Source organism: Ovis canadensis, chromosome 14 (genome assembly GCF_042477335.2).
Source record: "Ovis canadensis isolate MfBH-ARS-UI-01 breed Bighorn chromosome 14, ARS-UI_OviCan_v2, whole genome shotgun sequence".
NCBI classification, from domain to species: Eukaryota; Metazoa; Chordata; class Mammalia; order Artiodactyla; family Bovidae; genus Ovis; species Ovis canadensis.
Window position 1 is genome coordinate 66,172,839 of NC_091258.1, and position 138,068 is coordinate 66,310,906.

The 138,068-nt window shown below is 50.2% G+C and overlaps 7 protein-coding genes and 1 long non-coding RNA gene across 21 annotated transcripts in view; 3 read left to right on the forward strand and 5 right to left on the reverse strand.

Annotated features, from left to right (window-relative positions):
• Positions 1 to 948, reverse strand: part of RTN2 (reticulon 2) — a 9,046-nt gene extending 8,098 nt beyond the window's left edge. Inside the window, exon 1 of one of the 2 annotated variants that reach the window (XM_069549187.1) lies at positions 643 to 948. In XM_069549187.1, coding sequence (XP_069405288.1) covers positions 643 to 676 — 34 coding nt within the window. In that variant the 5' untranslated portion in view covers positions 677 to 948. The remainder of the gene's footprint in view (positions 1 to 642) is intronic. The other variant, XM_069549188.1, reaches the window with a different exon arrangement.
• Positions 949 to 1,079: 131 nt separating this feature from the next.
• Positions 1,080 to 6,479, forward strand: PPM1N (protein phosphatase, Mg2+/Mn2+ dependent 1N (putative)). 8 transcript variants are annotated; one of them, XM_069549191.1, is made up of 6 exons: positions 1,778 to 3,013; positions 4,037 to 4,154; positions 4,231 to 4,336; positions 4,421 to 4,481; positions 5,675 to 5,742; positions 6,038 to 6,479. In XM_069549191.1, the coding sequence occupies exons 1-5, from the start codon at positions 2,102 to 2,104 to the stop codon at positions 5,729 to 5,731; spliced, it is 1,254 nt and encodes a 417-aa protein (XP_069405292.1). In that variant the 5' UTR covers positions 1,778 to 2,101; the 3' UTR covers positions 5,732 to 5,742; positions 6,038 to 6,479. The 8 variants fall into 8 exon arrangements, with proteins under 8 accessions (XP_070145366.1, XP_070145367.1, XP_070145368.1 ...); XM_069549193.1 differs by having other exon boundaries at positions 1,778 to 2,842; XM_070289265.1 differs by lacking the exons at positions 1,778 to 3,013; positions 5,675 to 5,742 and adding an exon at positions 1,080 to 1,263.
• Positions 6,480 to 9,858: 3,379 nt separating this feature from the next.
• On the forward strand, positions 9,859 to 22,821 carry VASP (vasodilator stimulated phosphoprotein). Of its 4 annotated transcripts, none has more exons than XM_069549196.1 (13): positions 9,859 to 10,253; positions 17,237 to 17,408; positions 17,492 to 17,657; positions 18,723 to 18,816; positions 19,315 to 19,364; positions 19,485 to 19,726; positions 19,865 to 19,962; positions 20,493 to 20,544; positions 20,706 to 20,742; positions 20,964 to 21,009; positions 21,163 to 21,253; positions 21,785 to 21,842; positions 21,967 to 22,821. In XM_069549196.1, exons 1-13 carry the CDS (start codon positions 10,249 to 10,251, stop codon positions 22,002 to 22,004), a joined length of 1,149 nt encoding a protein of 382 aa, XP_069405297.1. In that variant the 5' UTR covers positions 9,859 to 10,248; the 3' UTR covers positions 22,005 to 22,821. The 4 variants fall into 4 exon arrangements, with proteins under 4 accessions (XP_069405297.1, XP_069405296.1, XP_069405298.1 ...); XM_069549195.1 differs by having other exon boundaries at positions 9,863 to 10,253; positions 19,862 to 19,962; XM_069549197.1 differs by having other exon boundaries at positions 9,898 to 10,253; positions 19,862 to 19,962; positions 20,709 to 20,742.
• Positions 22,822 to 23,192: 371 nt separating this feature from the next.
• OPA3 (outer mitochondrial membrane lipid metabolism regulator OPA3) lies at positions 23,193 to 90,233 on the reverse strand. 2 transcript variants are annotated; one of them, XM_069549199.1, is made up of 2 exons: positions 89,950 to 90,233; positions 23,193 to 24,526 (listed from the first exon to the last, which is right to left on the reverse strand). In XM_069549199.1, the coding sequence occupies exons 1-2, from the start codon at positions 90,089 to 90,091 to the stop codon at positions 24,093 to 24,095; spliced, it is 576 nt and encodes a 191-aa protein (XP_069405300.1). In that variant the 5' UTR covers positions 90,092 to 90,233; the 3' UTR covers positions 23,193 to 24,092. The 2 variants fall into 2 exon arrangements, with proteins under 2 accessions (XP_069405300.1, XP_069405301.1); XM_069549200.1 differs by lacking the exon at positions 23,193 to 24,526 and adding an exon at positions 53,828 to 57,650.
• LOC138418174 (uncharacterized) lies at positions 69,016 to 73,712 on the forward strand. Its single transcript, XR_011248431.1, has 3 exons — positions 69,016 to 69,455; positions 69,971 to 70,173; positions 72,124 to 73,712. It is a non-coding gene; the product is annotated as an uncharacterized lncRNA (long non-coding RNA).
• Positions 90,234 to 94,026: 3,793 nt separating the features above from the next.
• Positions 94,027 to 104,521, reverse strand: GPR4 (G protein-coupled receptor 4). The gene is made up of 2 exons (XM_069549201.1): positions 104,383 to 104,521; positions 94,027 to 96,094 (listed from the first exon to the last, which is right to left on the reverse strand). Exon 2 carries the CDS (start codon positions 95,242 to 95,244, stop codon positions 94,156 to 94,158), a length of 1,089 nt encoding a protein of 362 aa, XP_069405302.1. The 5' UTR covers positions 95,245 to 96,094; positions 104,383 to 104,521; the 3' UTR covers positions 94,027 to 94,155.
• Positions 104,522 to 112,259: 7,738 nt separating this feature from the next.
• On the reverse strand, positions 112,260 to 131,874 carry EML2 (EMAP like 2). 2 transcript variants are annotated; one of them, XM_069549204.1, is made up of 19 exons: positions 131,796 to 131,874; positions 131,257 to 131,285; positions 130,926 to 131,055; positions 126,983 to 127,132; positions 126,168 to 126,237; positions 125,950 to 126,060; positions 124,430 to 124,525; positions 123,401 to 123,535; positions 122,543 to 122,642; positions 121,610 to 121,764; positions 121,167 to 121,292; positions 118,878 to 119,009; positions 116,021 to 116,088; positions 115,660 to 115,748; positions 115,328 to 115,425; positions 114,708 to 114,795; positions 114,173 to 114,268; positions 112,979 to 113,109; positions 112,260 to 112,678 (listed from the first exon to the last, which is right to left on the reverse strand). In XM_069549204.1, exons 1-19 carry the CDS (start codon positions 131,813 to 131,815, stop codon positions 112,553 to 112,555), a joined length of 1,950 nt encoding a protein of 649 aa, XP_069405305.1. In that variant the 5' UTR covers positions 131,816 to 131,874; the 3' UTR covers positions 112,260 to 112,552. The 2 variants fall into 2 exon arrangements, with proteins under 2 accessions (XP_069405305.1, XP_069405304.1); XM_069549203.1 differs by having other exon boundaries at positions 130,926 to 131,058; positions 131,796 to 131,861.
• A 1,464-nt stretch (positions 131,875 to 133,338) lies between these two features.
• On the reverse strand, positions 133,339 to 134,097 carry LOC138419553 (echinoderm microtubule-associated protein-like 1). The gene is made up of 3 exons (XM_069552424.1): positions 133,848 to 134,097; positions 133,632 to 133,755; positions 133,339 to 133,447 (listed from the first exon to the last, which is right to left on the reverse strand). The coding sequence occupies exons 1-3, from the start codon at positions 134,038 to 134,040 to the stop codon at positions 133,339 to 133,341; spliced, it is 426 nt and encodes a 141-aa protein (XP_069408525.1). The 5' UTR covers positions 134,041 to 134,097.
• Positions 134,098 to 138,068: the final 3,971 nt, after the last annotated feature.

Below are 138,068 nucleotides of genomic sequence, written 5' to 3' on the forward strand. Positions count from 1 at the left end.
GGAGATGATCAATACCTTTTGGAAATTGAAATCGCATGCCCCCCGCCCCCACCTCATTTCCTCAGATGGGGAATAGGAGACCAGGAATGAAAGACCTGGAGTGGTAAAAACAGCTAAGGATCCAGGAGTCCTCGCCCCAACCCAGAGATTGGCTGTTTCCTGGGGACAGGGGATTGGTCACTTCGGGTGAGACCGGGGCTGCCTCTGATTTTGGGCAGAAAACCGAGGTGGGATGCGAAGATGGGTGATGCGGGGGAGGGGGAGTCAGACCCCTCTTCTCCATACTCACTCTACCCCTCCATCGAAATCCCCTCCCCGCCGGCTGCGGCCAGCACCAGGGCGAGGGGACAGCTCCTGGAGAGCGTCCTCATGCCCGGGCGGAGCCCCGCGGCACATACAAGCTCCCAGCGCGCCCCCCTTCGGCTCTCTCAGTGCCCCCAGTCTCTGCTCAGTCTCACTCAGATTCTCCGGGTCAAGTCGCCCCCATCGCTGCTAGAACATGGGGGAGGGCAGATCTTCCTTTGTCTCCTTCACCTCCTCCCCTATCTCGGCTCTCCCGCGGCCCAGGTCGGAGGGGAAACCGAAGAGGAGCCCACCCGGGCCTCTGGGCCCCACACCAGGCCTGAGCCTCCCCCTACTCACTGCAGTGGGCGAAGACCGGCAGGACCTGCCCCATGGCCCCCCTCGGGCCTGCATCGGGACCCCCGCCCACTCCGGCCACGCCGCCTTGGGCCTGGGGCCGCGAGCGCTCATCTCCGCCGCGCCCAGGACGCCGCCGCCGCCGCCGCCATCCTCGCCGCCTCCTCCTGCCGGGCCGCTCCAGCAGTCGCCGCCGCCGCCGCCGCCGCCGCCCTCAGTTCAGCTCGGTAAGGGCGGGAGGGGCCGCTGGTTGGGGGGGCACTGCAGCGCGGGGGCCAGGGGCGGGGCCACAGGCCGAGGGGAGGAACCTGAGGGAGGGCAAGGGGGCGGGGAAAAGCGCGGGAGGATGGAGGGGTGTGGTCTTCCTAATAGAGGGGCGGAGCTATGGCGGTAGGCTACTGGTCGAGAAGTCTTGGAAGGCGGTCTGAACGGCGGGGTCTAGAGGAAGGAGGGCGGGGCCTTTAGTGGGAGTGAAGTGGGCGGAGGGTTGGGTGAGGGGCTCAGAGAGATAAGGATGCAGGAGCCCAGGCGGAGAGGATGGAGGCGTGGAACTCAGACTCCGTTCTGGTGGAGCTAGAGGTGTCAATGAAGGGAGGGTGCAAAGATTACCTCTGGGAGGTAAAGGTACGAGCTTAGAATCTCAGTGGGAGTGGGAAAGGGGGCGAGAAGAAACTACTTGGAAACTTTTGAGACAAGGGGAGGAGCTCAGACTTGAAGGGCCTTAAGCTAATTTGGAATTATTCAGAGTTGGGCGGAGTCAGTCCGAGACAGAGGAGCTAGAGGCGTGGCCTAGGGGGAATAAGGCAGAACAAACAAGGGAGATGGTGTGGCTCAGAAGGTGAGCGCAATCTGGAGTGAGGGGGCTGGGCCTGTAGCTAAGAGGCGGAGCTAGAGTCCAGTCGGGATAGCAAATATTTGGAGCCACTGTATGTATGAATGGATGGGCGGGACCTGGAAGAGAAGCGACTGAAACCCGGGGACTAGACCGAGAGCGAGAGGTCGAAATAAAAAAGTTAAGAATTGAAAGCTTTTGAAACCCGGGATGGGACCACTGATATGGGAGAAGATTGGACAGAGCAGGGCTGGGTACCCAAAGCCGAGTGTTGTGTTGAGAATACAGATGCTAGAAATTGTTTCCCAATAACACTGTTTACTTCTGTGACTCGGTTTCCTCTTCGGTAAACTGGAGATGATGATGTAAAATTATGTGTAGCTATGGTCAGTGCTAGATTGGCACTATTGTCATTTTTCTCTGATCCAAACCCAAAGCCTCGCTTTGAAGACGTGAAAGAGGGAAGCCCTAAGAGTTCAACACTTTCTAGTGACTTGAGTGCAAGTCAAGGGCATAGGAAGGAGATTTAGGTGGTTTAAAATGTCACAAGGCAGGGGATTAGTGAGCGGGTGGGGCGGGGATGGTTAGCAGGTGCAGAGGGTGGAGTCTTCCTAATCCCCAGGCCGAAGGATGGCGGCCCTTGCCCGCCTGCTGGAACGTCTCCTTTGGCCAGCCCGCAAGGAAGAGGAGATGGAGGAAGAGGAGGGACGCAGGTCTCCCAACCGGCCTCAGTCCCTCCTAGACGCGCCGCGTTGCGCTCAGCGGCCGCACGGGGGTGCGGCGGCGGCGTGGGGTCTGCGCTTCGGGGCTAGCGCAGTACAGGGCTGGCGCGCACACATGGAGGACGCTCATTGCGCTTGCCTTGCGCTACCCGGGCTGCCCCCGGGCTGGGCTTTCTTCGCAGTCCTCGACGGCCACGGCGGGGCAAGAGCCGCCCTCTTCGGCGCGCGCCATCTGAAGGGCCAAGTACTTGAGGCGCTGGGCCCGGAGCCCAGCGAGCCCCAGGGCGTATGCGAAGCACTGCGCCGCGCCTTTCTGAGCGCAGACGCGCGCCTGCGTGCGCTCTGGCCCCGCGGAGAGCCGGGGGGCTCCACCGCTGTGGCGTTACTGGTTTCCCCGCGCTTTCTGTACCTGGCGCACTGCGGTGACTCTCGCGCGGTGCTGAGTCGCTCCGGCGCCGTGGCCTTCAGCACCGAGGACCATCGGCCCATCCGTCCCCGAGAACGTGAACGCATCCATGACGCGGGCGGCACCATCAGCCGTCGGCGCCTCGAGGGCTCTTTGGCAGTGTCCAGAGCACTGGGAGACTTTGCCTACAAAGAGGCTCCGGGAAGGCCCCCAGAACAGCAACTCGTTTCCGCGGAGCCTGAGGTGACCGCCCTGGCACGCCAAGCGGAGGACGAGTTCATGCTCTTGGCTTCTGATGGCGTGTGGGACGCGATGTCCGGGTCTGCCCTAGCGGGACTGGTGGCATCGCGCCTCTGTTTGGGCTTGGCCCCAGAGCTTCTCTGCGCGCAGCTGTTGGACACGTGTCTTTGCAAGGTCTTGGGGGCGGGGCTTGAGGTCTTCGAGGGAAGAACCAAGGATTTAGGGAAGAGGAGCTTTGATGGAGAGGCTAAAGTAAAACTAGAGGATGGGCGGGGCCTGCAAGAACGGGGCAGGGTCAAAACATGCAGAGGGCCGAGACTGAGGGAAGACTGGAGACAAGATGAGATGGATAGATACGAGGGAAGGGTTTAAGAGAAAGGGCGTGGTCTTTTGGAATGGGACAGCTATTAGGGCTTCCCAGGTGGTTCAGTGCTAAAGAATTTACCTGCCATCTAGCAGATGGAGGAGACACAGGTTCGATTCCTGGGTTGGGAAGATCCACTGACGTAGGAAATGCCAACCCACTCCACTATTCTTGCCGGGAAAATTCCACAGACAGAGGAGCCTGGTGGGTCATGGTCCATGGGGTCGCTAAGAATCGGATACGACTGAAGCGACTAAACACAAACGCTTAGGCCTAGAGGTGGGTACTGAGGTGTGATTAGTGGCAGAAGGAAGAGCAGCTAAACAGCAAAGTGCGAGGAGCTTTGGAAAAGAGAAGCTGTCGTTGCTGTTGCTCAGTCATGTCCAACTCTGCGACCCCCTGAACAGCAGCACACCAGGCTTCCCTGTCCATCACTATCTCCTGGAGTTTGCTCAGGCTCATTTCCATTGTGTTGGTGATGCCATCCAACCGTCTCATCCTCTGTCGCCCTCTTCTCCTCCTGCCCTCAATCTTTCCCAGCATCAGGGTCTTTCCCAGTGAGTCAGCTGTTTGCATCAGGTGGCCAAAGTGGTTCTCCTTGACAGGGTGGGGCTAGGACAGCAAGAGAGGGCGTGGCCTAAGCAATTGGTCTTTGTGAGAGGCTTGCTTTAGAGTGGCAGAAGGGTGGGACTTTCAAGAAATGAGCATAACCAGATTGGGAAGGGGGTACTAGAACAAGGGGGATGTTGGGAAACTGCTGCTGAAGGCATAGAGCCCTGTGCTGAGGCCCTCACGCGTGTTCCACCAGGCTCTCTTTTCTCCACCTTCTCCAGGGCAGCCTGGACAACATGACCTGCCTCCTGGTCTGCTTTCCGGGGGCTCCCAGACCTTGTGAGGAGGCCGTCAGGAAGGAGGTACTGCTCGATGCAGCCCTGGGACACAGAGTTGCAGGTGAGCGGTGTTAGGAGTCCAGCGGAAGGGTTTGTCTGCCAGCTGAGCACCCCCACAATTCTTGTCTCTTTCTCAGAGCTGTGTGCCTCTGCTTCAGAGCCCCCCAGCTTGAACACAGTTTTCAGGACTCTGGCCTCTGAGGACATCCCGGATTTACCTCCTGGGGGAGGGCTCTACTGCAAGTGAGTTGGGGTGGGGTAGGTTGGAATGGGAGGGTTGCTGGCCGGAGGAGGATGCCCTCCTGAAGGCCTTCCTTTGCTCTCTAGGGCCACAGTCATCGCTGAAGCTTATTCTCAGTTCTACCAGGCCTCAAGACAGCGCTGTGTGGTAAGGACCCTGTTTTCTTGAACGTTTTCACAGAAGCATGTAATTCAAGCCCCCACCCTACTCCTTTAAGTGATGGGGAAATTGCAGCCAGAGTGGATTTGCCCCATATATTAATAAATTCTCACACCTGTTCCTGAAGAATTGTGATAGGTGTGTTGGGGGGTGGGGTGGGGGTGGGATCAGAAGCAGAAGCAGAGAAGAGATTGTGCTTCTTCTCCAAGAAATATGCCTCTGACTTTGCTCCATTATTGGGAAAGACCCTGAAGTTGGGAAAGATTGAGGGCAGGAGGAGAAGGGGGCAACAGAAGATGAGATTTTTGATGATGAGATGGTTGGATGGCATCACCGACTCAATGGACATGAGTTTGAGCAAACTCCCAGAGATAGTGAAGGACGTGGAAATCTTGCCTGCTACAGCCCATGGAGTTACAAAGAATGGGACATGACTTAGCGACTGAACAACAACATTGCTCCGTGAAGCTCCATCATCCCAAGCACCACCCCTCCATCCAGGAATAAGGCAGAAAAATTCACAGAACGTTGATGACCAACCTGACTGCTCTGCGGGGACCACCAGGACATCTCTGAGGGTGGTCTAGGTCTTAGAGGAGAGAGGTTGTGGATTGGGCCCAGATACCCTATTTGGGGGGCTTCCCTAGTGGTTCAGACAGTAAAGAATCTGCCTGCAATGCAGGAGACTTGGGTTCGATCCCTGGGTTGGGAAGATCCCCTGGAGAAGGGAATGGCTACCCACTCTAGTACTCTTGCCTGGAAAATTCCATGGACAGAGGAGCCTGGTGGACAACAGTCCATGGGATCACAAAGCTTATTTGAAGATGTCCAAGGAGGTAGTGGGTGAAGCCATATAAATTAAGGTATAGGGTGGAGGTCTGGGAGGAAATGGGAGAATGGAAACTGGAAGGCCTTTGCAGGGCAGAGAAGGGAGCTGAGTTATTTATTACTCTTTGGCTTGGGGTATGGATAATTTCTTAGCAGCAGAAAGGAGAACTTCGTAAGGATTCTTTTGATTTGTGAGTGACAGAAACCTCATTCAAACTGCGAAGACAAAGCAGAGAATTTACTGGTCCGTGTAATTGAAGAGTTCAGGGACTTAAGGCATGACTGCATCCAGTTGTCAAGTGATGTCATGCGGTTAGTTTTATTTTCTCTGAGTTGGCTTCATTTCCTGGCAGGGTCTCCACATGAGGTGGCAAGAGTTTCTGCTCCAGGTTTACGTCCCAGGAACCTAACATCCCCAGTGGTGAGAGCACGCGTTTCCCAGTAGGGGGCAGCCGCGGTTCCAGAGCTGCTTCTCATTGGCCATACTGGGTCATGTGCTCGACCAGTGTCCGTGTCCGCCAGGCTGGGGTCACAGGCCCATCCCTTAGTGCCTGGGCTTGGGGTCCCCTCGCCCTAAAACAAAGGGGTTGAAGAGATGAGGAATGTTGGTTCCTCAAAGGAAAAAATAGGAGTGGAGCATTCAGAACACCAGGGAGTAAATACCGAGAGGCAAGAAGGGGTTCCTATTCACCGTCTTCCACATTTTGTTTTTACAGAAGGGGCAGAAAGGGGCTGAGGAACCCACTGGCGCCCATTCAGTCTCTGCCTTGCGCTTGGAGGCTTAACAGCTGTCATCCTTTGAGGACCCTCTGCCCAGCTGGGACCTCAGCGGAATTAAGGAAGAGAACTCCCCTTCCCCAGTTTTGAGACCAGCGGAAGGAAGAGAAGCTGATGGAGGAACCCCAGAGTGTTTATTTCCCTTTCTCATACTTCCCTCTCATAAGACGTCTTATGAGAGGGGAAATTCCACCCACCAGCTAGACCGAAAAAAAAAACAACAAACCCAAACCCCAAAACCAAATGTCTAATAATTAGAGCTGATTGGATTCTGAAAAACACTCAGTTCAATAATCTTCTCTTCGCTTCCTATTTTTCATCTATTTGGCAGGGAGGTTGGGGAAAGTTTTTATGATTAAATTTTAATTACATAATTCAAAATATATTTTTCTTGTAAAAAAAAACCACAAAAAAACATGCGTTATTTGCTCAGTCATTTGGCAAATATGTATGGGGCACCTACTGTGGGCAAAATGCTCTGCTCATGTCCATCAACCTGGCAGACTCACTGAAGTTCTTCCCCCTGGAACTTCCGGGTGGGGGGCGTAGCGGGGGTGGGGGAACAGCAAACAAGGGAACCCATAACAAGGTCATCTCAGACACTGACAAGGGTCTTAAAAAAAAAAAAGGAGATGGGGATGTGATTAAGAAAACATCTAGGGGAGCTATGTTGTTTTTTTACGTTGCTATCTATGGGCAATAAGTTCACTTGGTTTGAAATTCACAGGGCACAAAATGGTATACAATGACAAGTCCCCACCCATAGTCACTCCATTTTCCACCTGGGGATGGTTGCTTTAGACAGGAGGGTCCGTGAACACCTCTGAGGAGGGGACAGCTGAGTAGAAACCTAACAGAGAACTAGTCAGCCATGCAAAAACCCCTTGGGGGCAGAAGGAACAGCTAGTATGAAAGCCTAGAGGAAAGATTGAACTTGACATTTTCTTTTATTCTTTCTTTTTTAAAATTTTGCTTGCACTGGGTCTTCATTGCTGCCCGTGGGCTTCCTCTAGTTGGCAGCAGTGAGCCAGGGGGTTCTGTTGTTTCCAGAGCTTGGGATCTAGGGCAAGTGGGCTTCAGTAGTTGAGGCATATGGACTCAGCAGTTGAGCTCAGAGGCTCTAGAGCACTGGGCTCAGTAGCTGTGGTGCATGGGCTTAGTTGCCCTGAGGGCATGTGGAAATCTTCCCCGACCACGTTTCCAGCATTGGTAGGTGGATTCTTAACCACTGTACCAGCAGGGAAGTCCCAAACTTGGCATTTTTGAGATGAGGCTTGAGATTATGATCATCAAATTCTCCATGATGCCATTCACTGTCCTATTGGTAATCCCTGCAATGAGTTTGGAGTGGATTTTTTGAGACCTTTTATTGCACAAGTACACACGTATGCTGCTGCTGCTGCTAGGTTGCTTCAGTCATGTCAACTCTGTGCAACCCCATAGACAGCAGCCCACCAGGCTTTCTTGTCCCTGGGATTCTCCAGGCAAGAAACTGGAGTGGGTTGCCATTTCCTTCTCCAATGCACGAAAGTTTTTGAAAAGTGAAAGTGAAGTCGCTCAGTGGTGTTCAACTCTTAGCAACCCCATGGACTGCAGCGTACCAGGCTCCTCCGTCCATGGGATTTTCCAGGCAAGAGTACTGGAGCGGGGTGCCATTGCCTTCTCCAACACACACGTATATGGTACCTTAAAGTGTTTCCTTGATTTTTATTCATACCCTATGTATCATTTGGTAATTTGTTTCCTTTTACTCAATAATGTGTTAGAGCCCTCTTTCATGCCATTTGCACACACCTCATTCTTTTTAGCTGCCTCTCAGCACTTCCGACAAGAGATATGGAATGGTTTCAACACCCATCATCCTCTTGACGGCTATTTAGGTTGTTTCTAGTTTCTTACCCTTGCATTGCTGCTGCCATAAAGATTCTTGATCAGACTCCTGTGTACACATGCAAGAGTTTCTCTAGTGCAGGGGTCTTGCCACCTGTTTTGTACAGCACTTGAGCTAAGAATGATTTTTACATTTTTAAAGGGTTGTAAAAAAATACATAAAAGAGGCCCTATGTCTAAGATACCTAAAATATTTACTATTTGGACTTTATTTATTTGGCTGCTCTGGGTCTTACTTGCAGCATGTGTGATCTAGTTCCCTGACCAGGGATGGAACCCGGGACCCCTACTTGTGGTCTTAGCCACTGGACCACCAGGGAAGTCCCTATTTGGATCTTTACCAAAAAATGTGCTGACTATAGTGCAAGTGGCACACAGAAACACCACTTTCCCATTTCACCGATGGGAAAGCTGAGACCCAGAGAGGAGAAAGGACTTGCCCATGGTCACAAAGAACCGGGGTTTTCAAGTCTGTCCCCAAACGACTCACAGCCTGAGACACACAGAGAGATAATTATAACCTACAGTGGATCAGGGTTTAAGGCTTTCCACTGTAGGGTAGGGGAGAAGGAAATGGCAACCCACTCCAGTATTCTTGCCTAGAGAATCCTATGGACGGAGGAGCCTTGGTGGGCTGCCATCTATGGGGTCGTACAGAGTCGGACACGACTGAAGCGACGTAGCAGCAGCAGTGTGGGGTAGAGAAGGGGAGAGGATTACTCAGTTCTTCAGAGAAGAATTAATATCAGAGACTGGCCTAGAAGAATGAGATAGAGATCAGGGTATCGTCCAGGCAGCAGGCTCCTTTAGGAAAAAGGTAGGAAGCTTGATTCCCTCATCAAGTCAGCTGGGCCCTGAGAATTGTTTTACTCTCATTAACCACTGGAGTCCTGGTGGCTCAGGCAAGAGGGCTCTAGCCCAGGTTTATTCCCTGCCTCTAGGCCTCAGTTTATCCATTTCTAAACTTCCAACTGATTTCCCAGACTCCTGCCCCCCAGGCCAGGTGGCGCTCTACAGGAGGGGCGTGGTCATTTAGCTGGCGTCACGTGGGGGTGGAGTCTGCGGGTCCCGGTGCGGAAGCCGGGGAGGGTGTAGGGACTCAGCCTGAACCTGGCGCGTGGGGGAGGGGTCTCGCAGGAGTCGGCAGAGGGAGGGTCCCCCAACTCCGTGCCCTCGGATTGCTGCAAGATCCCACCATCCTCCGCACGCGAAACTGAGTCACGGCGGGGCGTGCGTGGGTAGGGGGCCAGGAGCCTTATTCAGACAGGGATCGGGAGTCCCATTCCCACCCAGGTCCACTGCTGCACCACCCCCCCACCTCGCCCCACACACACACCCTGCGGTTGTGAGTCAGCGGCCGGCCGCGCCCACTTCCTCCTCACCTTCCCTGGGCGGGCGGGGGTGGGGGGCAACGAGAGAGGTGGGCCCCCTCCCCACCCATCCCCCTCCTCGGCGAGGGAGGTGGATCACCCCTTAGTGACCCCTCATAAATTGGGGAAGGAGGGAGACCTTGGGGTGGGGGTGGGGGCGTCCCGAAGGTAGGATTTAAGGGAGAAAATCGGAGAAAATCTATTCTTGACCCGAGGGCCCTCCTCGCCCCCCAAACTGAGTAGAATGTAAAGAAATGAAAAAAAGTCCATGAGGAGGTTGAGAAGAAATTGTACCCCACTGATATTCCCCTAAGAATTTCCATCGTGGGAGAGAACTCAGGATTAAGGAAGGATCCCTTCCTCTCTATCAAGCTTCCCCTCTAATTTGGGGGTGACCCCCAGAGTGCATCGCTGTGCAAAAATGTTGGGGAAGAGGGACATAGCGGAAGTCGAAGGTTCCGCGTTGCCCTTTTAAGCGCCCTCCACCAACTCCTCCCCAACCCCACCGCCTTAAGGTGTCCGCGGCCCCTTTAAGGCGCAGGGCATTGTGGGTGCGGGGAGTGGAATTTTGGAACGAAATGTAGCAAAGAGAAGTACAGTAGTAAGAGTAACATTGTAGCTGCTGCCGGCCGAGGGGGCGCGCCGGAGAGGGGACGCCGCACCCTCTTTCTGCCGCACGGACCCCTCGAGCAGAACCCCAGAGGGAAGAGGCGCCCGAGGACCCGCCCCGGCCCTGTCCACGTTCCCCCCCAGGAAGCCGGACTCTATGGGGCGGGACCCTGGGGGAGACTGAGCAGAACCTAGAGCCAGCGCTGAATCTCTGAACCCCGAGCCAGGGGCGCCCCGGGAGCACCTAGCCCGTGGGCGCTCCGCCCGCCCGCCGAGCAGCCATGAGGTGAGCCTCCAACTGCCTCCAGACCGTTCCCTGGCCGGCGCGGGTTCCTGCCGCCCTGCCTTTGTCCCCTCCTCCCCCCAGCTTGGTCCCGGTTGGAATTTGGGGACTGGGCACTGGGAGCCTCGGATTTGAGGCCGAGCCCCCTTGGACAAGCTCCAAACACTGACCACTTCCCCTTGACTCTCAAGGCTTGGGTGATGCCGTGAGATTCTCCTGGGAGCCCTTAGGTTTGGGGGCGCTCCGAGGACTCCCGAAATTTTTAAGACTTTTCAGAGAACCTCCAAGTTGGCAAATAATCTCCGCAGAGAAGCTAGAGGTTAGGCAGGACTCAGACTGCCCCCCAATCTCAACCTGGCCCTGAGAGGGATTATGGGGGGCCTGCTTGGGAGTCCCCTGGGACCTGGAAGAGAGCTTGAGACGTAGAGCTTGGTTTTCGGGGTCCCTCTATACATGGCGCTGGAAATTCTTCCCACGAGGGACTTTGCTCATTAACTTCTGGGGTACTTAACCCCTAAATTTGGGCGGTTCATCCCCCTGTGAAGGAGGTTGATGTGGACGGATCCAGGGACCCAGACGCAGCCTGGAGGGTCTGGTTGGGACTCCCGTTCCTCGCCGCCCCCCACCCACAATGTGCTTAAAACAGGCTGTGCCTAGGAGGGAGCGAGCGCTCTGTGCCGAGGGCGCCTCCCCGGCCCCGGACCGAAGGGCGGCCCCTCTCCCCCACCTGCGCGGCCCTGGAGAGGGAGGGGGCGCGGCAGCTGGGGGAAGGGGGGCCTTTGTCTAACTGACTCACCTGTCGAGACAGCTGGTGTGTGTGTGGGGGGCGGGGGGGCGGGCTGAGAGCGCCGTGGGCCGGCTGCTTTCCCCACCACGGCACCTCCCCCTCCTCTCAACACCGCCCCCCCTTACCCAGCCGTCCGGAGTTGTGCGGTTGGAGGAGGGGGGCGTTGGAAAACCTCAAGGTCATAGCCCTCTCCCCCTGGGACTCAAGCTTCCCAGAGAGTTCCAGCTATCTTCCCAGGAATTTAATCCTGGGTGGGGGGCCCAAGGGATCCAGGGATTTTGTTTTTCCCGGAGCCTCCCTCAAAACTCCTGGGCTCACCTGAGGGCGGAGCCGGTGCGGACTGGGGGACCCGACTGGCCCTCCCCCTCATTCTCCCATCCTCCCCGGCCCCCCATAATCTCTCCCTTGAGGCCTGAGCCTGACAATACTATCTCCCTTCCTCTACTCTCTCGGAGACTTCCTGCTCCAAAGCCCCCAGCTTGAGGGGGAGGCCCCTGGGGGGCCGCTGGGGATTAAGCCCCTGGGGCCCGCATCCTCTCTCATCCGCCACATTCCCTGCCCTTTGACATCTGGGTGGCATTCCTTTTTGTGGTCGTTAGAGAATCCCCCCCTCCCACATTTGTTCCTTCTGCTGAAAAGGGATTGTTGGAAAATTTGGAGCGATGGGGGCACCCACAGACACCCACAAGACTTCCTGCCTACCCTTTCCCCCATTATAGCAACATCTCTAAAAGGTCTGCTCGGGAGAGAGGGCAGTTTTGGGGAGTCAGCCCTCTTCCTTCACCTTCTTCCCGGGGGATTCTCCTCTCCCACTGCCCCCCCCCAGCCCCGCCCCTTGCGCGCTCCCCCCCCCCCCCCGCCCCGTTTCCGGTCCCAGGCACGGTGGAAGGCGGATGGCGGATGTCCGAGTTAGTGCTGCCTCACTCACCGAGACCGTAAAAGGGCAGGAGCAATGTCTGGGCCAGCCTCCTGCCCCCGCCTCCCCCAGTCCCAGAGGCCCTGGCCCTCCCACAAGGCCCCCTGCTACTTCGAGCCATGACCAAACCTCCTGTATCTCCTGGGGGGTGGGCAGAAGTTAGCTGATGCCTGTCCCACCAGAGGGTTACTCCCATCTCCTGAAGGGTCTTCCCTGCTGATGGCCACACTGGCCTTGGGCTGTGCCCCTTCTCCCAGGACAGCTAGGATTCAGAATGACCCATGGCCCTGTCTAGTGGCTGCTGGGGAAACTGAGGGAGGCTCAAAGAGAGAAAAGCCTGGCCCAAGATACCTCAGAAATTTCTAAGCAGTGTTGAGGGATGGGAGGGCACTGGGATCCTCTGATTTCTGGCTGGTTAGGCTGGAGACAGTCTTGGGGACAGTTGGAAGAGAGGCTGTTAAGATGGAAAATTACAGTTCTTTTTTTTTTCTCTCAGTTTGACAAATATTTGTTGAGTGTCTGCTGTGTTCAGGACTCTGAGCTGGAATTCTGGGAAGTGGGGCAGAGGTCTGAGACTCTTAGTGTAGAGGAGACTCTAGAAGAATTTGGTTCATTTATTATTGTTTTTAATAATGAGAGACCATTTGATTAAGCAACTCGTTTGTGCCAGGCACTGTACCAGGTGCCTGATTCAAATTAATCCTCATGGCAATTCTAAGAGATTGATACTATTATGATCGTCCCCCTTTCCCAGATGGGAAAATTGAGGCACCAGGGAATTAAGCAGATTACCTATTAAAGTCAGTTTGGAAGTAGGCAAGTCTGAATAGGAGCCCAGGCCTATTATACTCTTAAAGAAAAGCAAAATCAAGCCTTTAGTGGCCTTAGAAAAAAACAAGTAACCTGTTTTTACTGTACAGACACTGAAGATAATGCTGATAAGCAAGAAGGAACCCAGTTACCTTCCTGTTCACTTATGGGGAATTGAGGCCTGTCAGGGAGGAGGGACTAGAGTGAACCCATACAAACCCCACAGACCCTAAACCTGTTTTTCTATCCAGGATTGCTTCAAAGATTTGTAGTTTGGAAAGGCTGTGTATCCCTGAGTCTTTGTGGGGTGGATTACAGTTTAAGGGGCTATCAGATGAAGGGGTAGAAGGAAGGGCAAACATCTCAACGGGAAAGTTTCGGTAAACCAGACTGACTGTGCTTGATTGCCTCCCGTGATGAGAAGCTCTCTCCTTCCTGTATTGCTTCTCGGCTCCCTTATATGTTGTGTGTGTGCTTAGTCACTTGAATCCGACTCTTTGTGACCCTTTGGACTGTAGCCTGCCAGGCTCCTCTGTCCATGGGATTCTCCAGGCAAGAATATTGGAGTGGGTTGCCATTTCCTTCTCCAGGGGATCTTCCCAACCCAGGGATCAAACCCACATCTTCTGTGACTCCTGCATTGCAGGCAGATTCTTTACTCTGAGCCATCGGGGAAGCTCTCCCTTTTGGTCCTGTGCCAAATTCCAGGTCCTGCACTTAAGGCTTTTCTTATCTTTTTCAATCCTTACCAAACCCCAGGGAGTTATGGTTTCCAGGGCTGGAAAGTAAGGCTCAGAGAGGTGAAGCCGTGCAGCAAGGGGATGACTTCAGTTCTCCTTTACCGGCCACATATTGGAGATTTCCAGAATGGGAGGGTTTGTGGGAGAGTTCTGGGCTGACTGGGGATTCAGACTGTCTCATGTCAAACTGAGGCTGTGAGACCCCAGTGTTGAGTAGAAAGTGTTAGTTGCTCAGTGGTGTCTGACTGTTTGCGACCCCATGGAGCCCGCCAGGCTCCTCTGTCATGGGATTTCCCAGGCAGGAATACTCGAGTGGGTAGCTATGCCCTTCTCCAAGGGATCTTCCCAACCCAGGGATCAAACCTGTGTCTCCTGCATTGCAAGGCAGATTCTTTACCATCTGAGCCACCAGGGAAGCCCCCAGAGACCACTGGAATTAAGCAGACCTTATTTGCATCTCATTCCCGGCTTCCTGGCTGTGAGATTTTTCCGATCTAGCTTTTTGTCTGGTTTATAGGTGTTTTTTTGGTTGTTGTTGTTTTTCTTAAGTAATGGATTAATTTTTTATAGGTAAAACAAAGCAAAAAGATAAGACATAATCAAGCAACTCAAGTAGGTAAACAGTGCGAACTGTCCACTTCCTGCCTTCCTCGTCAGACCCCTGGTGTCCCAGTGCCTCAGAGGCAAGCAGGGGAGGCTAGTCCCCTGAGAAGCAACCTCTGCTTTTCACCACTCTGGGTGCAGAGGTATTTATATCCTCCCCAGCTTTTTTTTTTTTTAAAAAAAAAACCTCTCACACCACTTTATATCTTGCCTTAAAAAAAAAAAATCAGCTTAGCTATTTCCTCATCGTTAAATGAGGTTAAGAACATTGGGGGTGGGGAAAGATCAGGACTTGGGTTCAAATATGAGCCCCTCTGCTTGTTTGCTCTGTGACCTGGGATGACTGTCTTCACCCCTCTGTGGCCACAGTTCCTTGTCTGGAAAAAGGGTGTTCACAGTAAGGTTCGCTGTGGCAGCTGGAGCTCAGTACCTGGAACGGTGTCTGGGACACAGACTAACCAATACATGTCAGCGGCTGTTAAAAAAAAAAACTTTTTTTATAGACGGCTAATTTAACAACTCCTGGATACCTGCTAGGTTCTAGGCACGAGTCTAGGTTCTGAGAACACAGTAGTGAACAGAAAAGACAAAAATCCCTGCCCTTGTGGTCCTGACAGTTTGATGGGGGAGACAGATAAGGCCCTGTCAGTCAGGGATTGGGTGTTATGAAACACCCAACGGTGTTTGCAGTGAGAGCTTTCCCAGGTAGGGTAGTCAGGGAGGGCTCCTCGGAAGAGGTGATGGCTACGCAGAGGCCTGAAGGAGGTGAAAATCCAGGTTGAGGGAGAACGAGAGCACAGCCCTGAGGTGGGACTGTGTCTGGCATGCTGAAGTGTTGGCTAGAATGGCCGGTGGGGCCGGTCGAGGGGAGATCAGAGATCATACAGATTATGAAGGCCCCAGAGAGAACTTGGCCAGAATAAAAACTCTGCTGGGAGCTGCCAGCGGAGCTTCCAAGAAGAGGAGAGACGCGATCTGACTTGTGTTTCAACAGGACCCTTTTGCTAGAATGGGGATACCGTGGCTTGGAGAGGGACAAGACCAGTCCGGGGTTACTCACCAAACACCCAGAGCTCAGGCTAGTCCAGAGACTGAGCAGGGCAGGGGCTCTTGGAAAGAGCAAAGTGCAGCTAGGGTGGGGTAGCAACGAAGGCCCTGGGCGGCTGGCCAGAGTCTGCCCTGGGTGTGGGTGGCAGGTGTGGGCGAGGCCTTAACCCTGCCCTGCCGGGGGCAGTGGAAGCCAGAAACAGCCCCTGAGGCTACGCTTGTCTAGAACCAGCACCTGGTGTTTGGGTAGGGCCCACACAGTCCCCAGTGGTGAAGACAGTGGACTTGGGGGCCAGGTGGCCTGGGTTCAGATCCTCGCTCTGCTAGGTGAGTCACACAACCTCTCTGTGCCACTGTTTGCAGTCCTTGCAGAATGAGGATGAAACAGCCCACCTGGAAGAGCTGCAGTGAGAATAAAATGTGAGACTCCAGAGAAAGGGCAGAGGGAGGCCCCCTAATTATGCAAACCTGGGGGCTTAGCTCCCTGGCCTAAGAACTCGGATCTGGGTCAGCTGAGGGGGCTTTCCCTGCCTTGTCTTTTATAGTGTCACTGTCACGCTCCAGCCCCCAGCCCTGGTAGAGACAGAGCCATTGCGGGGTGTAATTTCTCTCCCCAGAAACCTCTGACCACCAACTTCCTCTTTTCAGGAAAAAGTCCGGTGGGGGTGGGGCCGGGCAGGGACTAGTGCTTCCCCCTGGTTTGTGGGTGACCTTGGCCAAGTCACTTCCCGTCTGGGAGCCTGAATTTCCCCACTGAGAGAGGAGGGCATTGAACCTTCCCAGAAGGACTGGTGAGGGGTGGAGGAGGGCTCCTTGGTGCCCGTTCAAAGTGCTTGGGGAAGGGATGCTGACAGTTACTCAGCACTCATGCCAGGCACCATGCCAAGCACTCTACATGCCCAGACTCATTTACTTCTCCCACTGCCCTGGGAGGTGGGGTCTGTCATTTCCCCAGTTTGCGGGCAAAGAAGATGCCTTCTGTGGGAAGGTTGCTCGCCTGAGTCACATGGAGTAGGTGGCCCAGCGGGGATTTGAACCTACGTCTGAGGATATCAGATCCTGAACCCTGAGCTGCGTTACTCAGCCCCCTCCCCACAGGGCTAAGTCAGATGTCACCTCCTCCAGGAAATCTTCTCTGATCCAAAGGCTGGGGCAGGCCCTCCTTCTGGGCAGCCCCAGGCCTGGTCTTGGATTATCACCATGTGCGGACAGGACAGTCCCTTGCGATGCTCTCCTGCCCTGCAGGGTGGGGGCTGGGGCTGTCTGGGTCACTGCTGGACACAGAGCAGGGAGTGTCTACTGATGGCCGTTGGTGCCAGGGGGCGGGGGAGGGTGGGTGGTGCCGGATGGATGGGGTGGGCAGCAGGAAGGGGAAGAGCCTGGGATCTTGCATCGGTCCCCAACTTGCTGCAAGCCTCACCCTTCACCTCCCTGAGCCTCAGCTTCCTCCCTCCACACTGGGGAGTCGGGGCAGGAAGGTCCAAGCCTCCTGGCAGAGACAGGAAGACTGAGGCTCCAAGGGCATCGGGCAGGGGCTTGTTCCCAATGCTGCCCAGGACACCTGCTCTGTCCCTTGCATCCGCTTCTCCCGGGCCCCCCCCCATCAGCTCTCACGCCACATCTCTGTCTCTCGGTCCATCTCAGTCCGCCTCCCCTGTAACAATCTGACCCCCTTTCTTACCTCTCTCTCCCCGTCATCAGTCTGTATGTTTGCCTCTTCCAGCCGGTCTGACTCGTCCTCTTCCTGTCTCTTGCTCCCCGTTTGACTGTCTGTCTCTTTCCTTGTCTGTCTCACATCCCCCGGTTTGTCTATTTGTCTGTCTCTCCCAGTCTGTCTTTTGTCGTCCCACCCGTCTTTTTCTCCTCCAGTCTCCCTGTCTGGGTCTCTCTGAGGGCCTGTCCTCAGCCCTCTCTCTCGGTCTGTCTTCCTCTTCCTCTCCTTGGGTCCCTCTTCCTGGCACACTGACTTTGTGTCTGTGAATCTCCCAGGGGAACGAGAAGGTGACCGGCCCCTGGGGGGAGGATGCCAGGCTCCCCACAGCTAACTGGCCTCTCCCCCTTGCCCCCGCCCGCCTCTCTGCAGCGAGACGGTTGTGTGCACCAGCCGGGCCACGGTGATGCTCTATGATGACAGCAACAAGCGCTGGCTGCCCGCCGGCACGGGCCCGCAGGCCTTCAGCCGCGTCCAGATCTATCACAACCCCACCGCCAACTCCTTCCGGGTGGTCGGCCGCAAGATGCAGCCGGACCAGCAGGTGAGGCTCCCCTCCTCCTCGCCCCCTCTGCCTGCGGGGCCTCACCACCCCCATCCACTTCTCCCCTCCCTGCCTCCCGCCAGGTGGTCATCAACTGTGCCATCGTCCGAGGTGTCAAGTATAACCAAGCCACCCCCAACTTCCACCAGTGGCGCGATGCCCGGCAAGTCTGGGGCCTCAACTTTGGCAGCAAGGAGGATGCCACGCAGTTTGCCAATGGCATGGCCAGCGCCCTAGAGGCCTTGGAAGGTTAGAGACAGTGGGCGGAGGGGACCGTTGAGCCCTGCCGTGGGGCCTGGGGCTGCCCCTTTACCACTCGGCCTCAGTATACTCATCTGAAAACAGGGCCCATTCACTGCTGCTACGGAGAGTTTCTGGGCTGGCCGGAAAGCTCATTCAGGTTTTTCCAATGCTACGGAGAAATCCAAATAGGTTTTTTTCGCCAACCCAATTTTGTGGGCTCCTCTTTGCCCTGCGTGCACCCACGTGTCAAACGCATGGTTCCTAAGAGCCCATTTGGCTCCGTGAATTTTTACACTCGCGCACTCCTTTGTGACCACCTCCCAGATCAAGATAGAAATATTTCAGGCCTCCAGGAGGTTTCCTTTGCCCTTTCTCCAGGTAACCATTAGACTGACTGACATCATTGTCAGTCAGTTTTCAAGCCACAATGTTAAGAAAATACTTCCAGTTGGTATTTCTTAAACTGGAATGTGCCTGCGAGTCATCTAAGAAAAAATGCAGATTCTGAATCAGGTAGGTGGGCCAAGAGCGGAGCCTCTGTGCTTCCCAACAAGCTCCCTGATGATGCCAAAGCTGACCGGTCCATAAGGAGCACTTTGAGGAGCAACAGTTTTAGGTGACGGCTGTGCGTCTAGGTTCGCCAGTTGTCAAATGGTGGAGGCATTTGCTTCCAAGGGCAACTGCAGTGGCAGTCTGAAGCACAAGAAATAACGGGAGCCGGAGGCCTGAGGCTGGGTGAGGAGGGGGCTGTCAGCCTCTTCTGAGCTCTCAGGTAGGGGGTCTGAGCAGCTGTGACTGTGTGTTAAGAGCCTGGATTCTGGAATCTGCCTGAATTCAAGTCTTGTCCCTGCCAATTCCCATCTGCAGGCCTTGGGGTGGGTGACCCCCTTCTCTGGGCCTTCGCTGTCCTGCCTGTGATCTGGGTATCCTTCCAGTGCCCACCACCTGTCAGCTCAGTCAGGGGAAGTGGGAGCCAACCCTCCTCACAGGGTACCCGGAGGCCCCTCGGGAGCGTGCCAAGGGGTGGGGCTGGCTTCTGTGTGACTCACTAGCCTTTACTCTCACTTCCAGGAGGTGGGCCCCCGCCCCCACCACCACCTACAGCGCCTCCCACCTGGTCTGCCCAGAATGGCCCCTCGCCAGAGGAGATGGAGCAGCAGAAAAGGTGGGGCTGGTCCCCGGGTGGGAAACCTTCCCCCAGCCAGAGTTCTAGGTGGTTCCAAAACCCTTGACGCCTAGAGTTCAGACCTGTCCAACTTTCAATTTTCAGAATGTTCCAACTCCCAGGGGACTAGAAATCCACAGCTTTAAGAACCACCCTCCCCGCCTTGGAGTTTGAAAAACTCCTGATGCCCAGAGTTACAGAACCCTTCAAATCCCAATCCCAGTCCCCTGGACTCGCAGAGTCCAGAACGGGGTTGTTTAAAGGATCTTGGGCGTTTTGTGATTCCTGATGGTCTGATGACTGGATCGCTCCCATCCTGGTCTTGCCCTGTCCCTGCCCTCACCACCCCACCCCCCAGCCCTTTCCTGGGTCCCTCGGGGATAGAGGACATGAGTGGGGCTTAGGAACCAGCCCTGCCGGACACCTCTGAGGGGCAATCCGGGAGGTTGCTGGCCACCTGGGGGCCCTGGGTGATAGCCACTCGCCCTCCCTCCCCAGGCAGCAGCAGTCAGAGCTCATGGAGCGGGAGCGCAGAGCCTCCAACGCAGGTGATTGCTCAAATGGCCTCGGGGGGTCAGGGGACCGCCCCAGAGGAGGGGGTGGGCCAGCCGGATAGCAAAGCATGAAGCTTCTCTCTCAGCACCCCTCCTGTTTTGTGTTCCTTACAGGAGGCCCGCCTGCTCCCCCAGCTGGGGCACCTCCACCGCCCCCGGGACCTCCCCCTCCTCCAGGTCCACCCCCACCCCCTGGTCTCTCCTCCTCAGGGGTCTCGGCCGCCACACAGGGAGCAGGGGGAGGCCCGCCCCCGGCACCCCCTCTCCCCACAGCACAAGGCCCCAGTGGTGGAGGGACCGGGGCCCCCAGCCTGGCCTCAGCCATTGCCGGCGCCAAACTCAGGAAAGTTAGCAAGGTGAGGGGCAGGCGCAGCGGATGTGGGGTGACGGGTCTGATATAATAATGGAATGAGGCTAGAGTTGCCTGGGAGCCTCACAGGAGGGCTGGGAGGCCCACCCGTAAAGCCCTCTCTTCTCTGTAATTTCTCCAGCAGGAGGAGGCTTCAGCGGGGCCCGTGGCCCCCAAAGCTGAGAGCAGTCGAAGCACGGGCGGAGGCCTCATGGAGGAGATGAACGCCATGCTGGCCCGGAGGTGAGCCCGAGCTCAGAGCTCTCAATGGTCTTGGAAAGCTCTCAAAACAAACCCCTCAACCCAGCAGTTATCACCTGGAGATTCCGGTTCAGTAGGACCAGGTGTGGGGAGGGCTCAGATTCCTGGTTAGTTTGTTTCGTTGGGTGAAAGTTCATCCTTTGACAGCCAGGTTTGAGATATAATGATGGGGACTGCATTCTCCTGAGATGACTGAGGTTTGCAACCCTCTAGGTAGCCTCTGGAATGTTCTGGAACCCAGAATTGTAGGACCTTAGATGACCCACCTCAGAAGCTGGGGACTCTGCCCTGAGAATTTTGTGATTCCCAAATGTAGGAATCCTAAACACCACCCCCACCCCCTCATTCGAGAACAGCACTCTCTTTGACTTCTAAAATTAAAATGTGCTTAGCCTTGATGAATTCCAGAAGTTGGCACCCTAGGACCCACTTTTCCAGAACTCTGGGGAAGGGAACTATTGAGTGGCTGAGAGGGGACAGAAGCCATCTGTTTCTGCCTTTCTCTCTCACAGAAGGAAAGCCACGCAAGTTGGAGAAAAACCCACCAAGGATGAATCTGCCAATGTGAGTTAGGGACCCTTCCTGCCTTATACACCTTAGGATGTACCATTAGAGTAGGAATATTGGGGCGGGGGCTGTGATAGGGATTGGCTGTGTTTGAAGGTGGAGGAAGAAAAGGAGCAGAATGGCCATGTCTGGCTCGTGACAGTTTTATTTCCCACCAGCAGGAGGAGTCAGACGCCAGAGTCCCAGCCCACAGTGGTGAGTGAGTGAGAGCCCCCTCTAGTCACAGGAACTACAAGTCCCAGGATGCCCTCTTCTCATGTATAACACACCTTCATGGGAGAGTCTATACAGATAATCCTGGGGATTGTAGTCTCCTGAGATGGTTCTTTGAATGGGGGTTGATGAGGCTCGGGAAGAAAGGCTGAGGCAGGGCATTCCTTGTTCCTGATCTTTTTGACTTATTGTCTGTCCCCCAGAATCTGTGCGGAGACCCTGGGAGAAGAACAGCACAACCTTGCCAAGGTGGGCCATCAGTACTGGGGCCCCACCCCTAGAAAGAGTCGGACTTGCCAAGTTTGTAGGGAGGAACACAGTGTGACCCCTGGAATGGGAGGCAGGGGAGGCAGACCCTCTCTCTAACCTCGTTTCTGCCCCACACCATGCCACCTCTCCCAGGATGAAGTCGTCTTCTTCAGTGGCCACTTCCGAGGCCCACCCACCTACGCCTAGCTCCAGTGATGAGTCAGACCTGGAGAGGGTGAAACAGGTAGGGGAGGGGACTGGGGGTGAGGCTTGGGGGATAGAAAGATCTGGGTCTAGACTGCCACTGACCTGCTATGTGATTCTAGAAAAGGCCTTGGAACCCTCAGCTTCCCAGTCTGAGTACTGGAGAAATTGGATCGTGTCAGGGATGACAGACCCCATAACCGCCTTGTACAACGCCCATGACAGACCTTGCTAACATCACTACACTCATTCCTGGTGAATATCCAGAATCCTTTTCCGCACACTGGCCGCAGACATTTATCGCCAACCGGAGTTGGCAGGAGACTGGAATGTCTCATTTGCCAGCCCTGGTACTGGATGTTCTCCAGTGCTTTTCTCTCTGGTTCAGAGGATCCAGAATTCTCCTCTAGAAATCTCAGTCACTTTGTGGCCTGGCCAGTGATGTCATGGTGTGTGTGCGATACGGGTCTTGACCCTCCTTCCTCTGGCCCCTCAGTCATTAAGAAACTGGGGATTCACTTCTGCAGATCCAGGTACTCTTCCTCATTGGTTGTACCCCCATCATTTTCAGGAGCTTCTGGAAGAGGTGAGGAAGGAATTGCAGAAAGTGAAAGAGGAAATAATTGAAGGTGAGGTGTTTTCCTTTTTAAGCATTTATTTATTTTGGAGGCATGGTGTCCCTTGGAACCTTGTTTTGGAAGGGAGAAGGGGAAGAGGCTCTGCCCCTGACCTCTGCCCACTGTTTCCTTCCAGCCTTTGTCCAGGAGCTGAGGAAGCGGGGTGCCCCCTGACCACAGGGCCCCAGAAAATCCAGTTTCTCCTTTCTGCATAACCCCTCCACCTGTCACCCTGCTTTCCCTGCCTCGACTTGGAATTGGCTGAAGTCTACACAGGAATGCATCTTCCCCACTCCCTATGTCACTTGGAAAATTCCAAGGGGTGTGGCTTCCCCAGCACCATGCCCACACCCATATTGGCTGCTGATTGGCTGGGGAAGCCCCCACCCTTTGTTCCCTTTGGTCCTTCCCCTCTGCCGTCCCCTTGGGGCTGGTTCCTCTGCTGGGGATGTACCAAGTAACCCCACAGTAAGGGGGAAGGAAGGAGGGAATTTCACATTCCCTTGTTGTAGATTCACTTTAACGCTTAATGCCTTTGAAGTTTTGTTTTTTAAGAAAAAAAAGTATATATATATATATATTTAGGTTTGTTGTGGGGGGAGGAAAATTTTTTTTTCTCTTTGGTTTTGATAAAATGGGGTGTGGGAGTTTTTAAATGCTGTGCCCCTGGCTTGTCCCATTTGGGACAGCTGTGTCAGGAGGGTTGTCCCACCAGGCTGGGGGTGCCTCCCCCTACCCCAGGGACCTCCCTCCCTTCCCTCTGGCTCCTTCCCCTTTTCTATGAGGAATTAAGATGCTGTAACTTTTTGGAACCTCAGTTTTTTGGTTTTTTATTTGGGTAGGTTTTGGGGTCTAGGCCATTTTTACCCCCTGGGGATAAACAAGATAAGGGGGAAAGGAATAGGGGAGGAACCTCCCCTCTTACCTTCACCTTTAGCTTCTTGGAAATGGGCCCCTGCGGAATAAATCTGCCAGTTTTTATAAATGCTAAGATTTCTGGTGTCATTTGAATGGCTGCTCTCATGAGGATGGGCATGTCCCTCCCTCCCTCAGTAATCCACCTTCCCTCACTTTCCTCCTTCCCACCGGAACCTGCTCCTCTGCCCCCTCTTGGCTTCCCGGTGCCCCTCAATGGGCAGCTTCCTTACTCCTTTCCACCCAGCCCTAGAGAAAGCCAAGGGCATCCCTCATTGACCGTTTGCCCTTGGGCCAGACCCTTTGGTTCTCCTGGACCTCAGTGTCTTTGTCTGGGAAAGGACTCGAAGGTTGACTCAGGCCTTCTCCCACCGGGAACCCTTCGAGCTTCTAATTTTAGTGAGCCTTGTACCAGTTGGCAGATGTACATCATGGTTCTCAAGACACTTTCTTAAGATGACTTTTTTCCCTCCAGAGCTCCTTTAATTATTACAATATTTACAGTCTTAAAAAGTAGCATTCAGGAATCAGAGGTCATACACACCCCCCTCTTCGGTGGTTCATTGGGTGGGCAGGGGGTAGGTGAGGTAGCCTGGTGGAATTATTCCATTCTGTTGGAGGTAGGGAACTTCAGGGCTGAGGGGCAGACTTCACTGGCAGAAGACTTTGCATGAAGGTGGGGGGGTGGTAACTGAGTGTCCAGTTCAAAGGCAGGAAGTAAGGGGGAATCCCTGAGTACTTTGAAGAGCAGATTTGGATGGAGGAAAGGGTGGAAGGGGAGATCCACTTAAAGGGGAGGACCCCAGTCAGGATACCAATGGTGGACTAAATACAGGAGACACAGAGTGACTCAGAAGAGCTGATGCATGCCAAGATCCATCCTATTCCTAACCCCCTAAAAGAGTGAGGTAGATGGAAGGTCATGGGGTCAGGAAGTCCATCAGAGGTTTCTGTATTTCCACTACAATGTTCTGTACCAGTGAAGAAGCGGGAAAAGGTAGATGGGGGGGTCCCAGGAAGAGAACCACTCCTCAGGTAGGTTGAAGATGTGTGATAAAATGAGAGATGTAGTGGTGGGGGGGTGGGGTCCAATGGAAGACACTGCTCCATTCCAAAGTGCTAAACCAGTGGAGTAGGGGGTGGAGGGTTGGGCTGGAACGTTTCACCAGTGGATGGGGGAGTCCCAGTAGAAGGTACCCCCTCACCGGGCAGGTTAGTAAGAAGGTGACCAAAGGCCTGGTTGGATCAAGCCCTGTCCAGGATCCCAGCTGGCCCTAAAGGGGCCTGGTGTTATTAGCTGGGCCGGTTCAGGGAGGGATAGTGCAGACAGACATGGCAGCCCCGACATCAGTCTTGTCCGAGACCTGGGTCTGGCAGTCCCTCATCCTCTGGTGTGGGCTCTGCCTGGGGCGCCGGCGGCAGGTCCTGGACGCAGAGCTGGGCGCGCACCTCTCGCATCTGCGCCTGCAGCTCCTCCAGGGCGCCTGGCGGTGGCGCCGCCTGCACCTGCGCCTGCAGGGCCTCCAGCACCAGTGCCAGGTGGTCCACCTCGTCCCGCATCGCGTCCCAGGTGGCGAGCTGCTCCCCCTCCTTGCGACGCTGTTGCGTCTTTTGTCGCGAGTACTCCAGCACCAGGCAGCCGCAGGCCACCATGAAGATGGTGGCCTCACCCAGCAGCTCGGCACCCAGCTCCGCAGCTGCCTCCTCGTTCAGCGGCTTGATGGTTTCCGCATTGAAGCCCATGAGGCGCATCTTTGCCCGCATCTCGACCCAGTGGTACACTGCAGAGGAAGAGAGGGGTCGGGGATCTTGGCTGGGACCACAAGCCCTGCCCCTTGATGCTCGGTGTCCCTGTCGGAGCAATGGGGACGCAGCAGCCAGAATCGCGAGCGCTAGTGGGAAATGGGCACCTTTAACTAAGACTGGCACCGGGCCTCGCAGTTACCGGGCCAGAAGTGGCCTTGAGGGCATTATTTTGAAAACGTCCAGAAGGTTCTGGTGAATTACTGCAGATGAGAATTGCTGCCCTGGAGGGGAGGTCCAGGGTGTGGGGCAGCATCTCCAAGGGGGGGTGAGTGGCCACAAGTCCAGCGTAGGTGTAAACCTTGCTCCTGCCCCACCCCCCAGCCCACCAGCCAGGCTCCTTCCCTCTCCCCAAAGGTAGAGCTGATGGTGATGCACTCCATCCTGAAGTGAGTTCACTGTGGGGTTTGGGGCTTTGTACAGAGCTCAGGGCTGGGGCTCCTGCTCTAATGCCAACTTCTTCCTTATCTGATCACTTGTGTGAACAAGGGTTATCACTGTTCTTGTTTGTCAATGCAAGAGTAGCCTAGAGTTGATATTTAAGCCGGAATCCCTGCAGTAATAATATTCATCCATTGATACAAGAACTGATGGGAAAAATAAGATTCCTTGGGCTCACTAAGGGATGACTTTCTGAAAACATTTATACTTTGCCCTTGCCAACCATCCTCCACAGTGATCAGGCTGACCTAATAGGTTTTTTGTTGTTGTTGTTTTTTCCTTTAAGTTAGAAGAATAACATGCACGTGCGGGGTGGGGGATCATTTCGATTACACAGAAGTGAGTAAACTGCAAGACAAAAGTCCATCTTTCCACCTCCAGTTTTGGTCCTCCTAGTCCTCAAAGGTTAACCACCTTTTTTTTTTTTTTTTTTGGTCACACTCTGTGATTTTCGGGATCTCAGTTTCCTGACCAGGCATTGAACCCAGGCCACATCAACGAAAGCATGGAATCCTAATCATCTGACCACCAGGGAACTCCAAAGGTTGACCGCTTTTGATCTTTTTCTGTTAACATTTGTTAAGGAAAACATGATAAGGACTAGCCATAAGGAAAAAGTTTGACACACTGGAATGCTCTGAAATTACAAACGTTCATTCCTGTTTGATGCCCCAGAGGGCAATTCCCTGGCAATCTAGTAGTTAAGACTCCATGCATCCAATGCCTCGGGTCCTGGTCTGATCCCTGCTGGGGGAACTAAGTTTCCACATGCTGACCCAGTGTGACCAAAAAAGAAAGAAAAAGGTGGCGGTGGGTGGGGAGGCGGGGGAGACACAAGCAAGAGAAAGAAAAGGCAAGTTCCAGACTGGGAGAAGCCATTTGCCCCACACCAGACAAATAACTGACAAATAACTCAGGTTCAGGACATGCAAATACCTCCTGGGGATCAATAAGAGGATGTCAGACTGATCAATAGAAAAAGACTTGAATCACCTAAGAGGAGAACTAAATGGCCACTCGTGTGTGTGTGTGTGTGTGTGTGTGTGTGTGTGTGTGTGAGAGTCTCTCAGCCATATCTGACTCTGAGACCCCATGGACTGTACTCTGCCAGGCTCCTCTGTCCCTGGGATTTCCCCAGCAGAATACTGGTGTGGGTTGCCATTCCCTTCTCCAGGGAATCTTTCTGACCCAGGGATTGAACCCGGGTCTCTTGCATTGCAGGCAGATTTTTTTACCATATGAGCCACTAGGGAAGCCCACTAGACAACGTTAAAAAAAAAAATGCTAACCTCTATTACACATCAGGAAAATAGTAATTAAAATCACAAAGAGAAAGCACTATATACCCACCAGAATAGCTGAAATGAAAACACCACACATCCTGAAGTGAAGTGAAAGTCACTCAGTCGTGTCCAACTCTTTGGGACCCCATGGACTATATTGTCCATGAAATTCTCCAGGCCAGAATACTGGAGTGGGTAACCTTTCCCTTCTCCAGGGGATCTTCCCAACCCAGGGATCGAACCCAGGTCTCCTACATTGCAGGCGGATTCTTTACCAGCTGAACCACAAGGGAAGCCCAAAAACAGTGGAGTAGGTAGCCCATCCCTTCTCAAGTGGATCTTCCCGACCCAGGAATCAAACTGGGGTCTCCTGCATTTCAGGCGTATTCTTTACCAGCTGAGCTATGAGGGAAGCCTGTTACTACACATTCTAAGTGCTGCCAAAGACAAACTGCAGTCAGACTCCGAGGAGGTCGTTGAGGACATCTACCCACTCCGGCAGCTGGTTGGCAGTGATTACTAGATTTAGCATCCAATCCTGATAAACCAGCAATTCCGCTCCTGGGTGGCCACCCACCAAAACCTGTCACATGTTTTCCGAAAGACATGTCCCTGCATGTTCATCTCAGTGCTATGAATAAAGGACCTGAGACAACTTGAATGCCCACCCATAATAGCAGGATTGGTTTTTTGTTTTTTTTTTTAAGGTACACAGTGAAACATTCAACAGCAGTGACAACAAGTGAACCGTGACAACATACAGCAAACTGAACAGTGTCGAGTGGAGGAAGCCACACAAGCGCACACTGCTGTGTGACTTCGTTTATGTAACATCCCCCAAGAGGCAACCTCAACCCACAGAGTCACAGGTCAGGGTAGTGGTTACCCTTGGCGAGCTTAGTGACTGGAAGGGGGACATGGTAGGCTTTCTAGGGGGCTGGTTATGCTCTGTTTCCTGTTCTTTCTGTGAGTTTATCAAACTGGACACTTAGGATTTGTACGCTTTGCTTTAGGTACATTATAATCCTGTTAAAATTTTTCATAACCCAAATGAACTGGTGTTGTCCAGCCACCCTCCTGGTCTCTCTTGCAGCATCTGGAGAGGCCCAGAGAAATGCCACTGGCCAGTGCCCTGCCCTTCATCCGTCTATTCCTCCCTGTCGCCTGTGGGCGATCAGACTTGGCCTTGGCCACCTGTCAGAGGAGCCTGCGACATCTGAGTTCAAGGTTCCCTGACTGCCTATTTAATCCTCTTCCACTTGGGAAACTGTACAGGTCCCTCCCAAGAGGAATCCCAGTCTTATGATGTCCTCCAGGCTTCTGCTTGCGTGCAGGGAGCAGGGAGAAGGGTTGTGATGGAACCATGATTCTCTACTCTCCCTGAGGTCTGTTAGAAGGCAAAATGGATTTAGAACCCAGGCATGAGAAATTCCAGTCCCCCACTCAAAATGGGAGGGGAAGGGGCATGACTATGGCTTGTGTTAAAGGGACCCAAATATACATTCCTTTCTCTCTCTTTTTTAACATTTGTAATTGTATTATTTTTTTAAACTTTAAACTTTTTATTTTGTATTGGGGCATAGCTGATTAACGATGGTGTGACAGTTTCAGGTGAACAGAGAAGGGACTCAGCCATACATGGCTGCACATGTGTCCGTTCTCCTCCACACCCCCCTTTATCCAAGCTGGCACAAAACACTGAGTAGAGTTCCCTGTGCTATACAGTACGTCCGTGTCGGTTATCCATTTTGAATACAGCAGAAGACACATTCCTTTCTTGTTTAAAAAACAAAATTTGTTGAGCAGTTAAGACAGTTTTTTTTTTTTGGCCAAGCAGCATGTGGGATCTTAGTTCCTCAACCAGGGATCTAAAATTCGTCCCCTGCATTGGAAACACAGAGTCTTAACCACTGGGTCACCTGGGAAGTCCCCAAGAGAGTCTTTACAATATACTTTTATTATATGATTTGAACCACAAGTTTAAAAAATTTTCAAATTCCACATGTCAATTACCTCCACAAATCTAGACAGTTCCTTAAAGGTAAAGGCTGTAAAGGGAATCTCAGCCTGAACTTGAAGAGGATTTTATGTCACCATCTATAAATGCAGCTATGGTTATCAAGCACAGTAGTTACAACAAAACAAAACAAAATGGTGAAATCACTCACGTTTGCTTCCCTAGCAATGTCTTATATTCCCAAGCATATTTTTGCCAACTTAGCAACACTTCAGAGTTATTTCACTACTAATAAATAAATCTCATGATTTGCAAAGGAGCTTTATGTATTTCAACACACAAGAATCTCCCAAACAGAACACGGAGAGAAGAAAGGCAAGTTCCAATAGAGACAGTGTGATAAGGACAAGAATGTGCACTGACTGTGGACGCACATATGTTTAGGAAAAGGAAAATCTCGCATGGAGTAACACTCAGCAACTTCAGGACAGATGAGGGAGGAAGCAGGGAGAAAAGAGACTTTTTAATTTTATTTCCTAAAAAAGGCGGAAAAACCCAAAGCAAGTAGGGCAAAATGTTCATCTCTATTAATTCCAAGTGGTAGGTACATGGGTGTTTGTTACATTATTTTCTCTATGTCTGCAACACGTAATGATTAAAAGTAAAAGATTACAGACTTCCCTGGTGGTCCAGTGGCTAAGACTCCAGTGCAAGGCTAGGGTTCGATCCCTGGTCAAGGAACTAGATCCTGCATGCTGTGGCCAAATAAATAAATAAAAATATATTAAAAGTAAAAGATTATTTCAAAAAACCCAATTTATATATATATATTGCCATTTGGGGGCAGGGGAAGAGATTTTGATGAGTGCACAGTGATAGAAATCACGTCACTGGTTCCCTGAGGGCAGGGGTGGCCAGAGGGATGGCCCAGAAAAAAACACAAGGAAACCTGGAGGATGATGGAAATATTTTTAACGGTAGTGATTTCATGGCAAATACCCATGATAAAACCCATCACAGTGAACACTTAGAATAAGCACAGTTTATTGCATGTAAGTTATACCTCAAAAATGTTGTTAAATAAAAAAGGAATTTTACATTTTATACGATTCTGAAAGTGAGAAGGCAAGCCGTAGACTGGGAGAAAATATTTGCAAATCATATATTTGATGAAGGACTTGTTCCAGAACACATAATGAGCTCTTAAAACTCAACAACAGGAAGATAAATAATCCAGTTAAAATGGGGGAAAGATTTGAACAGACCCTTCACCAAACATGATATGCAAACTGTTAATAAGCAAGTGAAAAGATGCTCAATACATTAGTCAGCAGAGAAATGCCAATCAAACCCACATGAGATTCCATTTCACACACAGTTTGTTGCTGTGGTCCAGTCACTTAGCCATGTCTGACTCTGCAACTCTATGGACTGCAGCACACCAGGCTTCCCTGTCCTTCACCATCTCCAGGACTTTGCTCAAACGTATGTCTATTGAGTCAGTGATGTCATCCAACCATCTCATTCTCTGTCACCCCTTTCTCTTCCTGCCTTCAATCTTTCCCAGCATCAGGATCTTTTCCAATGAGTTGGGTCTTCCCATCAGGTGGCCAAAGTATTGGAGTTCCAGCTTCAGCATCAGTCCTTCCAATGAATATTCAGGACTGACTTCCTTTAGGATTGGTTGGATCTCCTTGCTGTCCAAGGGACTCTCAAGAGTCTTCTCTAGCACCACAGTTTGAAAGCATCAATTCTTCATCGTTCAGCTTTCTCTATGGTCCAACTCTCACATCTATACATGACTACTGGAAAAATCATAGCTTTGACTAAACGGACCTTTGTTGGCAAAGTGACATCTCTGCTTTTTAATATACTGTCTAGGTTCGTCATAGCTTTTCTTCCAAGAAGCAAGCATCTTTTAATTTTGTGACTGCAGTCACTGTCCGAAGTGATTTTGGAGCCTAAGAAAATAAAGTCTGTCATTGTTTCCATTGTTTCCCCATCTACTTGCCATGAAGTGATGGTACTGGATGCCATGATCTTAGTTTTCTGAATATTGAGTTTTAAGCCAGCTTTTTCACTCTCCTCTTTCACCTTCATCAAGAGGCTCTTTAGTTCCTCTTCACTTTCTGTCATAAGGGTGGTGTCATCTGCATATCTGAGGTTATTGATGTTTCCCCCAGCAATCTTGATTCCAGCTGTGCTTCGTCCAGCCTGGCATTCTGCATGATGCACTCTGCATATAAATTAAATAAGGAGGGTGAAAATATACACAGCCATGATGTACTCCTTTTCCAATTTTCAACCAGTCTGCCATTCTATGTCGGTTCTAATTGTTGCTTCTTGACCTGCATGTAGGTTTCTCAGGAGGCAGACAGGGTGGTCTGGTATTCCCATCTCTTTCAGAATTTTCCACAGTTTATTGTGATCCACAGTCAAAGGCTTTAGCATAGTCAATGAAACAGAAGGAGATGTTTTTTTGGAATTCCATTGCTTTCTCTATGATGTCAATTTGGATGTGGGTAATTTGATCTCTGGTGCTGAAACTAAAACCTGACTCAGCCAAAAAAAAAAAAAGACTGTACAATGGTCTCATATGGAACTGGAGGGGAGGGGGATGCTCTGGAGCCAGGGCAGGCCAGCCCCAGCCCTGTTCTATGACTGTCCTAGCCAGCAGGACACCCGTAGCTACTGCCTCTGCCCCTCCCACTCCCTGAGCTACCCTCACGGCAAGAAGAATCCACCTGCCAAAGCAGGGCGCTTCAGTTCAGCACATGGGTTCAAAGAGCCCACACGCTTCGGGACAACTAACTCCGCTCACCACAACTACTGAGCCCACTTGCTGCAACTACTGAAGTCTGGCGCCTAGAGCAGGTGCTTTGCAACGAGAGAAGCCATCGCACTGAGAAGCTCACGCACCGCCAAGAGTAGCCCCTGCTCTCAGCAACTAGAGAAAGGCTGCGGCAATGAAGACCCTGTTCAGCCAAAAATAAATACATCTTTAAAAAACTCATCAAATTTATACACACTATAAGCAGAGATATTTATATATAGAGAGAAAAAATACTGTCAGTCAATTATCCTTCAATACAATTTTAAAAATTTAAACCATCAAATCTTATACTTTATATACACGCATTGCATTGTGTGTCACTTATACCTCAATAAAGCTGCTTTGACAAAAATATCCAAGGGAAGGCAGGATAAGGACTTAGAAACAGAGAAAAAGGACTGAAAGCGTTTGTGGCAGGAGAAGGGGTACAGAGTGGGTGGTGTGTGGCTGAGAATTGCTGCTTTTTATGAGGAGCTTTAGAGAATGCTTATTTATTTTTTTTAAGATTTAATTATTTGTTTTGGCTGCCCTGGGTTTTTCGTTGCCGTGCACGGGCTTTCTCCAGCGGCGGCAAGCAGGGACTGCTCTCCAGCTGCGGTGTGCAGGCTTCTCATTGAGGGGGCTGCTCTTGCTGCAGAGCGGGCTCTAGAGGTGCCGGCTTCAGCAGCAGCAGCACCCACTTGGTTGCTCCTGGGCATGTGGGATCTTCCCGGAGCAGGGATCAAACTATGTCCCCTGCATCGGCAGACAGATTCTTAACCACTGGACCACCAGGGAAGCCCCAGGAATGTTTATTCTTAAAACTGAGAATTAAAAAATAAACGTTTAATGTAATTACACTACTGAGCAACTGAACTGTGTAATTACACACACACGTTGGCACAGACACAATATTCATGGGACCTGAGCACTGCAGCTCCTATCCTCACCCACCTGCTCTGATTGGTCACCAGGTCTGATGTATTGCAGCCTCTGCCCCTTGGCAGCCCCCTGCAGCTCCCACCAAGAAGTGATCATCCCAGAAAATAAAAATACAATGTTAAGCCACAGCCCTCTTCTGCAGAAAACCCTACTACAGTGGTCTCTACTTGCTCACAGAAAATGTCCTGACTCCTTAAAATGGCCACAAGGCCCAATGGGATTTTTTTAAATTTATTTTTTATTTTTAATTATTTAAAAAATTCTGGCAGCGCCAAGAAGCTTGTGAGATCTTAGTTCTCCAACGAGGGATCAAACCCTGCTCTGGGAGCACAGAGTCTTAACCACGGGATTGTCGGGGAAGTTCTTTCTCTTTTTTTCACCCAGGTGTTATTCTTAAGAAGAATCTTCTTCTTGTTTAATCACTATGTCCTGTCGGACTCTGCAACACCATGGACTGTAGACTGCCAGGCTCCTCTGTTTGTGGGATTTCCCGGGCAAGAATACTGGAGTGGGTTGGCATTTCCTTCTCCAGGGGATCCTCTCTACTCAGGGATCGAACCCTCATCTTCTGTATTAGCAGGTGGGTTCATTGGCATGCACAAAGATTGAGTCCAAGGTCCCTGTGGACACCTTTCTGCCCAGCGTGGCTTTTTGGGAAGTTCTTTTCCTTCTAGTCACCAAGGTGTCCTGATGCTGCCTTTCAGATCAAGTAGAAGTGGAGCCGCTCTTTCGTGTGTGACATGTCCATCTTCCAAGCTTAAAACTCAAAGCTCATGGGAAACTTAAAAGAACACAATGGCAAACTCTGGGGTACCTTATACACTGTCTCTTGGAGGGGTCCCTGCAAGGCTGAGCCCCAGGTACAGGGAGTAACCTGCTCACTAACATATCCTATAAAGACTTCCTTCCTTTTCGGTCTCACCTCCCTCTCCAGGCACCCCTTGTACCTACCCTTCTAACAGTCAAAGAATAGTAGTCATTTATTAGTCCCATAGTTACTTTCTGAAGAGGTAAAGATGCATTTCTCTTGCATCTCCTGCATTGGTAGGTGGATTCGTTATTGCTGAGCCACCAGGGGAAAATCGTGTATATCTTGCCACAATTTAAAAAGAAAAGGTAACCTGGTAATGAGAAATTGGTTTAGGTGCTACTCTATCTCACAGCCAACTGGTCAGCACCAACTGGGTGTATTGCAATATGACCTGGATTATGATCACCCAGAGTTAGTGCAGACCCCACACTGTATGGGCTCAGTCCCAGGAGACTGCCCCGATTCCAGACCTCAACCACAAGTGGGGTTCCCAAGCCATGTGCACTTCTGACTGACTGGTTACAAATTCGGGGTGCCCACAATTCTCTCAGGTTCAAAACTGTCTAGAATAACTCATAGATGCCCTAAAACATTATAAGCATACTTGCAATTACAGTTTCATTATACAAGATGCACAGAGGGTGAGACTTAGGAGAGCTTCCTGGCTCTCTCCCTGAGAATCAGAACAGGAATCACGTTGCCACCCAGGAAGCCCTGTTCCATCAGGAGTGATGAAATCTTCCGCCAAGTGCTTGAACGTGGCGGTCTCAATATGGCTAGTTTAAAGTCACAACCCTCTGGGGGTCTGAGGTGGGGAGAGATAAATTAGGAGTTTGGGATTCACACAAACACACTGCTATATATAAAATAGGTAAATAAGAAGGGCCTACTTTACAGCACAGAGAACTCTACTCGGTATTTATAATGGAAAAGAACCTGAAAAAATACATATGTATAGTTGAATACATTTGTATAATGTAACACAACATGGTAAATTAACTACATCAGTTAAGTCGCTCAGTCATGTCCGACTCTTTGGGACCCCATGAACTGCAGCACGCCAGGCCTCCCTGTCCATCACCAAGTCCCGGAGTTCACTCAGACTCACGTCCATCGAATCAGTGATGCCATCCAGCCATCTCATCCTCGGTCGTCCCCTTCTCCTCCTGCCCCCAATCCCTCCCAGCATCAGAGTCTCTTCCAATGAGTCAACTCTTCGCATGAGGTGGCCAAAGTACTGGAGTTTCAGCTTTACCATCAGTCCTTCCAATGATTACTCAGGACTGATTTCCTTTATGATTGATTGGTTGGATCTCCTTGCAGTCCAAGGGACTCTCAAGAGTCTTCTCCAACACCACAGTTCAAAAGCATCAATTCTTCAGCACTCAGCCTTCTTCACAGTCCAAATCTCACATCCATACACGACTGCTGGAAAAACCATAGCCTTGACTAGACAGATCTTAGTCGGCAAAGTAATGCCTCTGCTTTTGAATATGCTATCTAGGTTGGTCATAACTTTTCTTCCAAGGAGTAAGCATCTTTTAATTTCATAGCTGCAGTCACCATCTGCAGTGATTTTGGAGCCCCAAAAATAAAGTCTGACACTGTTTCCACTGTTTCCCCATCTATTTCCCGTGAAGTGATGGGACCAGAGGCCATGATCTTCGTTTTCTGAATGTTGAGCTTTAAGCCAACTTTGTCACTTTCCACTTTCACTTTCATCAAGAGGCTTTTTATTTCCTCTTCACTTTCTGCCATAAGGGTGGTGTCATCTGCATATCTGAGGTTATTGATATTTCTCCCAGCAATCTTGATTCCAGCTTGTGTTTCTTCCAGTCCAGGGTTTCTCATGATGTACTCTGCATAGAAGTTAAATAAGCAGGGTGACAATATACAGTCTTGATGTACTCCTTTTCCTATTTGGAACCAGTCTGTTGTTCCATGTCCAGTTCTAACTGTTGCTTCCTGACCTGCATACAGATTTCTCAAGAGGCAGGTCAGGTGGTCTGGTATTCCCATCTCTCTCAGAATTTTCCACAGTTTATAGTGATCCACACAGTCAAAGGCTTTGGCATAGTCAATAAAGCAGAAATAGATGTTTTTCTGGAACTCTCTTGCTTTTTCCATGATCCAGCAGATGTTGGCAATTTGATCTCTGGTTCCTCTGCCTTTTCTAAAACCAGCTTGAACATCAGGAAGTTCACAGTTCACGTATTGCTGAAGCCTGGCTTGGAGAATTTTGAGCATAACTTTACTAGCATGTGAGATGAGTGCAATTGTGTGGTAGTTTGAGCATTCCTTGGCATTGCCTTTCTTTGGGATTGGAATGAAAACTGACCTTTTCCAGTCCTATGGCCACTGCTGAGTTTTCCAAATTTGCTGGCATATTGAGTGCAGCACTTTCACAGCATCATCTTTCGGGATTTGAAATAGCTCAGCTGGAATGCCATCACCCCCACTAGCTTTGTTCGTAGTGATGCTTTCTAAGGCCCACTTGACTTCACATTCCAGGATGTTTGGCTCTAGATGAGTGATCACACCATCATGATTATCTGGGTCATGAAGATCTTTTTTTGTACAGTTCTTCTGTGTATTCTTGCCACCTCTTCTTAATATCTTCTGCTTCTGTTAGGTCCATACCATTTCTGTCCTTTATCAAGCCCATCTTTGCATGAAATGTTCCCTTGGTATCTCTAATTTTCTTGAAGAGATAGATCTCTAGTCTTTCCCATTTTGTTGTTTTCCTCTATTTCTTTGCACTGATCGCTGAAGGCTTTCTTATCTCTTCTTGCTATTCTATGGAACTCTGCATTCAGATGCTTATATCTTTCCTTTTCTCCTTTGCTTTTCGCTTCCCTTCTTTTCACAGCTATTTGTAAGGCCTCCCCAGACAGCCATTTTGCTTTTTGCATTTCTTTTCCTTGGGGATGGTCTTGATCCCTGTCTCCTGTACAATGTCACGAATCTCATTCCATAGTTCATCAGGCACTCTATCAGATCTAGGCCCTTAAATCTATTTCTCACTTCCACTGTATAATCATAAGGGATTTGATTTAGGTCATACCTGAATGGTCTAGCGGTTTTCCCCACTTTCTTCAATTTGAGTCTGAATTTGGTAATAAGGAGTTCATGATCTGAGCCACAGTCAGCTCCTGGTCTCATTTTTGTTGACTGTATAGAGCTTCTCCATCTTTGGCTGCAAAGAATATAATCAATCTAATTTCAGTGTTGAGCATATGGTGATGTCCATGTGTAGAGTCTTCTCTTGTGTTGTTGGAAGAGGGTGTTTGCTATGACCAGTGCATTTTCTTGGCAAAACTCTACTAGTCTTTGCCCTGCTTCATTCCGCATTCCAAGGCCAAATTTGCCTGTTACTCCAGGTGTTTCTTGACTTTCTACTTTTGCATTCCAGTTCCCTATAATGAAAAGGACATCTTTTTTAGGTGTTAGTTCTAAAAGGTCTTGTAGGTCTTCATAGAACCGTTCAACTTGAGCTTCTTCAATGTGACTGGTTGGGGCATAGACTTGGATTACCGTGATATTGAATGGTTTGCCTTTGAAATGAACAGAGATCATTCTGTCGTTTTTGAGATTGCATCCAAGTACTGCATTTTGGACTCTTTTGTTGACCATGATGGCTATTCCATTTCTTCTGAGGGATTCTTGCCTTGCCTGCAGTAGTAGATATAATGGTCATCTGAGTTAAATTCACCCATTCCAGTCCATTTTAGTTTGCTGATTCCTAGAATGTCGACGTTCACTCTTGCCATCTCTTGTTTGACCACTTCCAATTTGCCTTGATTCATGGACCTGACATTCCAGGTTCCTATGCAACATTGCTCTTTACAGCATTGGACCTTGCTTCTATCACCAGTCACATCCACAGCTGGGTATTGTTTTTGCTTTGGTTCTATCCCTTTATTCTTTCTGGAGTTATTTCTCCACTGATCTCCAGTAGCATATTGGGCACCTACTGACCTGGGGCGTTCCTCTTTCAGTATCCTATCATTTTGCCTTTTCATACTGTTCATGGGGTTCTCAAGGCAAGAATACTGAAGTGGTTTGTCATTCCCTTCTCCAGTGGACCACATTGTGTCAGACCTCTCCACCATGACCCATCCGTCTTGGGTTGCCCCGCAGGCATGGCTTAGTTTCATTGAGTTAGACAAGGCTGTGGTCCTAGTGTGATTAGATTGACTAGTTTTCTGTGAGCATGGTTTCAGTGTATCTGCCCGCTGATGTCCTCTTGCAACACCTACCATCTTACTTGGGTAAATCTTCTATCTATAGCTTATTCATAGGTCTTTCTGGTGACCGGCCTAGCCTGGTTTGAGTCATCTCATGAGCATAACAAACACACACCCATCCTTTAGGAATTTATGGATGATTCTGAAATGCTGTTAGGAGTTTCGAAAACTGCAGATATATGCATATATCTGCATATATTCTTTATTATTAACACTAAAGGAATTTACTTGATACATTGTCATCACTGGTGACTGACTCTTCCCCGGGTCCTGCTGGCCTCCGTGACATGTGGCAGCCGGCAGGAGTCAGAGGCAGGCCGGGGCCCAGGGCCAGAGCTGGCAGAGGGTCCCGACTGCTCATCTTCTCAGGTACAGCCTCTCCCCACCCTCCTCCTCCAGCCCAGCTCCCTGGCTGACCCCGGCCCTCACGTCTCTCTCTCCTGCAGCTCTCTTCCTCCTGCTGTTCCCATGCCTGCAAGGCTGGCCCCACGCCTCCAAAGGTGAGCAGGGGTGCTGTGGTGGCAGGGAAGCCCAGCTCCTCTGGGGTGGCCGGGCAGTGGGGAGGGGCCCAGCTTCCACCTCGGTGCTCCTGCTCAGCTGAAATGCCAGCCTGAGCACGAAATTATGACCCACTTTCCACCCTCGGGTTCTGGGGTTGCCTCTGGGAGGATCCCCTCTGCCAGCCCCCTGTGCTGGGGGGCAGGGGGTCTTCCCAGGAGGGAGGAGAAATGGGGCTTGGAGGGAGATGGGGAGGGGTCAGCTGAGTCAGGTAATTATAACCGTGCTGTGCTCAGTCGTGTCCTATTCTTTGCAACCCCCTGGACTGTAGCCCACCAGGCTCCTCTGTCCATGGGATTCTCCAGGCAAGAATACTGGAGCGGGTTGCCATGCCCTCTTCCAGGGCATCTTCCCAACCCAGGGATGGAACTCTTCTCTCTTCTTACACTGGCGGGCAGGTTCTTTACCAGTGTCCTACCTCGGAAGCCCAGATGAGTCATGGTCAAAAGTCCCTTTCTACAAGGAACTCAGCTGAGGAAGCTTCTCTATCATCACTGCCCGACAGCCACTTTCACTCTGGTGACACCCCCACGAAGCAGACAATCCCATTTTAGGGATGGGGAAAGTGTGGCTCAGAGGGGTGAAGTTAATTGCTTGAGGTGAGAGGAAAAATAAGGGCTTAAATCTTGACCTGGCAAGTCCTCTTTCCTCTACTTATAAAAAGAAAAACTTGGTTTTTCATTTGCGCTGGGTCTTAGTCACTGCACATGGGATCTAGCTCCCTGACCAGGGATCAAACCCACCCAGGCCCCCTGCACTGTGAGCATGGAGTCTTAAGTCACTGGACTGCCAGGGAAGTCCTCCTCACTGTCCCATTCTCTTTCTGGAAACTGAGAGAGGCTGATCAGTACTTTTTTTTAATGACCACTGGCTGTATGCACTTCTTTTGCTGGGACGAGGCACCCAAGGTGAGTGGCTGTAACTCTGCCCACTGAAGGCCAGAGAACTCAGCACGGAAGCCACGCCCCTGGGCCAGGAGGAAGGCAGATGAGGAGGTAGCGAGAGGAAAGGGGGCACATGTGCTTTGGGGACAGAGGTGACCTGGACATTGGACCTCAGTGCTGGATAAGGGATAAATGGATGCAGGGAAACACAGATCAAAACCACAAGGAGATGCCACTTCCCACCCACAAAGGAATGGCTATAATCAGAGACTCAGACATCATGGACTGGCAAGGATGTGGGGAAAGCAGCACTCATATACTGCTGGTGGAAATGAAAAATGGGGCAGTGTTCACAACAGACAGCAAGTAGACTGGTGGTGGTTGCCCGAGGCTGGGGCGTGTGGGGAAGTAGCCGGAAGAGAGGAGCGGCTGCTGATGGACACGGGGTTTCCTTTAGGGTGACTGAACGTCTTCTAAAATCAATTGTGGTAGTGACTGCACAACTCTGAAAATATACTAAAAACCATGTATGCTTGAAATGGATGAATTGTACGATATGTGAATTCTACCTTTAAAAAATTTATTTATTTATTTATCTATTTGGCTCTGCCGGTTCTTAGTTGCTGTAAGTGGGATATTCATTGTCAAACGTTGTGCATGGGGGATCTTTTAGTTCGAGTATGTGGGATCTTTTTTAGTTATGGCCACTTAAACTCAGTTGCAGCCTGTGGGATTTAGTTCCCTGATCAGGGATGGAACCCTGGCTCCCTGCACTTGGAGCTTGGAGTCTCAGCCACTGAACCACCAGAGAAGTCCCTGAATTCTATCTCTTTGTTGTTGCTGTTGTCAGTGTCTCTCTTTTTTAGTACTTACTAATGTACGATTCATGGGGTCGCAAAGAGTAGGACACAACTGAGCTACTGAACTGAACTGACTGAACTGAATGTATTTGGCTGTGCCGGGTCCTAGCTGTGGCACATGGGATCTGCTGCTGCAGCGTGCAGAATGGGCTAGTTGTGGCATGTGGGATCTAGTTCCCTGTTGTTGTTTAGTCGCTTAGTCGTGTCTGACTCTTTGTGACCCCATGGACTGTAGCCTGCCAGGCTCCTCTGTCCATGGGATTTTCCGGGCCAGATTGTTGCAGAGGGTTGCCATTTCCTTCTCCAGGGGATCCTCCCGATCCAGGGATCGAACCTGCGTCTCCACGTCTCCTGCATTGCAGGCAGGTTCTTTTACTGCTGAGCCACTGGAGAAGCCCCAGTAGTCCCCTGACCAGGGATCAAACCTGGGTCCCCTACACCGGGACCTCGGAGTCCTAGCAACTGGACCACCAGTGAAGTCCATTGGATTCTATCTTAATAAAGGTATTCAAGAAAAAAACACAAGGGAAGAGGGAACTCCTTGGTGGTCCAGTAGTTAGGACTCCGTGCTTTCACTGGCAACATCTCGAGAGCAAGCCAAAAAAAAGACAAAAAACATCCCCCACCCCCAGAAATGAATGGATGTGAGGGCAGGGCCCCTGCGCCCAGGCCCTGCCACTGAGCCGAGTCTGGCCCGCAGGCGAGGTGCTGGTCCTGAGAAAGGAGCGCTGGCGGCTCTGCGGCAGCCTGGCGCTGGACCCCAAGGACCAGAAGTGGAGCTGCTGCAGAGGCTTCTACCCTTTCCACCGCCCCACGCAGAGGTGCTGCCAAACCTGGGGGAAGTTCCTGGTCATCCCCATGGACCCGGAAAAGTCAGAAGCTGAAGACTGCAGGATATACACCCAGAAAGCTCTAGGTAGGTCCTGACCCCGCTGGTAGCCTCTCTGTCTGCTCTGGGAGTCAGAGACCCTTTTCTCTCTCCTTCCTTCCTGGGAGCTCTGCCCTCCTCCAAGGGGTTGTCTGCTACCAGACAAGGGGTCTGTGCAGAGAAGTTAGTTGTGTTCCAGCTCCCTGCTGTGTGACCTCAGACAAGTGTTCTACCCTCTCTGGGCCCAGTCTACCTGTCATCAGGGTAAGGGCATGAACTTCTCTTCCAAACAGAGTCGGGGGCGGCGCCTTTCAAAGTCGTTGGAAGTGACATCAGGGGCAGTCCCTCTTGTGTTCTGCCCTCCTCTGAGCCCCTCTCCGTCCCAGGTCCCAGATCCCCGTGTGTGTGTGTGTGTGTGTGTGTGTGTGCATGTGTGATGGGAAGTCCCCTGGGTGTCTCACAAGCATGGCCGACTCCAAACATAGGCAGGGGTGGGGGCTCCTGGTTTTTGGAGGTCGCCACCAGGTGGAAATCACCCAAGGGCCACTACACTGCAGTGGGGCCTGCTGCCTCAAGGGTCCCACAGACACTTCCAAGGTCACAGGCGGCCCTGTTTCTGAACTGGGCTGGTAGTGACCTGGGTGTTTACACAATAAAACAAAGACTGATGATTAGATCTGTGTGCATTCTCAAGCAAACATGTCCTTGACAGAACAAGCCTGATACTGATGGGCACACATTCTGATCTGGCTTTGATGAAAAGCAAACTGGCTAGAAATGCAGGACGTTCTTCTCCTTCTGGCTGATTACATTTCATGAACAGGTGTTACAGAATAGGAACAACAAGAGCAATCTCCCTTCTTGGGATTGGAACCTCTATGGATCCAAGTGAACTTCTCCCAGGGACATGAGCCCCACAGGCCCTGTGAGAGGAGGTCCCCTGGGAATCGGGCACTAACCCGCAGTCACGGGTAGTATTCTGTGTTGCAGGGCAGCCTGTCCACCTGCCTTCTGAGTCACACTTGGGGAGGAAGGCAAAAACCTTGGAACCAACTCCATGCTTTAAGTGTGACTCACCACGCCCAGGACCTTAAGGCTCACTTTGCAAGATCACACCAGGTAACTGATGGCACAGAGGCTGGGCTCAAATATACAGCAAACCCGTGATGGGTGAGGGTCCGCCCCTGAGTGCACAGCTCAGATGAGCCGTTGGTATCAGTGGTCTTGGTCTCTGCTCACCTGGAAAGTTGGGGAATGATGGGGCCACCATACTTCCCTTCGCCCCCAGACACCCTCTCCCCACTTTTGGCTTCCCTTCTCTGCTCCTGCAAGCTCAGTGCCTCTCCTCTGCTTCTGGTGGACACTGACTTTGGGCAGAGCCCTCAAGAGAGGAGGGGATAGGGACCTTTGCCTTCCAGTGCGGAGGGGGCGGGTGGGTTGAATCCCTGGCCAGGGAGCTAAGATGGACTCAGGTGCCTTGGGCCGAAAAATCAAAACATAAAATAGAAGCAATATTGTAACAAAACTTAAAAATGGTCCACATCAAAAAAGCTTTAAAATAAAAAATTTTAAAAAGGCAGGGACAGGAGAAGGTGGAGGTGGGGCCTGTCTCCCCAGTCCCCTCTGTGGCTGGGCTGTAAGCTCTTAAGTCTGCCCATCTGGGTCCTGCTTCTGTTGCTCCCCCCACCATCTTTTTTTTAAAGACATTTACAAATATTTCTTTATTTATTTTGGAGAAGGAAATGGCAACCTAGTCCAGTATTCTTGCCTGGAGAATCCCATGGGCAGCCTGGAGGGCTACAGCCCATGGGACTGCAGAGTCGGACACGACTGAAGAGACTTAGCATGCGAGCACTTGTTTCTTTCTTAGGGCCGGGTCTTGACTGCTGCAGCAGTCTTTCTCCAGCTGCCGTGCGCAAGCCTCTCACTGCGGTGGCTTCTCTTGTTTCAGGACGTGGGCTCTAGGCACGTGGGCTCAGTAGTTGTGGTTTAAGTACATAGTTGCTCCGAAGCATGTGAGATCTTAGTGCCCGGACTAGGCATCAAACCCATGTCCCCTGCACTGGCAAGTGGGTTCTTAACCACTGGAGCACCAGGGAAGTCCTCCTGGTGCCCGTCTGACATCTCCGGACAGTGTCCGGTCCCCGGGACCTTAGCCCCCTGCCGGATCCCTCACCATACCAGCCCACACTTCGGTCCTGCACGGGCTTGAATAAACAAAACCAACAAACAAACGTGCAGGAAACACTTGCAGTTCCCAGGAGCTCTCCGGGGCCCCTGAGGTCCTGCACAAATCTGCCAGCCCAAGCTCATCTTGCCCCCACCCTGCTCCAGCCACTCCCACCACTCCCTGCAGCCACCAGATACTTGCGCAAGCTGTGCTCTTTACTAGATCATCCTTCCCTCCCACACTGCTGCTAGTGCCTAACAGAGGCTCACAGGTCCATCCACCCTCACCTGGCTAAGGGGACCTGACGCCTGCTCCTCCAAGACTCCTTGGAGCGTTTTATAGAATGAGTCCCACTTCATATTAATACATATGTGCATATCTACCAATATACATGGGGCTTCCCAGGTGGCGCGCGTGGTAAAGAACCTGCCTGCCAATGCAGCAGACCTGAGAGACAGGGGTTCGATCCCTGGGTGGGGAAGATCCCCTGGAGGAAGGCATGGCAACCACTCCAGGATTCCTGCCTGGAGAATCCAGGGACAGAGGAGCCTGGTGGGCTACAGTCCCTAGGGTCACACAGAGCCGGACACGACTGAGGAGACTTAGCACGCACCAATATATACACAATGTGTAACTGTTTTCTGTACACACACACGCACGTGTGTGCATTTAGGGTCATGAAATCCAGCTAAAAGTCAACAATGATCATCTCTGGGTGGTGGGATTACAGATGGTTTTTTTCATTTCATTGTTTTTCAGTTTTCACTGCTGTTTCTATAATGAACTCTGTTGTCTCCTAAATATGATCGGGAAATAACGTGATTGGAGTGAAATTCCTTTCTGTACTGACACCTTCAACTCCAGACCACCCAGCGCCCTCAGCTCGCAAGTCACTAAAAGCCATACCCTCCTTTCCGTGGCCCCAAGCCTTGTGTGATCTGGTCTCCCGCCTCTCGCCCTGCCCGCTAAGCTCCATGACTAAGCCGTGGAGTCATCCCTTCTCACTCTCATCTCTGGGCCTCTGCACAAGCTGTTCTCTTTGCACCTGGACTTCACCCCATTTATGTTTTCCCTTTGTTGATAAGAATCTGTATCCTTTCAATGCAAGGCTGGGTCGGCTGTTCAGAGTCCTTAGCAGATAAATCATCAGGTCTGAGGGTGGTTTGGAGGACCCATGACACGGAGATTCAGGGATTCAGTATAACTCTTGTAAAATCCTTCTCGCGGTGCCTGGAACCTAAGAAATGTGAACTGGAAGAGATTATGCTCTTCTGTGTCTTAGTCTCCTTCTCTGTAAAACGAAGGTTATTACCATTCTGCACCCTTAGGGTGGGGATGCTTCTAACCTGGGGCAAAGACGCTCTTCCCGGACAAGGGAGGAAAAGTAAGAGCCATAAAGGAAAAGATGGGAAAACCTGTTTATTAAAGTTGAAAAACTTTTGTAAAAGGACAGAAGACCTCACAAACAAGCACCAAGGATGAGCAAAGCAAACATTCTTTTGGGGGTGGGGAGCGGGGAGCTGTGCCCATGTGGCTTATGGGATCTTGACCGATTGAACTGAGGCCCTCGGCAGTGAGAGTACGGGGTTCTAAGTACTGGACCGCCAGGCAATTTTCCAACGCAGGCATTTCTCACAGAATTGAAAGGTCCGATAAACAGCTGAAGCACAGACCACAGCCTCATGTCAGCCTTCTCACTCCAAGGCTCTAACAAGAGGTTTGCCAAAAAGTACCCCCATCTCGGGCTTCCCTGGTGGCTCAGTGGTAAAGAATCTGCCTGACAATGCAGGAGACACGGGTTCGATCCCTGGTTCAGAAGATCCCATACATCTGGGAGTAACTAACCCCGTGCACAACCACTGCGCCTGTGCTCTAGAACCCCGAAGCCCACACACCTAAAGCCTGAGCTCCGCGACAAGAGAAGCCACCGCAATGAGAAGCCACACGCTGCAGTTAGGGAGCCCGGCTCCACGCAACCTGCAGTTAGGGAGCCCGGCTCCACGCAACTAGAGAAAAGGTCCTGGCGGCAACGAAGGTCCAGCACAGCCGTAAACAAACACATGAATTATTTTTTTTAATGTCCCCATCTCAAATGAAGGGGCAGTATGCAAATTCTGTGTAGAGCACTTAGAAATCATAACAGAACAGCCTAAAAAGGGGGGATGTGGTATATTAAATAGTGGGTCCCGATCCCCGGATCTCGTAAACCTTACTTTATGTGGCAAAAAGGACTTTGCAGATGTGATGGAGTTAAGGATTTGAGATGGGGAATGATCCAAGATTATCCAAGTGGGCCCTAAACGCAACCCAAAGGGTCCCTGTGTGAGGGAGGCAGGGGGAGATTTGATCACTGGAATAGGAGGAAGGGATGAACACACCCAAGTCCCTAGAACATGTGACTATTGCCTTATTTGGCAAAAGGATCTTTGCAGATGTGATTAAGGTTAAGAATTTTGAGGCGGTGTCATCTTAGCTTACCCAGGTGAGCCCTAGATCCAGTGACAAGTGTCCTTATATGAGAGGGAAGAGTTGAAGAAAACACAGACATACAGCGGAGGGGGCTATGTGAAGAAGGAGGGAGACAGTGGATTGACGCTGCTATGAGGCAAGGAAAGCCTAGAGCCACCAGAAGCTGGGAGAGGCGAGGAATGGGAACCTGCTCTCTCCTCAAGCCTTTGGAGGGAGCATAGTCCTGCCAACATTCCAGCCCAGTGATACTGATCTGTTTTCTGGCCTCGGGAATTGTTAAGAGAATAAATGTGTACTTCTGTTTTGAACTCTTTGTGTTAGGGTAGAGCAGATGAACAATGTTGTGGTAGTTTCAGGTGGACAGAAAACGGAGTCAGCCATACACATACATGTATCCATTCTCCCCCAAGCCCCTTGCCCATCCAGGCTGGCACACAACTTTGAGCAGAATTCCGTGTGCCATACAACAGGTCCTTGTTGGTTATCCATTTTGAATATAGCCGTGTGTACATGACCACCCCAAAGTCCCTAACTGTCCCTGAACAACCGTAAGTGTGTTTTTTAAGTCTGAGTCTCTTTCTGTTTTGTTAGGTCTAAACGTGTATTCTTTCAAGCCACCAAGTTTGCGGTAATTTGTTACAACAACCACAGGAAACTAATATGACTGGCTGATGACTTGAACAGATCTAATTATTATCAAATAATGGTATTAACAGATGCAATTATTATCTTTGCCAAAGAAGATGATGAGCATGGCCAATAAACACATATAAAGATGCTCAACATCATATACCATCAGAGAAAGACAAATTAAAACCACAATAATAACACAAGGAGCTCAGCCTGGTACCCTGTGATGACCTAGAGGGATGGGATGGTGGGTGGGATGGGAGGGAGGCTCAAGAGGGAGCGGATATATGTATACTTACAGCTGATTCATTATGCTGTATAGCAGAAACTAATACAACATTGTAAAGCAATTATCCTCCAATTAAAAAACATTAAATTAAAAAAGAAAAAAAAAAACACAATCAGAGGAACTTCCCTGGTGGTCTAGTGGTTGAGAATCTGCCTTGCAATGCAGGGGACACGGGATCGATCCCTGGTCGGGGAAGATTCCACAGGCCGTGGAGTCACTAAGCCCTTGGGCTACGACTAGAGAAAGCTCACATTTCACAGTGAAAACTTAGCGCAGCCGAAAAAAAAAAGAAAGAAAAGGGAAACATGTAATGGGAAAAAAATGGCCCAAGGTTAGAAATAGAGTTTTGAAAATCTGGAAAAAATTAACTGCTCAATAAAATGTGACATGACTACTCTTTCACCATAGACTACTAAACATGCTATGAAAATACCCGTATCCAGTTGAGGAATTACCTTCTCTCCAGCAACACAGAGGAAAGCCACGAGAAGTCTCTGGAAAATCCAGGCCCTCCACACCCCCAGCAAAATGAAGTAGGCTTGTCCTGTCTTTAATTGAGAGGCCAGGGTTACTCGGGATGAGCCATCAGACAGACTGTGGGAGTGGATTAACTTCCTGCGGCTCCCGTAACACATTACTATGAACAGGATGGCTTAGAACAACAGAAGAAAACGAAGCAAAGCAACCACCACCCAGAGACTTACTCTCTCACAGTTCTGAGGGACAGAAGTGCAGAGTCGGCATCACCGGCCCCAAAACCAAGCTGTGAGTGGGCTCCACTCACTCTCAGAGCCTGAGGGGAGAATCTGTCCTCTTTTTGTTTGTGTTCATCATGCCCTGAGGCCCGCTTGTTCAATGTCCTGGTCATCTATCACCTGTTCTTCGAGTCTGCATCTCCATTAAAATAAATGAGGAAACTGGGGTTCTGAGAATAACCTTCTCTGGGCCACACAGGGAAAGGGCTAGGGTCAGAATGTGTCTCTCTTGCCTCACAGAACAATGTTCACGCCACTACCGCCACACCATGCTTTGAGATCAGCTCTCCAGATGTTAACTATAAAATAGCCCAGTGTTAATAAACAGTAAAATCCTGACTGTTTTTTTTTTTAAAGTTCATGTTAAATATATCAACTTAAATATTTTCAGCTCCCTAGGCTTCCCTGGTAGCTCAGACGGTAAAGCGTCTGCCTACAATGCGGGAGACCAGGGTTCGATCCCTGGGTTGGGAAGATCCCTTGGAGAAGGAAATGGCAACCCACTCCAGTATTCTTGCCTGGAGAATCCCAAGGACTGAGGAGTCTGGTGGGCTACAGTCCATAGGGTCACAAAGAGTTGGACACGACTGAGCAACTTCACTTCACTTCATTTTCAGCTCAAAGACCGTGACAATTGTTCATGGAAGACCCAATCAGAAACCTTCTTTGGTATAACCCTTGATAAATACGGAAGGGCTTTCATGTGCCTTGTCAACCCTAATGAAAATTATAGTAATCATTTTTTAATTGGTTCAATAAGAACCTTTTTATTTATTTATTTACTTATTGGCCCTGCCAGACAGCTTCCGAAATCTTAGTTCCCCGACCGGAAATTGAACCCATGCACCCTGCAGTGGAAGCGTAGAGTCCTAACCACTGGACAGCCAGGGAATTCCCCGCAGTCGAATTTTTATTCTGTGTTAGAGAGATGCTGAATTTAAGGAGAAAGAGCTTATATGATAAATATTTTGTGACATGTACACGAGAAAATTCAGCTAGGTGAAGGAGCGTTTTCAGATGTCTTTCAGATTTAATGTTGTTCAGTCACTTAGTCGCTAAGTCATGTCCGACTCTTTTGAGACCCCATGGACTGTAGCCCGCCAGGCTCCTCTGTCCATGGGATTTCCCAGGCAAGAATACTGAGGTGGGTTGCCACTTCCTTCTCCAGGGGATCTTCTCAACCTAGGGATCAAACCCGCATTGGCAGGCAGGTTCTTTACCAGAGTCACCTGGAAAGCCCAGAACACTGCTGTGCGGCTAGCCAAAGGGGAGAATCGATTCCCTGCCCCTTCCGGCTTCTGCTGACCGCTTCATTCCTTGGCTGGGGCCTGCGTCCCTCAGTCTCTGCCTCCATCTTCACATCTCCTTCTTCTCTGGGTGTGCAACCTCCCTCTGACTGTCTCTTATGAGCACACTGTAAAATCTCTTTCTCACAGTATCTTTAATTTGGTCATGTCTACAAACATTTTTATGGGATGAGATCACATTCGTGGAATGCAGGGACTGGGTCCGAGGCTCTTTGGGGGCCACCGCTTGTCCACTGTAGGGTGGGAGGGCCTGGAGGCTACAGGTTGGCTGGGGTTAGCCCAGGTACGTTGTGAAACTGATGGATTCACTGACTCAGCAAATGCAGGAGTGTTGGTGGGTGACAGAGGTCTCATATCACACAAGACTGTGGAGACAGTAAAAAGATCAGTGCTGCAGGGGGTCAGGGTAGGAGAGGGACCAATGGATAAGTGGAGCACAGGGGGGAATTTTAGGGCAGTGAAACCATTCTGCATCTTATAACAGTGGATGTCATTATAAATTTGTCTGAACCCATAGAATATATAATACCAAGCGTGAACCCTAATGTAAACCATGGACTTTGGTAATATATCAATATTGACCCCTCAATTGTAACAAATATACTAAAACAAGATGTTAATAGGGGCAATTATACGTGTGCATGGGGGGAGAGGATACGTGGGAATTCTCCATATTTTTAAAATACCTTGTATTTATGTATTTGGCTGTGAAGGGTCTCAGTTGCATCATGTGGGCTCTTCACTATGGCGGGCAGGCTTCTCTCTAGTTGTGGTGTGCGGCTTATCACCACCAGCCAAGTCAGATCCTTGACCCCCGCATCCTGAGTTACAACCCAGATTCTTAACCACTGCGCCACCAGTGAAGCCCTTTCTGTACTTTCTGCTCAATTTTCCTGTAAGCCTTCTTGTTGTTTAGTCACCAGGTCATGTCTGACTCTTCTGTGACCTCCATGAGCTATAGCCCATTAGGCTCCTCTGTCCATGGGATTCTCCAGGCAAGAATACTAGAGTGGGTTGCCATGCCTTCCTCCAGGGGATCTTCCCAACCCAAGGATCGAACCCTTGTTTCCTGAATTGGCAAGCGGATTCTTTACCACTGAGCCACCTGGGAAGCCCTTCTATAAGCCTAAAGTCTCTCAAAAAATAAAGTCTATTAATTCTGGAAAATGTATATCAAGGAACAGAGGTACTCAGATAAGTCTGCAAACAAGGACGAGGCTACCAGTTTGCCTTGAAGAGACCAAAAAATATTTTCAAGCTCTTGGCATTCAGAAGACCTGGTGTTGGTGCAGGACGGACAAACGGTCGACAGAACAGGACCAAGAAGGAGGTACTTGTGTCTGGGAACGTAGCGGACGCTGCTGTCCAGGATCAGATGAGGAGGGAAAGGTGTGCCATTCCACGCACTCCGAGACACCAGCCCTCATACATCTGGAAGCTGAGGCTCACAGACCGCACCCAACCTTACACTCATCAGAAACCAAAACGCAACGCAACACAAGTTCAGTGAACAACAAGCACAAAGGCAACATTAACACAAATATGAGAAGAAGGGAGACGGTGAAGATATAAATTCTTAGGGTAGGGAAGCCCTTCTCAAATAAACACAGAAACAAACAAACAAAACTAGTGCCTGAAAGGAAAAAGACTCATAGATTTGGTTACTTTAAAACGAAAAAAGTTCAGCAGGACAAAACACACCAGAAATGAACATTAATTCACAGACAATGATAACAGGCATCTTTCAAAAGCAGTATAAATGTCCAATAAGCGGCGGAAAAGATGTTCATCCTATGGGTTAAAACAAGACAGTACAAATTAAAAGAACAATGAAATTCCCCCGCGCACTTGTGTGGGTTGAAAATTTTTTTAGTTTGATCCCTGCAAGTGTCGACAGTTCCTCCGACACTTCACTGAGACTTTAGGGGGCATTCTTTTTTCGGCCATGCCATGCAGCAGGCAGGATCTTAAGTTTCCCAAACAGGGATCGAACCCACGTCCCCTGCAGTGGAAGCGCAGAGTGCTAACTACTGGGCCACCAGGGAAGTCCCTACGAGGCATTTTTATATTAACTATAAATGTCTTTGGCTTCCCTGGTGGCTCTGTTGGTTAAGAATCCACCAGCAACGCGGGAGACCTGGGTTCGATCCCTGGGTTGGGAAAATCCCCTGGAGGAGGGCATGGCAACCCACTCCAGTATTCTTGCCTGGACAATTCCATGCAGAAGGGAGCCTGGCAGGCTACATTCCATGGGGTTGCAAAGAGTCAGACACGCCTGAGTGACTGAGCACACAGCCCAGCGTAATTGTCTTTAAGGGTATTTGCTTCTTTCAGCTCTGGCATCTTCCTGAGGAAACGCTCATGCTGGCCACAGAGGCATGGGCAGATCCCTGACTGTCACAAGAGAGAAGAGGGGGACAGCGCCCATGCCCACGAAGGGAGATCTTTAGTAGACGTGTCACGGCCAGACCACTCCCAAAAGGGTTCTTGCCAACGTGTTCCCCCCACCACCACTGGAAACAAGAATCCTTTTAGGGAGGGAACTTTGGTCTCTCTGAAGTGGCCGAACTTTAGGACAACACTGTGCAATTTCCAAATATAAACATCGAGGTACAGGGATGTGACCCCTGAGAGAGACAGAGCCCACTGAGCTCATGTACCCCCCAAACCAGGTCCATATGAGCCCTGACTTGATGGAGGCGCTTCTGGGGGGCCTGGCCTGAGCACTGCTGTTCCAGGGGTGAGGAGAGGACCCTAAGACTAGGGTCCCAAGTCCAAGCCCACCACCTCCAGTTGCCTCCTTCCTCCAGGGTGTCCCAAATGGACCCCAGGAGGGTCCCCTGATGGAGGCATGCTGGAGATAAACAATGTCAGTTACACAGTGTGAGGAGAGAACCCAGGACCAGCCCCCACCCGCTACAATTCAAAATAACCGAAGCCTGCCAGAGGGCACCCAGATCTGAGATGACCGTGGGGAAGGGGAAGGGGAAGGGGAAGGCTATCCATATCTACTCACACTGGTTCTCCTGCAGCCTCAGACCCTCGGCAACAACGTGTCCCTTCTCGGTACACAGAGCAAAAACCTTGAAGCCATCAGTGACTCACCATCTCCCATCCCTGAGCACATTCTGTCTGCTCTACCTTTGAAATATTCATCTGCTCAGAATCCCACTTCTCCCTACCCCCACTGTCTCCACTCCCTGGACATTCCCAGTAGCCTCTTCACTGGGCTGGCGGCTTCCAGTTTTGCCCCGCGCTCATAGTGTGTACAGGGCTCCTGTTAAAACTAAGTCAGCTCACATCCTCCTCCACTCAGAGCCCTCCCTTGGCTCCTGCTCACCCCACAGTAAAAGGCAAAGTTTTCACCATGGCCCAAGGCAGCCTGCTTTACGGAGGTTAGTGTAATTCATACCTATGTGTATGCTTTCCTTAAAAAAAAAAAATGAATAGAAAGTAACACGGTTCATCACACACCAGTAAGGGCAATTATTGTTTGGCGAAATTTTGTTCTAACAAGATATGTATGACATTAACATTGTCATTCCATCACCCAGTCACGTCCAACTCTTTGCGACCCCATGGACTGCAGCATGCCAGGCCTCCCTGTCCATCACCATCTCTCAAAGTTTGCTCAAGCTTCACGTCCATTGCTTCGGAGATGCCATCCAGCCATCTCATCCTTTGACACCCTCTTCTCTTTCTGCCCTCAATCTTTCCCAGCATCAGGCACTCTTCCAATGAGTCGGCTGTTCCCATCAGATGACCAAATACTGGAGTTTCAGCTTAAGCGTCAGTCCTTTCAATGAATATTCAAGGTTAATTTCCCTTAAGATTGACTGGTTTGATCTCCTTGCTGTCCAAGGGACTCTCAGGAGTCTTCTCCAGCACCACAGTTCAAAAGCGTTAATTCTTCAGCACTCCACCTTATATAACACATGATTGTAACATACATATGTTTTATGATACGATGGATTTTATGTTTATGATACATATTAGGTATATGATACATATTTATCTGTAGTTTTTCTAAATGCAACACAATGAAACAGGAGATATCAGACTACACGGCACATATTAAGGGTAAATTACTGAAATGTTCATTGCAATGATAAATTTACACACACACAACACACACAACATATATGTTATATGACATATTACATAAAATGTTTTTATATTCCATTATATACTATGTCACATAATACAGGAATTATACAATGTATATCCAACATGGAGGGTGAGTTGTGAATTATTATACATATATATGGTGGATTATATAAAATATAGGTGTTATTTCACCTTGTAGATTGAGATGGAGACTCTGCAATCTGAGAACGGCAGGGTTATTGCAGCGTCTCTAGGAAGTAGCTCCCGTAGGTGGGGACTGTAGGAGTAACGGAAGCAGGACCAGGCAGGGGGGCATAAGAGCTGACCTAATGGGCATGTGGGAGCTGGTTGGCCCCTCCAGAGTTGTGCCAACTGAGGCAAGGGGGCCAGCCTTTGTCCTCTTGAGCCCTTTGCCCATCCTTCGTCCCTTGCTTACTCTGTTCCAGGGGTCAGTAAACTCTTTTTATGTAAAGGGCCAAATAGTAAATATTTGCATCTTTGAAAGCAAAATGGTATTTTTCACAAATGACTCAACTCTGTCATTGCCGTGCAAAAGCAGCCATAAAAAGACATAAACAAATGAGTGTGGCTGGATTCCAATAAATCTTTATTCCCAAAGACAGGCAGCACCAGGCCCTTAGTCTGCTGACCCCAGCCCTGTTTTCATAGCAGAGCCTCTTGCAGGTCCAGGAAGAGGCAGACCCCACACCGTTGCAGGGCCTGCTAGCCCTTTCTCACTCTGGAGGCTGCCAACAGGGCTCCTCGCATCGCCTCCCTGGCCAGCTGATCTACTTCCCCATCTCCATTACTCCTGAACTCTTTCTTCTCAGCCCTCATCACCCAGGCCCGGATTAGTTTTTCTTCTTTCCTCCTTCCTGTTTTTGGCTGCGCTGGGCCTTCGTTGCGGTGCACGGCTCTCTAGCTGTGGCACATGGGCTCAGGAGTCGTGGCTCGAGGGCTTAACTGCCCCAAGACACGTGGGAGCTCAGTCCCCACCCGACCCCCAGGGATGGAACCCACATCCCCTGCGTTGGAAGGTGGACTCTTTACCACTGAGCCACCAGGGAAGATCCTAGTTTTTTTCCTTTACTGTCCCTGCACTAGCTGGTGGCTCCGTGGCAACAGCAACCTCGTCTAGTTCCAGGTTGACTCCCAGCTGCTAGACAGAATGGGGCCAGGAGCGCAGTAAACATTTGTCCAGGAAGCGGGTTGACGGCGCCCTCTCCACCCTCCTCTGGACATGCTTCTCCTCTCCTTCTGCCTACGGGGGCTGGGGGACCCCAGCCTGGCCCCACAGCATCACAGCGGCCAGCTCAGCAATGGGCCAGTGGGTCAGGTGGGGGCTTTAGGAAGTCCATTTTCTCCTGGGGTGGCTCTCCCCAGGCAAGGGCCTGCCCAACGGGGAAAACAACATGGGGGCCAACAGGGCCTGCCAGGAGATGACAGAGGCAGAGTCCTCAGGACACTGGATGAGGCTTTTGTGAGCCACTGTTGAATTTGCTTCTGATGACTTACAGGAGTCCCTCCTCAGGAGGAGTCCCTCCTTCCCAAATAACCACAGGGCAGATAACACTGGACTGTAAGCCCCCTGCGGGTAGGGTTGCGGCTGTCTCCTTCACAGCTGGGTCACCAGCTCTGCACAGAGCACGGTGAGGAACGTGGTGGGCACCTTGGTGACAGTTTGTTGGTTGGTTGGTCAGGCGCGGCAACACCCAGGATCAGGCTCCTGCCCCGTGCAGTGGATGCGCACAGTCTGAACCACTGGACCACCAGGCAGTTCCCTTGGTGACAGTTCTTTGAATGAAAGAATAAACGAAGGACAGTTTTTCTAAAGTTAATAGGGATTTTTAAATGTGGGGAAAAAAATACACCAACTTGAAGACAGCCAATTTGCATTACAAATTTATTCTAACCCCTTTTCCCAAGTCACAAATAGATACAAAATTTTAGCTAGCAGGAAACCAGAGCGATGAGCCATCCTCTGGTCTTGTGCGTTTTGGGGGGGATTCTTTCCCCTCACATGCGCTGACCCCACCCGCACACAGCGGGTGAAGCGGCTACATCCCACGAAGTCTCGCTGCACGTAAGAATGCGTCAGGGCTGAGTTCTGAGTCCGAGATGCGAGAGCAGCACTATGTCAGGGTCAGGGTGGCACAGGGGGTAGGAGCTCCAACCCAGACTGCCCGTCTTCTCATCCCACGTCTGCTTCTTCCCCTCCCGTGTGACCCTGGGTAGGTGACTTTCCCTCTCTGTGCCTCAGTTTCCTCATCAAGGAAACAAAGCAAATAATGTTATGCCAACCATATGAAGCACTTAGAACAGTGTCCCGCGCCTAACTGGAATTCAGTAATTAACTCCACCAGAGGCTTCCCTTGTAGCTCAGTTGGTAAAGAATCTGCCTGCAATGCACGAGACCCGGATTCGAATCCTGGGTCAGGAAGATCTCCTGGAGAAGGAAATGCCAACCCACTCCAGTATTCTTGCCTAGAGAATCCCATGAAGAGAGGAGCCTAGCAGGCTACAGCCCATGGAGTTGCAAGAGTCGGACATGACTTAGCAACTAAACCACCACCACCACCACTCTGATAATGACCGCATCTAACTGACGAGAGGTCACTGACATTGATGTCATTGACACTGACGTGATGTGGGGGGCAGTTAAAGTCCCTGGCCTCCAGAAACCCTGATCCAGAGACGTATCAGCGCCAGAGTGGACCCACCCCCACCAGAGGTAACCATGGAAACAGGTACTGAGCTGGCTCACCTGGCTCCATCAACCACTCCATCATCCTGCGGCAGCTTTGTCTCTTGCCTTCATCATTTAACCTACTCAAGCCACTTCCAATTTTAAAAGTATCCCTACCTGGGCCCACCTCCTCAGCTCCCTCTATATCAGTGGAGGCTCTTCTAGAAGGAATTAAGATGCTGCCTCAGAACCCCAGTTTCTTGGTTTTCTATCTGGGTAAGGTCTTGTGTCCATATGGTTTTCACTCCCCTGGGGAAGGGAGGTGAGGGAGAAAGGGAGAGAAAGCTGGCCCCTCCCACTCCACCTACAGCTGCTGGGAAACATATGGAATGGGTCTCACCTCATTCGGCAAATGCTAAGATCCTGAGTGTAATGGGGGGCTGTTCTGATAGAGAATTACACCCCCTCCTTTTGCTACTGTGTAGAGATCTCTGCCCCCTCCCCAAGTAGTCCACCTCCCTCTCATCTTTCTTCTTGCTTCTCTCCTAATTTTAATAAGCCTTGTACCCGTTTTGGAGATCAGCTCATGATTCTCAAACACATCCTTCAGCTGACTTCCTCACTCCAGGGCTCCTTTAAGTAAGCAACATCTACAGCCTGAAAGGGGCTTCCCAGGTGGCTCAGTAGTAAAGAATCCGCCTGCCAATGCAGGAGACACAGGTTTGATCCCTGGGTCAGGAGGATTCCCTGGAGAAGGAAATGGCAACCCGTTCCGGTATTCTTGCCTGGAAAAGCCCATGGACAGAGGAGCCTGGTGGGCTACAGTCCATGGGGTTGCAAGAGTTGGATACGACTTAGGGACTAAATAACAGCAACAGCCTGAAAGACAGAATGCTGACTGGTGGGGCCCAGACCCCTCCCGCTTCAGAGGTGAGTCTTGGAAGAGAAGCCACGTTGTGAAGGATGGTTCCTGGACTGTTCCTCTCACCCTCATGCTTCCCCAAATGTCCCACGGGATTGGCAAAGGACTCCTGGGCTGCCTCACCCAGGAAGTTATGGGAGCTTATTTGCAGAGTCTTTGATGTAATTAAGTCAAGGATCTTGACGTGAAATCATCCTTGATTTAGGGTGAGCCCTAAATCCAATGACAGGCGTCTTCACAAGAGACAGGGAGGAAGAGAAGGCCATGGGAAGATGGAGGCAGAGGCTGGGGACATGTGGCCAACAAGCCAAGGGATGCCTGAGGCCGCAGAAGCTGAAGAGGCAAGAAAGCGTCCTCCTCTAGAGCCTGTGGAGGGAGGGAGATCTGTGAACACCCTAGTTTCAGATCTCTGACCTCCACAACTCGTGTAGTTGTGGGGTTTTTTGGTTTGTTTTGGCCACCCTGCAGCATGTGGGATCTTAGTTCCCCAACCAGGGACTGAACCTGCGTCCCCTGCACTAGAAGCACAGAGCCTTCATCCCTGGACCACTAGGGAAGTCCCTAAACTCCTGTTGCTTTAAGCTACCGAGTTTGTGGTAATTTGTTACGGCAGTCCTGAAAACTAATAACAAAGGTAAGACCCAACTGGCAGCTAAGCTAAGCCCAGTGGGATGGAGGTGGGACTTGGGGATTGGAGGCAGGAGGGTAACGCTGCGTGAAGGGGGGCTGCTGGACCAGAGCCCGATGAGAGGAGGGCAAGAGCACAGAGATCTACAGATCTGACGGACACGGGGATGTGGTCATCTAACCCAGGGCAGTCCCCTGAGTGACACCACTGAAGAAGACGGTGGGAAGACAGGAAAGGCCTGGGACTCTGAGGACAGGTAACCAGAGGGCTGAGGCTGCAAAGACAGGCCAGACTAGCCACTGGCAGGACCCAACTTTCCACCAGAAGAGGGAGTGGCAGGGCACTGCTGGAAGACCTGCACAGCCATTCCAGTGGGCTGTGCCCTAGACCAAAGGAAGGGGGTGGCGGTTGGTTCTGTTGGAAAATCCCATATGAGTGTCTTGGGGGAAGAGACCATGGATCAGGTTAAGGGGAAAGATATAATATTTGACGGATCAACTGTAAGCCAAGATCCCCTGTTTTCCCCTCAAAGAGAGGAGTGGTGCCCAGAGAGCCCGCCTTAGAAGGTGAGGGAGGCAGAAGTGCATTGAACGACCCTGCATCCCCTCACAATGGCTGGCGCCACCTGACAACCGGAAGGAGGCATTCTGATGTCAAGGATGAGCGTCCCAGGGAAATATAATACTGATCACCGTAAACGGGGGGCTGGCAGGTTGATCTGGCTCAAGTCCGGTTCCAAGTCTTCTGCCAGAGGAGTGAGCCTGCTGTCCTGCTGGCTGGGCCCGGGGTCGGCGCGGTTCGGAGCGGGTGGGAGGGGTGAGCACTGGACTGCACCACCTGAGTCAGAGGCTGGAGAGGCCGCGTTGTAACGCTTCACCTGCCGGCCACTGGTCACAGTAGGAAAGTGTCACGGGTCAGCAGCAGGGTGACCTAAGCCAAGTTCCATCCATCCACACCCTGGTGGTTTCCCCTGGGCCAGCACAGGCAAGGGTAACGCAGGGAGAAGGCCACATCAGGGCACACAAGGCCGCACCCAAGTTCAGGCTTCAGCAAGCTCCTACTTCTTGGGTGAGGACACTGCCTGGGACGTGGACGAAGCCCCGGGGGTGGACGGCGGGTCCCCGGCGCGCAGCTGGGTGCGCACCTCTCGCATCTCCGCCTGCAGCTCCTCCAGGGCGCCCGGCGACGGCGCCGCCTGCACCTGCGCCTGCAGGGCCTCGAGCGCCAGCGCCAGGTGGCCCACCTCGGCCCGCATCGCTTCCCAGGCGGCGCGCTGCTCCTCCTCCTTGCGCCGCTGCTGCGCCTGGTGGCGCCAGTACTCCAGCACCAGGCAGCTGCCGCCCACGATGAAGATGGTGGCCTCGCCCAGCAGCTCAGCGCCCAGCTCGGCGGCTGCCTCCTCGTTCAGCGGCTTAATGACCGTGCCCCGGAAGCCCATGATGCGCATCTTGGTCCGCATCTCCACCCAGTGGTACACTGCGGGGGAAGAGAGGGGTCAGGCCGTGCGCTCAGGGCCCCCTGCCACCCCCGTCCCTCCACGCCTCGGTGTCCAGGTCAGAGAACTGGGGACACAGCAGCCAAAATCACCAGGGAGGTGCTTTAAAGAAGACCCGGCCCCCGGCCTGGTCTGAGGAACGCCAAGTCACCCCTATTGGGGTGACCCTGAGGGCATCCTTTAAATCTCCCAGAAGATTCTGGCAAGGGGCCAGGAATGAGAAACTGTGCCCCAGAGGGGAGGTTCTGAGACTGGGGACCAAGCTCCTGGAAGGTCACTAGGAGCTTCCAGGGCTCAAAGTCCCAGGAGGTGTAAAGAAAAGATCAACTGCTGAGAGCTTAACTCCTGCTTGTCTCTCAAGCCACCTCCCTGGGCACCATCACCCCGCCCACTTGAGAGAGGCAGAACCCTTTCTTTCCAGATCTTCCCCAAATGCAGCTGCCGCGGTGGAGTTGGGTGGGGGGCACCTCCTGGATCCAAAGAAAGGGCAGCTGAAATGTGGGAATGGATGCTAAGCGACTGTGAGCAGAGGGTGCCCGAGCCTCTGCAAGTCTGGCTCCCAGCCTAGATCTTCATCGACTCTGAAGATGGAGCTCCCCACAATAAGGTTCTGGGCACATATCCTGGAAGAAGCTCAGAGCTGACTGATGCTGCCGGAACAAAAAACTTCCTTGCCTAGCTGTTTCTTTGTGAAGGAAGATTCTCAGTGTTTGAGTCTTAGAAACCAAGGCAGAATGGATGCTGAACCCCGACTCACTCATATGACAGTTAACATTCATCCAAGGACACTTGGGATTATTGGGGGTGATGCCGTTTTCTGGCTCATCTGGAGATTCATTTTCCTTCCTCTCATTTTACTTTTAATGTTTAATAATTACCCAGAAAATGTAGAACACATAAGATGTTTTAATTAATTGTGAACTAATAATTTTAGTTTTTGGACCAATAATTTTAAAAGCAATTCAAACCAGAAGAAAATATTTTAACATTTAGAACCTTACACAGGAAATTAAACAGATTCAAATTTGAATTTCTGTACATATTTTGGTTGCTGATACATCATTCATTAGACAGAATTCTTTGGGGAATGAAACTGTAAGTATAATTTCAAGGACAAAAAGGGACAACATAAAATTTGACTGTAAAAGAGGAACTTGCTCTTTTTTTTTTTTCCTTATAAACTGGGCAACGGCAGGCGCCAAATCACAAGAGGATGTGGATTTCGGTAATCCACAAAGAATCCTTCAAAGAAAGGATGCTCCAGGTGTTTGAAAATGTTGTATTCCTAACGCAACAGAAATGATATCTTTTGTATTTCCTATTGGTCCCCAGCCACACCATAAGAGATGAGCACCTCGCCTTTCCCTGACCCCTCTGCTCCTCATTCCTACAAGGGATTTGTAATATTTATTTTATTCTTATATTTACACTCTTCTCACCATCCCCCTCGGCTCCCAACATGGCTGAGGAGGAAGCCAGCAACCCCTCTTCCCCTCTCCACTTCGCACCCCGCAATCTCCTTAGGCCAGACCATTCTTTCTCAAGATCAAGTTTTAACACACTGGCTGTTCAGGGGCTATCGTACAGTCCCTTGCACTCTGTACATCAGACAAGTCAGAAAAATGAAAATAAATGGCACACACAAGGCAACAATCATGGAGACACTGTTCGGTGTGACGTGACTACGCTAGAAAGGAGCCCCTGTGATGGGCTGTGTGAGGGCGGGGGCCGCCTGGCAGAGGGGTCTGGATGCCTTGATGCGTCCTCAGGATCAAGGTCAGCCAGCTTCTCTACTCTTACTCCATGGAGCACATGTCAGTTTGCTCTCAACTGGACGATGATTTTCTAGGATGACTTGACTTTCTCTTGCATGACAGTTCTCAAACTGCATATCTCATCCCATAAGTGGGTCATGAGGTCAGTGTGGTTGCACAAACTATTATTAAAAATATAAGCAAGAACGTAATCTTTAGGGAACTGGTGACTGACCCTGGTCAGGTATGATGATAACCACTTGCATGACCTGTGTCGCAATAGGAGGTCCTGATAAGGAATGAGGTACTGCCTCCAAATACTAACCTGGAGAATTCGGAAGGGACCAAAGGAGAGAGGATACGCCCGCCCACAGCGTGTCCTGTAAAATTAGCCCAGAATTCAGGAGGAGCCCAAGGAGGAGGGTGAGTGCTAAGTCACTTCAGTCATGTCTGACCCTTTGCAGCCCCATGGACTGTAGCCTGCCAGACTCCTCTGTCCATGGGATTCTCCAGGCAAGAATGCTACAGGGAGTTGCCGTGCCCTCCTCCAGGGATTCCCAACCCAGGGACTGAATCCGAGTTGCTTATGCCTCCTGCATTAGCAGGCAGGTTCTTTACCACTAGTGCCACCTGGGAAGCCAGTGGAGGAGGGAGGAAATGATATACCCTGCCAACCTCTCAGAAGCCCTCACGCTGGAATCCACCTTGGCTAAGTGATGCACGAACCACCAGGGAGGCACCTGAGTCAGAATGATTGGTCAGAGGCCACCGGGAAACTAACCCCATCACCGTAAAACCTGAGACCTCGAGCCACGTGGCAGAGCAGTCCTCCTGGGTTCCCTTACCCTTCTGCTCTCCACCCAGGTGCCCCTTCCCAATGTTTTGCTTTGTCAGCACGTGTGTCTCCTCCGACAACGCATTTCCAGGTGTTAGAAAAGAGCACACTCTCGGGCCCTGGAAGGGGTACCCCTTCCTGCAACATAACAGAAAATATTAGATGCACTTGGAGGCATTACCCAAGTTGGTCAAAGACAGATACCCAATGATCTCATTTACATGTGGAACTAAAACAACAGCAGCAAAAAACCAAGCTCATCAATATAACAACAACAAAAAAGAAGACAAAACATCCAAGCCAATCTCATGTACTCAGGGCAAGGACTGTTTCACAAAACTGTTATTCTTGTTTTATGTGGAACTATATGACTGTGTGTGAGACTGGAACATGGGCAAAAGGCTGAAAGCCACTGTCCTAGACTTGGGTTGGAATCCCCAAATCTACAGATCATGTTTAGGACAGTGACATCTTCCCAACACTGAGCCGTTCCATCCATGTGTATGGTCTCTCTCTCCACTCAGCTTCACGTTCTTTCTGCCAGCCTTGTACTTCTCTAATTTTATTTATTCCTAGGTACTAATAGTTTTGCCATTATTATTCATGGTATTTTAAACTCCATTTTCCATTTGGCTGGGCTGGGACACAGTGATGATACAGTTGAGTTATGTAAATAACTTTCTCTCCAGTGAGCCCCCCCCATCCATTCTTTTTTTCCCTTTTTAGTGAAATATTACTTACACAAAGTATACAAATGTTAACTGTAGAGCTAGATAAGTTTTTTTTAATCTTTATTTTGTATTGGGTATAGCTGATTAACAATGTGATGATTTCAGGTGAACAGTGAAGGGACTCAGCCATACATATACATGTACCCGTTCTCCCCCAAGAGCTGAATAATTCTGTAATATGTAAGCACCACCTAGATCAAGATCTAGGACATTCCCACACTCCAAATGGCTCCCACCCTCAAGCCTTCTTCCAGCCGGTTCTCCTCAAATCACTATTCTGACCTCTTAGGATAGATGACAGTTCCCTTAAATCCTATTCTGTCCTCCTCGTGATAGATCACTCTCTCACTCTTTCTGTTCTGACTTCTTTTGTTCAACAATATGTGAGATCCACGGTGTTGCCATGCGTTCAGCTCATCCACTGTGTTGACTGAACAGTTCATTCACCCACACCCCACGGATGGACACTCAGAGAGCCTACAGTAGGAAGCTTTCCCAGGAATGAAACTGCTGAATCACAGGGCATTGCACAACCCAGACAATCCCAACACACATCTTAATGAAGTATTTTGTTGTTAGGGGCAAGCTGACCCTAAAATTCACAGGAAATGCAGATGTTCTAAGAATAGAAAATTTTAAAGAAGATCAAAGTTGGAAGATTTACACAATCAGATTTCAAGACTAACTACAAAGCTAAAGTAATTAAGACAAGACAGTACTGGTACAAGGACAGACAAATCGAGAACTGGGAAAGAACACACTGTCCAAAACTAGGCCCCCACATATTTGACTGCTTTTCACATGCTAGACCAACCTTGTAGTCTTGGAATAAATCCCACTAGGTTATAACGTATTATCTTTCTTATACAGTGCTGGATTCTACTTGCTAACATTTTTGTTCAGGATATCTGAATCCATGTTTAGAAGGATCTTGGCCTAAAATTTTTCTTTCTTATAATGATCTTGTTAGGTTGTGGTTATCAGTATCTCATTCAACTCATAAAATGAATAAGGAAGTGTTCCACATTCTCTATTATTTAGAAGAGTTTGGGTAATGACCTTGTTTCCTTCTTAAATGTTTGGAAGAAGTTATCACTGAAGCCATCTGGGCTTGTGATTTTCTTTAAGGGGAAGGTTTTAAATTGCAGATTCAATATCTCTAACAGATATAGGGCTATTCAGAGTTTCTATTTTTTCTTGTGTCAACATTGTTAATTGTGTTTTTCAAGGAAACTGTCCATTTCCTCTACACTGCCAAATTTTGAGGCTATAGTTGATCATGATATACTCTTGTCATCCTAGAGTTAGGATCTGAATTTATCTTTCATCCCTTTTAATGGAAATTTGTGTCTTTCCCCTTGAGTAGTATTAACCTTTTCAAAGAAACAAGTTTTGACTTTGCTGATTTTTCCCTATGAAATGTCTGCTTACTCCTAGTTCTTCTTCAAGGTGGTCTCAGGTGTTTCTTTTCAGGACTAAGACCCCTCTGGGCATCCTCAGCTCCTGGGGCTCCTACATCCCAGCCCTGATCAATCCTGGGTATCACTGGTGACAGACCTGTCTCCCTCACTGGGTCACGAGCTCCGCAAGGGCTGGGCGCAGGCCCATTCTGCTAGCCCTTCCATCTCACACCTGAGTTCACCTCTGCCCGGGGTAGCAGCCCCGCACTCCTCTTTTCCCACTGTGCCCAATTCACTTTTTAGGTCTCAGCTGGAGTAACTCTTCTTCCTAAAGGAAGACACCTCTCTGATAGCTAGGCTGCATCAAACACATCCTCTAGGCTCCCAAAGCTCCCCAGGCTTCCCTTATCAGTTCAGTTCAGTCGCTCAGTCGTGTCCGACTCTTTGTGACCCCATGAATTGCAGCACGCCAGGCCTCCATCACCAACTCCCGGAGTTCACCAGACCCATGTCCATTGAGTCAGTGATACCATCCAGCCATTTCATCCTCTGTGGTCCCCTTCTCCTCCTGCCCCCAATCCCTCCCAGCATCAGAGTCTTTTCCAATGAGTCAACTCTTCGCCTGAGGTGGCCAAAGTACTGGAGTTTCAGCTTTAGCATCATTCCTTCCAAAGAAATCCCAGGGCTGATCTCCCTTATCATGACATCGTTTACTCTTTTTTTTTTTTCTTTAAATACGGATGCAGAACTCCTTGCTTCTAAAATGGATACAGAAATCAGTTTCACCCAGGCTTGTTTGACCTTTCACCAAAAATGTTGGTTTCACTGTTTCAAGTTTCTTGAGACCTTTGGCAAATTCTCCCTGCTTCATGGGGAACTCCTTTGTCACTGCCTGGAGGCTAGACTGAAGGGCAGGTTCCCAGAAATGCCCAGCTCAGCACCTGGCATCAAGAAGGCACTCAGGCAATGTTTAATGAGGATGAACGGCTCATCTTTCCTTCGGGTGTCCTAAAATTTACTGTATTTAATGTCACTATAAGCATCCAAATATTTTGTCCAAACATTCTTGTCTGTTTTGAAGTTTATATCTTAAATAAAGCTTGATGTTTATCCTATCTCTCAGGAGTCAAGAATGCTGCCCTTCCCAAGCAGGAGAGAATTTCACAGGTCGCTTTAGCCAAGAGAAACACAGGATTGGCCTAACCTGCTCATCTGCCCTTAGTCACTCTGCTGGAACTTTTAACATCGTGTCATGGTGGCACACTGCCACCTTCAATTCTTCTCCTTTTGAATTGGGGTGTGTTGATTTACAATATTGTAAATATATTATGTATTGTGAACAAGAGTTTCAGGTGTACAGCACAGTGACAGTCTTTTCACAGATTATACTCTATTACAGATTATTACAAGATGATGTGTATAATTCCCTGTGCTATACAGTCAGTCCTTGTTGCTTATCTGCTTTATATATAGTTTGTATCTGTTAATCCCGTGCCCCTAATTGGTCCCTTCCCACTTCCCTTTCCTCTCGGGTAACCACAAATTTGTTTTCTGTATCTGTCTGTTTATGTTCTACATATACATTCATTTGTATTATTTTTTAGATTCCACATATAGGTGATATCAAACAGTATTTTCCTTTCTTTCTGTCTGACTTATTTCACGAAGCATAACACTTTCTAGGTTCATCCATGGTGCTGCAAATGGCACCATTTACTTCTTATGCCCAAGTAATATTCCACTACACACCCACACACCTCTCTCTCTATATGTATGTATACACAGACACACATGCATACATATTATATATCTCACATCCTTTTAATCCAACTGAGGCAGGAGGTAGATGGGGCCCCAGGTTGAACAGCTCCAATGGTCTCCTGGCTGATACTTGGAGATATACGGTATCATCAGGACTACTGGGCCTTGATTGGGTAAAAGGCAAAGCAACCACATTCTTCTAATTCTTGTGGTTAAGGGGATTTCCCTGCCTGACACACTGGCAGAGAAGGTCCTCAGTCGAGGGGAGAGAAAAAGGGAGGGAGGAGACATCAGCCCATAATTTGTCCTGCCAACCTCCCAGAAACCTTCATGTTGGAACTGATCTTGGCTGAGAGATGCACACACACACTGGGGAGGACCCCGAGTCAGACCAAAGATGGACACGGACAAGATGGTGTCAGGGGCAACCCAAAGACTGCCCGGATACAAGCGACTTAAACCTCTCCTATTGACACACAACTCACTCTAAGTTCCCCTGTGTTTTCTCCCATACATACTTTGCTTCTAATAAATGCTTTATTTTTGTTTCAAGTCTTAATCTCTTTGCTAAATTCTTCCTTCAAAGAAGACAAGGACTGAGGCCCCCCTTCTTCCCAGCAAAATCACAATCGTCTATTGATGGGCACTTGGGTTGTTCCTATGTCTCGGCTACTGTAAAGTGCTGCTATGTACACTGGGGTGCGTGTATCTTTTCAAATTAGTGCTTCTGTTTTGTCCAGATATATGCCTAGGAGTGGAATTGCTGGATCGTATGTAGTTCTATCTTTAAATTTTAAAGGAAATTAAGCAAAATATATTGCACAACAAATGGATCAATGAAGAAATTCAAAGAGAAATTAAAAAAATACTTTGAGATGAATGAAAATGAAATACAACATATCAAAACTCACGGGAACCAGCAAAAGCAGTTCTAAGAGGGAAAACAATTTTTGAAAATACAGTGGTAAATACAATAAAACAGATAAAATAGTTAAACTGGGGAACAGGATAGTGGTAGAAAAGAAGACAGTTGAGTTTTCTTCTTTTTATCATAAATCATGGATATATTTGACTCTTTAGGTACTCATGTTCCTTTGACAACATTAGTAATTAATGTAATTTTGAAAACAGAAATACATTTAAAAGACTTGTCTAAGCCAAATATTCAATCAAAAGTCACAGAAAACACATTCTTCTCCAGTCTCAAGTGTACATGGAATGTTCTCCCATTATAGATCATGTGTTAGGCAGCAAAACAAGCCGTAACAAGAAGACTGAAATCACATCAAGTATCTTTTCTGACCACATTGGTATGAAACTAAAAAATCAGTTACAAGAAAACTGGAAAATTCACAAATATGTGGAGATTTAACAACATGTATTACTCAACCAACGGGTCAATGGAGAAATAAAAAATACTTTGAAATGAATGAAAATGAAATACACCATACCGAAACTCATGGGATTCAGCAAAAGCACTTCTAAGAGAGAAGTTCATTGTGATAAACACCTACCTCAAGAAAGAAGAAAAATCTCAAATACACAACCTTATTTTATACTTCAAGGAACAAGAAGAAGGACAAACGAAGCCTAAAGTTAATAGAAGGAAGGAGATAACAAAGACCAGAGCAGAAATAAATGAAATAGAAACTGAAAAGACAATATAAAAGGTCAATGAAACCAAGAGCCGGCTCTTTGAAAATACAAACAAAATTGATAAATCTTTAGCTGGAGGAATCAAATAAAATCAGAAATGAAGAAGTTACTATTGATTCTACAAAGGATCGAGAGAGTACTATAGACAATTACATGCCAACAAATTGGACAACCTAAAAGAAATGAATAAATGCCTAGAAACATACAATCTTCCAAGATTGAATCATGAAGAAATATTACCTTCAAAAATATATTTATCTTCAATAAAAGACACTGAGTAAACTAGACAATCACATGTAAAAGAATGAAATTGTACCACGATCCCAGGTGGCACTACTGGTAAGAGCCTGCCTGCCAACGCAGTAGACGTAAGAGACACAGGCTCGACCCCTGCGGTGGGACGATCCTTTAGAAAAAGAAACGGCAAACCACTCCAGTATCCTTGCCTGGAGAATTCCATGGATAGAGGAGCCTGGTGGGTAATGGTCCACAGGGTCGCAGATAGCGGGACACAGCTGAAGTGACTTAGCATGCACACATCTTACACCACACACAAAAATTAACTCGAAATGGACTAAATATCTGACTGTAAGACCTGAAACCATCAAACTCCTAGAAGAAACAGGTGGTAAGCTCTTTAACGTAAGTCTTGGCAACGATTTTTTGGATTTGACACCAAAAGCAAAAATAAACAAGTCAAACTAAAAAAAGCTTCTGCACAGTAAAGAAAAACCATAAACAAAAAGAAAAGGTAATGTATGGGATGGGAGAAAATATCTGCAAATCATGTATCTGATAAATGGTTTTAATATCCAAAATATACAAAGAACTCATTTAATTCAACAACAGAAAAACCAAACAACTCAACTGGCAGAGGATGTCTGAACAGACTTTTTTTTCAAAGGGTATATACAGATGGCTTGCAGGTACACGAGAAGATGTTCAACGTCACTAATCATCAGAGAATTGCAAATAAAAACCACAATGAGCTATCCCACCTATGAGAATGGCTATTATCAAAAAGACAGGAAATAACAAGCAATGGTGAGGACTTGGAGAAAAGGGAACTCGTGGACATCACTGGTGGGATCATAAGTTGGTGCAGCCACTACGGAGAACAGTATAAAGGTTCCTCAAAACATTAAAAATAGAACTACCATATGATCCAGCAAACCCACTCCTGGGTATTTATCCGAAGAAAACGAAAACACTGATTCACAGTTCTGATTCTAGGAATTTATCACTTTCTTCTCCAAGAAAAAAAGTATGTATGGGTTTATAGAAAGATTTGGAGTCCAGAGGAATGCATGCTAACCCCCACATGCTGGGACCATTTAGCAGGGAGCTTCTTTCACCTGCTAGGCCAGGGGCCTGCTTTGCATTCAGTTATCCAGGGGTGCGCCCTGAGCATCAGCCACTCCTGAGGGGCTGATCTGTGGGACCACCGGGACTCACCAGGAGGGGACTTTATCGGTGACTATTAGGGCCAGAGGCACGTGAGTGGTGCATGACACCATTTAATGACCTGAAGTTTTATGGCCATGTGATAAGATGACCTGAATAACCCTCATGGGGAAGACAGGTTCTTGGGAAGTTAATCACAAAGTATCTGAGGAGACTTTGGATCTTTCTCAGGAAGCTCTGTTGCTGCAGAGTCAGTGTGCACCAGCCAGGAGAACCCCGGAGGGTGGCATAATGGGGCCCAGGGTCCACTCGCATGGGAGGACCTGACACATCACCTTCTCTGGCAACCACCTCGCTGGAGACCCCCTGGGCCCAGTCAGTCCTCACTCTTCTCTCCTCTGCCTCCTGCTGTGGCCATTCTCTTAACAGCTTGCCCTCCCTGAGCCAAGAACCTGGGGTGAGTATAGCAGGAGGAGGTGTGAAGCCCAGGGTCTTCTGAAGGGCGGTAAATGTGAGGTGGGTTGTGGGGATGACAGCCCTCCAAGCAGGAGTTGTAAACTGCAGATCTATGATCATAAACTGCAAAATCAATGTGGTATGTGGTAACCAGCGTCTCTTTAAAGTAAAAACATTTTAATTCACATTGTGTAATTTCAATTACGTAAAATTCTAGAAAATGCGAGCTGCTCTCCAACAGATCAGTGGTTGCCTAGGGATCGGGGAGTCACAGACAGGGGCTGGGAGCGGTACAGGGATACCCTGGGGTGACGGCTATGTTCACTCTCTAGGCTGTGGTGACGGTTTCACGGGTGTACACGTTTGTCAGAACTTATCAAGTTGTATACTTTAAATACGTGCAGTTTATGATGTGTCAATTATATCTCAATAAAGTCATTAAAAATTAAAAGAGGAAACCGCCCTGGCAGTCCAGTGGTTAAGAGTTCACCTGCCAATGCAGGGTATGTGGGTTCAATCCCTGGTTGGGGAACTAAGATCCCACATGCCACATGGTGTGGCAAAAAAAAAAAAGCACTGAAAGAAACAGAAGAGAATAAAATAGAACAGAACAGACTAAGCCAGCCAGGAAGGAAGAGGAGCGGACGTTAGCTGGGTGAAGCTGACAACCACCACAGGAGATGAGGGCAGTCCCCAGAAAGGGGGATAAAAGCTGAACTAGAGTGAAGAGGGCAGGGGCCCAAGACACCCCCAGGCAGGGAGCCCTGCCTCCCAGCTCTGCCCAGGCCCAGGCTGAGCTGTTTCTGGCCCCCAGGCGACGTGCAGGTGGCTCAGTGGAGGCAGTGCGGCCCTGGATCCCAGGGAGTGCACGGAGAGGCTGTGGCTCTGCTGCTCCTTCCATCAGAGCTGCTCAGTTGAGATGGAGTTCCTGGCCATCTCCGAAGACAATACCGAGTCAGAATAGGACAACTGCAGGAAATACTACAGGAAGAACGTCCAGGTCCTGAGAAGGCATCGTCCCCTCCCCTTCCTCCTCCCCTTCCTTCCTGAACCTTCACTTTGAGGACACAGCCCGGAGTCACCAGTGGTCTCTTCTTTCCAAGATTCTAAGTTATGGACCACGGATTCCTGGTCTGGGGCTCCTTGTCTGCAAAACAGACCAAATTAGAGAGGTTTCCAGCTCTAGCCGGCGGGTGAAGGATGATGGCTAGGGAAGATGGAGCATGTGGTGGCAAGGCAGATTTCTCTCTGTAAGCAAATGAACATGCTGAGCTGAAGGCCCCAGTTTGCTGAGTTCACAAACCACAAGATGGTGCAGAAACTTCTCTATGGACCTTCTCCTTCCTCACGACTCTCCTGAGCTGCAGGCCAGTCTGCTGGTCTTCCTCCTAGCAGCAGAGAGACAAGAGATCCAGGAGGGGGAAAGACAGGCATTCAAGGATGTTTTTTTTGTTTTTTTTTTCTGGCTGCACTGGCTCTTCATTGCTTTGCAAGGGTTTTCTCTAGTTGTGGCTCAAGGATGTTCCTGGCAGTGAGGTTTAGAGGGGTAAAAAGTGGGAAATAACTCAGCTGCCAGAAGTAGATGATTTTGTTTGTGCTGCAACAGTCCTGGGTGACTGGGTCTTCCTGTACCAACAGGCTGCAAGGTACTTCCCCAACTGCCTGACCATGCGAGACCAGGATATGAGTTAAGAGTCCACCAACGAGACGCATCACCCAGGATTTGCAAGGAGACATTACTGATATAGGGTCCCCCAACTGCAGCTTTGCGTGGGTTCTGCTGGTGAAGGTAGGTTAGGGACCTCAAGGTTTTCCAAGGTAAATGTCCAGTGTCCTATTACCAACTTCAGGGGTGTGATGGCTTCTTGGCCCCGGATGGCATTAAATCGGTGTGTTCTTCAATACGAAAGTCAAGCAGGCAGCGTCAGAGGCAGCATCTCCCCTGGTGGGTCAGTTCTGTGGTGGCATTCCAGGAAGCCCAGCCAACAGGCACTTCTTCTGGCCCTTTCAATGACTCTGCAAACCTCATCCTTTGTATTGAATTGCTTTCTGCCTAATTTATTTGGAAATGCATCAAAAATAAGACAGATTAATCAATGGATAGAGGGATGGACTAATGGGTCAAAACGTGGTAAAGGAAGTACAGTAAGATGCTACTGGGAGACTCTTTGCGGTGGGTATATGGGTATTCAAAGTAAACCTCTTTCAATGTTGCTGTATGTTTGGAAATGTTTATGTTAATAATAAAATGTTGAGACCCATCCTTTTTCCTAAAAGAGCTGGAGTGTTTTCTCTTTCCTACAGGTGAACCCCGAAGATGCCGTGGTCTTAGAAATGATGAAAGCTGTCTATGGCCAATGTGGAAAGGGGCTCTGAATATAACAGGCGAACTGAGCAGCTGTCTAGTTCTTGGCCGGTGCCCAGCACGGAGGAAAAACCTCCTCTCCAGGAACAAGGACCTCAGGGGACACTGGGTCTCCGTCTCCCTCTGCTGGCCTGAGATGAAGGTGGGATGCTGTCCCTCTGCTCCCTCCTGCAGGGGAACCTACTATTTTAAGAGCCAGCCTTGGATTCAGCAGTTCCAAGGCTGGAGGCCCAGCGATGCTCCCTGTCCAAGCCTCAGTCTCCTGCTTCATAAAAAGGGTTTAATAATAATCCTTGCCCGTAGGGTGTGTGAGATCCATCAAGACTGTGGCGCCAGCTGAAGGTTTCCATACTGGGCAGCTACTATCGTTATAATCGGGCCTGGGCTGAGGCTCCTGAATCTCAAAATTGATAAGTTTTCACTGGGTGTGGTGCAGGGAGATGACAGAAAATACACAGGGGTGTGCTCCTCCAGGCTTGGGAGACAAGGTCGCTGTTAGCAATACCCAGCGGGTCCTCTTTGCTCCTACAAAAGCCAAGACCACAGGCTGGAGGCAGGCTGGGCCTGGATCCAGTCTCCATGTCCTCAGTGAACCCCCTTTCCCTCACCGCAGTGACTGGTAAAACAGCCCCCAAGAGGGAGGAACAGCTCTTCCTACTTTAGACTTCCAAATAATAAATGGAGAAGAAAAGAAGGAAACACAAAATCAACACTGGATAAATACCACAATAATAATGGCCGCAGATAAGATCCACAGACGACGCTGAAATTAGTGGGCAGAAGTCTCAGGAGAAACAGGATATCTGTATAGTCTCAGAGTGTCTTCCCCAAGAGATTTATTTCATTTTAAAAATTTTGTTTATTTATTTATTTATTTGGCTGTGCTGGGTCTCAGCTGCAGCACGTGGCACCCAGTTCCCTGACCAGAGATTGAGCCTGGGCCCCCGGCATCTGGAGCTCAGAGTTTTAGCCACTGGACCACCTGCAAGTCTCTCATTTTATTTATTGAGGTATAACTGACATAGAGCATTACATTAACCTCAATGACTTAATGACTTGGTACTTGTATATACTGCAAAATCAGATTAACTACAAATGGAAAAATGCTAACTTCATGCTGGACAAACCTAGCAGACGCCCCCTCGACCATGTGACCAAGGTCAGTATGACCGGAAATCCGGCTGATATCCCGAACTCCCTGAAACAGTGCACTGAGAAGCACACGCTGGTTCTGGGTTATGCTTGCCAAAAACATGAAATTTCTTTCCAGTCATGGGAAAGCATCAGACAAACTCAGATCAAAGGACAGTCTACAGAGTTAACTAACCAGTATTCTTCGAAAGGGTCAAGGAAGACAAAGACAAATCGGGAAACTGTCACAGGTTAAAGGGAGCTAGAGAGACATGGCAACTGGTTCAGGATACCGGATGAGACCTGGAGACAGAATAAGGCCTTCGGTGAAAACACTGGTGAAATGGGAATGCCGTGGGTGGTTGCGTTACCAGCACTGCACTTGTGTTCCTTCCCTGGGTTTGCTTCCTGTACCGTGTTTAGATAAGATGCCATCATGGGGGGAAGTTGAGGGAAAGGTCTGCAAGAACTCTGCACCATTTCACAACTTTTCTTTAAATCTACCCTAAGCTCAAAGGAACAAGATTAAAAAAAAGAAGAAGAAGGGACTTCCCTGGTGGTCCAGAAGCTAAGTCTCCATGCTCCCAACACAGGGGACCTGGGTTTGATCCCTGATCGGGAAACTAGATCCCACATGCCAAGACCTGGTGCAGCCAAATAAATAAATTTTTTAAAAAAGAAACAGCCTCCAGGTGGCGAGACTGGGAGGAAATGAACCTTTGGGAACATTCGCGGCTGCCAGGGTAAATCTGTTGCACACCTTTGAGTCAGTAATTCCGCTTCTGGCCAGATTCACCCTGCAGGTGTGAAAGGCTTGCCTGGCACATGAGTTCTGCAGCACTGTTTATGATATAACAATAAAATAAAATAAAACAGGGAAAACGCTACGAGACTATCTACAGTCTCAGAAATTACAAGAATCTGTCAGTAGCTGAGAGTAAGGAAGTTTTTTATGTTGCAGATAGATAATCCTCTCCAGGATGACATGGAACACAGTGAAAAGCAGTGAGGACCCGCACAGTGTCTACTGTTTGCTGAATTCATGGAAAAGAGAGTGGGGTGGCGGGGTGCATGTCAGCATCTGCTTGGAAAGGCACAGTCGCTTTTGTTTTTTTTTCTGGAAAATACTCAAGATAACCGCAGTTGCGTCTGTGGAGGAGAACAGCGTGCCCGGGGAACAGAAGTGGCGGGAGACTTTCCCCTACTTAACTTTTTTGAACCTTAAACTATGTGAACTTGAAACCGAAAACTGAATACAAAACAGATAACTAAAATTTTTTCCCCAAAAAATCAACAAACAAGCCACCCTGGACCCAGAATTTGGGGTCAAGCCTGTTTAGATGAAATCCTCTGCTCTTCCCTCAAGTCCCACTAAGATGGTGACTGGGTAGAAAGAAGCCAGAACCCACAAGAACAGAGGGGAGAGGGCGGAGTGGCCTGGAGGGAGTGAGTGGGGGCACCCGTGGGTGGGGTGGGGCAGGAGACCAGGATGGCAGGCCCTGGTGCCCCTGAGGTAGGGATAAGCTGAGGACCCTCAGAACCCCTTCCCCACCTGACAGGAAGCTGCAGAGGGTGAACCAGGAGGACTCCAGGAACCACTGAGGGAGCAGGCGCCATGCTGAAAATTTATAGGCCTGCCCCTCTGGGCTGGGACTGGTGGTCAACGCCCAGAGGTCAAGAGTGAAGGCCAGCGGCCCAGGCGGGAGTTGCTGGGAGTGAGGCCACATTGTTCACTGAGGCACTTTTTTTTAGAAAGGGGCTTTGCTGAGCTGGGACCTTGGCCATCAGGGGCACAGGAAAGATCTAGGCCACTGACATACCAGTAGCTCCCAGGCCCCGCTCTTCAGGAATCCAGAGCCCCCTCCCAGCTCTCCCTCTAAAGCCCCGGTGAAGTGGGTATCTGTTGGGTTTGCCAGCCCAGCATCCACTCCTCTTTTTCTGGAAACTTTCCCCCACCCTCCTGTGGGGAAGCCGCTCCCTCACTGTTCCCACATGCTGTTCAGGTAAACCTGACCCTACTCTCATCTTCAGATGCTGGCATTCAGCCCTGGTACTTTTCCTGGAATTTCAGGAAAGAGGCCTCCTTCCTCTGGGGTTGCCTGGTGAGTGGGATGTGAAACTGGAGTTACTGAGGCCATCTTGTCCCCAAAGAGAGAGACTGCCTGAGAAAGAAGACAGCACAGAGAAACACAGGGCCTGCGGATGGGACTGCGTCTTCCAGGAATTGTCTGGGTTCCTGGATGCAGCTGAGCTTGAAGCTGTATACTTCCGGAGCTTTTATGCCCCTGCCCATTAGCTTAGGATTCCGTCACTTGTAAACAGGAGTTGAGAGAGGAGTTCAAAGTGAGGTCATCACCCCTTCTTGACAAATATTGAGAGACAGGAGTCTCAGGGAGCACTAAGGGGGCCATGCCTAGAAGTGTGTGCCAGCGTACAACAGGATGCTGACATCACAGACAAGAGGCTAGATAGGTCTTCTGCACTGAGCAAGTGTTACTTTTATGAGCAGAAATCAACTTTCTTTGAAAAATAATAAAGCAAATTAACTGATTCCTTGCTGTCCTTCATTTCTTTAGTCACCGTGACCTCCCGGACCAGGTCCAAATGTACTAACATGGCCCTGTGTGATCTGTCTTTGGATGGCCATCCAGTCCCACTTGTCTACGTTTCAGCCACCCCAGCCTCTTATTCCTCTCATTCACACCTTGACCCTTGCACCTGTGCCTTCATCTTCACGCTGTGGCTCACTCCTCCTCGAGTTCTGAGTCATCCCCTTCTCTCCAAAGCCCTCCCCCAAACCCACAGACAGGCTAAGGTCCCCTCCAGGCTTGCCCAGCACAGCACTGGCCCACTAACTACCCCTCATCATCGAGGGCTGGGCCTGTGCCCCGCTCTGCACTGGAGACCCATCAGAGCAGGGCTGTGCCCCACCACTGCTCAGCACAGGCCCCAGCACAGAGAAGCTGCTGGGCAGTGTTAACGGATGGATGAGATAAGGATGACTGTGTCCCCAGTGCTCAGCACAGGCCACGGTATGGAGAAGAGGCGCGACGAGAGATATGCTGAAAGAATGAGACCAAAAGTGAAAAGTCTGAGGTGTGAAGACATATCAAAGTGAAAGTCAAAGTCGCTCAGTTGTGTCCGACTCTTTGCCACCCACGGACTCTTACAGTCCATGGGATTCTCCAGGCCAGAGTACTGGAGTGGGCAGCCTTTCCCTTCTCCAGGGGATCTTTCCAACACAGGGATCAAACCCAGGTCTCCCACATTGCAGGCGGATTCTTTACCAGCTGAGCCACCAGGGAAGCCCAAGAATACTGGAGTGAGTAGACATATCAGTGTGGTGAGAAAAAGATGCTTCATTCAATCATCGCTGTTGGGACAACTGAAGAGCCAACTAGGAAAGAAAATAAGATGGATCCCAAGTGGGTTGAGGTACCGCTGGGAGGAGCTGGGTGGTGAGAGAAGCTGATATGGGAACCAGAGCCGGGGATGAAGCCTGATCAAGAGGACAACCTCCCCGAAGCACTGAGACTTCAGGACAGAACTCATGGGGGAAAAGTCAGTGGGAAGCCTAGCCCGGGCTGGCAAAGACCTGGGCAACAAGCTGGAGGAAAGGGGTCTTGACAAGGCCTATGTGGTCCTTGGCCAGTTTCTGCTGCTGAAGAAAGATGAAGATCTCTTCCAGGAATGGCTGAAGGACACACGTCCTGCCAGTGCCAAGAGGGAGGGGACCCTGATGCTAGAGGGAGGAGGCTGAAAGCTGCTGGACAGTGTCCCCAAACCACAGCCCACATTCCCACAGACGCAGACCCAGACCCACAGACAGGCGCTCAGGAATAATTACAGGGAGACACCCTTGTGTGGGAGCCAAATAAGCATCGCAATGTTCCTGTGTATTCTCAACAAATTTTGGAAGAACTGTGCACCCTCTTTATATACTTTGAAGTGGTCAGGTCCATTTATTTCCATCCTAAGTTTAAATTATTGCAAAGAACATAATGAATTTCAAAAGAAATCCGCTGCATCACTCTTTTAAGCATACGCAAAGGGCTAAAGAGCCATAGAAGTGTAACACCTTCCAGGTTCATTTTAAAGAGCTGCCAGGAAGCTCTTCTTTACCAGCACTCCGCACTGTTCCTTACTCTTCTCTTTTAAAATTCATCTTATTTGTTGTGTTTCTGGCTGTGCTGGATCTTTGTTGCTGCACGGGCTTTAGTTGTGGTGCACGGGCTTCTCACTGCGGTGGCTTCTCTTGTTCTAGAGTTTTCAGTCTTCAGCACTTGCAGCTCTCAGACTCTAGAGCACAGACTCAGGAGTTGTGGCATGTGGGATATTCCTGGACTAGGGGTCGAACCCGTGTCTCCTGCACTGGCAGGCAGATTCTTTACCACTGAGCCTCCAGGGAAGCTCCAGCATGATTCATTTTAAAGATAAACACCAAGCAGCTCCTCCTTAACAGTGTTTGCACTGTTCCTTACTCTCTTGATGTTCAATCTATATCCTACTTTCTCTACAAAATCTTATCCTAATGTGACATATTTTTATGTGCAAATGTCCTATTATATTTTTTTGAAACAAAAAAAAATGTGCCTGTGAATTAAGATCACAATTTTCATTTCCTGTGATCTTAGTTAAATTTTTCTCTAAGAGTGAGTCACCCTTACAATTATTATTAGTACGTGTGTGCGCTAACTTGCTTCAGTCATGTCTGACTCTTTGTGACCCTGCAAACTATAGCCCCCCAGGCTCCTCTGTCCATGGAATTCTCCAGGCAAGAATACTGGAGTAGGCTGCCATTTCCCTCTCCATGTTGCTAGTATATCAGCTGATCAAGATATCATATATGACACAATTTGATACATATTAATAACTACTGAGCATAAAAAGTAAATTTTGACCACAGATGCATGTCTTAATAAGGTGGACTGGAGAAAGCATTCCTTCCATCAATATCCTAAACTGTTCCTTTGTTATGCTGATTGGCTTTCGATATGGGGTAATGCATCAGTAGGAAGGGAGAGGAGATTCCCCTCTCTTTTCATACTTCTCCCAGAATTTCTTTTCCTGGGAGCAGAGCCATTGAAACGGGAGGGAAGGAAGGAAAAGAGGGAGGGAGGAAGGGAGGGAACCCAGCAGATTCGTCAGGCAAGTCGGGTGAACATGGAGCTCTGGGAAGGACTCCCTTATGCTCCGCTGCAGGAGTGCGGGGCGCGGGGTGGATCCACATCTGCAGCCTGCAGGCCGCCTCCATGCGCCGCACAGACTGCAGTGCTGACGGCAGCATCTCCGGGAGAGGCTAACCCAGAGATCACCCAATGTTCACCACAGGGGCCCAGAACAACCACACCATGCACCAAGGGCTGGGAAGAAGAGCACGGCATAAACGTCCAAGGTACGCAGTTAAGGGGGAAAAAGACAGGTCACTGAACAATGTGAATAGTACACAATCTGTTCCGTGAGTTAAGTTTATACATACAATACACCTGATCACGCCCAGGAAGGTGCCTGGGGAGTGACGTCTAGAGGTTCTGACCTCTGACTGCCTACTCTTCTGATCAACCTCCGTCCCAGCCACACAAGCCACTGTTCCTAGAACTTGATGGGCATGCGTGAGCCTCAGGGCCTTTGCACTTACTGTACCTTATGCCTGAAACACTCCTCTCCAAACAGCAATACTTCCTCACTTTACTCAAGTCTCTCATCAATCAATGGAAACCCAAATGACTGAGAGAGTGGATAAACAAAACATAGGCTATTCATGTAAGTATTAGAGTAAAAGAAAATACACTCAAAGCAATTTTAAAAAATGAACTGATACATACAGCAACAGGAAACATCTCAAAAGCATCTTGTGAAGGAAAGCTAGACATGAGCTTCATTCCTGTGTGATTCCATTTACATGACATCTAACAATACATAAAGGTAATCTATGGGCTTCCCTGGTGGCTCACAGGTAAAGAATCCACCTGCCAATGCAGGAGACGTGGGTTCAAGCCCTGGGTCAGGAAAATCCCCTGGAGACGGAAATGGGAACCCTCTCCAGGATTCTTACCTGGAAAATCCCACAGACAGAGGAGCCTGACGGGCTACAGTCCAAAGAGCTGGACACAATTTAGCGACTAAAACTACAACAAAGTTAATTTACAGTGAGAGGAGTCATACAGGGCAACAGAGCCGGAAAGAAAGGAATTTCTCCCAGAGTGATGGAAATGTTTTATATCTTGAATGTTGATTATATGGGCATATGCATTCGTTAATGCTCATTAAACTATACATCTTTACTAAGCTTTAGATCTGTATTGCACTGTATACTGTGTTGTACTTCAATACGTAATATGCAGATAATCAAATATTTGTAACTAAATGTGAGAGGAGGAGTTTCGGAGCCCGTGAGGCTTGATTTCTTATTCAGTGTTGCCTTGGGGAACTTAACGGTCTGTGGGCTATTTCGTCACTCATACAACCAGGACAATCACATAAACTCCCTAATCAGGTGGTTAATATCATTTGTTGAGATCACAGAAAGCATAATAAATGAGAACTATTATCATCAGTTAAGAAATTACTATTTAGAGTAAACACAGCTTTCAGCCAGTCCCTGGGCCCGCTGCCCTTTTGCTGGCTGCGTTCCAGCCAGTTGAAAGTGCGCCCCGACAGCGCTCCAGGTGTTCACAGACTTGTGCTGCCTCAAGCGGGAACCTTGTCTGGCAAACCTGGTCCCGTCCCTCTTCACTGCCTCTGGAGACAGCGGTGACGCACCAGACACCACAGGAAACACAGCTGGTTCTGTCTTTCCAGCACCTTGGCGAATCTCATGTCCCACACTCTGGGTCTAAAACATTTCTTAGGGGTTAACCCCGCCCTCAGGCTGGCCAATCGGAGCATGGCATTCCCAGGCCAAAGGCACTGGCTCAGGGCTAGGGACGTGACCCAAGCTGCACCACTGAGGCTCACCCTGGGAGGAACGACCTCCCTGAGCCCTGGAGTCGCTAGGCAGGTAACCAGTACTTCAAATGTGAGCTCCTGAGGAGCGTCTTGTGCCTGTTCTGTTGTTTGTCACACCTCCTAGAATAGCTCCCAGCACACAGTTGGCACCAGATAAAGACGGAATGAATCAAGTATACAGATGCCTAATGGACCGAAGCGAGTCCTGGTCCCAGAATATAATTCCACTTCTACTCCCTGCCCAGATCTGGAGAGTCTGTACAACTTAACTTAGTACAGAAGGCATCTGGGGATGTAAGAGACATAAGGGAAGCAGCTACCAGAGGCTAAGAGTTTAGTGGGCTCTAAGTTCCCGGATTCAGGTTCTGGATCTGCTACTTGCATGCTGCGTGAGCTTGCAGACATTTCTCAACCTCTCTACACCTCCATTTCCTCTTTTTTTTTTTTTGTCGTTAAGGAAAGCAGTGTTTATTGTAGGGCACCAAGCAAGCAGTCCAGGCACAGACTCCCTGATGGCTTTCAAGGAAAGGTTTTTACAGACAGAATGAGGCAGGGGGAAGGTGGGGTGCATGATCAGCTGGTGGACATTCTTCGGGTTGGTTGGTGTTGAGGTAATCCGGGGCCAACATCATCAGTCTTCTGATTCCAACCAGTCTGGGGTCTGCATGCTTGTGGGCAGCATACAGTTACCGTCTCCCACCTGGTGGGGGTTTCAGTACCTGCAAAACAGTTCACAGGACATCGCAAAGAATACTATCTACAGCCCTTGAGGAGGAACTAATGCTCCTTGACTTTGTCCAGTTCCTCTTTTTCAAAATGGGTCATAAACCCTGGCTTGTGGGGATGTTGGCACAGTCAAGGCTTGTGCATGAATGAACTGTCCAGTGGGAGATTCAGCCAGGCTGCCTGCAGAGACTAGGAATGAGGCTGAACACACTGGGTGCAAACTGGAACCAGACAGTCGGGTCCCAGCTCTGCCACTCGGCACCGGCGTGCCCTTGGGCAGGTTGCACAGCTGCTCTGCTCAGTTTCTCCATCTGTTTAGCTGTGTCAGTGATGGAGATCTACCTCATGGGGCATGGTGAAATAAATTCAACATATAGAAGGGCGAGAACTTTGGTGTTCACTTTGTACCATTCTTTACTGTCTTATTAACTCCATTTTCTCCGGCCAACGGGCTTCCCTGGTAGCTCAGCTGGTAAAGAATGTGCCTGGAATGCAGAAGAGCTGTGCTCAATCCCTGGGTGGGGAAGATCCCCTGGAGGAGGGCATGGAAACCCACTCCAGTATTCTTGCCTGGAGAATCCCCAGGACAGATGAGCCTGGCAAGCTCCAGAAGATGGTGAAGGACAGGGAAGCCTGGCGTGCTGCAGTCCACGGAGTCAGACACGATGGAGCGACCAAGCACACGCCTGGCATTAGAGTCCAGAAGCTATATCAATTGACCACCATGACCTTCCCAGATAGCTAGAGACTATGACTCAATTCTGGTCAATCAGCAGTAAGGGGAGTCCCCTGGGGGCTTCTGGGAAAATATTTTTCTCCTTGCAGGGCCTTCTCTCATTTCTCTAGAACCCCCATCCCACATATAAACACACACATGAACACACACACACTTCCTCCCTTTGGACACAGCAGTATAAAGGCGTGATGCCTGGCACTCCAGCAGTTCCTTTGAGGCCTCGAGCGATTTATTGCCTGAACACCAAGATAGTAAAGATAGAAAGAGTCCTCAGGTCCCTAATGATATCACCAAGCCACCGAACCAACCACAGGCCACCTTGCTCCACCAGCAATAAACATCCCTTAGACTTGAGGTTTGGTTAAGATTTATTGGCTGGGTTTCCAATTCATGCCAGATGGGCACAAACTACTTTGTGTCTTGTTCTTTCTTTCACAATAAGCATGTATTACTTTTGCAGATTTAGTAAGTCCTCCCAAAACACTTTGGAGGGAAAAAAAAAACCTAAAACTCCAAAATAAAATAAAATCTGATTTAAAATAAAATCTGATTCAATTTTTAAAAGAAAAGAGATAAAACACAGCACATAATTCAGCACACACTAGGCCTTCAGCAGAAAGAAGCTACTGTGGCTGTGTGCTCATCAAAGGCAGGACGGTGGGTCTGGAAGCTGGAAGATCACTGAGGAAAGAGAGAGAGTGGGGGGATCTGAAGAAATCTGAAGAAATACAGTGGCTTAGGGGTCTGATGTGGGGTCAGCTGGAGCCAGGGCAGCAGAAACAGAGAAGGAACCAATTAGCTAGAAATGAGGGTTAAGACCCCAGTTAGAGACAGGAGCACACCCTGGGAGGCCGAGCCATCGGGATAGGTTTCTAAGGAACTAACCAGGGAGTCTCAAGGACAGGTGAACAAGGAGGGGTGGACAAGGAGTTTCTCTGGTGCAGAGGGAGAAAATGTCAGAACTCACAGTTAAGTTTGTTTGAAAAAGGAGGAAGAAAGGTAAGAAAAGGGGGAAGAAGAAGAGAAGGAGAAGAAATTAAGCTTTACTAGGCATATAATTGGAGAAGGCAATGGCAACCCACTCCAGTACTCTTGCCTGGAAAATCCCATGGATGGAGGAGCCTGATGGGCTGCAGTCCATGGGGTTGCAAAGAGTCGGACACGACTGAGCGACTTCACTTTCACTTTTCACTTTCATGCGCTGGAGAAGGAAATGGCAACCCACTCCAGTGTTCTTGCCTGGAGAATCCCAGGGATGGTGGAGCCTGGGTCGCACAGAGTCGGACACGACTGAAGCGACTTACCGGCAGCAGCAGCAGCAGCAGGCATATAATAAATCAACCCTGAATATTCACTGCAAGGACTGAAGCTGAAACTCCAATACTTTGGCCACTTGATGCAAAAAGCCAACTCACTGGGAAAAGACCCTGATGCTGGGAAAGACTGAAGACAAAAGGAGAAGCGGGTGGCAGAGAATGAGATGGTTGGATGGAATCACTGACTCAATGGACATGAATTTAAGCAAACACCAGCAGATAGTGAGGGACAGGGAAGCCTGGTGTGCTGCAGTCCATGCGGTTGCAAAGGGTCAGACACGGCTAAGCGACTCAACAACCACCACCAGAGGCATATAGAGCTACACCCAGAAAAGGCCTCTAGGGCCCTTCCACTGGCAGGGGCCAGCATCCCCAGGTGCCAGACCTAACGGCAAAAGGACTGACACGGGCGCCCTCTCCTGTCCACTCAGCGCATTGCAGCTGGGCATATCGATTCCCAGGGACATTCTCAGGTTACAAATCAAGTTCTCACACAGGAGCTTCTTAAAGACTCCTGCTCAGAAACCAAGGACTGAACGTCTAACAAGACCAGCAAGAGGAAATTCCAACAAATGCCTCTGCATATGAAGGGGGGGGGATGCAAACTGAGCAGGGGGATTAAAAGCAGCTGACAGCACACTCTTCTTTGGATCTCTGTATCTTAGTGAGGTCTTTGCCAGCTGTGACAGCTGTGCACAAAGAATGTCACAACTCTCACAGACAGTCTCATGGAGAGTTTCCAAATGCATTAACAATGTCTGTAGAGGAAATATTTTTAGTGAGAGCAAAAATATTTGGGGGGCTAGGAATACATAAAACAAAAAATTTTTATTTAAATATTAGCTTCATCCCTCCTAATTTTTAAATGTTTTTAAATGCACATAATACATTCATAGTAATATGTCAGCACTATACATGACTCCTAACTATATATATATATCTTCATATTGTAATATATATACACACACGGGCTTCCCTTGTGGCTCAGCTGGTAAAGAATCCACCTGAAATGTGAGAGACCTGGGTTCAATCCCTGGGTTGAGACAATCCCCTGGAGAAGGGCAAGGCTACCCACTCCAGTATTCTGGCCTGGAGAACTCCATGGACTGTGTAGTCCATGGGGTCGAAAAGAGTCGGACATGACTAAGCGACTTTCACTTTTTCATTTCACACACACACACACACACACACACACACACACACACACATATATACATATACACATATACATACGTTCATACTAGGGGAGAACGCTCAAAATGTTTCCTTAATAGGAGAGCATGATGCAACTGGAAGTCACCAACATCAGCCTGCTGCTGTGTAACATAACTGATACAGTGCTCTGGAGATTATAAATAGACTTCAGGGAAGTGGTTTTCAAACACTCATGCACACGAGTATCCTTTCTGAAGAATATTAAAAATAAATATGCCCAACTCTTCCTTCCCCAGATGGACCCAATCAGGATCCTGGGTGGCTAAGGGGAGCACCCCACAAACCTCACTTTTTTTCCCCTTCAGGGCATCTACTTTCAGCTCATCAGTCTTCACAGCAGCTATATTGAGTCTGGGGTTTGTGTAATCCTATTGGGCTGTGAATGTCAATTCTGTCACTTCTTGGAGCTCTATTTGGCTTTTTTCCCAACTCTCTGGTGATTTTTTATTGTACTCATTTGTATTTTTGTATCCCTCCTATTTCATCCTTTCCATACATAAGCAAGCTCTTTTATATCCACATCTGACCATTCCTGTATGTCTTGAGCTGCCATATTTTGTATCTGCTGACTCTTGATCATGGTGCCTGCTTCTCTGTACCACACACAATTTTTTCTCATGAGCTCATATTTGCTGGAATTCTACCTGAAGGAATTCTCCAAGGCCCAGGCAGAGGAGGGAGACCTCCTCCAGGGAGGGTTTATGTTTGTCCTGACCAGGTACTTAGGGGCACACATACCCATGTTCATTTTCAGCCTGCTGTTTCCAGGACCTTTCAAAGAGTATAAATTAAGCCTCAAACCCACACAGGGACAGTCAGTGGCTGCCAATTCACTGAGGAAGACGTTTTCAATCTCTACCTAGATCTAAGGGTGTGTGTCTTCGCAGGATGGGTTATTTTCAGTCTACTCTTCCCCCGAGGGCTACCTTCGCTGGGAGCTGGTTGTGCACAAGGTGGTCCCCTGTCCAGCTTTCCCACAACAGAGCCTCTGTCCCTGAGGCCACATGAACCTGTCGATGTCCCCAGACTATCAGGTAGCCTCTGTGCTTGCTCCCCTCCTTGGCTCTTGATTTCTCCTTGCTCTGCGAGGAGTCCCTCTTCTTCCTTGCAGGTACAAACCATTCATTCCAAAGGATGCTTCAAGTATTTCAGGAAGCATTGGGTCATAGGAGGTTCTCTACTCAGCCACACTGTCCTCTCTCTCTTTGACCTTGTCACTTTTCTTTGCTCAGAAATATACCTCCAGTGCCATCAGATCAACATAATTGCCCTGTGCTAGTTAGAAATGTTCACACGGAGGGCCCAACTCTTCTGCCTGTGGCAAGGCTGTGAGGAATGACTGGGAAAGAGACACCAACACCACCTAGAGGCCTGAAGTACTGACAGCTCAGCTACAAGAGGCCACCAGGGAGTGCACCCTGAGAAGGAATGCACTTGAAAGTTTAGTATTAAGATAATGATGGGACTTCCCTGGTGGTAGAGTGGTTAAGAATCTGCCTGCCAGTGCAGGGGACACAGATTTGATCCCTGGTCTGGGAAGATCCCACATGCCTTGGGGCAGCCAAGCCCCTGTGCCGCAACTACTGAGAATGCCCAGAGCCTGTGCCCTGCAACAAGAGGAGCCACCACAATGAGAAGCCCGTGTACCGCAACTAGAGAAAGCCTGAGCGTGGCAATGAAGACCCAATGCAGCCAAAAACAATGACTAAATACACAAATAATTTTTTTTAAATCAAAAAAATCCTCTAGGATGATAAATGGATAGCTGCAAGCCCCCCCAAAGGCGATGATAATGATAAAAACGGTATGGTGCCTGACATCTCCATATATTCGACAAAGAATTATGCAGTGCTTAAGAGCCAGGCATTGTTTAATGCTTTATGGATATATGAACTCATGGAATATGAATTATAATGATACAATTTATAGACAACAAAAGTACGACCCAGAGAAGCTAAATAACTTGCCTTGGGGGCCACACAGAAAATGGCAGAACTGGGATTCACATGCAGCCAGACAGCTCAGCTCCAGAGGCTAGTTTTCGCCCACTGTACCCAACCAAGTTACTGATTTCACTCTAAGTCAGTGGACTTAGAACGTGCCAGGCCTGTGCTAAGGGTATTCGCGTGCTTGACAGATCCTCCCATCAGACCTATGAGGTAAGTGCTATACTGTGCGGAACAGGCAACCGAGGTACAGAAAGGCAGCGGGGCTCGCCCAGGACACACACTGGATGGCAGAGCAGAAAGCTGAGTGCGGGACGCCTTTATGTGGAGGCAGAGTTCAGCCTCTGGACAGTAATGCCCATGCAGGATAAGAACAGATCATCACAGCCAACACTAACGACCAGATCCACACGTTCTGGGCTAGGCCTTGATATCCACTGGCTCTTGGATCCTCACGAGAATCCTGGGAGGTGAGTTCTATTGTCACCCGCATCGGACAAACATGGATTTGGGGGTCTTGGAGAGGTCAAGCTGCTTGCCCAAAGTCACAAAGCTCGTTAGTGGTGCCAAGATGCCAAGCCAGGAGTGTCTCCCCTGTGGTAAACTGCCTTTGGTGACTGTCTGTATCGCCCTGTGTAGTCCCCTCCCACACTCCCTCTGGTCTGTGCCAGAGCTGCTGGGATCAACAGAGTGTGCTGGAAGTGATGCTGCGTGGTTCCAGGTCCTGCCCTGTAATGGCCTGCAGCTTCTGCTCCCTCTCCCATGGAAATCCGGCTCCAGCAAGCCCTGAGAGACCATGAGGGGAAAGACATGTGGAAAAGAGAGGTCTGTAGACAACACTGAGATGGAGACAGGGAACAGGATGTTCCAGTACCCCAGTTGGGCCTCCTGATGACTCCAGGCCCGGCCGCCCTCTGACTGAACCCCCCTGAGAGACCACCAGGCCAGACGGGCAGAAGAACCAGCCATCTGAGCCCCATCAAGGCACAACACTGAGAGAAAAAAAAAATGGTCGCTGTGTAAAGCCCTTAAACACTAGGTCACGTTGCTTTGTAAGCAAAAGAAAACAGAAACCAACTCCAAAGCCAAAACTTTTAAGAATGGCCACAGAGCTGAGCTCTTCTGGAAAGATTCTTCCAGTCGCCTGAGAGAATTACATGGCGTATTCGTTTCCTATTCCTTCTGTAAGAAATGACCACAAAAGCAGTGGCTTAAAACAACTCGCATTTGTTATCCACAGTTTCAAAGGTCAGGAGTCTGAAATGGTTCTCACTAGGCTACACTCTGTGTCAGTAAGTGAGAGCTCCTTTCTGGAGGTTGTAGGGAAGAATTCGTTTTCCTGCCTTCTCTAGCTTCCAGAGGCCACCAGCATCCTGGGCTCACGCTCCCTCCTCTGTCTTCAAATGGATGGCTTTCCTGTCTCCTTTCACCTCTAAGGACCTGGGTGATTACACTGGGCCCACCTGTACAATTCAGGCTGCTCTCTCGTTCCCCAAACACCTGATTCAATCATACACGTAATAATGTTCCTCTGTCGTGTAAGGTAACACATTCAACAAGTTCCTGGAATTAAGATGTGGGCATCTCGGGGCAGGGGAGGGCTCATTATCCTGCCCACTAGGGTAGTAAACTGGAAAAATAACCAGTGTTCTCCAGAGGCCTAAATGGAAACACACTGGAATTTTCCCACTGCCCAGAGACCTCCCACAGCTCTTCCCACGGTGCACTTTGCAGGCACGGCCCCAACCTGCCTGGCATCACTGCCCTCTTTTATTTTCTCTCCCCAAGAAATCTTGGTTGAAAAAGATCGTTGCCTCCCCAACACAGTGCGTCACTGATGATTTATGCTTCGTGCATTTACTGTTCTTTCTCAGGCAGACACACCTACTCCTCCAGCTTCTACTGTGAGGAGACGCATGGCCAGGCCCACCCTCTGTGTCTAAAGAATCTTAGCCAAAGATACAGTAGCTGTATGTGTGGGTCAGCTCGGGAGGCCTGACCCGGGAGAACACACAGTAGCCATAGCTCTGGAAAACTCCAGTTGCCTGGGACGGGGGCCATGGTGAACAGCAGTTAGCAGTATGAAGACAATATAACAACATAATTCAAAAAGCGTCAATCTGATAAGTCAGTGCATTCCAACATCAAACAGCATCGCCAACCAAACCTTTCCCCCTACTGAGCTCCTGGTGCTTTCTGTTCAGCCCACCCCTCCACCAGACTGCCTGTCACACCCCATCCACAGGAAATCCTGCGGGAGCTACCTTTCAAATAAATCTACTGCTTATTCATTACTAAGGAGAAAAAGAAAGGTTCTTTTAGTGGTCACCACCTTAACCAAGGGATCCAAGTTACCACCACAAATGACGGAACAAACACATCAGGAGCCCGCTGAGGTGATGTCCTTAGGTGTTCTGTAGTGTTCCTGCCAAATATGCTCAATGTGAATCAAATCAGAGGAAACAATCAGAAAACTTCAGAGTGCAGGACACTATGGAACAACTACCCCAAAGTCAACGTCACAAGGACAGGGATACTCTTATAGAGGAGGGCCAGCAAATTCATTCCGTGAAGAGCCACAGAGTAACCATTTTACATATGTGGGCCATAGAAATCCATCTCTGTGTCCACAGACAAGGTATAACAAATGGACATGGTTGTGTTCCAATAAAACTTTATTTACAAAGACAGGCATTGGGCCAGACTGCCAAACCTGCTATAGATTAATGGATACTAAAGAGGCACAATCATCAAATGCCATGCAAGATTATTGAGCTGACTCTAAATTAAAAATAAAAATAATAAACAGCTTAAAAAGGACATTTTGGGGACCAGAATATGAGCTATATATTATATAGAAGCTGTATATTAACCAATATTGTCACCAATATTATTGTCATCAATGCTAAATTTCTTGGGGCAGGGGAGGTGTGATACTGCTTCTGTGTTATATAGAAGGTCTTTGTTCTTAGAAAATACAGGCTGAAATATTCAGGAGTTTAGAATCATGTCCAAGACTTATTTATAAATTTTTCAGGGGAAAAAAAAAAGATTGTGTGTATGCATTCACACATTCATGTATGATGGCAAAAACCAAACAAATCTGCTGAAAGCTAATAAGAGCGAACTAGGGGTTGTAGGGCATATAACCGATGACCATACCATTCTTTCTTTCAATTTTTTGGGGAGTGTGAAATTTTAGAAAGAAGTTGCTGGGGAAAGAGTGTGAGGCAGTGGGCAAGTGACTTCTCCACTCACCTGGACTCCTGCAGTCATCTCCTCCCTGCAACCACTCTCACCCTATGATTGCCAAAAGGATCACATGAAAATTGGACTCAGATCCTGTCCCTCCTCTGCTCAGACCCTCCAGTGAGTCCCAGCCATTCAGAGGGGCCCACAGGGCCTGCACGATCTGCCCCCTTCCTGCCACCTGCTCGGCCCTCAGCCTCCACTCTGTCCCTCTGTTCAGCCACACTGCCTTCCTTGATGGTCACCAAACATGCCAGGTGCGCGCTCACCTCAGGGCCTTGGCAGGTGTGGAGACTGCTCTTCCCCCCAGGGAGCACTGCCTGCTCCCTCCTCCCCTCATATTGTCAATGAGGTCACCCTGATAATCCTATCTAAACTTCACAACCGTCCCCCAAATACTCCTCCTTCTGCATCCCTGATGTTTTCTCCAGAGCAGTTTGTACTATCGAATATACTTCACACTTTACTGTTTTCTTTACTGTCTGGCTTTCCCCTATAGCTGAGAATGTAAGGTCTCCTGAAGACAAAATGTCTTGCTTTTTCTTTTCTGCTGTATCCATAACATCTACACGACAGCCGCAACTCAGAGCCATGCACTGACCTACCATTATACATTCACTTACTCCTCACAACAACAGGATGAGATAAGTATTATTTATAGCATAAATGCATATGCAGCATATACACAAAATAGGAATAATAACAGTGTCTAACTCTGAGTAATTGGTGAGGATTTAATGCTGTGAAGTGCTTAGCACACTGCCTGGCACAAAGTGAGTGGCCATTAAATGTCACTGTTATATAATACCCACTGTACAGAGGAGGAAACTGAACCTCAGAGGGGTTAGTGACCTGCCCAAAACCACCTGGCTGAGAAGGGGGGACCCAGTTTGGAACCCATGTCAGTTTGACTCAAGTTGCTGCTTTTTAAACCACAATACTAGACATCCCACAGTGTCTGTGAGAAAGGCAGTGGCAGGAAACAGAAACCAGCTCTGGGAATCCAGAATGCAGGGTTTAAGTCCCGCCTTAAAGGGCCAGGGTTTAAGTCTGGCCCAGACTCCACGTGTGACCTCAGCAATATTCCTCTGCTCTCAAGACTCGAGTTTTCTCTTTGATAAACTGCAGGGAGTCATTTCCCCTCCCCGACATGTGGACAAAACAGTGTGAGAATCAAATGAGAAAGCTTATAGGAAAGCATTTCGGTAACTGAAATCCAACACTTTTCCATTTTACGATCTGCAACTCTGGCAGACAACCGACCAAACACCAAAATATTAAGAATTCCAGGCCCTACAAAGCAAATTTTAGGCATCCAAACTTGTAAAGAAAAGAAGTGTGCTTCCCTTAACCATTTGGCCTTTGCAAACGCTCCTCCCTGTCCCTCAACATTATCCCTGTCCTCGTGCTGTCTGGTGACATTTTCCTCACCCTTCGGTTCCCAGCCCAGAGGTCTCCTCTGCCAGGAAGCTCTCCCTGAATGGTACATCAGGTCAAGTGTCCAGTGGGCTCCCTTATGCAAGCTCTGCCCACTCTGGGTCATCACCTTGAAGGATGGGCCTGTCTTCACCCAACTGTGAGTTCCATGAGGGCACAGACTAGGGCTGGCTTAATTCCTGCTGTTTCACCAGCACTGCCCAGCACAAGGCCAATCACAGGGCAGACACTCAGAAAACACCAACTAAATGAAGTACCAGTTGGATTAATGGTGGTTCCCCGACCCAGCAAATTAGGTTAAATTTCCTTATTCTTTGCTCCCACAGGTCCACAGCACATAGATCATCTTCTCACAGTAGCCCGTATTTTGAATGTTTACTATGCCCTTCGGATCTCAGCTCAGGCAGCCTTCCTCCAGAGTCTAGACAGCTTTCCCAACCCCACGCCCCTGGGTCAGGAGGTCTCTCAGCCCTGGAGTTGGCACCATCCTGTCCGCTCTGGAGTGACAGTGATGGATCATAAATGTGTCTCCCAGCCCAGCAAAAAGCCAGCACGGCCTGTCTACTGAATGAATGGAAGAGCAAATATGGTGTATGTGTGGATTAATAAATAGACGGATGAATGTCCGCTTTAGTTAAAACGACTCCTTTAGCCAGATTCCCATGTCACGCCTCCAGACTCCAGACTCCGCCCCGAGCCACGCCCCTAACCTAGGCCTATTCCCCGGAGTACAACTGGGACAAACGAATGACCTAAACAGATGAAAAAACCACCCATCACTTCCCAAGACGGGAGGGAATCTGAGGCACGAGGTGGAGTTTGAGGAATGAAGCCACCCAAGGATGGTCTGGCAAGTGACCCCGTCAAGTTTTCCCTCAGCTCTCCCCAGTTCCTCGCAGTCCTGGCATGCCCCGCCCAAATCACTCCCGTTGCCCACACTATTGGCTCGTCTAGACGTCAATCTTCTCGCGCTCTTTTCCTCTATTGGCTAACATTCCCAAATCAAGCGCGGGCACTTTGTCCCGCCCTTCACCCCATGCCCATTCTTACTATTGGGCTACTCGTATGCCCCTCTTCAAGGAACCCTCCCTATTGGCGTCAAGACTTTGCCGGTTCGGGCTGTGATTGGTTGTGAACAGAAGCCCATCTCCTGAGCAACCACCTGAGAAGGGTTAGAGAATGGAAAGGCTGGAGGGACGTGGGGTCAGACTCACGCTGAGCCGGCGGGAGGCAGATATAGGTCTTGAAGAACTCGCTTCGGCGGGCGGCCTCCTTAATGCGGTTGGCAAGCGGCTTGCTGACCTGCCGGATGCCCAAGTATAGCAGCTTCGCCATAGGGAACGCGCCCACCACCATCTTGGCGGTCGCAAGGGGCACACGCAACCTTGCTGACTGGGAGGGGCGCCTGAGATCGCTCCCTCCTCCCCCGCCCTCTCGTCGCCGTGCGTGCGTACGTACGTGCGTACGCCCCGGGGGAACCGCTGTGGCGGTCCACGACGTCACTGCGTCGACGCTGACGCTCCGACGCCCGTTCTGATGAATATGCAAATATATGGCGGAAGTGAGGCTGTCAGAGGGTGGTACCGTTAAACGGCTGGCAGAAGGCTATATGGGTTCTCACGCCCGCTTCGGCTGACGTCATCGCCTTCCTCCGTGACGTCGCGTACCTGCGCGGCTTCTCCAAAAGAGCAGTCTTAATTAGTCCTAGTTAGGGTTCAGGCGTCCCAAATGCACCTTCTCCCTCAGTTTAGAGCTGTCACCGGTCGTGAGAAACTAGCCAGGTAACCTGTAGTGAGATCCCAGCTCCGCAGTTTACTTGCTGTGTATGGCGAGTGACTTAACCTCTGAGTATCAGCATTCCCATCTACAGAATGGGAATCATAAGAAGGCACATTCCTTATTAGATTGTTATGAGGTTTGCATGAGAATCTTGAATATAAATACATAACGAGTTATCTATGTTAACTGTTTAGAATGATGCGAATCACCCAACAGCCCTCACAACTGCACAGGTATTAGCATTGTTATTGCTAACTTGAGCATTAGGGTTCATTTCATCTTCAGAAACAGCTGTTTCAACCCTTTCCCAAGTAACTGACAAACAGGCCTAAAAAGAGGCCAGGGAAGTGGCACGAGGTCCCTCGGCCAGGAGAGGTTGATAACCCAGCCTCTTGGCTAATAAACTTACCCGTTCTCAAGCAGGTCCACTTCCTCCGTTGGGGAGGAGGGCCCCTAGGGAGCTGGCTCGGGAAGGAATTTAAAGAACATGTCCCAGACTCATCCCTTACCCAGCGGGGAGCAAAATCATGTAAACAAGGTTGTCTGAGAGAAACGCCTGGGTGGTGGAGTGCTAATGGGTAATTGAGAGATTCTGGAAGAGGCAGAGGGCGAGGGAAAGAAAGTCCAAGGAGCAGAGTTGTGTGCAGGAGAAAACAAACGTTCAGGTCACCGAGTCGGGGGACCAGGGCTTTCCTCGGCAACTGCTCGGACTCCCTGTGTGTCTTTTGTCACTTCCCTGGCCCTGATGGACTCCCATTTCTCCATCTGAGATAATGATGATACTGACATGCATGAACCCTGATATTCTAAATTACTAAGAATGCCAAGACTCCATGAAAACAACTCCTCTCCAGGATCCCTGTTGGACTGAAGGTGTGAAGGAGCTTGGGACCTATTCCAGGTCCATCACTCACTCACTGGGAACCAACCACTCCCTCATTTTACAGACTGACCAACTGAGGCCAGAGAATTCACAAGGATTTATCCAGAGTTCCATGGGTAATCAGGAGAGAAGCCCCTTGGGTTTCTTGAGTCCAGCCTAGAGTCTTCTCCTGATCCCTAGGGATGTTAGCCTGGGGTCCAAGAACCAACTTGGGAGTGGGGCTGAGGTTCCACTTGATGCATTTAGGAAACTTTTGAACTTGTACATGACTTTTTTGTGTATAATTCACTACTATTTCCTCAGCTCCTAGAATAATTTCTGGTATACAGTAGGTGCTCAGTACTTATTGAATAAATGGGAATGAGCATTTGGTGGAGGGGTAGTGTTCAGGCTTTCATCCAATTCCCGGAGGGGCCCATGTTCAGAAAGTTTCTGGCTCCCTACATGTCCATCCTGGTAGCTGTACTGCAATGAGACAGGGTGGGAAAATTATAACACCACCACCGCACCACCCGCCCCCCCACCCCCCACCGCCCCGCTACTGCCAGATCCCAGGCCTCCCTCTTTTCTTTCTCCCACAACACCATAGCCCCAACTTCCTGCATCTCAGTGACCCAACCCTCCTCCTGCAAAAAAGTTGTCCTCATTAAGTTCTTTTTTTTTTCCCCTCATTCCCCTCCTCCCTCCTCTTTCTTTCTCCCAGGAACCTCTTCTGGGAACTTTCAGGGCAAGGCTGTATTTATGCCCGTATGTGTGTGTGTGTAGGCTTCACATCTCCTTAGCCTGGAGCCTCTTATACACCCAGAGGGGTCAAGGCCTGTCCAGAACTGGGTGTTTCCCTCCTCCTGCTCTCCAGTCTGGTTCTGGAAGGACAGCCATTCCCGGTTGACCCCTGAGAGCCAGGGGAGGGAGGGGAAAGCCATTAGCCAGGGCAGCAGCCTTGGCCACTCTGAGGCGTGGGAACAGAGGCAGAGGCGGGGAGGGGAAAGGGAACCCAGGATGGCCTCAGCACTGACTCACCGGCTGTGTGACCTTGGGCTAATCACTTGGCCTCTCTGGTGAATAGTGCCTGGGATCATTCCCAGAGTTCCTTCTAGTTCAGGTCCTCTGGTCACCCTTTTCCCAGGATGGGCAAGGGACTAGGGTTATACAATACCATAGGGCCTTGTATTTCTTCCATCATTGGATTCCTTCAAGAGAAATCCCAAAGCTGACACCGATCCTTGCTTGCTCCACCCTGACCCGGGTCCAGCTGTCAGCATCTCCTGCCTGGGCTTCTGGCTTCCGCCTTTACTTCCCATATTCTATTCCCCACTCAGCAGCCTGGGACTCTTGTTAGCATTTAAGCCAATCCCAAATGTTCTTTGCTAAGAGCCCCTCTGTGGTTCCCATCTATCTTGGAATAAAAGGCAAGGTCCTCACATGGATTCACAATGCTCTGGGACATCGGCCCCTGTCCCTGTCTCATCTCCATTCTTAATGTCCTCCCACACCTCTGCTCCCACCACGCTTCTGTGTGTACTTGCTGGCCCTCGAAATGCAGGCACTCTCTTACTCCAGGGCTTTCCACCTGCTGTTCCCTCTGCCTGCAGCCCTCTCCCATCTGACCCCTCGGCTCCTTCAGGTCTTTTCTCAAATGCCCCCTTCTCAGTGAGCCCTCCCCACTCTCCTGATCTAGATCAGACTCCGTATCATTCTCTGTCCTTTCAATTAGCTTTATCTTGCTCCATTACCCTTACCAATTCCTTTTTTTTTTTTTGGCTGCACCACACAGCATATGGGATCTTAGCTCACCAACCAGGGATTGAACCTGTGCTCCTTGCCATGGAAGTGCAGAGTCTTAACCACTGGACTGCCAAGGAAGTCCTTTGCTTCCAAATTTAATATTTATCTTTATTTACTCATGTACTGTGAGCTCCATGATGGTGGGGCCTGGACTGTCTTGGTCACTGTTTGTTTATACCGGCCAGCACAGGTATAAATAAATCTCTCTTGAATGAATGAATATCCTTCTCTTGTCCTGAGCCCCGTTCCCAAGCCTATCCTGCTCCCTGCTCCTCCAGGCAGCTGACCAATGGCCCTTTATTTGGGTTCTGACACGCTCCCTCCTCCTCCTCCTCCTCAGGCCTCACTTGGAGAAATCTCTTTATCTCCAAACTCTGAAATGTTCTGTCCTACTCTCTCTCTACTCTATATGACCAGGGGCTTCCCAAAGACACAGTGATTGTTCAATAATTAATTTCTCCTTCCACTTTCCCCTTGAATCATAGACTTTTACTCCCTTGTTGGAAATAATCCTAACTTCTTTGTCTTTACCTTTTGGAAACTTAATCTATCGGTCCCCTCCTCTAGGAAGCCCTTTCCATCCTCCAGACTGAGACAGAGGCCTTCTTGGGTTCCCCCAGCCCCTGGGCTCCCATCTGAGCCCTGCCCACTCTGGAGCATCACCCTCCCAGGATAGATCTGTCTCTTCCATTGGAATGGGAGCTGTGAGGACAGAGCCAGGGCCGCCATTTGTCACTGCCGGGTCACTAGCACCACCCAGCACAGGGCTTGGCACAGTTCTACTGAATTATCAGGGGGTCATGTCAGAGGATGATGTCTGATCAGTGACACATCAGCCTCACTGTTTTCCTATTTTCTTACATTTTATGAATAATAACAGGGCCTTATTTACATACAATTTGCAAACACTGGGCCAGAAAGGAAGGGAGTGGAGGTTAGACGGGAGGAGTAGGGCCTCTGCAGGATTCGAGGTTCACTGTGCCGGCGGCAGCATCTTCAGCTGCACCTGGTCCCCCTGGGCAAGCGGAGCTGCCACCCAGCCAGCTGCCACGGCCTTGGCCACGCTGTTCCTCTTGGAAGTGAGCGGGGTCTCCAGGGTGAGCGAGGCGTTGGCCATCTCCTGGGGCTTGTTGCTGGCCAGAAAGCGGAGCAGGTGGTGCAGGGCCTTGGCCACATCACTGCGGGCGCCCTCGTTGACGAGGCAGTAGAGGATGGGATCAGCCACGCAGTTGAGGCTGGTGAAGGCCAGTGAGCTGTGATAGGCTGAGAAGACACGCTCCTCAAAGCCACAGTCCCGGGGGCGCCGCAGGTAGACGGCGCTCCGCGATAGCAGGAGCACGTGGTAGGGTGCGAAGCAGACCAGCACAATGGCGATGAGGCTGAGGGCCAGCCTCTTGATCTTGACCTTCTCTTGGCGCTCGGTGGACACGCTGCCCCGCACAGCCCGCAGGATGCCGCGGTACGACAGCAGCATCAGGGCCCAGGGGAAGAGGAAGCCCACGAAGACTCGGTAGAGGTTCATCCAGGCCACCCAGCCCTCCATGGGGAACTTCTCGAAGCAGAAGGTGTGGTTATAACGGTCGCGGAAGAGCTCGTCATGGAACAGGGGTGCCGAGTTGGCGCCCAGCTCCGTTGCCCAGACTATGGAGCTCACAGCCACGGCCGTCTTGACACGACGCAGGCGGGTGAACCGCAGCGGGTGGGCCACGGCTAGGTACCGGTCCACTGAGATGCAGCACAGGAAGGCGATGCTGATGTAGATGTTGGTGTAAAAGATGAACCCAAAGAGCTTGCAAGACCCAGGGCCGTGGATCCAGTTGTCGTGGTGCAGGAAGTAGTCCACCCACAGCGGCAGCGTGCAGATGTACAGCAGGTCAGCGATGCTGAGGTTCATCAGGTACACGCCCAACTCGTTGCGTTGCCTCACCTGGCGATAGGCAGCCCACAGGGCCAGGCAGTTGGTGGGCAGCCCCACGCCGATGACGAAGATGTAGAGGGAGGGCGGAAAGAGGTGGTCCACGCGGGAGTCCACGTGGCAGCCCTCCAATGTGCGGTTGCCCATCCTTGGCACTGGGTCTTTCGGGGTGCTTCCCCTGGCCCACGGGGGCTATGGGGCCACGGGGGGCGGGAGGCCATCAGGCCCCCCTGAGCCCCCTCCTTGGAGGCTCAGGGGAACATGGTGGGAGGCAGTTCACGGGTTAGAGAATGAGGTGGACTGCGAATTGTGGGCCAGACTGGGCAGAGAAGGACAGAGGCTTCAGAGAGAAAAGTTGGAGAAAGGATAGAATTACCACAGGAGGGAGGTTTGGGAGTGGCAGGATTAACACAGAGCTTTGTCAAGGAGGTTTTATAGACCCAACCGGAGCATAAATGGCAGAGTACTGGGGTAACACACGATTGACCAAGGGGAGTGTTTATAGGGGAGATGAAGGCATCAGTGGGCAGTGGTGAGAGAGAGAGATTTGTGGAGGATGTAGAAAAGAAGCGTGGCTATGCTGACGTAACAGTGAGGTGAAATGTACTAGAAGGTGCAGGAAATGTATGGGGTAGTGTTGAGATAGGGTAGTTCACAGTTTGGGAGTGGAGGAGACCAGGCCAGATGGATGGGGGTGCTGACACCTCCTAGGACCCCAATAAGAAATAAGGAAATAAGGGAGGTAACCAAAGAGGCGAAGACCACAAAAAAGGGGGGTGTCCTATGAGGGATGAAAGAGAGGGAAGACTCAGTCTGGGGAATGTGGGAAGGGTTTTAAAGAAACAGGAAAGTGGTGAGTAAGGGCTCTATCAGCACAGGGTAACCAATACAGGAAGTTTAAAGGGACATGGGAGGGGCTCCAGCTTGGTCCTGGTGGGGGCTGAGCAGTTGAGAGGAGGTGGCCCTGCTTCACAGTTCAAAGCTGACTCTGCGGTACCTGTGGGGAAAGAGAACTGCCGTGAGAGGTGTCAGGGACTTCCCTCTGCTCCCCACACCCTTTTGTCATTGACTCTAGTGAGCTCCAGAGGGTAGGCACCTTAATGATGCTTAATCTAAGCAACAGATCACTGAAAACACAGATTTGAGATGTTAGTTATATTTTTTCCCTAATTGTTTCTTTAAAACTTTCTTCCAGAAACCATATAAAACTGGCACAAGTCTCATGTCATGCCTTGGGAAATGCTAAACTAGTCTCACCTACCATATTATAGACATAGAGACAGGGCCCAGAGAGGCTGGGTCACTTCCTTCAAGGATGTACAGCAAGGCAGTGATGGAACCAGGGTAGAACCAGCTTCCTACTCTTAACCCAGGGCACTGAATTCTTGACAATGATGATGATGGTGGTGATAATAACAACTAAAATTTTTTTGAGTCCTATTACATAGCAGACCTTGTCTTTAGCACTTTATGGCTGTGAATTTTAAATTTTCAAGAACCTTATGAGGAAAGTACTGTTATTACCCCTATTTGACAAACTGAGGCAGAGCGCGGTTCAGAGACCTGTCCAAGGTCCTGATAACGGGAGCGGGGGCGAAAATCTTGGCTCTCACCTCCTTTCTCCAGCCTGAACGTCAGTTTTCACCCAAGAATAATTGGACAGAAAGGGGTCGTGGGCTGACAGCCCATGGAAGCACAGCTGCAGGGGACTGGGGCAGGGAGGTTATGAGAACGCAATCGACCAAGGGGGAGCCCTGGGGGCAGTGCCAGGAGTCCCCTCCCTCAGAGACCACCCCCTTCATTGTCTCTTTCCACTTCCCTCTGACTTCCCCGAGTGAGAGTCTTCGGCCTATCACCCCCTGGTCCTGGGGAGATCTTTAACCACAGGGCAAAAGACAGTGTTGGACCAAGCTCTGGACCATTGTCAGCCCCCGAGAGGACGGGAGTGAAGCCCTGAAGTAGAGGCATCTTTAGAGGCCATTCCATCCAGCGGTTTGCATCAGTTTGTAGGCTGTGGAACCACTTAAAAAAAAAAACATATCTCAGCAGGGAACCTCATCTAAGACAGTGAAAAGGGGAAGCTACTCTGTGCTCTAGATAAAAGGAGGTGGAGGGAGGAAGTCCACCTCTGAAGAGTCCCCAGGACACATTTTGAAAACCACTGGTTGAGTCAGTAGGACAGATGAGGAAACTGAGGGGCCAAAGAGGGGAAGAGGGATGAGACCCAAGGCATCCAGCAGGCCCAGGGGAACCTCCCAGGTGCCTGAGCAGCATCTTCCCATGGGAGAATGCTCTGGGCTCTCCCTAACCTCCACACTAAATTCTGCGCCCACGCATGTCTCTGAAACCCTGGCCGCTGCCCACTCTGCTCCACTATGACCGCTGGCTTGGACCTTGCGATTGAGCCTCCCCAAGGCTTTCCTGCCTGCCACTCGGGCTTCCCTCCACTCACTCCCCACGTGGCGGCCAGACAGGTCTCTCTAACATGTCAGTCAGCTCTTGTTATTAATCCTCTGCTTGAAATCCTCCAATAACTTCCCCCATGGACTTGGGACAAAACCCCAAGTCTTCCCCCCAGGTGACAAGGCACTGCCTGCCCAGCCTTTGCAGCCTAGCTGACTTTCGTGCCGACCTCTCCCTCCCCCACCTCAGCAGGCTCAAGGCTGGACCTTCTTTCCAGCCTTACCACCTCTGTCCTTCCTTCAGATCTACTTAGGACTAGCTCCCATACCTCCATCACTTCCTCAGGGAGGCCCTCTGTACCCACAGTCCTGCCCACCCACACCCACACACTCTGCGTGGAGGAATTACAGGAATCACAGAATCTCAAGATAGGGCTCTTCTTTTCCAGGAGGTTGCATCCTATTTGAGGAGAACTTTAGTTCATTCAACATCTGAGTGCCTCCTCTGTGCCTTGCATAGGACTGGACACTGGAGATAAATATAAATAAGACATGATTTCTGCCATTGTAGATGGCTGGTGGGAGAGAGGTACACATGTCTGTGAGGTGCTTTTTGTTAGTTTATTCACAGCTGGAAAAAGTTGTTGTAAAAGTCAAGGCAAAAAAGAAGACTGAGTCAGGACAGAGGCAATGGCTATGAAGTTGACGTTAAAGGGATAGACTGAATAGATTGGGTACTTGGAAGTTCAAGAAGTGAGGGAAATCTGTCATTATTGAAGGAAATTTAGAAAAGGCACAAACGCAAAATGAAAATATGCTTATCCATAGTCCCAGGGCTTCCTTGGTGGCTCAACGGTTAAAAAAAAAATCTGCCTGCCAATGTAGGAGACACGGGTTCCATCCCTGGGTTGGGAAGATCCCCTGGGAGAGGAAATAGCAACCCACTCCAGTATTCTTGCCTGGGGGAAAACCCATGGACAGAGGAGCCTGGCGGGCTACAGTCCGTGGAGTTGCAAAAGAGTCAGACACGACTGAGCGACTAAGCAACTCTCTTCACATCACTTTGCATCCTGTTTGTGTCTGCCTGTCTGTCTTGAATGGACATTTCGGGAGGGCAGGGACCGAGTATTGACTGCTGTAGCTATCGCCAGCACCCAGGACAGGCCCAGCATACAGTAGGCACTCAATAAATGCCTTTGGACTGAGGGAACAGGCATTTGGTCAGCCCATGCTGCTACACAGGCACCCCCTCCCCTCGAGGCAGCAGCACCCCCACTTCAAACTCCAGCGAGTCCCTGCAGGGTCCCAGAGATAAAGAGATGAGGAAGGAAAAAGTGAAAAGGGCAGGCTCTCTCTGTTGCATAATTGACTTTGAAAGGTCAGGGCTGAGTCCCGCTTAGTAAGTCCTACCCCCTGTGGGGTCCTCTGCAACGGAAGGGCTGCCCCCACCTCAGACTCACAGACACTCCTGGATCCTGTGGAGGTGGGAAGGAGGGGGCCTGCTCTGGAGTGGAACAGTGCAATCCGGTCCCTCCCTTTGAACTGAACCACCCCTCCTCCAGCCCAGAACAAATCACTCAAAACACCTCTCTCTCTCTGCCCTTGGTCTCTCCTTCAGCCGTTAAGACTAAGGGAATTACTTCTCATTCAGGAGACTCAGTTTCCCCTTCTGCATGAAGGGGAGGTGGGGCACAACTTTTATATCAGCCGCATCACAGATACAAAAATCTTTTGTACTTCCTGGTGGTCCAGTGGTTAAGGCTCCTGGCGTCCACTGCAGGGTGTGTGGGTTTGATCCCTGGTCTGGGGAACTAGGATCCTGCATGCTGCATAGATTCCCCCCCCCCAAAAAAAAAAACACAGAAGAAAATATCAATTCGATATAAGCTCTTACAGAAAATTGAAGAGGATGAAACATCTCCCAACTTATTCACAGGGAACTATATTCAATATCCTGTAAGAAATGAAATATTCCCTGCCGCATCAGTGAACAAGGATGTCAGAGTCACCAGCAACTGCGGCCACAATGGATGGTGAGCTGGTGAGCCTTGAGGGAACTCAGGAAGAATACCTGCCATCTATCAGCCATCAGACTGCAGCCACTCCCTGTGGTGAGCCCCCCCCAACCCCCAGAAAGCTCAGGATGTGAAAACACAGGATGCTGGCCCCAGATAGCTGAAGTGCCTATCAAAGGAATGATTTCACTGAGCCCAGACTCTTGCATCTTCCCATAACACATAGAAAAGAGCTAAATTCCTCAACTTGGGATATCTGGTTTTCTTTAATTGACAATAATCTGATGTTCAGACTACCTGCCCTTTGTTGTAAAACATCTGTATAACCTGGCTCCTTGGAGCATGTTTTCTCAGGGTGACTTGAGATGCTATCTCCCAGGCTTAAAGTCCTAACGATTCCCACCCAGTAAAATGTAACTCTGAACTTTCAGGTTATGAATAATTTTTTGGTGTGTGAATATTTTCTTAACTCCGCATCTCTGACAAACCCTAATGGAAAGAATATTTAAAAAACAAGAATATGTATAACTGAGTCGCTTTGCCATACAGCAGAGACTGGCACAACACTGTCAATCAACTGCTGTTGTTGTTGTTGTTGTTCAGTTGCTAAGTCGTGTCCCGCCCTTTGTGACCCCATGGACTGCAGCACACCAGGCTCCTCTGTCCTCTTCCATCTCCTGGAGTTTGCTCACATTCATGTCCATTGAGTCAGTGATGCTATCTAACAGTGCCAAAATCAACTATACTCCAATCTAAAAAATAAAATTAATTTTAAAGAAAGAAAATCCCTGGTAGAGGTGATATCATCTATAAATTGTGCAGTGTTTGAACAATTATTACTATTCCACAGGCACTGGGGAGCTGACATGAGAAATGAACCAGTTCATAAGGGAAGGAGGCATTGAGAGCGGAGAAATTCCCTTTGTCCCACCCTCTCAAGAACCCCCCAGTTCTGCTGAGGCTGGGGTGGGTACACAGGCCGGAGACTGATTTCCTGCAGACAAAGGAAATGCACTTCCCATTGCTAATTTCCTCCAGGGGGAACCAGTAAGACACTCGCCCCTCCCTCCTCCGGTCCCTCTTCTTCAACCCACCTGCTTCTTGGGGGATGCTAGGCGTGGGGGAGGGGCATTCAGTCCTCTCTCCTCCCCCACCTGAGATATGCCCAACATCAACCCCTCCACATACAAAGATAGCGTGGGATGGCAGACTCTTAGAACTCCACAATGCAATAAGCCTATATGCCACAACTAGGGGCACAAGGTTATTTGATTCCTATATGATACAGATGGGGAAACTGAGGCCCAGGGCCACAAGGCAGTTAGCTGTCTAAGTCACATGACGTGTCAAGGCTGCCCAGATCCCAGATCGGTCGTTCTTAACGAAAAAGAATGCTTTTCTCTCTTCCCTCCCTGTACTCTTGTTTTTTCTCAAGTCTTTCTGGGGTTCTCAGCCCTCTTTGAGATTCTGCTGAAAAACCCACAGACTCTCACCACCAGAAGGCAAGTGACCTCGGGGATCTTGTGTGCCCCTCCATCACCTGACTCCCTTGCCCAGCACTCTCTCCCCCAACCCCATACCCCCGCTCCCTCCTGGTCCCTGCTGGTCCCTCCCAGAGGGCCAAGGAAGAGAGATAAGTTGGGAATGTGGAGCGATAGTGGGGTGACAGAAAGGACTGTCAGACCCCTGACCCCACTTTGTGCAGTCTCAGCTACTCAAGCCAGGCCCCAGGAGCAACTTCTCAGTCCAGCAAGGCTGAAGGCTTAGGGGTGGGGGGTTGAAAGAGCAAGAGGGAGAGGTAATACAGCCCCCACACAGCTGTCACTCACCAGCCTTGTCCTAGAAGCCTCCAGGTCACCTCTCTCACTCCCTACTTCCCTCCTCTGAAGGCTCCAGCTCCCCTGTCAGCCCCCCGGGGACCAGTCAGCTCCGGTCGGTCTGCTCATTAGGGGAACGAAATGTGATCACAGAGCCTCGCTCCCCACCTGGCGCCCTGGCGGCTGGCTGGCGAGAACTGAGGACAGTCAGGCCACCGTGACCACTCCACTGGCCTCAGTTTCCCCATTTCTACCGAAGGTATCCCCATCCCCCCACATATGTCCCCCATACCACCCAGAAGGGACACCAGGGAGGGTCCTTGACTCTACTCCTCTGATGTTCTAGATTCCCAAGGCTCTCAGATCCTCAGATTCTATTGTTAGTCCAGGCCATGGTTTACTGTTCTATTATTATAACCTTTTAGAACTTTACCTTCCTTCCATTCTATTATTATTATTATGGCGGCTTTCCACACCCCTACCCTTCTAGGTTTCCAATATCCCAGGAAATTCACATTCCAGGATTCTCAAGTTCTATTGTTAGAACGCTCTATGATTAAAAAAAAAATAGTACAACTTTCATAATCTATTATTAAACTCTCAGTGATCATTATCTTTGCCCAGCAAACACGAATCTGTATTTCCCCTTTCTTTTTTACAGATACGGTGAACCCCACTTCCTTTTTACCTCTTCTGGTTTTGTGTTGTTGTTGTTTTTTTTTTTTCTTTTTAACATTCCAGCAGCCTGAAGTTCTAAAATTGTGCAAAATTGTAAAATACTAAGAATTCAATTTTGGCGGGGGGTGGGTAGTCACCACATTTACCTGGCCCCTAAATTCTCTCCTCCTGGTGGGGACACTAAGAGCCCAGGCTGCCTCTCTATACCTGGCCCAGAAACTTTGTCTCATCCCATCCCACTGGATCACATACTGGCTGAGGCTGAGTTATTATTTGTCTAGACACAAACCAAATTATAGGCCCTGTCCTGCAGGAGCAGTGGGCTTCATGGGGAGGGTCAGGAGACAGAGTCAGGCTGGAGTTAATCTCTGCCCCTTCTCCTCACTTCCCTTCTCTTCCCTCCTTTTCTGAAATTCCACCCCTTCCACTCCAACCACCTCTTATCCCCTCTCCCTCTCCACCACCGTGGCTTTAGAAATATTTTCTCTCCTCTGCTTCTAAAAATGCTCCCTCCTGGGTTCCAGCCATTCACACTCACCCTGGCATTCTTCCCTCTTCCCTGTGAAGACCTCCTTCCCCACTTTAATCTGAGGTTGTGGCAGCAAAAGAAGCCAGTACTTTGGATTTGGGCTTCAGTGGAACCAGAGTCCCAAACCAGCCTGAAACTGACTCACCTTGGGGACTTCTACACTTGGGCCTCAGTTTCCCCATCTCTGAAATGGGGGGTTTGGTCTAGCTGGCTCTGATAGCACTTTTGAGCTCTCGACTGCGAACACTGAAAACTGCCAATATTCCAAAGCCCATCTTTTTGGACTGAAGGATTCAAATACCCCAAGACCTTGAACTTGAAGGTTTGAGCTCTCCCAGTCCTCCTTTTGGATCATTCTCACATACTTGGGTCCTTTCATGCAAAGACTTCACATTCAAAACTGATGATACTCTAATTAAAAAATTAATTTAAAAAGAGTTAACATTCAAAACTTCTTGATGCTATGATTCCCAGGGTTTTGGAGCTCCCCCACCCCAGCAAAAAAAAAAACAAAACACCACATCAATCTCTCTCATTTTCTCCTACTGAAACCCGGCCCAGAGAGGACAACCACCCCATCCTCACCCCAAACCTGAAGTCAAGCTCATCCACAGAGACAGAGTTGGGGGGCCCTTGGTGAATTCTTCCCCAGTGGTTTATCGGTAAAGAATCTGCCTGCAGTGCAGGAGAAGCAGATGTGGGTTTGATCCCTGGAGGGGAGGATCTCCTGGAGAAGAAAATGGCAACCCACTCCAGTATTCTTGCCTGGAAAATCCCATGAACAGTGGAGCCTGGCGGGCGGGGACAGTCCACGGGGTCGCAGAGTTGAAGACAACTGAGCGTGCAGGGACACACTGGTGAGTTCAGGAGAAGTGTGGCTGGTGGACGGCCCTGGTCGGGGGTGATGAGGGGTGTGGCCCCCATCATCTTCATCTCTGCCCTCCAGAAAATCCCCCAGCTCTCATCCCATCTGAGTATATATGACATTCATCCCACAGTCGATGCCTCACAGAAATTCCAGAGCTGTTCTTCAGGGTGGTTGAAGGGGGGCGGGGGGGCGGGCGAGGGGCGGGGATGAAGCCGAGACAGGAAGGAGTTAATGGGTGACCCAGCCAAATCCTGGACTGGAGGAAGTTGGGGAGGAAGTTTACCCCCTCCCCCAGCCAGGAATTCCTGAAATTGGAGGGTGGGGTGGGTGCGACCTCCAGAGCAGCGGGGTGACTCTGTTAAGGGGGAGCCCAGGTCACAGCGGTACTAAGTCCACCTGCCCCAGGTGGTAATCCTATTGCCCCCTACCCGACTCCCAGGAAGACCCTCAGCCCAGGGGAAAGTCGGAGAAGGATGGCGACGGAGTGAAGTTGCCAGAACCGAGTCTAGGATACGTGGAGACAGAGACAGAGTCATACAGAGAGATAGCGAGACAGGAAGAAAAAAGGCAAAGAGATGCCCAGAAACGGGAAGACGGAGGCAGAGAGATCCGTATAGACAGAGTTCATCAAGACCCAGGGATACAGGCAAACGGAGTGGAAGAGACGGAGGGGCAGAGATAAAAGATATCGACACAGAGACATCGAGACGGCTAAGGAGAGACACGGGCAGAGGGAGCGGGACCGCAGATCCAGAGAGACATCAGAGACCGACGGAGAGACGGAGACAGACCCAGAGACAAAGTCAGTCGCGGAGACGCGAGGAGAGCCAGCCCCAGAGAGGGGCGGGGACCGAGGCCACGCGGGAGACTGAGGCAGCGGACGGACGCGGGGACGCAGAGCCCGCGACGCGCGCGGGGAGGAGCGGTCGCCGGCGGCCGCGGGACCTGCACGGACCCGGGAGGAACCGGCGCCTACCTGCGCGTGGCGGCTGGACGGGGCGGGCGGCGCCTCTCCCTGCGGCTGGGGGATCCGGGCTCCGCGGCGGCGCAGGGACCCGGCGGTGACTCCTCCCGGCCCCGGGCCAGAGCCACCAGCCGAGGCCCCGCCCCGCCCCGACCGGGCCCGCCCCCGTTAACCCCTCCATTGTCGCTCCCCCTTAACCCCTTCACCCCACTAAAGCCTTCCAGCTCTGGAGAAACCTCACCTGCTGGTGAAACACCCCCGAGTCCTTCAACGTCCCCAGCCTGGAAGCCTCCATCTCATAAATTCCTTTGCTTACCCTCCCTCCAACCCCCGCACTCCAACTAGATCAAGCCTTAAGCTATGCGGAGGTGGGGGACGGGGGTTTAGGGAGACCCCAGATCCAAGTCATTCATTAACTTTTTGGTCATTGCACTCCCACTTCCCCAACGGAGAGAATGAGGGGTCTGTTAGGTCCCCATGCCCATGGTCAGGGCCACCCCTGGAAGGAATCTCTCTTGGGTTTTCCAGCTCCAGCCGTGCCTCTTCGCCAGACTTAGGCTGGTGACCTCTGTGTGCCTCCGTTTCCTCTTCTGATCATGTGGTCTTTCATAGTCCTTTTATCAAGAGGACGTCATACTATAAAGTCTGTAAAACATGACTCCCCCCCCCCACGACCTCCTTTCTCCCTGTTTTATTTGCTTTTCCCCATAGAAAGGGTCCTAACAGTCTGTGTATTCCACTTTTTTCGTTGTTGTTTTTCTAAATATCTGCCTTCCCACTAGGAGGAGTGTCATTTTTCTGTTGGGTTACTTTACTACAGATACATGTGCAATACACGTTGCTTTCAAGGAGTAAATACATGAATGTTAAGTGCTGCAAAAATATTTGCTGATTTTTATGTTATCATCATGTCCTTCATAAACTGATCCATTCTTAGGCAAAGCACTTTGGACAGACCTGGGATGTAACACTCAAAAGTGACAACTAATAAAAAATAATTTCAAAATTTTCTAAATTTTTTTTTTAGAAAAAGTGACAGCTAGAACTTCCTTGGTGGTCCAGCGGCTAAGACTCTGAGCTCCCAATGCAGGGAGCCTGGGTTCGATCTCTGGTCAGGGAACTAGATCCCATAATTCACAACTAAGACCTGGCACAGTGTGGGTTGCGGGGGAGGGGGGGGAGTGACAGCTATTGGGCTTGAAAATTCTTTTTTGTTTATTTATTATTCTTTTATTATAATTATAATATTTATTGGGGCTTCCTCAGTGGCTCAGCTGGTAAAGAACCCATCTGCCAATGCCAGAGATGCAAGAGACAAGGGTTTGATCCCTGGGTGGGGAAGATCCCCTGGAGAAGGAAATAGTAACTCACTCCGGTATTCTTGCCTGGAAAATTCCATGGACAGGGGAGGCTGGCAGGCTACAGCCCATGGGGTCGCAGACTCAGACATGACTGAGCATGCATGCGTGAGCACACACACGCACACACACTCTCTCTCTCTCTCTCACACACACACACACACACACACAATGATAATTATTATTTTGGCTGCTCTGGGTCTCCACTGTGGCATGAGGGCTTCTCTAGTTGAGGTGCGCTGACTTGGTTGCCTCATGGCACGTGGGATCCTAGTTCCCTGACCAGGCATGGAACCTGCTTCCCCTGCACTGGAAGGATGATTTTTAACAACTGGACCACCGGGGAAATCCCTGTTTATTTTGAGAATAAAAATGCCGGGATCTTAAGGGAGAAGCCCAATAAGTTGTCCAAATTAAAACATAAACATTTCCATCACCAGCGACCACTGTTTTGTTTGGGTTTTTTGCTCCCTTCCAGGGCACTCACTCTCTACTTTACCCCCAGAGACACTCCATGCCTTTTTCTTTTTTTTTTTTTTTTACTGGAAATGAGTGTTGCCTGTTCTAGAACTTCATAGAAATGAAATGAAACAGTTCTAAAAAAAAATACTCCTTTCCTCTCGGGGCTCTGGAGGCAAATAGAAAGTAAGACTTAACCAAATACCCAAGTGACCTGCAATGCACACAGGAATAAAAGCTTTTTCCTTCCACCCTCCCTCAAGGGGACAGGCTGAGAGACATACCAATGAAAGTGTCATGAAGAATTTAGCCCCTCTCCACAAATAACCCCATGTAAAGCTTTCAGACAAGTCCTCCCATCAGCTCCTTGGCCACCCCAAGGTCCTTCTAAAGAGAAACTCTGAGATGCCCTGATGGGTGAGGGTCCCTTTCTCTCATGGACTCACCCTAAGTTTATAATGTGATTCAGTTAGGACCCTGGCAGGAAACAGGTAGCCATTCAGAGAGCTTGTGCACTGAATAGCTTCAGTAGCACCAACTCTTTGCCACCCTGTGGGCTGTAACCTGGCAGACTCCTCTGTCCATGGAATTGCCATTCTCTTCTCTGGGGGATTTTCCTGACTCAGAGACTGAATCCAGGTCTCCCACACTGCAGGCAGGTTCTTTACCGTCTGAGCCACAAGAGGAGCTATAGCTCTAGACAGAGAACACAGCCACAGGCAAAACTGCAGGGATGCAGAGAGAGGCCTGGAAAATAAATACTCCAACCTCCTCCCCCACTTCTGACCTTCAGATTTCCTGTCAGCGCTTGTAACGGGAAGAACCCAACCAATGGACTCTCATGCATGGAGTCCACACAGGGCACTCTCACAGTACCCATAGCTGGAGGAGAAAGGCTGAGAGTGACCCCTTGGGTGCACTGTGGAGAATCACCTGCACTCAGTTCAGTTCAATTCAGTCGCTCAGTCGTGTCCGACTCTTTGCGACACTATGAACTGCAGCACGCCAGGCCTCCCTGTCCATCACCAACTCCCGGAGCTTACCCAAACTCGTGTCCATTGAGTCGGTGATGCCATCCAAACATCTCATCCTTTGTCGTCCTCTTCTCCTCCGGCCTTCAATCTTTCCCAGCACCTGCACTATTCTCCCAGAACTTTCTAGGCATATTTTTCCACGCAGGTCTGAGGCTGGGCACGAGGGGGCGCCAGAGCACCAAGACCCAGGGAAAGGGATGCTTTGATGGAGCTGGACCACTTCCTTCCCTAGAACTTGGACAGTAGGGAAGGGTCAAAAAGCTGGAGGACACGAAAGGAGACTTTGACCCCAGGAAAGAAGAGTTTGATCGAAAACCTAGGGGTCTGGAGTCGGGATATGATTGCTGGGCTCTGCCTATCGAATGGGAGTTTTCTGGATGGACAAGTTCAGAAGGGTGCACTAGCAGGGAAGGAACAGCATGTGCTGAAGCTCAGAGGCATGAAATGTCACAGGGAAGGGAAAGGACTGGCGATGCAAGTGGCTGGAGATAAGAGATGGGGACAGGAGATGTTGGCTTAAAAAGGAAGATCAAAAACGAGGGGAAAATAAGGGCAGCTAACATTTAATGACCACTTACTACAGTCAAAGTACCATTCTAAGCACTTCATGAGAATAACTCAGGCTGGAAACTGCCTCTCTGCCTCTGCTAGTTCTCCAGTTTGCTGATTGACCCAACAGATCTTGGGACTTGTCAGTTTCCACAATTGAGTGAACCAATTCCTTATAATATATAAACCCCACTGGCTCTGTTTCTCTGGGGTTTTCTTTGACTAATATACTACTTCAAAACTGAAACTAGATGTTATCAAGCAGGGTATCCTATCACTAATTTAAGGACTTCTTTAGAATATCGTCCCATACCTGAAGTATGTTCAGCCCAGATGACAGAACTCATTGTACTTATTAGGGCTTGTTAACTAGCCAAAGACCAGAGAGCAAACATACTTATATATAAACAGCAAGTATAATTTGGAAATACTGCAGAAACGAAAGGGAATTTATAACCCTTTCTCGAATCCTCCTGAAAAAAATCCATACATGTGATAAAACTGCACACACACATACACACAAGAAGACGTATAAAACAGGTTAAATCTGAATAACGTCTGCAGATTCACCAGGGCCAGTTTCCAAGTTTGACAGTGTAGTATAGTTGCATAAGATGTTACCACTGGAGGGAGACTGGATGAAGGGTATAGAGGACCTCTCTGTACTATGTTGGCAACTTCCTGAGTCTATAGTTATTTCAGAATTGTTTAAGTAAAACCGCATACACACAGAGGTTTCTCAAAAAGTTAAACATAGAATTGACATATGGCCCAGTAATTCTACACCTAGGTATATACCCAAGAGAAATGAAAACATATGTCCAAATAACATCTTGTATACTAATACTAATGTCTGGGCTTCCCAGGTGGTGGTAGTAGTAAAGAGCACGCCTGCCAACACAGGAGATGTAAGAGACATGGGTTCAATCCCTGGGTCACGAAGATCCCCTGGAGGAGGGCATAACAACTCCAGTAGTCTTGCCTGGAGAATCCCATGGACAGAGGAGCCGTATGGGCTACAGTCCATAGGGTCATAAAAAGTCAAATGTAACTGAAGCAACTTAGCACGCATGCATGCGTGTAAATATTTATCACAGCATTATTCACAATAGCAGAAGATGGACACAATCCAAACTTTCATCATGTGTGAATGGCTAACACCAAACCATAAGTCATAGCAAAATGGTTGTGTTTTAAGCAATTAAGTTTTTTTAACTCTTCTTTGAACTCTTTTTTTAAGAAAGTATTTTATTTTTAATTATTTGGCCACACTGGATCTTAGTTGCAGCATGTAGTGTCTAATTCCCTGACCAGGTATCAAACCCAGGCCCCCACCATTGGAAACATAAAGTCCTAGCTACTAGACCACCAGGGAAGTCCTGCTAAACCATTAAACTTTGAAAAGCTTTGTGCTGAAACAATGGATACTGGAGATAGGGGTCTTCAAACTCCCAGAAACGTTGCTGACCCTGCCCTCCGGTGTGTCACTCACCTTGACGTAAATAGGCTGAGGTGGCTGGTAATCTCCATCTCCTGCTCATGTGTTTCCCCACCTCCCTTCCTCTGAAAGAACTCCCCTGCCATTCCATGAGGTGTAGGTGCTGTCAGTCCCAAGTATCATACATCAACCCCTTCCTAAGCAAAGAGATGAGCAAATGACCCAGGCCTGGCCAATCACATGACCCTAGCCCCTAGGCCAGGGATCCCCAACCTCTGGGATCTAATGCCTGATGATCTGAGGTGGAGCTGATGTAATAATAAAATGCACAGTAAGCGTAATGCACCTGAATCATCTCCAAACCACCCCCCTACCCTGGTCCGTGGAAAAATTGTCTTCCACAAAGTCAGTCCCCTAGTGCCAAAAAGGTTAGGGACTGCTGCCCTAGGCCATAGAGACTGGGCACAGGATCCAAGCTGAGCCAATCTGATTCCCCTGGAGACAGGAACACTATGAGGGAAAGACTTCCTCTGCCTTTGTTATCATGTGGCCTGGCAGAATGCCTGCATTCACGGTGTCTGTGTTCTCAAGTGTAAAAATAATCAGCCAACATTTCTAGAAGGCTTTTTATGTGTCAGGCCCTGTCCTAAGCTTGCCGCAGGTATTTAAGTCATTTTCACAGCACCCCTAGGGGGCAGGTGCTATTATTAACTTCTATTTTATACACCAGGAGACTGAAGCCTTGAGAGGTTAAGAACTCCACTCCAGGGGAGAAGCCAGATCCCAAGAGTTCATGAAAGTGAAGTCTCTCAGTCATGTCCGCCTCTTTGCGACCCCGTGGACTGTAGCCCACCAGTCTCCTCCATCCATGGGATTCTCCAGGCAAGAATACTGGAGTGGGTTGCCATTGCCTTCTCCAGGTGATCTTCCCAACCCAGGGATTGAACCCAGGTCTCACTGCATTGCAGGCAGACGCTTTAACCTCTGAGCCTCCAGGGAAGCTCATACTCTCTGATTTAAGTTCATATGCTCTGATTTAAAGCAAAAGTGGGCAAACTGTCAGTACCACTGTGGACCAAATTGTATCTACTGCCCATCTTTGTATGGCCCATGAGCTAAGATGGTTTCACACTTCTAAACACAATGAGAGGAGAAGGAAATGGCAACCCACTCCAGTGTTCTTGCCTGGAGAATCCCAGGGATGGTAGGCTGCCGTCTATGGGGTTGCACAGAATCAGACATGACTGAGGTGACTTAGCAGCAGCAGCAGCAGCCACATGGAACTTTTCCATCATGGGTACAATGACAAAGTTTCTAGAAACACACAAAGCAAAGCACAGCAAACCGAGAATCTGGTAAGGCTGGATGAACTTATTGCCCAAAACAAAAGTTAAGTTTCAAAAGAAAAATTACCTAGTCACTGTGTCGCCCAAATCATATTTGTGTTGCTCAAATTGTACTTTAGCACCGCAGCCCTGCCTCACGCACAGTGGGCAGCACAACCTGAAGGGCTACTGACGTGTAAGCACTGGTGTTTGATTTTCTGTGTTTGCCTCAGCATTAAGGGCATTTTACCCTTGCAGTTTTACTAAAACACTCTGAAAAAATATTCCAAGCTTCATATTAACCTTATCTATCAACATAATGATTTCGTGAACATTATTATTTTGTCAAATTCCTACTGACAATGTTATTACTATATGGGAGCTTAACTTTATAAGGAAATGTATTTTGACACTGATATCTTATTAAAGTATTCTGATCCTAAAAAACAAACAAACAAACAAACAAACAAAACCACAATGAGACTAAAACAATGGTATCTCATGACACAGCAAAAATGTTGCGGAACTCAAGTTTCGGTATCCATAAATAGCTTTATTTGAACACTGCCAAGCTCATTCATTCACGTGTTGTCTGTGGTCACTTTCACACGGCCAAGGTCAGAGTTACTTGGGACAGAGACTGGGTGGCTTCTTAAGTCTAAAATATTTACTAACTGGCCCTTTCTGGAAAGTTTGCTGATCTCTGATTTAAAGTTCAAAAATGGGTAAAAGTGTTCTATGGTGTGAGGAGTAGGGTAGTGATTATTGAGGGGAGAGGGGAGCAAGGACTAGGAAGGGACTCAAGGGGGCTTTCTGGGGGCTGGGGATGTTCTATGTCATCACCTGGGAGATGGCTGCATGGATGGGATCCGATTGTTTTTGTACATTTATGATGAGGGTACTTTTCTGAATGTAACGTATCAACACATCAGTAAAAGGTTAAAGTTCAAAATTTGCTCAAGATTACAGATTAAAAAAATTGAGAAATCCCAGATGGGAGAAACCCAATTACCACAGTCCAGCTAGACCCCTCCTGGACTACTCAGTTTCACGACCTGGCAATTGCTTCTTATTGTTTCTGCTGGATGAAATTAGGTTTCTGTCTTTTGTAATGCAGAACGCTCATACCTCATCCACCAGATCTCTATAGTGTCATCACTCCACTTCTCTGAAAACTTTCCTTGCCCTATTTCAACCCTATGGTTCAAATGAGGCTTCCATGTTTTTAATGATTCCATCTTCCTGGCCACAATCATTGGTCCAGGACTGGTCGGCAAATAAGTGGAACTAGCCAATCACAGTAGACCAACCAACAGTCCAAGTTGACTGATTTGCAGACGGGCCAATCATAGCCCTTCTCTGGGATTTTTGGGCTTGGGGTTCAAGCTGCCGGGTGCCATCCTTCTGTTGAGTGGAGACTACTGTTCCCAGAGGAAAATGCTGGCTTGCAGAAGATCAGAGAAGGTATGGAATACCTTGATTGCCCTCAAACCCTTGGTTCATGGGTCCTGAAAGCCAGAGGGGACAACTGCCTTTCCTTGTTTGGGTATGTCGGCCAACTGGGTACTCCTTTGGCTTAAGTTAGAGCTAGCTTGGTTTCTATCAAGCTTAAAGACCAATTAAGACCTAATAATGGTCTCTCATGACAAACACTAATACACGCACACATACTTATAGACACACTCAATCTATGGATACACCCATACACAGACCCTGAAACTCCACCTCAGTGCACATGTTTTTATTTCTGGATGATATAAAATAATAAACTTAAAAAACACTCTGAACCAAACACTCTAATGGCTCCCCCAAATCAATGTGACCCCTCTTCCCACCCTGATAAATAGAGACTTCTGTCTGTCAGTCCACCCACCCACCCCCATAACCCCCTTTGCTATAGACATACTCTGGGTATATATTACTCTACTCGGCAATAGACATCTCCCGAAAATAAAATTGCAGCCTCACCACCTGACTCTACCTGTGCCCCATGTTCCTGGGAACCCCACCCTCCTCAGTTCAGACCACCCGCCACTGTAGCACGCTGGTGTCCTTGCCCCCCGTGGTTAGGGCCATGCTGTCATCCCACAAGAAGGCCACGTTTGTCACATGGCTGCTGTGTCCGCCGTATTTGTGGCTGAGGGCCTGTGATAGGGGAAGAAGGAAAGAAAAGGAGTCACCTGTCTTGTCCACTGCTGTATTCCGTGTGCCCCAGTGTATAGTAGGTACTCAATAAATATTTCTTGAGTTAACAGGATAACAGAACCAAAGGTTTCATAATGCAGATGCTCAGGGCTTTAGCACTACAGACTCAGAAATTTGTCAAGTTTCAAGTTAAGAAAGGCCTTTGGGATCCAGTCACTGCCCTCTTTGTATAGATGGGAAACTGAGATCCGGAAAGGGCTGCTTGGTACCTCCACCCTGCCAGCCCCCACAGGGACTCACTCGAGGCTGACAGCAGGGGAAGCTGAACAGGTGGACTTTGCCAAAGTCATCAGCCGAAGCCAGCAACTTCCCATCATGGGAGCGGGCCACAGCATTGATGTCAGTACCATCCGCTCCCTCGGACCAGATCCCTGAGGAAAAGATTGGGGGTGAGTGGTGATGGTAAGATGTCAGTTGGGGCCAGGAAACCCCAAGGCGAGCAGGCCCCAGCTGCAGCCTCCCTGCCTTCCTCTCATCTAGCCTGTCTCTAGCCAGGGATGAGAGTTGGAATAATCTTTTGGAAATGTGTATCTGACCCTATCTTCCATCATTCAAAACCTTCTCATGGGGAATTCCCTGGTGACCCAGTGGTTAGGACTCCATGCTGTCACTGCCAAGGGCCTGAGTTCAAGCCCTGGTTGAGGAACAAAGATCCCATAAGCCACACAACGTGGCCCAAACAAAACAAAAACCCTTCCACTGTCCAGGCTTCTCACCATGACCCCTGTGCTCTGCCAGGCCCCTCACACTGCTCCAGCCTTGCCCTCACCAGTGCTTCCCTTGAACTCTGCAATGACTTAGCCATCCTGCCTTCTTGCATTTCTCCAAATAGTAAGCTCTGTCACCTCTGGGCTTTTACACATGGCTATTATTCCCTTTGCTTTCCTTCTTCACCACACTGGAATGTAACTCCTCATCCTGCAGGGCCCAATTTGGACGTCCCTTCCTCCAGGAAGTCCTCCCTGACTCCCTCCTAGACTGGGGCCAGATGTCCTCTCTGGAGTTCCCTGCCTCCGACCGATCTATTCTGGGTTGTCTGGGGACAGGTCTATCTTGCCCACTGGATTGTGAGTCCCACGATGGCAAGGCCAGGGCTGTCACGGTCACCACTGGGTCTCGGCACTGCCCAGCTGTGCAGAGAGATGCTCAGGGAGTATGTGTTGAGTACATTAATGCCTGAATGAACTCATGCCTGGGACACAGGCTGTGCAAATCTCTCTGAGCCAGGCACCACCCCTCATTTGTTCTCATTTCACTACAGCTACCTTGAACAGTCATCTCACCCTCCTCTTCCCTCTGACACAAATATGTCTGCTCACATGGGTAAAGGAATGAGTTTCCCAGCCTGGTAATAAGAGGCTGCAAAAACCACCAGTCAGGGATATTTCTCAGAACTCCTGTCCTCAGCAAGACTCTGTCCATTCCACAACTTACCAAACACCCCAAACCCTAAGACACAAGTAGCCGTGGCCCATTCCACATTCCTCACAGTTTCAGCAGTAGTGATCTGCTTACAGGTAGATGAATCCCCTGGGGCAGAAAATGGAGGAGAGATGTTCAGAGCATAAAGAACTACTGACAACACACCCATTTCACAGACAGTGGACACTGAGGTCCGAGACAGGAGGTTAAGGTCCCAGGGCTTATTCTACCTCTTCAGGCTGGCTGAGGGGACTAGATCCTGGGAGGTGATGACACCCTAAGGCCAGAGCAAGGGTATCTGCTTAGAAACCTGTACCCAACCCATCCAACCAGGGAGGGGAGGAATTGGTTAAAAGCTGGGTCCACCAGGGAGGAAACCAGAAGTCAGGAGACCAGCCCAATAGATCAGCCCCTGAATACACCAGCCAAAGGAGAGGGACTTGAATGCCCTGCCTTTTCTGCCAGAACCCAGGGAAGGCTATGCAAATCGCACATGCTGCAGTGGAGAGGCTGAGGGAGGCGTGCCTTTGGGTTTCAGAGAACTCACAGTACAGAATCTCGTAGTCCCCAGAGTTGGTGACAAAGCAGCTGCTGTCCTGGGCCCAATCCAGGTGGGTGATAAAACTGGAATGGCCCTGCAGGGGAGGGAAGGGATGGGTTAGAGCTGGAAAGGGCAGGATCCGCCCAGGATGGGGGGAAGGCAAAATATGGAGGTAGAGTGAAAACACGAGGGGTCTAGAGGAAGGGTACACAAGCCTTTGGAGTGTGGGGCCAGACTACCATGGGCAGGGGCAGACCGTGATGGGCAGGGCTAGACAAGGAGGGCTTCGAACACATGGGGAGTTTAGAACAAGTGGGCCGAGCTAGACACAGAGGGGGCGGGCTTTGAATGCAACGGGCTGGGCTATAACACAGAGGGTGTGTTTAGAACGTGAGGGGCGGGGCTACACGAAGGGGCGGGCTTAGAATGTGAGGGGCGGGGCTACACAAAGGGCCGGCTTAAAACACAGGAGAGGGTAAATGTGTGTGTGCCCAGCTAAGACTCCTAGACGTAATCAGGGCAGTCAGTTGAGTGTTGAAGCTGCGCTCCCTTGAGGTAGAAAACTGGTTAATCCTGCACCCCCCGGACGGGGTGGCGGCGCGGGCTGGGGGCCATGGCCCACTCACCGAGCACTTGCCCAAGCGGCTGACCTTGCGGCCGCCTTGGTCCACCGTGTACACGTACACCAAGTTGTCGTGGGAGCCCACGGCCAGGTACGCCCCGTCTGGGGGAGGGGGAGGGGGCTATGAGGAAGCACCCAGGTTCTACCCCCTCCTCTCTCAGATTCAGCCCCCCCACTATCCCAGACAACTCAGTAGTCCCGAGCTCCATCCCTACCACAGTCCTGGCCCCACCCTTAGGCCGGCGCCACACAGGCTCCAACCCTTCCTCCTGCCTGTAAACCAGCTTTTCTGTTCCCAGGCCCTGCCTCTCCAGCATCCCCAGTCGCGTTCCTTACCGGGAGAGAAGCTGACCACTGAGATCTGTTCATTCCCATCAGTATGGATGGCCACCAGGTCATGGGTCTCCGTGTCCAGCAGCAGCCATCTTTAAGGAGAAGGCGTGGTGGGGGGAGGAGGGGTGAGCTGATCTGGTAGAGAGGGGTGGCAATCTGTGGGGGCCTTGAGGGAGGGACCCCAGAAAGACGTGGGAGAAAGTGGACTCCCAAAGAGGAATGATGGGAGATCAAGTCCTGGCAACCAGCTGGGACCTAATTACCGTTCTCTGTAGGCTTTGGGGCAATAGGGAAGGAGGGGGGAATCAAGGGATAGTTCCTGGGGGGAGCACAGAAGCCCACCCCAAATGCCCATCAGTGTTACCTGCCAGTCACTGTGCCGATGGCCAGGACAGAGCCACTGGGGTGGAAGCCGGCAGAGCGGGCAGGATCCTGAGGAGGGAGAGAAGAAACGGGGCTGGAAGCTGGGGTCCCCGTCCATCTGGCCCACCTTCCCGGCCTCGGAGCCTGCTTAAGGGCTCTCACTTCCCTCTGCTGCCCTCTGGTAACCCCCTGCCGCACTTAGAAAACACTCTCCTTCCCTTTAACATGTTGGCTCGAACAGAAAACATTCCTCCTATCACTGTGGACTCTGGATCCTTTATCACTCCTGTTCTAAATTCCCACAGTTTTATTCACCCAAGATGATCTCCTTAGGGACTTTTCTAGACATGAGACTGTTGGGATCAAGACTGTCCACATTCCTAAGACTTTTGATATATCGTGTCAATCTGATTGCCATAAAATTATATCAGCTTATAATTATACCAGCTGTGTCTGAGTGCCTGTTTCCCCGCATCTTTATCTCTAGCAAAAAGATATTTAATTGGGGTGTGGGTATGGGGGGGATTTGGTTGATTTACAGGCAACAGAACACCATGGAATCAGACCTGGCTTCAAACAGTGGCTCTGACACTTCCTAGTATGTGACATCAAATAGGTTTCTCCACTTTGGCTGTGGTTGTCTCAAATGGAGAACATAAACACACACACTTCCCAGGACTGTTATATGCAAGGTGTAAAGCCCTGAGAATGGTAAGCAAGATGGCCCACAGGAAGCACTCAATAAAGGTCACCTATGATCGTAATTTGGGGAAGGCAATGGCACCCCACTCCAGTGCTCTTGCCTGGAAAATCCCATGGACGGAGGAGCCTGGTAGGCTGCAGTCCATGGGGTCGCTAACAGTCGGACACGACTGAGCGACTTCACTTTCACTTTTCACTTTCATGCATTGGAGAAGGAAATGGCACCCCACTCTAGTACTCTTGCCTGGAAAATCCCATGGGTGGAGGAGCCTGGTGGGCTGCAGTCCATGGGGTCGCTAACAGTCGGACACAACTGAGTGACTTCATTTTCACTTTTCACTTTCATGCATTGGAGAAGGAAATGGCAACCCACTCCAGTGTTCTTGCCAGGAGAATCCCAGGGACGGGGGAGCCTGGTGGGCTGCCGTTTTATGGGGTCGCACAGAGTCGGACACGACTGAAGCGACTTAGCAGCAGCAGCATGATCATAATTACACTTGTTGATGATTTTACCTTTCTGGGCCTGTTTCCAAGTGAGGATCCATCATTCCTACTGCCTTGTGGAGGTTGGGGGCGGAAGCGGTTAAAAAGATGATGTTATCTGCCAGCCTGGATGGGAGCTAGGTTTGGGGGAGATTGGATACATGGATACGTATGGCTGAGTCCCTTCGCTGTTCACCTGAATCTACCACAGCATTATTAACTGGCTATACCCCAATACAAACTTAAAAAAAAGATGACGTGGGTAAAGTGCTAAGGTAGTTTCAAGCATGGTAGGGAGACTGCCTGAATCAGAATAGCCTAAGGGAGCTTGTTACAATCTGCAGAATCTGGGACCAAACTCAGACTTCTTGAATCAGACTTCCTGTGCTTGGAGCTCACGATTCGATTCTTTGTTTCTGACATCTCAGGTGGTTCTGATGCCCTGGCTAGAGAACTGCTGTGCTGAACATGGAACCTGGCTTATAGCAGGTGTTCAGTTAGCAGCCAAGGTGAGGATCATTACATATGGCCCCAGTAATTTCTAGGACACACCATCCCTGACTCCTAGAAGTTGAAAGGCCATCAGCTGTTCCAGGATCACAGGTAACCCTGGATTCCTAGAGCAAAACCTCAAAAGGTGGTGTGAAGACTATGACAACTGACTTTCTACTCTCCCATACTGCACAGGCAGGGGAGCTTAAAAACTACATTGCCCAGAAGCCCATGCGGCTAGGGTCAGCTGTGATTTGCGTCCAACAATCAGTTACACTGCTGTGGGCTCTGGAAGACGCAAAGTAGAGGCCCCACTCTGCCACTTCTGCTGATCAGTTAGGTTGTGAAAACATTTGCTGTGCAGCTGAGCAGTCACTAGCCTTGAAAGGCAACGGCACAGAGGATCTGCTTCTGGTCAGTGCAAATATAGCCAGCACTGAGTCACTCTAGATCTCCCCACTGTCTTGCTAGACAGTGCAACAGAACTTTCTACGACGATGGAGATGTTCTGTATCTGCACTTGACAATTTGGTAGCAACTAGCCGCATGTTTTGGCTCAGCAGGTAAAGAATCCGCCTGCAATGCAGGAGACACAGGAGATGCAGGTTCGATCCCTAGGTCGGGAAGATCCCCTGGAGAAGGAAATGGCAACCCACTCCAGTATTCTTGGCTGAAGAATTCCATGGACAGGGGAGTTGGACATGACTGAGCAACTGAGCATGTACACACACATGCAGTCACATGTTTGGAATGTAGTTAGTGCAAAGGAGAAACTGAACCTTTCACTCTTACATTTAAAGTTAATTTAAGTTGGAATAGCCACATGTACTAGACAGTATAGCTCTCGAGCCAACACTCGAGTGACCACAGCATCCTGATTCCTGGATCGCAGTTATGAGGACAGCATTTTCTTGAACCCAGTGGTTCCTGACTCCCCACCTTCCTGACTGTGGAAGAGGCAGCAGCTCCTCAGGTACGTCAGGTCAGGGGTGTTGTTCTAGGCTTCCTTCCGGTCAAGAACTCACTCCCCCCAGCCCTCCCAAGTGAGTTTGTAAGCACTCAGTTCCCTTCATTAAATCTCCTTCTGCTGAAAGACACTGGGTGTGGTTCCTGTTTGATCCCTGACACACTGAGACAGGTGGTCCTGTTAGAAGGGTGTATCAAGTCCCCCAGCCCCTTACCTCGATGGTCCTACTCCACAGGGGCTGGTGGGACTCCACACTCCACAGATGCACCAGCTTATCCTGCCCACACGTCACAAACTGTGCCCGGCTGGGATGTGTGGCCAGGCCCCACAGCTCTTCCATGTGGCCCTGGCAGGAAGGAGAGGTTATAGCATGGAGATCACCGATCCAGATCTTTCCTCCGCATCCCCCACCTCTGATGCCAGAAAGAAGTGCTGGACCAGCCTCAGCAACACACTCTCCCCACAGGTGACCCAGGGACGACGCTTTGCCCAGGGTATCTGAAGGAGGCAATGATTGGGCAGATCCCTGCCCCAGTGGGGGGCTCCAGGCAAATGTGCCCCCTCCCCTCAGACCTCTGCTTTCCAGTTTGCACAATGAGAAGCAGGAGACATGGTGCGTAGGAGCTTGATCTTAGGAGTCAGATGGTGCCCAGAAGGTTGTGGGAAACCATGGAGGGTACTCAGCCTGGTGTCTGACCACATCTCACTTATTGACTATGGCAGTCACCTGCGCAGGTGACTTCTCCTTGAAGCCTTGGTTTCATCTTCTGTAAAATGGGTCCAATCACTGTATGTGTCTCATGGCATTCTGCTTACTCAAATTGTGGATGGAAAGTGCAAATACAAGGAAGATGGATGAGGCTGGTACAAACTGCTCATCAAATGAAAGTGGCTGACTATTATTGGTAATAATAACATATCCTACTAATATAGTATTTAAATAATTAACTATGATAATCAACAGAAGTGTAATTATTGATAGCAGCATAATGATCAATGCTAAATAATACAATTCTAGTAATATACTAATCATATATAACTTGGGAATTCCCTGGTGGTCCAGTGGTTAGGACTCCGCTTTCACTGCTCAAGGGCACAGGTTCAATCCCTGGTTGGGGGAATTAAGATCCCACAAGTGGCCCAGTGTGGCCAAAAGAATAAAACATTTAAAAATATGTATAACTAATATTGTAAAACATTGATGCTATTACTAGGGGTCTTTAAGGTCCCTTCTGGCCTTGGGACACCTAAGAAATCTCTCTAGCCCTTGTTTTTCTTCATCTTCTTCACACACACGTGTGTGCTGAGTCACTCAGTCACGTCCAGCTCTTTGTGACCCCATGCACTCTAGCCCGCCAGGCTCCTCTGTCCATGGGATTTCCGAGGCAAGAACACTGGAGTGGGTTGTCATTTCCTTCTCCAGAGGATCTATCTTCCTGAACCAGGAATTGAACCCATGTCTCCTGTGATGCAGGCAGATTCTTTACTACGGGGCCACTGGGAAAGCCCCAAAGAGCCAGAAGGGGGAATATAAACTCAGTTGCATGGATCTCAGCCACCTTGTAAGAGGGAAAATGCATGTCGGGAATGAAGGAAGGGGAAAACCACTGAACAAGGAACTTTTTTTTTTTTTCTCTTTTTGGCCATGCCATGCAGCATGGGGGAATCTTAGTTCCCAGACCAGGGATCGAACCTGTCCATGCCCTCTACAATGGAAGGTCAGAGTCTTAACCACTGGACTACTAGGGAAGTCTCGGCAGGGAGCAGTTTTGGCCAAGACTCTTTGTGCACTTACTCTGTGCCCGGCATCATTCAAAATGCTGTATATGAATTGACTCACGGAATCCTTATAAAACCCTGTGAGATCAGTTGTGTTACTCTCTCGTCGCATAAAGGCACAGAGAAGTTACTCATTTGCCTCATATCACACAGCGAGTGAGCGACAGGGTTGCCTTTCACCCCCAGGCAGTCTATCCAGAATTCATATTCTTTTTTTTTTTTTCAGAATTCATATTCTAAGCCATCCTTCTAGACCACCACTTGGTAGCTGGGCTCTTTAAACTGGATGTGGGGTAGGGTTGTGGGAGGAGGGAGGCATGGGCGTCTGAGGAGGGCTTTCCTGAGCCCTGGAGCCAGAGACCTGCAAGGTGTGTGGCCCGGGGCCTGTGGGACAACCTGCCAGGGCACTTACAGAAACAGCACACTGCCCTGACCAGCAGGGGGCAGCATAGCTGGAGCAAGGTCCTGGGAAGCCCCTGCTGTGCTACCAGTTAACCCACTGCTGGGCCATGGGGTGTTCTGGGGCAGGAGTCTTAGGGCAGGGGTGGGGTTATAGGTCACAAGCAGGTAAAAGGAAGGTAAGAGGTGTTAACTAGGCCAGAGGATAAGGAATGGGGCAGAGAGGTGAGGAGAAATGGGAGTGGTAAGAGAGAAGTGAATGGTGCAGAGGAGAGAAGAGAGGCAGGTAGGGTCGGAGCGGGGCAGGTGCATAAGAGATGCTCACCTGGACCAGCAGCGAGAAGCCGGTGTGGACAGAGCCCTGCAGGATGGAGTTGCGGGTGGTCCCCACGTACAGCGTGTCTCCCCGGCCCTCGGCCACGGTGCGCACAGGGCCGAAGTCCTCAGGGACCTGGAGGGGGGTGGCGGTGGGCAGATGTTTAGAACACACATAGAGGTGGGGGGTGAGATGGCTGGATAGCACCAACGATTCAATGGACATGAACTTGGGCAACTCCAGGAGATAGTGACGGACAGGGAGGCCTGGCATGGTGCAGTCCATGGGGTCGCAAAGAGTCGGATGCAACTTAGTGGCTGAACAGCAGCAACAGAGGTGAGGGCAGGGTGGGGATGGGGGACACAGGCTGGGAGAGCAGGGTCTAGTGCTAGGAGCCCTGGTGCCGTGGTGGGAGATTCCTCACCTTTCTATGAGCCTCTCCCCCTCCTCACCTCCACCTCCTGCAGCTTGCTGTAGTCGGAACCCCAGAGGACCACCCGCCGATCGCGGCCCCCTCCAGACACCAGCGTCCCGTCCCGCAGGGCGCAGAGCCCAAACACGCCGCCATCATGGGCACCCAGCACTGCCTGCGTGATTCGGTTCCCACCTGCGGGGTGGCCAGGGGCAGGGGTCAGCAGGCGGAAGCTGCCCCACACTGACCCCAGAAAACACCTCAAACTCTCACTCCCACATCCAGCCATTCACTCACCTTTTCTTCTACCTGGCGTCCCATCCACCCAACCACCCTACCATCCGTTCTAATAAGCCATCTGGAAAGACAGTGTATTCATTTACTCATTCTCCTATTCACTGAGTAGGACAACCCCTACATTCATTCATTGCCTTATTCATTCATTCCTTTGTCTGGAACAAACCATTTTTCCATCCGTCTAACCTGGGTTAACCCATTCATTTACAGTTCAAACTTGATCACCACCAAGGGGTTTGCAGGGGACAAGGGAAGGGATACGTGAAGATTTCGTGCAGGTGGGGATAGAGCTGAACCTTGATGGAGGCATTAGACTTGGTCAAGTAAGGATTTAACCTGTTGTATCATACCCAGGGCTTCCCAGGTGGTGCTAGTGGTAAAGAACCTGCCTGCCAGTGCAGGAGACGTAGGATAAGTGGTTTGGACCCCTGGGTTGGGAAAATCCCCTGGAGGAGGGCATGGCAACCCACTCTAGTATTCTTGCCTGGAGAATCCCATGGACAGAGGAGCCTGGCGGGCTACAGCCCATAGGGTCGCACAGAGTTGGACATGACTGAAGCGACTTAGCACGCACGCATGCACATCATACATTCCAGCAGGGTCTGAGGAAGGAAGGCACAGCCAAAGGGAGTCAGGGAGGACTGGGTTGGGGACCAAATGGTGGGGTGACACTGACCTTTGCCCCAGACATAGAGGTTCCCCCCAGAGTCCCCGGTGACCACATCGCCACCCTCCAAAAAGGTCACACACAGCACGTACTTCGGTTTCTCGTATTTCTAAGGTGGGGGAGAAGGGGATGGTATCAGAGGGTCATTGAAGCCGGGTGGCATCCCCGAGCTCACCACCAGCCAGGACCATGGTCCGGGGGACGTCCTCCCTGCTTCTAGGTGCAGCCCTGTGAGGAGCATCCTTGTCTCCAGTGTACATCCATGGAGCATCACATCACCTAGAGTTTCTGACCCCACTGTCTCCCTTCCCCACCCCAGATTCCCTTCCTCCCTCCTCTCTCTCATCTTGACTTCTGTCCCAGTCTCTGTCCTCAGTTTCCCCTGCCGTCTGCCCCACCCCTCTCCTCTCCTTCCCTCGCCTCTAGGTCCCTCTCCCTGCCCTGCCCCACCTTCTTCTCAATATCTCCATTTCACCTCCATCTGAGCCTGGTATTCTCAGGGCCTCCTCTGTTGGGGTGGAAGACCCAACTCTCACCAAAGGCGGGCCTCTGGTTCCTGCTGTTTTTCTCTCTCTCCTGGTCACCAGGCTCCGACCTCTCTATTTATCCAGACTATCAACAACCACAGCAACCCACTTACCCAGCATCCACTATCTGATAGGAGCTGCTATATTCGTCATCCCATTGAATCCTCAAAACTTAAGAGTTGAGGAGGACCATCCCCAGTATGAATAAGGGAACTGATGCCCCAGCAGGCAATACCTCAGCATCCCTACACATTCCAGCCTGTGGGGTGTCTCCAGCTGTCTGGGGGGTCCCTGCCAGCCTCCCTCAGGGCCAGCCAGTCCTGGGACCCCTGGCACTCACCTCAAAGAGGCCCTGCCGCTTGCTCAGGCTGCCCCCCTCCAGGTTCCAAAAGTAAATGTGGGATTTCCCACAGGTGATGAGCATGGTGGGATCTGTGGGGTGGAAAGTAGCCACCAGCACGGCCTCGTTGGAGCACTTTAAGGGGTGGAGGAGATTCAGAATGAGGACCTCAAAGCCACCAGGACCACCACACCCATCTCAGGAAGGACTGCCCTAAATACAGCTGTGTGGGTTGTGTCCTGCACAACTGACTTGCCTATATCTCTCCTATACAGGCAAGCTAAAGCACAGGAAGCAGGGCCAGTGAAGCTTTATTGCTTTCTTCACCAACCTAATGGCAGACACGTGGAGAGCCCTTACTTTGCACCAAGCTCCGTGCCAAGCCCTTTACATCCATCAACTCATTTAACCCCACAGCACCTTATGAGATAAAGCTCATTAGTACCTCCCATTACAGATGACAAAGTAAAGCTCAAAGGGGAAGTCGCTTGCCTAAGGACACACAGCCAGACTCCGTCTGGAATCAAATCACTGGGAGCCCAGCCTCTCAACTACTTCTTCCCCAGACCATGGGCCCCCCATTCTAGGTCTCTTGCCCCCAGCCCAGAATAAGCATGTGACCTTGGGCAAGTAGCTCTCCCCTCTGCCTCGGGTTCCTCATCTGTAAAACCAGCCAGAGATGCAAGTCAAGGTCTATCTTAGACATCACAGAGCAACTGAAACAGCAGCAGCCACCCTGTACTGGTCCTCCTGTTAGGCCTGGTCTGCCCACCCCATATCCCAACATCAAAGCCAAATTTTCCCTACAGGGTAGATGCTACCATAACTCCCATTTTACAGATGAGGCAACTGAGGCACCGAGAGGGCAAGCCACTTGCCTGAAGTCACATTGCTAGCAAATGGCAAAGCCAGGACTTCGAGGTGAGTCTGACTCTGGACTCATGAACACTGAGATCTGGCCGCCACAGAGGAACCCCAAGGAATGAGGATTGAAAAAAAAAGGGGGGGGTTACAAGGGGGTTACTTCACCTTGACATCCACCACCTTGGTCTCCTTGGCCCAGTCCCACACAGAAAGCACGTGATCGTTGGATTCATCTACTGCACACAGGAGGTTGCCTCCATTCTAGGAAGAGGAGAGAGGATTGGGGAGGGGCAGACAGCTCTGGGTCTACCCCGCCTCCCTGCCCCCAACACCAATACCTTGCCCACTGGGGCATTAGCCACTCAGGCCTGTTTTAAGATTTTCAAAGGCCCTGGCCCAAGGCATATGGAACACATTAAAATACACTCCCCATCCAGGGCCACACACATTTTAAAGGCTGTTTATAGTTTTCCTTTTGAAATGACTAGTCCCTAAGAAATTCACCTAATTTCCCCTCAGCAACAATTTCTCTGCAACCAGCACACCCTCAGGAATTCTCACTAAGAGCATCTAACCTGCCTCTTTATCTGTAATGACTTGTATGACTATGAAGTTAAACAACTAATAAAGTTGGGACAATGTTGCTGTTTTATATCTTTAGTTAAGCACAGGTTAGTTTTGATTTTGCCGGCAACAAAATAGCTTTATTTCTCCAAAGGTTTCAGAAAACCTGTGAGGCTTTTAAACGGTAGGTGGGAAGACCAGTTGTTTTTTATTTCCTGATTCGCTGCAGCCACTACTATGGTGAAATGCGATAAAAATGTAAAATATGATTTTAGGAAAAAACCACCAATCACACACTTGGATGTGTGGGAATGTCAAATTGCTCTACAAATCACTAAAGCCTTACTCTTGATTTTTGTGCTTACCTCCCCCATATCTGCCAACACCCATGTTCCGGATGGTACTAGGAGCAGCGCTGCGCTAGACACAGGGCTTAAAATGCCTACAGATAAGGATCCTTCCAGGATGAAATGAAGTCGCTCAGTCGTGTCCGACTCTTTGAGACCCCGTGGACTGTAGCCCACCAAGCTCCTCTGTCCATGGGATTCTCCAGACAAGAGTACTAGAGTGGGTTGCCATTTCCTTCTCCAGGGGATCTTCCCAACCCAGGGATCGAACCCAGGTCTCCCGCATTGCAGGCAGACGCTTTAACCTCTGAGGCACCAGGGAAGCCCAGAATGGAAGGTGGTGTGAAAACGTGAAAAGCATTACCTGATCTACAAAGGATCATTGCGGAGTCTGTCTGGGGGCAGACATGCTGTTTTACTGTCGCTTCGTTGCTAAGCCGCGTCTGACTCTTGCGACCCCATAGACTGTAGCCTGTAGGCCCCTCTGCCCATGGGCTTTTGCAGGCAAGAATAGTGGGGCAGGCTGACCACTTCCCGACCCAGGGATCAAACCCACATATACCCACATAGGCCAGCGAATTCTTTACGGTTGAGTCACCAGAGCAGGCCGGTGAGGCTGCAACTGCAGGCACCCAGCCTGGAGGAGCAGGAGGGCCGGGAGTTTGGCCGGGGGCGTGTCCAGAACCCGTGACGTCACGATGAAGGCGTGGCCTCCAACCCAAAGAGGAACCAGGGGCAGGAGAGGGCCCAGGGCCAGGCCTGCACAGGACTTACAGATTTAGAAAAGCCCACACAGCATACAGCTCTGTCAAACACCCCCAGGCCCAGCACGTGTAAGGTGGAGAGGGACACCGAGTCCCAGATGCGCACGTGGGGCGGCAGCGGCTGCAGGAAGGAGAGAGGCCAGTTACCTGGGGGGCCTGGCTCCCTGACACCCCCCACCCCCACAACTCCATCCCAGCCTCCAGGTCCTGCCCGCTTCACTCTGTTACCTTCCCCTCCTTAGTGGTGCCTGCCACCTGTCCAGTGGCGATGGTGACCATATCAGGGTGGACAGCCAGGCTGAGGAGAGAAGAGCAGGTGGAGGAGACTCAGGGAGTGAGTTGGGGGCAGGGATGACAGCAGCCCAGAACCCCTCCAGCAGCAGCCAGTCATGATGCCTGATTATTCATTCCACGGGTGGGCTCAATGAGCTATTTTTAATCCAGCAGTCCCCAACGTTTTTGGCCCCCGGGACTGGTTTCGTGGAAGAAAACTATTCTTCAGACCGGGAAGAGGGAGATGGTTTGGGGATAATTCAAGCGCACTACATGTATTGTGCACTTTATTTCTATTATTATTACATCAGCTCCATCTCAGATCATCAGGGATTAGATCCTGGAGGTTGGGGACCCCTAAATTAGTCAATGAACATTGATGTAGTTCTTCAATAACAATTAGAGAACACTCTCTGGGTACCCTGGCTCAGAAGCAAGACTCAGTCCTCTGGCCTCTAACTCAGGGGCCCACAGGGCTCAAGCCTGAACCACAAATGGCCAAGAGAACACACTCATCGAAAGGGTGGCTGCCACCACAGGATTCCAACACACTGCAGAACTGTCTGGTGTGTCTGCTTGAAGTTTTCAAAAGAAGTGAAAAGTCCAGGTTATCAGAGTGAATTCACGGACATCTGAAGTACTGATAATTAATCCACGGTGTTTTCCCCCGACTTCTGCCTGAATTCAGGCCAAGTGAAGACCTGGCCCCACCTACCTCCCCTTCGATGCCCTGTGCGGGAGATATTTGGCACCCTTCTCCCTGGCCTCACCACTTGATGTCATCGTTGTGTCCCAGGTAGTGCCGCTGCCTCTGCTCCTCCACACTGTACAGAACGGCCACGGAAGCCACGAAGTACACTATCTCCCCCGTGGGCAGCAGGTAAAGGTTAGCTCTGCAGTCTCGGCCACGGTAACCATAGCTAGAGATGCCCCGGGGCCAGTTAAGGAGTGTCTTTTTCATTGCAGCTATTGGCTGACTCCCAGATGAAGGTCATGGGAGCTAGGTTTTCCTGTTTCCACTCTTACCCCTGCAGGAGGTTGAATAACCGCCCCTCCCCCCAACTAAAATATGTCTAATGTGGGACTTCCTTGGAAGTCCAGTGGTTAAGACTCTGAGCTTCCAATACAGGGGATGCAGGTTCAATCCCTGGTGAGGGAACTAATATCCCACATGCCGCCTGGCCAAATAATGAAGAAAAAAAAGTGTCCACCAAAGTATTACCACCTGGAAACTGAGAATGTGACCTTACTTGGAGGAGTCTTTGCAAATGTAATTAAGGATCTTGAGATGAGATCATCCTGGATTATCTGGCTGGGCTGTCTAACTCCAATGACAAATGTCCTTGTAAGAGGCAGAGAACAAAAGGACACTGACACTGGGTGGGATAAGGCAGTGTGAGACTGGAGTAGATGGAAGAGCTGAAAGGCTGTCAGCAGCCACCACAAGCTAGGAGCCGGGGAAAAATCCCCCCAGGACCTCCAGAGGGACCGTGGCCCTGCTGACACCTTGATTAGGGATTTCTAGCCTCCAGAATTGTGAGATTTTTCTGTTGTTTTAAGCCACCAAGTTTGTGGGCATTTGTTAAGAGCAGCCACAGGAAACTAATCTGTCTAGCCTTCTTCCCCAGAGGGATCCTGTTAAAACCTATTATCACTAAGTCAGTTTTCATGTGTCCTCTGCTCAGGCTCTCTACTCAACTGTCAGCTCCTTAGAGAGGCCTTCTCAGCCTCTCTTAAATAGTTCTGAGATATTTAAAACTGCAAACCGGAATTCCCTGTCGGGTTAGTGGTTAGGAGTCACACTTTCACTTCCGGGGCCCAGGTTTGATCCCTGTTTGGGGAACTAAGATCCTACAAGTCTTGCAGCCTGACCAAAAAGATCCTGCAAACTCAAGACTTCTTGGCAAGCCAGTGGTTAAGACTTCCCCTTCCAATGCAGGGGGTTCGGGTTCGATCCCTGGTCAGGGAGCTAAGATCCCACATGCCTGGGGTCCAAATAACCAAAATATAAAACAAAAGTAATATTGTAACAAATTCAATAAAGACTTAAAAAAAAATGGTCCACGTCAAAAAAAAAATCATAAAAAATAAAGAAAACCCATACACCCTCAGTGCCCCCATCCCCCTTCCCTCTTAATTTTCCTGCAGTACATTCATCAGCATCCCACATGTTCTGTTTTTGTTTTCGCCATATCCCAGGGCAATTCCCCAACCAGGGATCTAACTTGTGCCCCTTGCATTGGAAGCACAGCGTCTTAACCAGTGGACCACCAGGGAAGTCCGTCTGTTTAACTTATTCTGTGTCTCCCCAACTAGAGTGCCTGCTCCAGGAGGGCATGACCTCTATCTATTCTGTTTACTGATGTACCCCTGGTACACAGCAGACATATGAGTTCAATATTTGTTGAAGGAATGTGACCCCTCTTCTGTTCAGAACTTTCTGTAGCTCCCCAGTTCCCCTAAGAGGAAGTCCAAGCTCCTCTTGCTGGCCTTGTTTGCCCTCCCCTGGTCTTAGCTTCTGCCCTCTGACGCTGGATTTCCCCAAAACACCATGATCATGACCATCACCCAGGTCTTGGCACTAACCATTCCCTTTGCCTACTACACACTTCCTGCCACCATTCTCAGCTGTCACATCCTCAGAGCAGGCCTCAGTCTCACTTCGTCTGCTGGACTCATCCTACTCATCTGATCAATGTGGTAACTGCACCTAGCCCTTGATGAGACTGTGAATTGCATGGCAGCCAAAACTGGGCTGTTTTGCTCTCTTCTGTAACTCCTCCTCCAGGAAGCCTTCCCTGATGCCCAGGCTGGGTCGGCTGCCCTCTCTGGTTCCCCCATCCCAGCTTTGCCCACTCTAAGTTGTCATTTTCATAGATTCTGTCCCCACACTGGACTATAAGCCCAGGAAGGCAGGTTGATACTAATTTGGGGACTGTTGGACTACTTAGTCCAATAGAATGTCCTTAGTCCCAGAATGTTCACGAAACATTTGAATGGATATCAATATGCCTATCCCAACCCCATAGAAACTGCTTCACCTTGCAGCCATTTTAGGGCTGGGGAATGAGGCCCACATGGACTTTTTGCTGTCTCAGCTGCTTTTCTCCTGATGCTCACTTATCAAACCAAGCCTGGCATAACAGCATGGTATTCTTCAATTCCTATGAATATTTCCAGCTGCCTTAAAGAGGTTCCAGGCTCCAACTATTCCTGCCTCCTCCAGAGAAAAAACCAAGGCCAAGAAAGGAGGACAGGGAGTGGGTCCCCAGGATGCTAACCCCAAACCCCAGTTTGTGTTTTGAAAAAAGCTGCCGTGCAGTTGACAGTCTCATCAAGGACTAGGTGCAGTTACCATATTGATCAGAGTCAGAGTTCTGGCCTCAGTTCTGCTCTGACTCCCGAGGACAGGGCTGGGACCCCTCTCGTGGCCTCAGTTTTCTCATCTGGAAAGTAAGGGTAATCATTCCCAACCTGCAGGCCTCAGAGGGCTCTTGGAGAACACTGGCTATAAAAATATATTCTGAACCCTACAAAAGAAAAGGATATTATTCGATGTATTTATATTGAAAGAACTTTGAACAGTGCCTGGCATACAATAAGCACTCAATAGGGACTTCCCTGGCAGTCAAGTGGTTAAGACTCCACACTTCCAATGCAGGGGACGTGCGTTCAATCCCTAGTCAGGGAACGAAGATCCCACGTGCCATGTGGCATGGTCAGTATGTGCTCAATAGTGATTAGTTATTATTTTAATCAATTTCTGTTTATAGGGCACATATTATGAGCACATTGTTTCACAGTCTAATGAATCTGAGATCATGACACCCACTTTTCAGAGGAGGCTAATCAGGCACAAAATGGCAAGGTGATTCGTCCAGGGTCACAAAGCCAGCCAGAGGCTGGGCTGGCATTTCAACCTATTTCTGCCAGGCTCCAAAGACAGGGTTCTTAACCAATGCCAACTTCTTTCATTTCTCACATTCACCAAACTCACTCTGGCCACAGTGTCCTTGAACTTGCCGTGCCTTCTGTTCTTCCTATGAAAGTGAAGTGAAACTGTTAGTCACTCAGTTGTGTCTGACTCTTTGTGACCCCATGGACTGTAGCCCACACAGCTCCTCTGTCCATGGAATTCTCCAGGCAAGAATACTTGAGTGGGTAACCATTTCTGGGGATCTTCCTGATCCAGGGATCAAACTCAGGTCTCCTGCATTGGAGGCAGATTCTTTACCATCTGAGCCACCAGAGAAGCCCTGGCCCCTAAATGTTCAATTCTCAGCTCAAATGCCCCCTCCTCAGAGAAACCCAGTTACTCCTCTCACTTGAGCTTAGGTTACTGTATGACCAGCATTTATTACTTAGCTGAAATTATCTTATTTGTTGACTCCCTGGCCTCAGTCTCCCCCACTTTAGAAGGGAGCTCAGGGAACCTAGCCTGTGTGTAGAAGAGAATCTGATAGATAGAGGGCACTCAGCAAATGTCTGGAGCTCTAATGAAGCATAAAAGTCACGTGAGCTAATCTGCCTCCCTCTGCTCCCTGCAGACTCCAGGCTCTTCCTGATCCCTCACTTCACAGATGCCTGAGAAGTCCCTTTTCCGTACAAAGACCCTCCCTCTAGCTGCTGTCCCAGGGAAGGGCTTCTGTCCCTTCCGGATTGGGGGGGTGGGGGTGGGGGTATCCGGAGGAAGAGATTAAAGTAAAAGGATACACCCAGTCCAACTTGAATCGGCGCGAAGGCAGCTCAGAGCGCGTGTCCAGGCTGTAGGTGGGGACCAGCTCCTCCGGGATCAGCATGGGTACAGGGCGACCCCTCAGGAACATTTTCACCGAGCCCTCCTCTGCTAGGATGCATATTCCCAGAGGTCAGGTGCTGACACCAGCCTGCAACCCCGTAACCTCTCCCCTTCTGACTTCACTTTTTAAATGTTTCTTAAGTAAAAGAGGGAAGGGGTTGGGGGTGGGGATGAGGTCAAAGAGGTTTCCTGACCTCCAGCTCTGGCCTCTCACCCCAGCGAGGCCCTCCCATTCTCCCTACTTACCCATGCTGAAGATAACTTCTTTGGTTTTGCTGTCAGGAAAGGATAAAGAAGGGGCGGGGCGGGGGGAAGAAAGAAAAGAAAGCCCTAATTAGCAGGCAAGTCAGAAACTGGAAGAAACCACTTCCCCCACCCCACGGCTCTCCCGAGGTCTTTAATGAGTAATGGGGGGATGGGGGGCGAGTAAGGAGCGGAGCGCTGCCTCTCTGCAGGCCGTGTGCTTTGCTCGGTTGATCTTGCAGAGCCTAAGACACAGGCCCAGAGAGGCAGTGATCGCCAAAGATCACACAGCACGAAGTGGCAGGGACGCGATCCTGGAAGCCGGGAGTCACAAGGTACCCTTCCCTCTTGTCAGCACAGTTCTCCCAACGCTCTCCACCCCCAGTCCCACAGCGCCCCAAACTTCTAACAAAGGGACGAGGTGAGGATTTAAGGGAAGGGGCGTGTCTCTACACTCCTTTTTGCTGACGGAAAGAGGTGATGCCCGCGGGTCTGGGTCCTGCTAGTGCAAGGAGGAGGGGGTGTGTGCAAGAGGGTCTCACCCAGGTCCAAAGCTACTCATGGCGGCGGCTGGCGGCGCTTCTGGGCTGGGGGTGGAGCCGGGACCAGCTCCGCCGCTTCCGGCCCTGGGAGGCGCCCGCGCCGCCGCGCCCTGCCCAGCCCTCCGCGGCAGACCCCGCAGCCGGAGGTTCGTGTTCCGGGGCTGTGGGGGTCCTGACACCAGGCTCTTTTGTTGGGGGAGGGAGAGTGTTTTTTGAGAACACGGACTCGAGGACGTGTCTGCCTGAGTTCAAACCCAAGCTTTGCCAGTTCCCAGCGTTGTGAACAAGTGGCCAAACCTCTGCCTCGGTTTCTTCACTTTTCACTTGGGGATAATAAACCTCTCAGGCGATTGTGAAGCTTCAATTGCTTAATTCATGTAAAGTGCCTTGTGTAGTACCTGGCACATAGCTCTGTGTACGTGTTTGCTATTATTTCAGTGGGGTGAAATGTGTGGGTTTTTGACTCCGGTCCAGCCTTAGTCCGCCCCACCCCCCAGCCTTGACCTCGCCCACCGCATGGGACTCCACATTTAGGTTTTTACACCGCCCAGACATTCTGTCTGGCCCGGCCTCTGGGAACTTGACCTCTCCCAACATTCTGATCATAGTCCCACCTCTCCTTCTGACCCTACCCCTGAATCGACAGCTCCCCCATGGAAACTCCTATCGTCTTCAGGTCTGGACAAGCAAGCAGACCAAGATAACCTTTACCCTTAGTCCCTGCTGACCTACTGAGGTCTGTCCACGTCCACCTATGACCACAGTTCAATTCAGTCGCACAGTCGTGTCCGACTCTTTGCGGCCCCGTGGGCTGCAGCACGCCAGGCTTCCCTGTCCATCACAATTCCCGGAGCTTGCTCAAACTTATGTCCATCGAGTCGGCGATGCCATCTAACCATCTCATCTTCTGTCGTCCCCTTCTCCTCCTATGACCACACCCAACCTTCAAATTCAAACCGCGCCCATTTCCACCTGGCAGCGCCCAGGCTCCCCTCATCCCTGTTTCTTGCACCGGACACTGCTGCACATGATCTCAGCCCGTTGCTCTCACCCCAGGTTCTGATTCTGCCCAGTTTACCCTCTGGCCACGCCCTCAAATTCCTTTCACGCTCGTTCCTCTGATTACCCCATTTCCTGCAGAAACTCCTCTTAGAGCCCTGACCTGGCTGCCTCCCGGAGGCTCAACGCGGACTCTCCCTTCACCTTAATAGCCACGCCCACAATCCTGGCTCCTCCCTAACTTCTACTCAGGCTCTTGCGAGAGACTCTGACCATCCGTGCCCCCTACGCTCTAGTCCAGCCTCTAAAGCTTTGACCACGCCCCTCAATGTTGGCTCCGCCTTCCCGTGCCTTTCACTACTACCAAGCTGCTTCAAGATTGGTCACTCCGATCCTCCCGCACCGTTTCCGCTTTCAGAACTAGATGACCATGCTTTACGTTATTACCTCGTGGCCTGGGGCATCACCTTAGTCTCCCTATCGTTTTCTAAGCCTAACTGAGGTCTTGGTCCCACCTTTTGCTGTACGACCCCGCTTTGGACACTTACCCTTCCTTTTTGGCGCTGCAGTTGCTGCTAGAGGATGTGGTGCGGCTGCGGGGGTCCTCGCGGCGCACCGAGGCGAGGCGCTCTGGTGACAAGTAGCGCCGGGCACTGCTAATAGAGAGCACACAGTTAGGGTCAGAACCTGCGAAGCCAGCAGACGAGTGCCAGACGCGGGCGAGAACTTTTCAGGACCTTCCCCTGCTGATGTTCAGACACCCGAGTCCATCTCTTTTCATATAAACAGCCTCCGAGGTCTTGGAAGAGGCTATGGATCCCGACTTCCGCGCCTCACCTGCGCCCAGAGGTCGCCTCCTTTTTGGGGGAGGATGGGGATGTGGCATAGCCGCCCACGCGCCGCGGGGGTCCCGAGCCATTGAGGGGCGTCCTGGTGGGAAGACCTTTCAGGAGCTGACACACTAGAGAGATGGAGTTAGAAGACAGAAGAGGATGAGTCTGAGGTCCAGGCCCCAGCCCCGACCACCTCACCCCTCTAGCCTAGTGAGGATACCGGAGGCAGTGGTGCCTAGGCGAGGAGGAGCCCGGCCCTTGGGGGTGCCCCGCGCGCGTAGCGCTGCGCCTTGCTCTTCGCATGCCCGCAGGCGACGCAGCGCGTCAGCCAGCGCCGCCTTTAAGACCGCCAGCTCATCTTCCTGCAGCTGAAGCCGCTGCTCCAGCGCCGACACGCGGTCGTCCACTTCCATCCCGCTCGTGCCCGACAAATTGTCATCTGGAAGGCAAGAGATCACTGCGAGGGCCACCCAGGAGCTCCAACGCCCAAGGGGAAGTGTCCCTCCCACCTGCCCGGGGCTAGGTCTGGGGGCAGCCACGCCCCCTTCATCTCCCGCGACCTGGGGCTGGAACGCCTGGATGTGGGCCAAGAAGAGCGGAAGGAAATCCCCACGGCTCTCAACCCTTGCCTGCACACTCCTCTCTGCCGCAGCGCCCTGGAGGCGTGACCTTAGGGAAGTCCCTTCCTCGCTAACTTTCTAAGAGAGTCTACAAATCAAGAGCCTCTCGACTCTGGTTTTAAGATTCTATGACTAAGATGCTAAATACCTATGAGTGATATCAACATCTTAGGGATGACATCAACTTTTCCCGAATGACACCAACATTCTAGAATTAATCCCCAATATCCTCTGACGAATATCGAGATTTTTTATCACGGGTACTAACATTTCCTCTCTGTTTCTAACACTTTTCAAGCCAAAAAGGTCTGTGCCTGGTCCCTCTCCGCTTTCTCTCCTCACCGAGGGATTCGACCCCAGAGCCTGCTGCAAGGACAGAGTTTCTGCGGCCCCTGGCGGCAAATTTGGGAGTTGCAGGCAGCTCCTCGAAGACCCGAGATTCGCGCAAGAGAATCTGACACCCAAACTAACTTCCCCGACCCAAGCTTCTCTCCTCTGATCCTCTTTTAAAATGTAGCTTCTGTACTCCCACGCCCCTGACTCGGCTCTCCCTCTCCTCTCTACATGCAGCCAAATAACTCCTCCTCCATCTCCCGCGGTCCTCATTTTCCCGAAGTGGGAGGGGCAGAGTACCAAAGTGTTCCCCCCTCCCCCTTTCGTCCCAGACCACTCATACCCAGACTCATTGCTGGCAAGAACCAAGAAGCCCTGGCTCCCAGTCCGGTGGAAGTAAAGGTGGTAGCCTTAACAGGAACGGGGCTTGGAAGTAGCACCTGCTATCCCCCGTCCATAGGATGCCCCGCCCGTCCGCTGGGCTCCGCAGTGCAGCCATCGGTCCCTCCCCTCCCTCCCCCACCCCCTGCGGCCCAATCGCTTGCCTGGCTTCGCCTGCCCTGCCCCCCACCCAGCGCCACTCTGGTCGGGTGCCTGGACCTGCATTGGAAGGTGGGGGTTAGGTCTGAGGGAGAGAACTGTCAGGACTCGGAACTCATAAGAAAAGCAATCTCAGGGGCCTGTTGGCATTGAGTTTTGCAAAAGAGGAAACTAAAGACGGAGAATGGGGGAGAGTATAGAGATCACCGAAGGTCAAACAGCCAATAGGGGAGGTGCAGGAAGGCCTGATCACCTCCTTGTGCCAAGACCCCTCTTACTTACCATTAATAATACTACCCCCCAAAATGAGATTTGTCATACAGAGCTTACACGTGCAAAACACTTAGCATCTCACCTGGCTCTGGTATGTGCTCAATAAATCCAGAATATAATTAAATATTATGGTACCACACTGGAGGAGGGCATGGCAACTCACTCCAGTATTCTTGCTAGGAAAATCCCATGGACAGAGGAGCCCGGTGGGCTATGGTCCACAGGGTCTCAAAGACTTGGACACGACTGAAGTGACTGAGTACATGGTACCCAATGTCCCAGCAACTTTAGTAGCTCTAGTATTATACCCATTTTAAAGGCAAGAAGATAGATGGGGATTGAAGCCCAGAGAGATGAAGTTACTCGAACATGGACACACACCCTTTCAGCCCCAGAACAGGTATTTGATCCAGGTTAGGCACCCTGTCAGCCTGCCTCTCAGAGGGGCTGAGGAGGACAAAAATGAGCATTCTGGTCCCTGACACTGGGGTGTATGCCCAGAGGTAAGCCTCCAAAAGGGAGTTCCTTCTCAGGGCCTCAGAGTGAAGTGGAGAAACTGTTACTTTGCCCCTGCAACCCCCATCCAGGGAGCCAGCTGATTCTGAGGCCTTGACCTACCCACCCACCCCTCACCCACCATGACTCAACTCCTCTGTTCCCTCCTGCCGGTTCATCCCCCCACCTTCAGCTCTTTTGCCCAGAGGGCAGCCCCCACTTCCCACTTCTCCCCTCTGTCTCCAGCTCCCTTCATCCGGGTCTGACACCCACAGTGGCGTTTCTTTTTCATGCCCATTTGTCTAGGGAGAACGGATGAATCCTAATGGGCAGGAGGGGTGGGGCCTGAGGACTTGGGGGGTAGTGTGGAGGCAAAGTCCTCTGGTCATCCTGCCTGGTCCAATACCCAGCCCACAAGCCAACACCCAATTCCACTCTCCCTCAATCAGCCCCTCTGCTGAGGAGAAGGGAGAGGGTCCCGGAGGATTGAGAGGAGATGGAGAGAGCAGAGTTCCACACCTCCAGGCCTTCCCTCCTTCAACCCCAAGCTCCTAAAGGCTCTGCTCTCTTCTCTCGGTTCAGCCACCTGGGGAAAAAGCGGAGGGTGGAAGAAGGTGGGGGACTGGGATCAGGGCTTTGGGGATCAGGCACCTTGCTCTGGGGTCAGGGTCCTGCTAGGGGAGAAAGGAGAATCTTCAGCTAGGGGCGAGGATGGGGACTTGGAAGGAGGTTGGGGTAGAAGGAGATAGGTCCAGCCCTGGGCGGGGCCAGGGTCGGAACTGAGGAGGGGTCTCACCGTTGCAATACTGAAGCAGCGAGGACGTGTCGTAGAGGCCGCAGAAGGCCGGGCCGCGCTCCGCCATCGCCCCGCCACATCCACCGCCGGCCCCCCCGGTCCCAGCTCGGGCCCGGTCTCCCCCCACAGGCCCTGCCTCCCGTTGCCATAGCAACGCCCTTCGTTCCAGCATCCCCGGCTCGGCCCGCCCGGCATCAGGCGGCCGACGCCGGGCCTGGCACCGGGGTCATCCCCCAGGATGCCCAGAAAGGGGGAGCGGGTCGGGACACCCCCTGCCAGGCCCCCCAACACAATCCTCGGGCCAGGATTGGTTGAGCCGAGATCCCTCTCGGTACTGTCTGGTACCGCCCACAACAGGCGCGTATTCTCTAGACCCCCTCCTCGCCTGTTCAGGACCAATGAGAGCCTGTCGCGCAGGCCCCCTCCACCAATAGGGATGCAAAAGGATTGGAAGGGGCAGGGCCTTCTCTGCTCTTCAGCCCGAAGCATAGCCCCGAGCTCTTAGAGAAAGGTAGGGTAGAAGAAGACACTCCCACATTCCCCAGACCTTCCTAATCTTTTCCTGGGTTTTCGAGAAGCCCCCTTGCAAGACCAAATCCTGGAGCCTCAAACCCGCCCAGATACCCACAAGCTCCGCCATGGAACTCTTATTCTAGCTCATTTCTTCGAGCTCTTGTTTATTCTATCTATACCAACCCTCAGGTCTCTTAGCTCCACCCCGCCCCGCACCCCGTGGGGGGGAGCTAAAGTTCTAGTCCCTCCCTCAGAGCTTTTGGCACCGCCCCCTGAGCATCCCAGGGCCAGAGCCCTAGACCCAGCCAACCGATAGGATTGGCTCCACCCTTGAAGTTTAAAGCTCCCGACCCTGTCTGTTAGTCCCGCCCTCACCTTTCCTTCCACTTTCCTATTGGCCAGCCCAGGCCCTTAGCTCCTCCCCCACAGGCTTCATCTCCCGCCTTATTATCCAGTCCGGGTTTTGACAAAGGCCCAGTTGTGATGCTTGGACGGCTGGCGGTGTCAGTCGGAGCTGGCTCCGAAGTTGTTGGGAGAGAAAAGGGAAGAAGACCTAACAATGGATTTAAAGAATACTGGACCGCCTTCTCCAAGTCCCCATTGAGAGTGAGCCCCTAGAAATGACCCAGACCACGCTTTATAGTTGGGGGCCAGATACATAGCGACATATGTATGCCAGCCAGCCAGTGCGTGCTCAGTCGTGTCAGGTTCTCTGCGACCCCATGGACTGTAGTCCCCACTAGTTTCCTCTGTCCATGGAATTTTCCAGGCAAGAATACTGGAGTAAGTTGCCATTTCCTTCTCCAAGGGATCTTCCTGACCCGGGGATCGAACCCGGGTCTCTTGTGCCTTCTGCATTGGCAGTCTGATT

Excerpts from the sequence above, each read along its gene's own strand:
- PPM1N (XM_069549190.1), top strand. The coding sequence starts at position 2,102 with ATGGCGGCCCTTGCCCGCCTGCTGGAACGTCTCCTTTGGCCAGCCCGC. Across the intron at positions 4,337-4,420 it reads GGGGGAGGGCTCTACTGCAA|GGCCACAGTCATCGCTGAAG; the intron begins GTGAGTTGGGGT and ends TTTGCTCTCTAG. Across the intron at positions 4,482-6,037 it reads CCTCAAGACAGCGCTGTGTG|AAGGGGCAGAAAGGGGCTGA; the intron begins GTAAGGACCCTG and ends TTGTTTTTACAG.
- VASP (XM_069549195.1), top strand. Across the intron at positions 17,658-18,722 it reads CGCCCTAGAGGCCTTGGAAG|GAGGTGGGCCCCCGCCCCCA; the intron begins GTTAGAGACAGT and ends TCTCACTTCCAG. Across the intron at positions 21,010-21,162 it reads AACAGCACAACCTTGCCAAG|GATGAAGTCGTCTTCTTCAG; the intron begins GTGGGCCATCAG and ends CACCTCTCCCAG.
- OPA3 (XM_069549199.1), bottom strand. The coding sequence starts at position 90,091 with ATGGTGGTGGGCGCGTTCCCTATGGCGAAGCTGCTATACTTGGGCATC. Across the intron at positions 24,527-89,949 it reads CTGCCTCCCGCCGGCTCAGC|TGTACCACTGGGTCGAGATG; the intron begins GTGAGTCTGACC and ends CTTCCTCTGCAG.
- GPR4 (XM_069549201.1), bottom strand. The coding sequence starts at position 95,244 with ATGGGCAACCGCACATTGGAGGGCTGCCACGTGGACTCCCGCGTGGAC.
- EML2 (XM_069549203.1), bottom strand. The coding sequence starts at position 131,815 with ATGAGTAGCTTTGGACCTGG. Across the intron at positions 127,133-130,925 it reads CGATTCAAGTTGGACTGGGT|CTATGGTTACCGTGGCCGAG; the intron begins GTATCCTTTTAC and ends GGGCATCTCTAG. Across the intron at positions 113,110-114,172 it reads CTTAGGGTTTGGGGTGTTTG|GGATCTGGTCCGAGGGAGCG; the intron begins GTAAGTTGTGGA and ends TCTTTTCCTCAG.
- LOC138419553 (XM_069552424.1), bottom strand. The coding sequence starts at position 134,040 with ATGGAAGTGGACGACCGCGTGTCGGCGCTGGAGCAGCGGCTTCAGCTG. Across the intron at positions 133,756-133,847 it reads CCTAGGCACCACTGCCTCCG|TGTGTCAGCTCCTGAAAGGT; the intron begins GTATCCTCACTA and ends CCATCTCTCTAG. Across the intron at positions 133,448-133,631 it reads GAGGCGACCTCTGGGCGCAG|TGCCCGGCGCTACTTGTCAC; the intron begins GTGAGGCGCGGA and ends CTCTATTAGCAG.